Consider the following 144,179-nt stretch of genomic DNA (forward strand, 5'->3'; position numbering starts at 1 on the left):
CTGACAGCTCCCTTGTCTTAGGTAGGAATTCCTCACACTCCTGTCCCCACACATGGGCCAGGTTCATGCTGGCTGATTCACTTTGCTGTGTCTGAAACTGGCCTCTTCTGGAGGCACAATACCAAATAAAATCCCAATCCTGCCATGAGAATGGCTCTGGTGGCTGCCTTTTTTTCCCGTCCTAGGATCTGCATGAGCAGATCTCATTGTATAATTAGCACTTATAGGAGATTCTGTGCACATTGGGTAAAATTGCATCCTGCACCTCCCACTGTATTGCTAGCCTCCAGCGTTCAAAAACTGGGAAACTTAATTTGTAAAGCAGGAGATCTGTAGAAAAATAAAATGCGGGTTCTGTTTGCTTTTCAGATCCCTGGTCCCTTAGGGTTCCAGTGTTCAAATTTTTTTTCTCTACAACTATAAAGGCTAAATTTTTATAAAAATAAATTATTGTTTAATAGTATGATTAATCAAACAATTAATAGTGATTACTTTTTAATCATGCGATTAATCACAATTCATTTTTTTAAATGCTTGACGGCCCTAGTTATGACTAACCTGAGAGGGAAGCCTTGGATTGGTTGGAGGAAGAAGGAACAATACTGAGAGGTACGAAAACTTAGCCTGACTGGTCCCAAACAAAACCAGGCAAAATTCTCTGGATTTCAAACCTATTGCAAAACTCCCTGAATTTAAATGAAAGGTTTATTGACTGTAGGATAACTTCAAGTCTGTCTTTTCCTGTTAATAAAAGTGAACTATGAACTCTCATTGATTTCACTCTCTGCTACTTTAACCAGTGGCTTTGGGGGATTATTTTTCTTTAATTTTTAGGCAACCATCACTTTTTTAGTATTAAATCTGCCTGCAACTGACTTCGAAATTTATTGCTGTTCCCAGCCTACATTCACATTCTAAAACTCCCAAAGAGTCAAATTATTGATATGGATTAAACTTTTGGATGGAATGATAGAAAAAAAAGACATCCTCTCTGCGAATGATGAGTACTGTAGAGTCCTTCTGGGAAGCGGGGTTTGGAATTACATTCCTTTGCCTAAAGTAAGCAGTGTAGCCCATTCCTCAGCATAAGGAGTAGTTCAGTGCTCTGTTGAATCAGGCTATAGGAATGAAACATGAAACAATGTGTAAAAGAGACAAAATACTGCATTACCAAAAACATCTTTTACAACTGCAACCAGGAAGGTACATTATTAATTATGTTAATGAGGAAGCCCTGTTACACAGTTCTAATTAATTGTAGCTCTCCTCTTCCATCCCCTCAGTATTTTCTCTAAGTCACAGATACTTGGATTACAGAATGCTTCATTGTCTACATGCATTTTTATGAATGAGGTGGTATCAAAACAAATAGCACTCAATAAATGAGCTCTTTTCTCGCTCCTGTAGTTGGCACATGAAAAGTCACCAATAAATATCAAAATCTGAGTAAAAAACCATAACACTCTTGCCTTGCAATTATTTTTTTCTCCCTAAGTGATTTCCTTTTTTATAAACTGTGGGCATTCTGTAGGATCAATAGCAGGAATAAATGTCTTTTTTTTAAACAAACTAATTGGTTTCAGTTAGATCTACTAAATAGTCCAGAGAAAATCTGTGACACCCATAAACAATAGTTTTGAATACATGCTAATATGCTTACTGGATGTTCTTGGAATATTACCTTAAAATAATAATATTCACACAAAACAGTGAAATCCTGCCCTGATGTGAGAGGATGCAGAACTATTACTATAAAAAATAACTAAAATATGCCAGATTTTTTTCTGTAATACCATTCCCAATAGCTGCCCATGGGTAGTTTATTAAACTTAATGTTGCAAAGGGCAATTCTTTGTCCCTAGGAAGAATATGGAACACACTCAAGTGGTGAAATTGTCACTGAAGTCAATGAAACTATGGTAATTTACACCCACCTAGCAACTGCCCCTCCCTTTTTAGAGTCTATATGGGTGTGTCTACACGTGCACAGTATTTCAAAAAGACCAGACTTCTTTTGAAAGAGTGAAGTGAGCTTCTACACGTACCATGCACTCTTTCGACGTGAAATCGAAGGAACGCAGCCCAGACATTGAAAGCGGGACACCGATCCTTCATGGGAAAGGCACCACCCATTGAAAAACAACATCGAAAGAAGGCATGTGTAGACGCGCAACAGCCCGTTCTTCCGAAAGAGGAGTCCTCCATGATGGTGCCCAGTCCGAGTGAGGAGATGCCCTGCCCCACCAAGCGGAGCTCTATGACCCATGCATCTGGCCAGTCTTAAAGCCGCACGGACCCAGAAACCCTGTGGCAGGAAGCTGAGAGCAGGAAAGCTGTGAAAGCACAAGCTCCAGGGAGCATGCCCTCTCAGCCACACCTGACAACAACAACAGGCACATGGCCAGTGCCTGGCAGTCCCCCGAGCCCCAGGGTTCCCCCTCAGAGCCCCACTGGGCTCCCGGGGTCTGTCCCTGAAAAAGAGAAAAGGGCCCCCTCCTGGATGGACTGTGAACTGAGAGACCTCCTGGGCCTCTGGAGGGAAGAGGACGTCCTCTGGGAGGTGGGAGTAAAGCGGAGGAACACTGCTGCCTTTGCCCACCTTGCCTGGGGACTGACCAGCCAAGGCCACCCGGAGGGGACCCTGGAGCAAGTCCGGAGCAAAGTTAAAGAGCTCTGACAGGGCTATGCCTGTCCGGGATGAGGTCGGGTGCTCAGGAGCAGGCCCCTACACCTGCCCCTACTATAGGGAGCTCCATAGCATCCTGGTGCCCCAGGACAGCTCCCCACCAAAAGTGGTCCTGGACAGCTCGACAGACCAGCCCGAGCTGGAGGAGCTGCAGGAATGAGTACAGCAGAAAGTGATCTGGGGGTTATAGTGGACCACAAGCTAAATATGAGTCAACAGTGTGATGCTGTTGCGAAAAAGGCAAACATGATTCTAGGATGCATTAACAGGTGTGTTGTGAACAAAACAAGAGAAGTCATTCTTCCTCTCTACTCTGCGCTGGTTAGGCCTCAGCTGGAGTATTGTGTCCAGTTCTGGGCACCGCAGTTCAGGAAGGATGTGGAGAAATTGGAGAGGGTCTAGAGGAGAGCAACGAGAATGATCAAAGGTCTAGAGAACATGACCTATGAAGAAAGGCTGAAAGAAATGGGCTTGTTTAGTTTGGAAAGGAGAAGACTAAGGGGTGACATGATAGCAGTTTTCAGGTATTTAAAAGGGTGTCATAAGGCAGAGGGAGGGAACTTGTTCTTCCTTGCCTCTGAGGATAGAACAAGAGGCAGTGGACTGAAATTGCAGCAGGGGAGGTTCAGGTTGGACATTAGGAAAAAGTTCCTAACTGTCAGGGTGATCAAACACTGGAATGAATTGCCAAGGGAGGTGGTAGAATCTCCATCACTGGAGCTATTTAAGAAGAGGTTAGATAGATGGCTTTCAGGGATGGTCTAGAAAATGCTTGGTCCTGCCATGAGGGCAGGGGGCTGGACTCGATGGCCTCTCGAGGTCCCTTCCAGTCCTACTCTTCTATGATTCTATGATCTCTTCTTCCTCTTTATTTTTCTTGTCTAAATAATACTTGTCGCTTTAAAAGAGAAATTATAGAAGCCAGGTTTCTTGGATAGCAAAAATATATGGCTGGTGGATATCCAGAAATAATACAGACAAAGACAGAATTGAGAAGGTAGAGAGTAAGGCTGTGGCCACACTTGACCAAAACTTTGAAATGGCCATGCTAATCGCCAAATCAAAGTACTAATGAGGCACTGAAATGAACATTCAGTGCCCCATTAGCATGCCGTCTGCTGTGGCATTTCTAAAGTACTGCAGTTCTCTCGCCCATGGCTTGTCTACACAGGGGTCCTTTTTGAAAGGACACTGCCAACATCGAAATCCCCTCATCCCTATAAGCTGATAGGAATAAGGGGATTTCAAAGTTTTCAGGGACCTTTCAAAAATGACCCCCATGTAGATGAGCCACAGGCAAGCGAAATGTGCCGCGGCCAGTGGCATGCTAATGAGGTGCTGAATATCCCTTTCAGCACCTCATTAGTATTCTTTAACATGGTCACATCAAAATTTTGGCCAAATGTGGCCACAGCCTGAAGTTCTACAGATAGCTTAAAAATTAACAAACCATTAGAACTGTAGGACGGTCAGGAAACAAAATATTTTGATTTGGTTTGACGAAATAATTTTTTCTGTCAGTCCAATGCAAAACAAAATATTCCATTTAGATTTTCTCAGGCTACGTCTACACGTGCACCCAACTTCGAAATAGCTTATTTCGATGTTGCGACATCGAAATAGGCTATTTCGACGAATAACGTCTACACGTCCTCCAGGGCTGGCAACGTCGATGTTCAACTTCGACGTTGCTCAGCCCAACATCGAAATAGGCACAGCGAGGGAACGTCTACACGCCAAAGTAGCACACATCGAAATAAGGGAGCCAGGCACAGCTGCAGACAGGGTCACGGGGCGGACTCAACAGCAAGTCGCTCCCTTAAAGGGCCCCTCCCAGACACACTTTCATTAAACAGTGCAAGATACACAGAGCCAACAACTAGATGCAGACCCTGTATATGCAGCACGGACCCCCAGCTGCAGCAGCAGCAGCCAGAAGCCCTGGGCTAAGGGCTGCTGCCCACGGTGACCACAGAGCCCCGCAAGGGCTGGAGAGAGAGTATCTCTCAACCCCCCAGCTGATGGCCGCCATGGAGGACCCCGCTATTTCGATGTTGCGGGACGCGGATCGTCTACACGTCCCTACTTCGATGTTGAACGTCGAAGTAGGGCGCTATTCCCATCCCCTCATGGGGTTAGCGACTTCGACGTCTCGCCGCCTAACGTCGATTTCAACTTCGAAATAGCGCCCAACACGTGTAGACGTGACGGGCGCTATTTCGAAGTTACTGCCGCTACTTCGAAGTAGCGTGCACGTGTAGATGCAGCCTCAATGAATAATTGAAAGCTTTTGGAAATTTTGAAATTTTTCACAGGAAAAATTAAATTCTGTGTAAACCATACTTTCTGTCAAAAGTAATTTACATGGAAAATTCCCAACCAGTGCTTATTTTAATTAATGGTACTGATGCTGCAAACAGTGATGCCAACCGGTGGTAATTGTGACAAAATTTACATGTGTGGCAGTGGGCAAAGTAGAAAACACACATCAGACAAATTAATTTCTAAACAAACTTCAGAAGTACTAAAGACTGAACCTGTCTAATCTGGAACTCTGTTGTTTGCCAAAAGCCGTAATTCAGCATGATTTTAGTCAGCTGGATGACCACTTCTCATGAGTGTGGCCAGGTTTTCCATGGTCCCATAAAGTTTGTTTACAGCCACCAGTCCTGGTGCTCAGTGTTCTGTGCTGTTATTTAACAGTAATTTACCCCTAACTGTCTTCCAAGAGCCCAATAAGCAGTGGCAGTGTTGGTAATGTGCTATACAATATTGACCTCCTGTGGTCTGGCAAATTCTCTTGTTTGGCACCAGTTGGGTCCTGAGGTTGCTGGACTAGAAAGGTTCAATCTGTAGTATTATAATTTACATAATCTCTTAACATTACAATACTGTATGTTTATCTGCACATTTCAGTAGCTGAACAATTGTATGAACTTAGAGGATTTATATCAGTGTGTCAAACTGCTTTAACTACGCTTTAAGCATGGTCTCCTTTCTTGGTGATTTGAATGGGCTTATTAACATTGCATTATCAAGTTATTGTCACTGCATACATGTAGAGTTGGAAAGCATGTTGCGTTTCCAACTCCTGAGCTGCGTCTACACGTGCACGCTACTTCGAAGTAGCGGCACTAACTTCGAAATAGCGCCCGTCGCGGCTACACACGTCGGGCGCTATTTTGAAGTTAACTTCGATGTTAGGCGGCGAGACGTCGAAGTCGCTAACCTCATGAGGAGATAGGAATAGCGCCCTACTTCGACGTTCAATGTCGAAGTAGGGACAGTGTAGACGATCCGCGTCCCGCAACGTCGAAATTGCCGGGTCCTCCATGGCGGCCATCAGCTGGGGGGTTGAGAGACGCTCTCTCCATCCCCTCAGCTCACTGGTGGCCGCGTGGAGCGGCCCCTTAAAGGTCCCCTCCCCCGCCCTGACTGCAGGAAGCTGAAGCAACGTGCAGGCTCCTGCCTGCACACGCGGCGAGACTGCACAGCCCTCAGCCCCTGACACCGGCTATGGCTGCCCAGCAGCCCCCCCAGCGCCCCCAGGGGACCCTCCCCAAGGGGAGCCAGAGCAGCCAGGGCAGCCAGAGGACCAGCCAGTCTCGGAAGCGGCAGCGGGGCCCCTCCTGGACGGAGGCCGAGCTGCGGGACCTGCTGGGGCTCTGGAGCGAGGAGGAGGTGCTCCAGGTAATGGGGAGCAAGAGGCGGAACGCGGATGCGTTCACTCGGCTGGCCGACGGCCTGGCTGCCCGGGGTCACCCTGCCCGCACTCCTGACCATGTCCGCAGTAAGGTCAAGGAGCTGCGGCAGGGTTATGCCCGGGCCCGGGATGCGGCCAGCCGATCTGGGGCCGCCCCCGTCACTTGCCCCTTTTACAGGGAGCTCAGGGACATCCTGGGCTCCCGGCACACCTCCTCCCCTCCGGCCACCCTTGACACCTCGGCTGACGAGCCCCAGCAGGCCCTGCAGCCGGAGTCCGACCCGGAGGCAAGCCCCGCACCCCGGGGGCCCCCCGCGGAGGCCATCCCTGGGACATCGCGGAAGGAGGAGGAGGGGGAGGAGGGGGGGGGGCTCCTCCTCCACAGAATCCAGCCTGCAGATCCTCCTCCTGCCATCCCGGAGCAGCAGCAGGGCCTCCGACCTCCGGGGATCTCCGGACCGTGGGAGCGGACCCACAGGTAGGTACCCCTCTCTGGTGGACACCCCGGGGCTTGAGGGGCGGGGGTAACAGAGATATGTCCAGGGCCCCCCACACGCTCACATGGCCATGGCCCCAAGGACACCAGGGCCAGGGCCCTCACAGCACTGCAGCCATCAGCCCCTGCCCCCCACCACCGTGCATGACAGTGCCATGCCCCATCCCCGGGCCAGGGGGGAGCGGAACCTCGAGGGGCCCCCGGGCGGAGGGGGTGGGACACCCCGCAGCAAAAGCATGTGATGGAGTGGGGGGAGTGCCAAAGGGAGACTCAGGCTACATATGAGCCACCAGAGCCGAGGAGCTCCCAGGGCCAAAGGAGGATCCTGGTGCTACAGCTGGCAGGTGACACCTCTGCCCTGAGCAAACAGGAGGGAGGAGCCGAGCTGGCTTGGAAATGGGGGTCGAGGGCGGGGGCCACAGGTAGAGGCTAGGGGAAGGGAGAGCTGGTAGGCAGCCAGCCAGAGGAGGGGGAAAGCTGCATCCCAGAGGGGCCCCCCTTGGGGTCTTCTCCCCACGACGGGTTGGAAGGACTGTCTCTTCCGACAGCTGGTGCTGTCTCTCCTGCCAGAAACTGGCCATCTGTGGCCTAAGAAAGCTCTCCTGCTCTCAGACCCTGCGGGGTGAAGTGAGAGTCACTCCCACCAGGGGACGGGGTGCAGGGCAGGGGGACCCCTGAACCCCATCCATCACAGCAGCATCTCCAGGGGACGGGGATGGGGAACCTGCAGCACAGGGCGGGGGGGACAAAGGCCACAGCTCGGGGCCCACACTAACGCCTGTCTCCATTCTTCTTTCCCCCCTCCTCTCCTGTGTCCTGCACCTGCACCTGCACCATCCGAAGGACCGGAAGAGAGCGCCGGCGAGGCCTCGGTTGTCCCGGAGAGCCCTCCGGGACCCTTGTTCCAGGGCAGCCCCTTGGCAGGGGAACGACTGGCACCGCGGAGGGCAAGACGGCGGACCCTGTGCCTGCTACCGGCGGCGGCAACGGACCCCCAGCTGCTGGCCATCCTCTGCCGGCAGCTGGAGGTGTCGGAGCAGCACCTCCGGCTGCAGGAGCAGGCGCTGGCCTGGCGCAAGGAGGCATGGGGGGCCTATATGCAGACATTCAACCAGCTGGTTGACTACCTGGCGCCCCATGCCGCACCGGCGGAGCCACCGCCCGCCCTGCCCGCTCCTGCAGCCCCACCACCAGCTGCTCCAGCCGTCGCCGGGCCGTCCGCCGTCGCCCCACCACCTCCCCGCGAGGGCCACCGCACCGAGGGACCCCTGGAGCCACCCGAGACTCGCTGGCGCCGGTACCTTCCGGTTCAGCCCGCTCCCACCCAGCCGCGGACCAGACTACAGGCCCGGCGGAGCTCCCGGCCGGGCACGCCCAGTGCTGGGCTGTAGGGGCGAGGGGCCCGGGACGTGGCCTCCCCCCCCTTGTTGGACATACTTTTGTTGGACTGCTTTATTTTGGTGCCCCTGTTTGCCCCGTCCCCCCTCTGTAAATAGTTCGCCCCGTTCTCCTCCCGGCTTTGCTTTTTTCTTGATGGTGCACACTTTTTTATTTGCTTTGTGGTTGTATTGTTTTATTTGTGCCCATCTTGATTTGCTTGAACGTTTGTCCCTCCTTCTTTTTGGTTTCTGTGTCAGATATTTATTTATTTAAAAAAAAAAAATTCGTTAAGACAAAAAAAACGTTTACGTTCACCCACAAGTTCGTGCTGTCATTTCTCCTGGACAAGTGGCGGTGGGGGCGGTGGGGTGCTCCATGGTGTGGGCGTTGGGGCAGGAGTGTGGGGGAGGAAGGGGCGGGCAGTAGGGGGCCTGGGCAGAGTTCACCCCGCGGCCTGTTGGTCGAAGTGGGCCCGCAGGGCCTCCCGGACCCGGGTCCCCTCTGGGTCCACCTGCCGACTGGGGGCAGCAGGTGGCTGCACGTGTGCCCTGGCGGCCTCCGCGGCCCAGCCCTGAAGAAAGCTGTCCCCCTTGCTCTCCACGAGGTTGTGCAGGGCGCAGCAGGCACCCACAATCTGGGGGATGTTGTTGGGGCTGGCATCCAGGCGGGTCAGGAGACATCGCCAGCGTCCCTTGAGGCGGCCAAATGAGCACTCCACCACCTGGCGCGCACGGTTCAGGCACTCGTTGAAGCGCTCCTGGCTGGCAGAGAGGTGGCCCATGTAGGGGCGCATGAGCCACGGCCGGAGGGGGTAGGCCGCATCTGCGATGAGGCAGAAGGGCATGGTGGTGTCCCCCAGAGGGATCTCCCGCTGGGGGATGTAGGTCCCCGCCTCCAGCCGGCGGCACAGGCCCGAGTTCCGGAAAACCCGGGCGTCGTGGGTGCTGCCAGGCCAGCCCACGTAAATGTCCTGGAACCGTCCCCGGCTGTCCACCAAGGCCTGCAGGACGACTGAATGGTAGCCCTTCCGATTGAGGTATCGGCCTCCGCTGTGGTGCAGGGCGCGGATGGGGATGTGAGTCCCATCCAGAGCCCCGAAGCAGCTGGGGAAGCCCAGGGTGGCAAAGGCGGCGACAGTGGCATGTGGGTCCCCCAGCCTCACGAGCCTGTGCAGGAGCATGGAGTTGATGGCACGCACGACCTGCAGAGAAAGCACATGGGACAGCCCCAATGAGGGGTGAGCACGGTGTGCGTGGCCCGGCCCTGCCCTGGCCGCCCTGGCCTGCCCTGGCCTGCCCTGCCCTGGCCTGCCCTGCCCCCCCTGCCCTGCCCTGGCCCCCGTGTCCTGCCCTGCCCTGCCCTGGCCTGCCCTGCCCCCCCTGGCCCCCGTGCCCTGCCCTGCCCTACCCTACCCTGCCCTGCCCTGCCCTGGCCCCCCTGCTTTGCCCTGCCCTGGCCTGCCCTGCCCCCCTCGCCCTGCCCTGGCCCCCGTGCCCTGCCCTGCCCTGCCCTGGCCTGCCCTGCCCCCCCCTGCCCTGCCCTGCCCCCCTCGCCCTGCCCTGGCCCCCGTGCCCTGCCCTGCCCTGCCCTGGCCTGCCCTGCCCCCCCCTGCCCTGCCCTGGCCCCCGTGCCCTGCCCTGCCCTGGCCTGCCCTGCCCCCCCTGCCCTGCCCTGGCCCCCGTGCCCTGCCCTGGCCCCGCTGCCCTGCCCTGGCCTCCCCCTGTGGGTTCTCTTACCTCCATGAAGACAGCCCCGACGGTGGCCTTTCCGACACCAAACTGCTGGCCCACGGATCGGTAGCTGTCCGGAGTGGCCAGCTTCCAGACAGCGATGCCGACACGTTTCTCCACAGGGAGGGCACGCCGCATGGCAGTGTCCCGGTGCATGAGTGCGGGGGTGAGCCACTGGCACAGCTCCAGGAATGTCTGGCGGGTCATCCTGAAGTTCCTGAGCCACTGGTCGTCGTCCCACTCCCCAAGCACCAGCTGCTCCCACCAGTCGGTGCTGGTGGGGTAGCTCCACAGCCGCCGGCGTGTGAGGCGGGGGGTGGAGCGGGGTGCTGCAGGGGTAGGGGCTGAGCCCTGCTGCCCTAGGGGCATCTCCTCCCCTGGGGCAAGAAGATGCTCAGCTGCCTCCCACATGGCATGAGCCAGGGCAAGCCCTGCTCCTGCCGGGAGGGCTGGGTGGACCTCTAGCTGCTGCTGCTGCTGCTGCTGCTGCTGGGGGTCCATGACTGTGGCGCCCGGGGTCTGTGTGCCTAGATGGCTCCTCAGACTGCGTGCTGTGCAGGCTGAGTGTATGTGGGAGGGGCCCTTTAAGGGAGCGGCTAGCTGTTGCCCCGGAAGCGCTAGTCCGCCCGTTGACCCTGTCTGCAGCTGTGCCTGGCATCCCTATATCGATGTGTGCTACTTGGGCGTGTAGACGTTCCCTCGCTGCGCCTATTTCGATGTTGGGCTGAGCAACGTCGAAGTTGTACATCGACGTTGCCGGCCCTGGAGGACGTGTAGACGTTATTCATCGAAATAGGCTATTTCGATGTCGCAACATCGAAATAAGCAATTTCGATGTTGGCTGCACGTGTAGACGTAGCCCTGTTGTGTCATGATCATCAGTGAGAGCTGTTGTGCATGGCTTCCCTTCTTGATGCTAGTGCATTCATAATCATCAGTTCTCATTGTGGCTGTTGGTTTTCCTTTGTTTATGGATGAATGCTCTTTCGAGCTTATGAAACAAAGATGAATTTAACTTTCATGAAAGCTGTCAGATTAACAGTTATGTAGGCTGCTTAACTCTGAGTAGATATGTAAGATAGAAATAGTTCAGCCTTTCCTACGCTGCTAAAAGGTTGCCAAGAGAGAGTTTATCCGTATTTACCAACGCATGTTGGTACTGTATTATAGTACATTAATACAACACGAGATGGTAGATACTGATATAGATACACTCCCTTTCAGGGGCGTCCTCTTTTCTGAAAGTTCAAATCTGGTAACCCTATACATCTGGCATCTCAACTACAAAACGAGAAAAGAACACTTAAAATTAGCCTGAACAGTCTTTTATATTTTTACACAAATCAGCTTTGATTGCATTTGAGCTCCTTTCTTAATCATTCTGCATTTTGCAGCAAACAAGTTTGTGGACAGGTATATTCATGGAAACATTCAATTTGAAGTAAATATTGCAGAATATGAATAGAAAGGGAGTTTCAATTTTTCAATCTTAAGCAGTCTGACTGGAGATCTGTTTCTGATCCCAATTCAACAAAGCTTTCATGGCCCAGATTCACAAACAGAGGTAGCCATGTTAGTCTGTATCTTCAAAAATAACAAGGAGTCCTGTGGCACCTTATAGACTAACAGATATTTTGGAGCATAAGCTTTTGTGGGCAAAGACCCACTTCATCAGATGCATGAGTGTTTGTGTGTGGGTGGGGGTGGTCCAGAGGAGGATTTAAAGAGGAGGGGTCTCAGTAAAGGGGAGGGCCAGAACTGACAATGTCTGTTCAGTCAGGGTGGAAATGGCCCATTATCAGTAGTATACATCAAGAGAGGAGAAAACAAGTCAGATCAGTCAGGAGGGCCTTTGGGAGATTGTAATGTGGAGGTGTGAACATCAAGAGCAGAGAAACTGCTTTTGTAATGGGCCAGCCACTCTCAGTCTCTGTTTCATCCTTGGTTCATGGGGTCAAATTTGCAAAAGCATTTTTACAAAGAATGAACTGTGTTTCACAAAACCAGATTCACAAAGACATTTAACCACCTCTTTAGACCCTTAAGTCCAAAATTTAGGCACCACTGGAAATCACAGAATTGGTGCTCTCCTTCCGCCTAACTCCATATGCTTCTAGGTTTCCATCAGTCAGCATTCACAAAACCACCAAAGACGTGATGCTACCCATAGCTAAAGATCAGCTTGTAGCCCTAGCAGCCCTAAAGCAGGATTCTCAGACAAAAGGAAGGAATATCTATTTCACCAGTGGGCACTGATTATGTAGGCATGTCCTGAGTACATTTACATAATTGGGCCCTGCTGGAAAACTGCCTAACAACCTCATACCTGTCAGACCATACAATTAAAGGGCCAGATGCAGCTCCTCAAGAGATGTGTGTGTGGGGGGAGAGGGGGCAGGGCAGCGCAGCACAGCACCTGCGCAAAGAACAGCTGCTGGCAATTTTTCAACAAAAAATGGATGTAAGTGTTTCCTTGAAGTTAGGGCATTCACCTGAGGTGTGGGAGACCTGGGTCCAAGTCCCTGCTTTGCCGCAAGGTCCGTGGTAGCTGTCAGTGCTGTTTATTCATTCAATCCTTAATGAAAAGAGATGGTTTTTTAAAATATTTTTTAAAATTTTGCACTTTGCTGTTCATGACCAATGTATAATTAAAAATTAATTGAAGAAATTATATGTGTAATACATGGTGTCCTATAGTCTATACATGCTTAAATGAAAATGAATGCTTCTGGTGATTCAGGGTGGGATTGTCAAAGAAAAGTATATGAGATTTGTGCTCTTATGTCACTCACACGCTCTTGACTATTTTGGTCCTCATTTTTATCTAAATTTCAGTAAAGTTTGCTTCAGAAAGCTCTGTCACACTTTCCAATAGATTCAAGAAAAACCTTGAGAAAAGGGATTGAGGTAATTGTTAAAAAAACAAACTTTGATTTAGAGCACCAGATTGTCTTTAGTTTGCTATCGAAGTCTTGCTGTTGAAAATTTTCTGTTATCTGTCATTGAGAAGGAAATAATTAAGGATCCTATATATTCTATTGTGCTAGGAAAATGGCAATCACTGCTTTATGAAACTTATTTTTATCTAAAGTTCAATTCTCCTTGCTGTCATGCAACTGTAATAAGATAATAATGCATAAAAGAGGAAGTTCTCATTCTGTCTCTAAACTCTGCTTTTTTACTTTAGGAAATAACTTTCCTTTTAAGTAACATAAAAATAAAACTATGTTAAACATTTCACTGTTAATACTTCTATAGCTGTGCTAGTGCCAAAAATATCATGGTTAATCAGTTGAAAGAAAGGGCTTCATTTTATTGATGACACTGGATTGTATTTTTTTTTAGCAGATATCCTATGAACTACAGTTCAGTGGTTATTTTGTTATCTACATGAATCTGCTCTTAAATATCTACTTTTCACTAAAGGGTAGTGCCTTTTTTGTAAGTACTATCTGGAAGAAACTATCTCTAGTTAAATTCGATAAACTCTGGTGCTATTTTGTGGTGTGCAGTACTTGAAGTAAAGTAATCCTTTCCTCACTTCTAGGATTATCAGGGGAATGCTAGGCAAGACCTAGAGTTTGCTAGTTATTGCAATCCTGCCTCAAACAGATATCTCCAAGGAAAATTCTGCAAACAGATCCTGCTCAGGGTTTTGTGATTCCCTCCCTTGTGGTTCCTGATGTCTATCAGCAAACTGAGAATGCTGTTGCCTATCTCAGAGGACTCTTCTGAGGTGCAATTCACGAATGTTTGAGATTTTTGCTTATAAAGTTTTGGAGAAGTACAGACTAGTCTATTCTATTGGGTTCATCTACTAACACCCTTTCTGAGGCTTGGTTGTAATTTACTCTGACTTTGGCATCATTGATTTTATGGGATTCCTTGTGAAGTAAGGTATTACTCATTATAAGCAAAAAGGATGGAGTCAAGCTTTCTTGTTTTATCATTTTACTTCATTATTTTACTATCCTGCAGATGGTTTTTGTTAATATTAATTCATTTATCTCCACTTGCAGTTTGAACCTAAATTTCCCCAGCACATTTCAAAAGGAGGTAAAAATACATGTACTTTAGGTCCCAAGGACATAAATTATTCTGCAGGGTCTATAATATACTGTCTCTTAAAGTTGGTGGCTCATGGAATACTATAAAATATAGCTCTTTATATTCTGTGTATATATTCAGTTCTTCTGTGGATATTCACAAGCAAATCTAATTTAAACTAAGGGAGATACAAGAGCAAATAGGGAGGAGGCTACATCTCTGGGGATGCAGTAAAGATTTAGCAATTCCTGCTTGTATAAAATGTCAAAGCCATCTGAGTTTGATCTTGCATATTTTTCAACTGGGGGGAAAAAACCTTGTGCTAGTTAAGCTACTGGAGAATTCAAAAACAGTGAGACAAGACTTCATCTGTGAGCTTACATTTAATTAAAGTAAAATATATGCAATGTTTAATAAATGTGCCTGTAGAGATGTAACAGTTGTAAGCAGATGTCTGCAATGGAGGATGAGCTGTTATGCTGAGTGGTAGTTCTCAGGACAGCAGATCCATAGTTAACCAGCAAAATTGCACATGTTCATCCTCAAAATAAGAATTTTGTAAACATGGCTTAAGATATGTGGTAAGTCCACAAGTATTTCACTGCAAATGAGTAAACTTTTCAGCAAGCCATAGTTTTGGCTTATTGTAGGGCTACTGGCACTTTAATGCAGAGCTGAAGAGTTTTGCGGTTAGCTATACGCTTTCCTGGGGGAATGAGCCAGGCTCAATAAAGCTATTCCAGTTTTTATTCTTTCACTAACACAGAATGTGTGTCAGACCATCTCAGCCAATTAATTAACAATTCGTTTCAATCTTACACACATTTAGTAATATCACTTGTCAACCATTGTAATTTGATAGGTATCTTTCCAAGGACTGATCAGAAAAATAAATCTGTCCTGAGAGAGATATCTTAATGTCTTGAATTTGATCCAGCACTTTTCCCTATTGGTGAGACTCCACGGCACTTTAATTTCCTAATAAATATCAGACTTTACAAAAACACCTTTACTTCCTCACTTTGGATAGGAGTGTGGCCAGCCCCTATGTGGTGATGCAAGTAAAGCAGGGAATAAGGAGCATCTTTCTGTCTCTGTGCATGGCCCAGGAGCCAGCCTGCATTGCAGGCTCTCTACCTGGAAGAATCCCAGGAGCTGCTGCTGAGTTGTTCCCTGTGAGGAACAACTTGTGTGTATGGGATGGGAAGGGACAAGGAGTTGGCTGAGCCATGTCTCAACCACTACCACGTGCCATCCAGCTGACAGAGCCAGACATGCAGGGGGCAAATACCGTCCTTCCTCAAGGGATGTTACAGATTGCTCTACACTGGACTAGTTAGAGATTACTTATTTAATCTAATGTAAACTAAGCTTGGAATTTCACCATTCAAGAAATGTCAACTTTTATTTAGCTTCTCTGTGGATCTAATTATATTTACTTGCTGTTCACAGATCTTATTGAAGCAGTTTGGTTGATGGCTCAAAACCACTGGTATGTTCCCTTCCGATATTGTGCTAAAGGTGCATTCTTACCCTTATTAGCTATCTCACTTAAGTAGTTTTCCTTCTATTTTTTCCTGTATTTGTTTCTTATGAAGCCAAAATTGTATTAAAATATCTTATTGATCAGCTTGTAGTTCCTGAGCTGCATATTTCTTACTCAGACAAATTCTGCTCTGAAGTCACTATATGACATTATTCGCTAGTTATACTAGAGTTAAATTGGCCTGTGACAATTGCATGTTGATTTATTATTTTATTGTATCTGTGAATTTTGAAACTTCAGCTGGTCACAGATTTGTTGACATTGTTTAGATATGGCTAAAAATTTGAAGCATCTTGTATTAGATTTGAATTTCAAGCTGGGACTGACTGCACATTTAAAAATCAGTTGTTGAACTTACTGGCTGGCTGCTTCTACACACGCTGTTTCCTGTGGAAGGGGCATGGTAATGAGCACCCCAGAAGATGCTAATGAGGTGCAGATGTAAGTTGCCTGTGCCTCATTAACATATGGCCAAATGATTGAGAATCCTGAAGAAGCTCTTTCAGACTCCAAAATAGACATGTAGATGTGTGGCCCATGGTGATCTTCCAGAAGGAAACTCTCTCTGTGGAAACCCTCTCTTCCATCACAATTTTGGAAAAATTGTGTTGGAAGAGAGGGCGTCCGCAAGGAGAGTTTCTTTCTGGAAGATTGCATCAGGCTGCATGTCTACATGTCTATTTTGGAGTCCAGAAGATCACCTGCCAGACTCTGAAACACGTGGCCATATGCTAACGAGGCATGGGAAATTTACATCCCTGCCTCATTAGCATCTTCCGGGCTGCTTGTGAGCATGCCCCTTCAAGGGGCATGTGTAGAAGCAGCCACTATGTCTACACTACAGCAATCTGTCGAGAGAAGATATTTTTTGACAAAACTTCTGTCGACAGATTGCAGCCACACGAAAGCAAATGGTTCTGTTGATCCACTCTGTTGACAGAGTGTGGCTGGACTGCCTGGCTACTCTCTCAACAGAACAACCAACTGAAAGCAGAGCAGACAGGGCTGCCAGGTGACTCGGAAGCCCTATCTATTAACAGAGGACCCTCCCAGAGCAACTACACAGCTTTTGTGTTGACAGATTCAGTCAAGAGAGTTGTTCTGCCTCATGGAGGAGAGGCAGAAGTCTGTTGATAAAAGTGGGTTTTGTTGACTACGTGCCAGTTATGTTGACAAATCCATCTAGTGTAGACATAGCCAGTACTGTGTTTCTGATTTTGAGAGCTTACTGAATGCATTCAGGGATCAGCACAAGCCCCTGGCTGGAATTTCTCAATGTAAGTGTCTCAGTTTTGTGTCTTCTTCCTGAAACACATAGGACAAAGTTACCTAGTATATGATTTTTCTAGGGCCAGGATCCTGCAGTTTTCTTAGTAAGCTTTTACAAAATCTTTCAGGGAATGTTTTCTCCTGTGGAACAAACCACTATCTGTGTGTATTTGTCAAATTCAGTGCTGTATTGGTTACACAGCTGCAGTAAAGGGGGATCGTTTAATCTTTCAAGGGGACTGTGGGAGACTTGAACTGTGATGGGAGAGGGCCTGTAATAGCAGCATAAAACCATATATCTTTAAGGCGATGTCTATACTAGCCCCCCCTTTCAAAAGGGGGATGCTAATGAGACACTTTGAGAGATGCTAATGAGGTGCTGCCATGAATATGCAGCACCTCATTAGCATAATGGGGGCCGCAGCACTTCGAAAGTGCTACTTCCGATCACACATGGCTCGTCTGCCTGGGGTCCTTTTTGAAAGGACCCAACCCACTTTGAAATCCCCTTATTCCTATATCCAAATGGCCAAATATGACAAAATAGGGGATTTCGAAGTGTGTGGGCTCCTCTTGAAAAGGACCCCAGGCAGACAAGCCACGTGTGATTGAAAGTGGCACTTTTAAAGTCCCATGGCTGCCATTATAATAATGAGGTCCCATATATTCATTGCAGCACCTCATTAGCATATCCTGAAATGCCTCATTAGCATTCCCCTTTCAAAAAGGTGGGGGTGGTCATGTAGACATAGCCCTACTCTGTCTCTCCTAGGTCTTTTTCTTGCTATAACTATCAAAAGGAAAATTTTAGGCTGTGGCCACTTCAGAGTTCTGGCCAAGTGTGGCCACAGCCCTAGAGTTGGAGACAACACTGCTTCTACTTTGAAATTTCCCAGCAAAGAGAATTTGAGTGAAAGGGTTAATTGTTTCCCCTTCAGAGTTTCAAGTGAGAAAAATAGTAGTTGCCCCCCAAATACACAGCAGAACAAGTCTTCTTGATAATGAAATTGCCCTAGTGTAGTTGAAATTTTCATGAAAAATGCTTCTTCATTTTCACATCCCCAGAAGAGCTACTGAATAAACTTTAGGGTGTGGCTTTGATATAGGTCTACTGGAAAATTTTAATTCCTCTGATTCTGTTGGCGTGTGTTCTTCTGTGTTCTTAGATGCTTGTTTTCTTCCTTCATTTCTATCTCTTTATGAGTTGAATAATAATACTTGAAATAATTATCATTCATTAATATTACAGTGGAGTCTGTTCTTCAGAGAGAATCCAGGTGGTGTGTGAACAACTTTTGGGCTGATCTATGTTCTAATATTCAAAAAGCATCTGATTTGGGTGATCTGAAAACTATGTATGATGGATTGAAGAAAGCACTCAGACCAAACATTACCAAAGTCGCCCCACTGAAGCACTTAAATGGACAGATGATCACAGACAAGAAGCTGCAGATGTCCAGATGGATGGAACACTACTTAAGTCTTTATTCCCATGAGTGTACAATATAACCTGAGCTTGACATCCTCATCCAAAGTCTTCCAGAAATGTCTGAGCTAGATGCAGGGCCTATGGAGGAAGAACTTTCTCAAGCTCTTGATGCTCTCTCCAATAGAAAAGCACCAGGAAAGGACAGAATTCCAGCTGAAGTCCTGAAGGCAAACAAGGCTGTGCTCTTCCCCTTCCTCTACGATTTACTTCTAAAATGTTGGAGAGCAGGTGATGGCCCACCTGACATAAAGGATTCAAACATCATCTCTCTCTATAAAAACAAAGGTGACAAGGGAGATTGCAACAACTACAGAGGCATCTCGTTACTGAGCATCACAGGAAAAGTATTTGCCTGTGTCCTTCTCAAATGCCTGCAAAAACTCACAGATTGTCTATACAGAAACACATGTGGCTTCAGGGCTGATAGGTCAATGATGAACATGATTTTCTCTCTTTGACAACTACAGGAAAAATGCAGAGAAGAAAAGCCATTATTCATAGCATTTGTGGACTTCACAAAGGCATTTTACACAGTTAGTAGCTCAGGACTATACAGAGTATTAATCAAGATTGACTGCCCACCGACCCTACTCCTAACATCTTTTCTAGAAAACATGAAAGCAACAGTGCAATATGATGGATCTACATCAGAACCATTTGCAATGAACAGTGGAGTCAAACAAGGGCGTGTTCTTGCCCCTACCCTCTTTGCGCAATTTAGTAGAACTGATAATATGACATTTCAAAACTCACGAAGCGATGTATTTCTCCATACAAGATTAGATGGCTCTCTCTACAACCTGGCAAGACTCAAGGCCCAAACTAATGTCAAGAAAGTCCTCTTTAGGAAACTCCTCTTCACAGATTATGCAGCTCTTATTGCTTATAATGAAGACATGTTACAGTCGCTGATGGATTCTCTATCCAAAGCCTGCAACTTGTTTTCCCTTAACATAAGCATGAAGAAAACTGTTGTATTCACTTGAGGTATACCTCAATAACCGAATGTCATTTTGGATAAGAGCCCATTAGATGTGGTTCAACAATTCTGTTACCTTGTATCTACTGTCACCACAGACCTATCCATGGACGAAGAACTGAACATCAGAATAGGGAAGGTAGCTATGATTTTTGGCAGACTTATGAAATGAGCATGGAGCAATCCTAACCTATCAGGTATGTGTAATGAGTATCCTGCTATATAGTTCTGAGGCATGTACCACCATCTCAAACCAGTAATAAAAACTGAACAGTTTCCATCTTCTGCTGCAGAATTATGAATATCAACTGGCAGGTTAAAGTTTCAAGTACAGATGTCCTATCAAGATCTGGCATATCCAGCCTCATAGCAATCCTCAACAGCAGAAGACTACGATGGCTTGGTCACATGAGAAGAATGGGTGATGAACGTCTTCCCAAAGAAATCTTCTTCAGTGAATTGCCATGTGGGATGAGAACAAGAGGAAGATCAAAGCTAAGATTCAAGGATACATGCAAAAATGCCATGAAAAAGTTCAACGTTGATCCAAAATCCTGGGGATCTACATCATCAGATTGAAATACTTGGTGACAATTGCTACAACAGGGCACATCATCCTTTGACAGTATATGTGCAAGCCATGCAAATGACCTTCATCTTAGAAGGAAAAACTCTCAGACTCCAGAATGGCCTGACATGCGGTTATTGCAATTGACTATGCAAATCCAATATTGGATGGATAAGCCACGAGAGAAGCTGAAGACTCAAACACTGCCTACAGATCCTCACCACCACTGCTAAACACCGTCTCTCAAGATGAAAAGGGGCCATAGCAGAGTCTTGGAGCACCAGTCAAGGTTGGTATTACAACATGTAGCATGCCTCAAGTGGAGGAGCTGACGGAACTTTACGAACATGAACTAATTAAACATAAGTGTCCCCTATGAGGGAGGCATCATTAGTACCTTTGTTATACAGATAAGCTGTGTCTACACTAGAGAGTTTTGTCAACAGAAGGGGCCTTCTGTTGACATAGCTCAGGGAGCGTCTACACACACAAAGCGTTATGTTGCCAGAATCTTGACAGAACTCTGTATTTGTCTCAACAGTGTTATCCCTCAAAAATTTGAGGAATAATGCTCTGTCAACAGAAGTGTGGTGTGGATACTTCTGTTGACAGAGAGGGCTTCTGGTTCACCAGGCAGCCCTGTTTGCAGAGCTTCTGGTCAGCTGTTCTGTCGACAGAGGGTGGGGTAGTCTGGCTGCTCGCTGTCACCAGAGCTTGCTCTGTCAATCTGCTTTTATGTGTAGATGCACTCTGTTGACAGAGAATAACAAGAAGTACTGTGGCACCTTATAGACTAACAGATATTTTGAAGCATAAGCTTTCGTGCTCAAAGACCCGCTTTGTCAGATGCAGAGTTTCTGTCAATGCAATTTTAGTGACAGATGTTACTATCGACAGATGCTTCTAGTGTAGATGTAGCCAGAATAAAGAGGTGTGACTTGCCAATAGCTACAATTTAGTGCACAAGTGAGGATTAGAAATGAGTATCAGATTGCTAATCCTGCATTCTAACCAATCTATCACTCTTTTTAAAAATAGGAGTGATGCCTATAATATTTAACTAAGCAAAGCTATGGGAAGTATATTTAACTAAGCATGCTATGGGGAATAAGTTCCATGAAACAATTTGGTTGCCAGTAGCTGCCTGTGACTAAGTTGTAACAGAAAGAGTAACTGTAGTGTGATGCTTTAATATCTATAGAGAAAGGATATATTCTTTTCTCAGTATGTTTGTGCAACTCTCCTAAATGATAATGGGAGTTATGTGCCTGCAAAAGAATGAGAGGAGAATCTATCTAATCATGCCAATGATCCATGAAGTAAGAAGAAATTACATAATGGCTACGTCTACACGTGCACCCAACTTCGAAATAGCTTATTTCGATGTTGCGACATCGAAATAGACTATTTCGATGAATAACGTCTACACGTCCTCCAGGGCCGGCAACGTCGATGTTCAACTTCGACGTTGCTCAGCCCAACATCGAAATAGGCACAGCGAGGGAACGTCTACACGCCAAAGTAGCACACATCGAAATAAGGGAGCCAGGCACAGCTGCAGACAGGGTCACGGGGCGGACTCAACAGCAAGTCGCTCCCTTAAAGGGCCCCTCCCAGACACATTTTCATTAAACAGTGCAAGATACACAGAGCCAACAACTAGTTGCAGACCCTGTATATGCAGCACGGACCCCCAGCTGCAGCAGCAGCAGCCAGAAGCCCTGGGCTAAGGGCTGCTGCCCACGGTGACCACAGAGCCCCGCAAGGGCTGGAGAGAGAGTATCTCTCAACCCCCCAGCTGATGGCCGCCATGGAGGACCCCGCTATTTCGATGTTGCGGGACGCGGATCGTCTACACGTCCCTACTTCGATGTTGAACGTCGAAGTAGGGCGCTATTCCCATCCGCTCATGGGGTTAGCGACTTCGACGTCTCGCCGCCTAACGTCGATTTCAACTTCGAAATAGCGCCCAACACGTGTAGACGTGACGGGCGCTATTTCGAAGTTACTGCCGCTACTTCGAAGTAGCGTGCACGTGTAGACGCAGCCAATGTGTTATAACTGCCTTGGAGGAGTCATTACAGTCTATTAGTTTTTATATTTTTTAAGTAGGGACTTTTGAAAAAAATATTTACCTGAGGTGGTGTTACTGTGTTATCTTATCCAAGCCTTTTTTAAGATACTGGCCTGCATATAACTATGAGGACAAAAATGGCAGGTAAAGGTTTGGAGAGAAGACTTTATTACATCCTTCTGGGGACAGTGAACTAGGACCCAGGAGATAGTGAGACATGCACATCGTAGCAATGCTGTAATGGCCAAAGATGATAGTGATTGGTGGTGGATGACATCTACTCTCATAGTGACTTGCAAGTTTCTTAAAAGAAATGAGAATTTTACTATGCTTATTCCCTAGTTCAGAAAGTCAGATCATTATGTGGAGAAGGCCAAAGTTCCATTTTTATTTATAGCCTGCTAGCTAATATTGGTTAACATACATTAAAGACCACAAACTATCACCAATCCAAGGTGGACTTTCCACTAATATCAGTAGAAGATTTGCATAAAAATCAAAGATGGAGTAGGCCCTTTATATAGAAACTAAGGCCATGATCCTCCCATTGATTTCAATGGGAGTCATGGGTCTGAATACCTTTTGAGGATTTGGGTCTAAACTCTTAGTTCAGGCCATATATTAGTTGTTCAGATCCTAACTGTCTCCTTCAGCATCACTCAGCAGAAAAATATTCTCTATTTTATGCTCATTGCTATTTTGGCTTCTGTTTCTCTTCTCTTATTTTTCTTTCCCTATTTCTTTTCCTCATTCCTTTCTTAATATATCTCCTTTCTTCCCTTTACATTTCCTTCTAGACAGCAACTCAGAATTCCTACCACTTCCTCAATTTTCTCTGCTGAAATTAAAGAATGGGACTTCACTTCACCAGGAAAAGAGCAAAAATCAAAGGTGTCACATCAGGACTTTCCTCTTCTCTACATAAGCCAAATTTGTACAACCAAGTAAGGCAATCTTTGTCAAAAATGGGTCACATCAAGAGCAGCCTACTCCTTCACCTCTCTCCTCTCTTTTTGGGTACAGAAAAGTAAAGAGAACAGGAAAAGTCCAGAATGCACCCCAAATCCTCCTCTAGGAAAATCCCAGGGGCCACAGGTATCGGAGCTATCTTAAAAAGGTGCCAGAAAAACTGAATCCAGTTTTGCACCAGAGATATTCAAATTTATGACCAGAGAGCTAGCTAGAAAAATAAGAGGAAATGAAAGTGCCTCTTCCTTCAGGTATCATCAAACTTGGCCTTGCTACTGTACAAGTCCTTTTATGAAGTAATTTTTGGGTAAGTAAGAGGTCCCATCCAAAGGCAAACATTTCCAACTGCTTTGCTCACCTATAAACCAAAGGAATGTTAATTCATATCAGGTTAACAATTTACTTGGCTTTTAAAGGTTTAAAGAAGTCTTTAAAATTATGATTATGTGTCATTTTGCATGAATGTTAAATAAAGAATTCAGTTAAATAGAGATTAGAAATCAAATCAGGTCTCATGACCGTAGTTTAACTTATCCATTATTTCAGGATGGGTGAGTAGTGCTCATGAGGATTAATAATTGCAGGTGTGAATGCTGTGACCATTTGAATATGGGAAAGTGTCACTGATTCACAATGCTAAAAAGTCCAAATAAAGCTATTAGTTCACATATGGATTCTGATTAAATTCTGTCTCCTCTTGCGAAGACAAGAGGGAGTTTTTGCTTGCTGGCTTCATAATAGTACCTGTCTCCACAGAAACAAATGAGAATTGGTCCAACTCCAGAACTAGAAAGGTTTGATATTCATAATATTCCTGGACAAATTGTTTTGCCTAGCTGCTACATCATGAGGCGCAATGGGGAAAAGAGCAGTGAGGTAAACAATTGAGAATTCTGAGGGAAGTAGTCCAGAGGAACAGATGGAAGCTAGTCATGAGGCCCATGGCTATGAGCAAGCAGGTGATTTACAGACAATGTAATGTAAAGCTTCCTGTCTCTGTCAGGGACCAGCAGACTGAGAAGTGTGTACAGGAAGTAGGAGATGCTGGAGAATGGACTCTGTGGTGGGCTGACCTTCCTCCCATCTGTGACTTCTTGAGTTGTCCCTGGTAATCACTTAACCCCCATTCCTTTTTTGGCCCTGCCTCTTTCCTTTTGTTTGTGAGGGAAGGGTTTTTGGGTAGAGGTCTGCTTGGGCTTACGAAGCTTGCCTCAATCTGACTGGACCACAGCTGATCTGAACCCAAAAAATGTCATATCGTGTTCATAGCTGACCTGATCTGAACCTAGCATGAGCAGCCAACCCAAATCTGCTAGGAGCCACTGACATGGTCAGGTATGCAGCAGGACAAGCCAGAGCCAGAAGAGAAACATAGTTGAGGAGCTGCAAACAAACCACCTGCTTTTGCTATTCACAAGCCTGCCTTAATTCCCTTCCCTGCGTGTATCACAATGCGCCCAGTGGAGCACAACCTCACAGTTTTCCAGCTTACAGCTGGGAGCCAAGTGACAGAGAACCCCACTGCTTTTCAGGCACTCCTCCTCCTCCACACTGCTGCTATGACTTGCTTGCTCTGCCGCAGGGCCCTGGGATTGGGCAGTATTGGTAAGGTCAGAGATCCAGCAGGTGGTATTGACCAGGGGATGGGAAGTTAGGTAGGTTTATTGTTTTGGGTAATGGATCACCAATCTGACCTAAGAATCTCCAGGTTCGCCCTCCACCCCAGGCACAGCTATAAGGAGTTAAAGTAGCTCTTATGTGTAGGTAAGTTGCAGGACCTGCAGGAAGTGTATGAGCTCTACAAATGATGTAATAATAGTACATAATTTATTACACTTAATAATGGCATTTACAATCAAACATTCAGAGTGGTTAAATACAGGTTACTTTACTTTGATTAGTTACATAAAATCAGTTTACAGTACAAATATACCTAGGCAAACACCATACTCACACTCCCTCCTGATGGCCTTGAGGAGTTGAAGGACCAGCCTCACTCTGAAGGGGGGACATGCTAGATCAGAGGAAAGCCTTTTAAAACACTAGTACTAGTACAGAAAATAAGAAAAAGAGAAGATTTAAAGTAGAAACAAGGCAAAGAAGAAGATGCAGAAGAGCAGTAAGGAAAGGATGCAAACCCTCTCAGTTGAAGGGTATTATAGGTTGCCCTATGTGAAATTGGTTTTTAGTTGAAGTCAGTAAGTGGCAATGATTTCTCATGTTCCTGAAAGAATATAAAAGGCAAACGCATAAAGGAATCATTGTTAATACCTTTCTGACTGTGCTGGAACTGACCTATGTGAATCTGAGTCAATATGAGTCTGACCCTTGGTATAGTCCTTTTGTTAGTCACCTTTGTCCGTCTCTCCATGAATGCAAGTTGACATCACACCATTCCGTTTTGTTGTCTGTAATTACAGGTTGAACCTCTCTGATCTGGAGCTCTCTTGGCTATAATCCAGCATGATTTTAGTTAGCTGGATGCCCACTTATCATGAATGTGGCCAAGTTTCCTGTGGTCCCATAACGTTTGTCTGCAGTCACCAGTCCCGGCTCTCAGTGTTGTGTGTGGCTATTTAGCTGTAATTTACCCCAAATGTCATCTAACTGCCCAGTAAGCAGTGCAATGTTGGTAAAGTGCTAGAAAATATTCACCTCCCATCGTCCAGGAAATTCTCTTGTCTGGCATTGGTGAGGTCCCGAGGGTGCTGGGTGAGAGAGGTTCAACCTGTAGCTTGATGAAATGTATATAAATGTTTTGTTGGTTTGGATGTAGTAAATTGCATATAGTTAGGCTTCTAAAAATGTTCACAGCAATTTTATAAATACCATTTGGGGTGCATCTACACTATGGCTGCATTACAAAAGGATGGCTTTCGAACTAGAACGTTGAAAGATGGCTTTTGAAACAGAGCATCCACCCATGCCAACGGGGACTGTAGGCTCGATCTGTTCTTTCAAAAGGCCCCTAGTGCACTTTCAAAAGAGACTGTCCACACATCCCAGGTGCTCTTTCGAAAGAACAGGGGCAGGAAGTGCAACGGGCAGGGTCACATGACAGAGAAGCCCTTCTGGGACTGCTGCCTGCTGTCCCTTTAAAGGACCCCCCCATCCCAAGCCTCAGTATGCACACGCCAAGGGCCAGCAACCTGTCCCCAGGCACTGCGGTAGAGAGAGAGGAGGAGGCATCCCGGGCCCCAATGGACCCTGAGCAGCATCCCCCCACCATCGAAACTGGGGCCAGTGCACTGGCCATGGTCCTGGCCACTGTGCTCCAGTTGCTCTGGGTGGCCACCCCAATAGACACCCTCCTGGAGGCCATACTCAGGGCACAACAGCCACAACTGGTCCCCCAGGTCATCCACCACCTGTGGGGCTCCCCCACAAGCAGCACCTGGTGGAAGCGGCTGGTGCTGGAGGAGTGGGGCAACGACCGGTGGCTACAGAGCTTCAGAATGCCCAAGGGGACATTCCTGGAGCTGTGCCACTGGCTCGCCTCAGCCCTCCAGCACTGTGACACCCGCCTTAGGCCTGCACTCCCCCTACAGAAAAGGGTGGTCATTGCCCTGTGGAAGCTGGCAACCAGGGACAGTCATTGGTCTGTCGGCCACCTGTTCAGGGTGGGCAGGACCATCACTGGAGCCATCCTCAATGAGGTAAGCTGTACCCAGTTCACGTCTGGACTGCACACAGGGTGCGGGAGTAGGGGCACCCGGGCAAGGGGCACCTTTGGGAAATGGGTGGGCAGCCCCCGCTAGGGACAGGAGTGGAGATGGGGATGGGGACAGGGACAGGCGGGCATGTCCCCCTACATCCTGCAGGTCATCCAGGCCATCAACAAGGTGCTATTGAGGAAGCTGGTCTGCATTGGGGACCTAGATGATGCCATCCAGGCTTCGAGGAGCTGGGGTTCCTGAACTACTTTGGGGCCCTGGATGGCACTCACATCACCTTCTGGGGCCTGGAGCGCAGCTGCGGGGCCTTGTAAACCACAAAGGCTACTACTTGGTGGTCCTACAGGTGCTCGTTGATGCCAAAGGCCAGTTCCAGGACATGTGCGTGGGCTGGTCCAGTCACACCCATGATGCCAGGGTGTTCCAGAACTCAGGGCTGGGATGCCACAAGGCCAAGGGGACCTTCATCCCCTGGTAGGAGCTCCCCGTTGGGCACACGATGATGCCACCCTGCATAGTGGTGGACGCGGCCTACCCCCTACAGGCCTGGCTGATGCGGCCATTCACTGGCCACACCTAGCCAAGCCAGGATCTTTTTAATGAGTGGCTGAACCAGGCCCAGAACACACTGGAATGGGCTTTCGGCCGCCCCAAGGGGTGTTATAGATGCTTGCACAAAAGGCTGGAGGTGGCCCTCCCCAACATCCTGGTGGTGGTTGGGGTCTGTTACACCCTGCACAACCTGGTGGAGGCAAAACACGAGCCCTTCATGAGGTGGGGTGCAGATACGAACAGCCTCCTGCCGCCCCATGCCACCAGGCCCAGCAGGAATGGGTGCGGGTATGGGAGGCCCTGTGCCAGGCCTTCAAGCAGGGGGCCACGGTGACCCCCCCACCCTGCACACACACACCCCTTCCACCAGCACCCTGCACACACACAGACATACACACAGACACACACACAAACACACACACCTCCCACCAGCACCCTGCGTGCACATGAACACCCACCACCACACATGCACAGGGACAAAGGGTAAAACAAAACAATAAACTGTTTGCTAAACAACAGTAAGTCTGCCCCTCCATCTTTGAGGGAACTATTTACAGGTGGGAGAGAGGAAGGTGAATGGGGAGCCAGAAGGAGCCCTTTCTGGGGGCAAGGCAGCCCCAGGTGGGCACCCTGGAGGCCCCCAGGGGCCAAGTTCAGGGTAGGGGGCCTTACCCCTCAGTGGGGCTCAACAGCTGGGCTCCCTGTCACCCACACCTGCCTCTTCCTCCCGCTGTCTGGGGGGTCCCCGCCGGGGCTGGGCCAGGGCTGGTGGCATGGGGCGGTTGGGGTGCAGCTTGGGCGTGGTCCCCACGTCTGCACTGGGCTCGGCACGAGAGGGGGTGGGTGGGGGGCCCGGCCTCCAGCTGGCCTACCCTGGCTAGTGGTGTGTGGGCCAGGTGCATGAGGTTGGCTGAGGGGAAGTGGGGGTGGGAGCAGGGCCTCCAGGTTAGGCTCATTGGGGTGCCATTGTGGGAGGGGCAGTGGGATGTGGGAGGTGGGTGGGGGGAAAAGCCACAGAAGGAGAAGGGGAGAAGATGTGTGGGTGACAGGGGGCATGGGGGATGGTGGGTGGGTGACAGTGGGGTGGGTGCTGGAGTGGTCTGCAAGGGGGCAGCGGCTGGGGCAATGTGGCTGACCAGAGCTTGGGTCAGCGCATCCTGGTTGGCTGCCACCTGGTCCCATGCCTGCTGCTCCATGGAGAGCCACTCCTGCACCATACCCATCAGCTCCTGCAGGGCCGCCATGTTGGGCCGTTCCCCCTGCCTCATCCTCTCGGCCGTGGTGGCACCAGTGGAGTGACTGGCAGTGGTCCCATGCTGTCCCCATTTGGGGCCTGGGCCACTGTCGCTCCCCCTCTGTTTTGGGGATCCCTGGAACTGTCACAGGGCTGGTCCAGCTGCTGGTTGCTGGAGCTGTGGAGACATAAGGGGAGAGGGATGGGCCATTAGTCCCAGTGAGGGACCCCTTGAACCTCCCCGTTCCCTACCCCATCCCAGGGGCCATGCAGGGACCACATCTGGGGATCCCCATCTGGGTTGCAGGAGCACTGGCTCTCCTCTGCCTCCCTCAATCCCTCCACAGCCTGGAAGCCCATGGTACTGTCCGGGCTGCACTGTGCTGAGTGCCACACGGCAGCCCCTTGAGGCTGGGTAGCGGGGCCGTCTGGCCTGCCTCTGCCCTGGGTCCGATAGCTTTGGGGGTGGGCTGTGGCCACCCCGGGAGGGACTGTGCACCCCCTCCCCAAGCTCCATGGCCACTGGCATGCATGGCACGTACGTGTGGGTCCCTCCAGGAACTCAGGCGAGGCATGGTTGGAGAGGGCCAGGCTGAATGGGCTGGATGGGACATTGATGATGAGGGCCTTCCTCACTCGAGCCCTTGTCATTGCTGCTGGTCAGGATCCTGTGTGGGCACCTGGAGGTGGCCGGCAGTTCTGGGCAGTCCTCCCCCTCAGTCCTCATCTCTTTAGGTTCCAGCTTGGTCAGGAGGTGTGCTGTGTCAAGGATCACGGCCAGGGGTCCCACCTCCTTGTGCCCAAGGAGGCAGTCCAGTTCTCGATAGTAGGGGCAGCTGGTTGGCACTGCCCCTGACTGCCCAGTCATGTCCGTGCAGTAGCCCTGGCAGAGCTCCTCAGCTTTGGACCTCACCTCATACAGGGTGTGGGTGGGGTGACCCTGGTCAGTGAGGCCATTGGCCGGGTGCTCAAACGCCGCTGCATTGCAGCGGCTGGACCCCCATCTGATGCAGGACCTCCTCATCATTGCAGAGGGTGAGGAGGTCCTGCAACTCAGCGTCGGTCCAGCAGGGAGCCTGGCACTTGGGTGCCTGACTCCCCTCCTGGGAGGACTCCCTACATTCCCTGGATGGTCCCTTGTGTGGGCAGGGGTCTTGGATGCTGGCCATGGTGCCAGAGGGTGTGATGCTTCTCCTGGGGCATCACAGCTGGCAATGGGCTGAGCAGCGTGAGCTGCCTGCTGCCTGAATACTCTCAGCTTCCTGCCTGAGGGCTTCTGGGTGCCTGCATACTTCAGTGCGGCTGGGCGCTAGGGCCATATAGCTCCATCTGTGCTGTGAGTGGTGCCGCCGCCTGCCAGCTTATCGCCACCACGGAGGACTCCCACTTTCGAAAGAGTGGGCCACGGAATGTCTATACTTGCTGTCTTTCAAAATTATCTTTTGAAGGAGGGTGCTCTTCCCATCCTGGGAACGGAGGACCGACTTCGAAAGAACGGGGGAGTTCTTTTGAAGTTAATTTCGAAAGAGCACCGTGTGTGTGTAGACACTCTGCGAGTTCTTTCAAAAGACTTCAGTCTTCTGACCTGGCTTTTGAATGTACTAGCTAGTGGAGATGCACCCTTGGCCTTTGAATTTAATAAAGAAATTTATGGCTAATTTAGTTTTGTGGTAATATCGTGCAAAAATTTAAACTCCCAACACTTGATATATGGCATAAAGTGAAAATTGTGATGACAATGCAGATTTTGGCAACCAGCTGTCTTGGCAACTAAGATTTTCTTTTTTGGTGTGCCTCATTTCCAAAGGAACTTTAAAAAAAATCTCAAGGCTATTTTAGTTATTCCTCCTGGGCCTAATTTTTCAAAGGGATTAGTGTATTTTGAAGGCATTATTGACACACTTTACAGGAGCCTGACTTTCAGAAGGTATGCTAACCAGTTTGAAGACTAGACAAAAGTCTTGACCTGGGAACAAAACAATTGAAAGTCACCGGTCACTTGAAAATCTAGATGTTAGAATCCCTTGAAAAGCTTGACATGAAAATGATCCCAAGCAAGAAAGGATTCTTGTGACTTTTCTTCTTTGCTTTTGGTGCCCTGAATGGGGAAAAGAGTAGTGCTTTCAAAATACTTCCCAAAATATTTTTATCTGTGTGTAACGACAATCACGGAGAAATCTGGGTGCTGATATTTTCCTTTAGATTCAGATTAATTGTATCCAGGACATCCATTTTCTCTAGGGTAAAATCTATATACCTGTTTGGATCTTCAAAACAAGTCTTCTTGCAGCACAGAAAATAAAATAATAGAAATGGTTTGTTTCTGATCAGTTTCCAGAGCAGCCACAAATAACTGGTGAAGGGGAAGATTTCCAGCTTATGCCTATATCACTAGGGCTACATCTACACGTGCAGCCAACATCGAAATAGCTTATTTCGATATTGCGACATCGAAATAGTCTATTTCGATGAATAACGTCTACACGTCCTCCAGGGCCGGCAACGTCGATGTTCAACTTCAACGTTGCTCAGCACCACATCGAAATAGGCGCTGCGAGGGAACGTCTACACGCCAAAGTAGCACACATCGAAATAAGGGTGCCAGGCACAGCTGCAGACAGGGTCACAGGGCGGACTCAACAGCAAGCCGCTCCCTTAAAGGGCCCCTCCCAGACACAGTTGCACTAAACAACACAAGATACACAGAGCCAACAACTGGTTGCAGACCCTGTGCCTGCAGCATGGATCCCCAGCTGCCGCAGCAGCAGCCAGAAGCCCTGGGCTAAGGGCTGCTGCCCATGGTGACCATAGAGCCCCGCAGGGGCTGGAGAGAGAGCATCTCTCAACCCCCCAGCTGATGGCCGCCATGGAGGACCCGGCAATTTCGACGTTGCGGGACGCGGATCGTCTACACGGTCCCTACTTCGACGTTGAACGTCGATGTAGGGCGCTATTCCGATCCCCTCATGAGGTTAGCGACTTCGACGTCTCGCCGCCTAACGTCGAAGTTAACTTCGAAATAGCGCCCGACGCGTGTAGCCGCAACGGGCGCTATTTCGAAGTTAGTGCCGCTACTTCGAAGTAGCGTGCACGTGTAGACGCAGCTTAGGTGAAAGCAAAGAGTGGCTCTTGGCTATTTCCTGTTTTCTGGGATCAAACTTAAGTGTTTGAAGTTGGTAAAAATGTCTGCAAGCAGCCAATTTTAACATGTGATTGTCCATGACATTTATAATATTTCTAACGTAGTTGGCATTCAACAGGCTTCACTCTGCTATCTGAGTTTAGATAGACATTACTGCAGTAATGTTTGGAACTTTTGGAAAATAAAAGGTCTCCCTTTCAACAACTTTTGGGGATGCAGGCCACTCATGGTACACACATTTCCAGCGTAGTTAGCATGATGTTTAATTTTATTGTTCTTGCAGAGAGCTTATTAATAAAAGAAATGTGTAGGATTAAATTTGATCAACACATCTGTGACAGTGTTTGAAATGTTCTAGCACTGCACTATGATGAAACAATTAACAATAACAACGCAATAAATTTACTTAAGCTGTAAGCAAACATTTACTGCTACATTTTTCAACAGAGTCATCTGCTCTGGCAGAACAGCTAATTAATCCAATAAATTGAAGGGAGAAGAAAAATAAAAATAAAATGTTACTGCTGGCTAATTCACACAGCCACATTCTTCAAAATTTAAAGCCTAGTCCTGTACCTAGTGAAATTTTGTCTATAAGCTCATCTGTCCAGTGGTAAATTTTTAAAAGGTGGGTTTCTATTCTTGTGCTCTTGGGATATATTTTGTTATTGCAGCACATTCTATTTTATAACCATGGCATTTCTTTTTCTCATTTTTGACTAAAATTAACTATTTTTTCCATACAAGTCTCATCAGACCATCAGTGGCTTCCGAAAGTGGGTGTTATGCCAACATAATTCTGCATTAATAGGTCTCCTAGAAGAACATTGCTTCAGAAGCACCTTAAATATTTATGTCCCACACAGGAGGTTTTTTTTTTAAATTCAGATTGACAGGATGAGAGCTAGTGAGAAAGACCAGAAGCATGACAATAAGGCTATGGGTACACTGACCTGAATTGCCAGCAGCAGTATGCAAATGGCTGCTCATTTGCACATTTTCTCACCAGCGGAGGCTGCTGCCAGCAGAAAAAAAAGCAGTGTAAACCACCCACCTTTGCTGGCAGCATCTTATGCCTGGAAAAAATCAGGCATAAGAGGCTGCGGCCAAACAGGAGGTTTTGCCGGCAGAACCACATTTACACTGCTTTTATTCTTCTGGCAGCAGCGTCTGGCCATGAGTGAGTATGCAAATGAGTGGCCATTTGCATTTTCAAGACCGCCCATTTGCATACAGCTGCCGGCAATTTGGGTCAGTGTAACTGCAGCCCCTCTGTTGGGGAAGGGGAATAGGAGAAGAGACTGAGGAACTTGAGATACAGAAGAATTAAGTGAAGCAACTCAGGGCAAAAGTTTCATTTGGATAAAGAGAAAGGATCCTCAATATACAGATTTTCAGGCTATAATTTCATTTGCTGGCTTTGTTTCCTACAACAAACTACTTACGCATCTGCCCTGTGTGTTTTGGTATCAGCAGAATCTACTGGAATTACAGAGGAAGAGAGCAGCACTACGCTGGTGAAATCTAGACTGAAATCATCTTCTACATGGAATTAACAGCTATGCAAGTGGAATTCCTTGCCATATGCAAAAATAACAGCAGCCAGCCTTGCACAAAAGGAACAAGGGTGGATTCATTTAGAAATGTTTGTTTTTAAATTACTATTAATTTATAAAATAGCACCTAAAACATTAGGACTAAAATTGAGGGATTCTGATGGACAGATTTGACTATGAAAATGCACAATTATTGCCTTGGTGCTAGCAAATCTTCACATTGATGTATTCAGACTTGCAGTGGTGTGTGCTGATGGTGATCTGTGGATGCAAGCAGTAGTCAGTTACACTGGGCTCTCCTTTGCATATGTGAATACAATTTTTGGTGGGAATTTGTGCCCTCTCTTAGTAAGCCTGCATCGATTAATTTCTGGAATGGGAGAGCGATCTGGCTGGTGAAAACAAAAAAGCAGTTCAGTAGCACTGGATTGCTTTTTTTTTTTCATAGTATACAGACTATCACGGCTATCTCTGTGTTACTAGCTGGTGAAGAGGATTTACAGGCTCACTCATACAAATGTATTGTGAGTTAGATAGTTTTGGAGCAGTCTTCACCCAGTTAGGTGTTAGGTTTCATCCAAGCTTTTCAATGGCTTGTTATTATCTTCTGATAAGTTCTTAAGCACACACTCGCACATGCAAACAAAAAAAAAACAGTCATAACATTTCTTATATAAAAATAGAGATTATAAAATTAAGCTTCCAGCCAAAGGCGCTATATATAATTGAAGTATGGAAAAGTGCAATATTTATGAATTAGCATTTTTCTGATTAGTTTGCATCTGCACTGAAGAGTCAACATACCCTGTGTGTCATGTCTTTTAGAACCCAAGGTACAAATTTAAGAATGGTTGTAATGCATCAAACCAGGAGTAAGTAGGTTTAGGTCATACATGTAAGTTTATCCCTAATCAGACCAGACATTTATCAAAATGGATGGAAAATCATGCTATCCATTGACATCCTAGCTTCCAGAGGGATCGTTTAAACTCAAGTCATCAGAATTGAGATTAACCATATCAGTTTTGGTTTATATGTTACACTGTTTATTTTTCTGCCTTTCCTTCTCCTCCCACAACTGCAACAAATGAAGCAGACCTTTGTAACCAACCATCTTCATCTTCCCCACGTAAAGCAGCATTGATCCATTCTCTTGACTGAGGGGGGTCACGAAAGGAAGACAATTTCAAGACATAGATGGAGTTTACCACCCGCTTTGGGCTGCGTTCCCAAGCAACCCAACTCCAAGAAGACCCGGTCCCGGCATGCCGTGGGCCGCTACCAGCCTCATACTGTCCATGGGCCTTGAACTCAAGACACAATCTCCAGGGCAACCCACGAAATCCATCCTACCCATAGAGGTGCTCTTCCAAATCCCAGTGAGGGAAGAAAGTATGGAAAATTAATGCTATGCTAAGCAAAAGTAAAAGTATACTTTCACCAACTTGACATGCAAAATCCAATGGTTGCTTAGTTACGTAAGTGTGGGTATGGCTATATAGCAGCGTTATTTTGAAATAATGCTGCTGCACACAAAGAGCATTTCGAAATAACAGTGCTATTTGAAAACAAAGGCTACGTCTACACGTGCAGCCAACATCAAAATAGCTTATTTCGATGTTGTGACATCGAAATAGTCTATTTCGATGAATAACGTCTACACGTCCTCCAGGGCCGGCAACGTCGATGTTCAACTTCGACGTTGCTCAGCCCAACATCGAAATAGGCGCAGCGAGGGAACGTCTACACGTCAAAGTAGCACACATCGAAATAGGGATGCCAGGCACAGCTGCAGACAGGGTCACAGGGCGGACTCAACAGCCAGCCGCTCCCTTAAAGGGCCCCTCCCAGACACAGTTGCACTAAACAACACAAGATACACAGAGCTGACAACTGGTTGCAGACCCTGTGCCTGCAGCATAGATCCCCAGCTGCCGCAGAAGCAGCCAGAAGCCCTGGGCTAAGGGCTGCTGCCCACGGTGACCATAGAGCCCCGCAGGGGCTGGAGAGAGGGCGTCTCTCAACCCCCCAGCTGATGGCCGCCATGGAGGACCCAGCAATTTCGACGTTGCGGGACGCGGATCGTCTACACGGTCCCTACTTCGACGTTGAACGTCGAAGTAGGGCGCTATTCCTATCTCCTCATGAGGTTAGCAACTTCGACGTCTCGCCGCCTAACGTCGAAGTTATCTTCGAAATAGCGCCCGACGCGTGTAGACGCGACGGGCACTATTTCGAAGTTGGTGCCGCTACTTCGAAGTAGCGTGCACGTGTAGACGCAGCTAAAGAGTCCAGACACAACAGAGCCTATTTTGAAATAGATCCATTGGATGCACTATGGCTTATTTCAAAATAGCTCCCATTCGCAGGCTACATAGCCTCTATTTTGAAATACTTATTTCAAAATAGGCACTATTCCCGGTACAATGAGGTTTACCAATTTCAAAATAAGCTGTCCACTCTTTTGAAAATATTTTGAAATAGCAGTTGCATCATGGAGATGCTCGCAAACTTAGTTCAAAATAACTTTTCTGTGCAGATATACCCTGTGTGTGAGACACCTGATCTCACTTGATTTACTTGGTATGATGACAAGAACTGTAGCTAGTAAAATGTGCTGTGGACTCAGCTTTACTTTTTTCTTGCATCTCTCTGGGACTGATGTACTATAAAGCTCAGGCTGATGGCACAAGTGTTCAAATATCCATGAAACAAATGCATTACCTCTTGTAAAACAGATATTTTTATACATTTGACCTGACATAAAAGTAACAGTAAATCTGTCCCCAGACAAATTGCCAAAGATAATAAATGTACTAGGTCACTGCCTGCTAGAATCACACAGATGCAGGAGATTAGAGTTGGAGGAAAAAAAAAAATCCCAGAAGATTTACCCACACAAATCAGAATTAGATTCCAGAGAAAGTGCTAATTATTCCATCTGGACCGGAGGTTGCAACCAAAGTGCAACCCTTGCCCTCTCACAGAAAAATTAGTTGAAAATAGCTTATACTGAAATGGGATGATTCTTCTGATAACCCGGGATAATCTCAGCCACCTAGGGATACAACAGAAATACAATGTGATTTGTCTCATGTAACCTATCCTATCAAGACCAGTGTGAACTCTTTTTTATTTACCTACATTTTCAAAAGTAATTAATGATTTTGGGTGCCACAAAATTACTTGGCCTGATATATGTGAAGCCTGTATGAAAACTGTAACATTGTTGACCCCACAGCACTGCAGGGAAAACACTACATTGTTATAAGGGACCAGGGCTGACCAATCCAAGGAGTTGCTAGGCAGGGGCTGGAGGAATCACAGGGTCTGGTCACATTAATAAGAGTCAGGGTCAGAGTTAGGACGGGGTCAAAGGCTAGAGACAGTTTTGGACTAGAATCATTGTCAGAGTCAGGCTGGAGTCAGAGACAAGGCAAAATTTGGCCTTGTAGCAGGACAAGCTCTGTATGGCTACCCAGCTATCTTCCTGGGGCAACCCCTGGGCTTAAGTAGAGACACTCGACCAATCAAAGGCCTGAAGGGGACCATCACTTGGGCCTCATGGGAGGTACTTCCTGAAGTGTCTACATTCCACAGTGCTCTCTGGCTGTATCTAAACATGATCTTCTGGTGCTACTGTGAGAATAGCAGTAACCCCAGGTTTTTAAGCCCATGTACTTACAGGGTGTTTTTTAATTGCAACATAATTCAGGGAAGCATTCTGAGTTACTCTGCATGTGCAGGGGCATACAGGTACCAAAGCTGCACCAATAAAATAAATGTGTGGAAATAATTACAAATACAAATAGCTACTTCCTCCTACAGGCAGCGTAATTGCACATAGAAATGCAATTTTTACATGTTCATTAACTTGTTATTTTGTCTCTAATTACACAATTTTTTAGTACAATTTAGATCTCTATGTTTGAAAGTACCTCCCTTATCTTACCAACGTGTCTGCTAACTTTAACTTTACTCATGTGGGTAGTCTTTCAGGCCTGAGCAATTCTACTGATAAGGCTAAAGATAATCATATGGACATGTATTTGTGATCAACCCTAACTGATTTAATTCAATGGCACTTTGGTGAAATCTGATGATAGAGCTATCCCCTTGAGAATACAAACTAATAATTAACTTAGCCACCAGGTGTCATTAATTTTTCATACAAACACAGCAGAATGCTTATTTCTTAGCTGTCAAAGGCTACGTTTACATTAGAAGCATCTCTCGACACTAACGTCTGGCAACAAAACTCTCTAGTGTATACATAGACTCAGACTGCAGCAGCACACAGTGTACAGAGGGGAATGAGACTTCTATCTGGTCCTCTGGGTGAGACCCACAGCTATGCAAGGACACCGTGAAGACCCAGAAGGGGGTGCTACTGCTGCCACACCACTGTAGCCATGTTTGCCACATCTTTTTCCAGACCATGCACACCTATGCTGGTTGTTGGAAAAGGTGTCACTGAAGAAACTAATGTACAGACTATGTTCCATCAGAGGTTCTCCGAAAGACTTGGAGAGTCTCACATAGGTAGCTAAAAACTCTTTGTTTCCACCTAGAATGCCCCTGTGGTGTGGTGCAAAGTGTTCACCTTATATTGAAGAATCATAGTCTATGATTTTGGTTGGGAACAGCTAATTGACATCCCTATGTTTGTAGTGTGATGGTTCCACTGTTCTCTCAGTATCTCAAGTAGCGTCAGTCTTAGTATTCAAAAACAAGAAGAAGTCCTGTGGCACCTTATAGATTAACAGATATTTTGGAGCACAAGCTTTCATGTGCAAAGACCTGCTTCATCAGACTTCTTGTTGTTTTTGAAGATACAGACTAGCACAGCTACCTCTCTGAGTCTTAGTATTAGATTCTGGTTATACAGAAATGTGAGATGCTGAACTTCAAAAAAACTTAGTAAGGGCCATGACATGATGGAAAGGTTGAAATTCTGATACTGACTTGTTTTAAATCAAGGAAAAGAAATTGAACTCAATTGACATGGCTAATCTCAAAACCAGATTAAAATGTATAGCAAGAAATAAACCAGTCATGCCAGGCACACAGCACAAATTTAGCTCACCATTAAATTAGCCTCATTATCTTATTATTTTGGTTTAATTGAACTGAATGGTGCCTTAGGCCTGATAGAGAAGCATGTCCTTTTGTACAGAAAAAATATTCATTCTTCTGTTAGTATTGGTAATTTATTTCTGTTTGTTTTGGAAGACAGGTAATGAATAAAGTAATTGAAAGATTCCTATCAGGTCTGGCCCTTTCTGTTGACAAAACTCTCTAGTGTAGACAAAGCCAGTAGCTACATCTACACGGGAGCATTTTGTCATCAAAACCCCAGTTTTGATGACAAAACCTGTGCAGCATCTACACACAAAGTGTGTTTTGTCAACAGTCTGTGGACAAAATTTGGCACTTCTGCCGACAGCGTTCTGCCTCTCTGCAAATCACAGAATCACAGAATCACAGGGCTGGAAGGGACCTCAGGAGGTCATCTAGTCCACCCCCCTGCTCCAAGCAGGATCAACCCCTACTAAGTCATCCCAGCCAGGACCTTGTCCAGCTGGGACTTAAAAACCACAAGGGATGGAGAATCCACCACCTCTCTAGGCAACACATTCCAATGCTTCACCAACCACCTGGTGAAGAAGTTTTTCCTAATATCTAACCTACACCTCTCCCTCTTCAACTTCTGACCATTACTCCTTGTTCTGCCATCTGACACCACTGAGAACAGTTTCTCACCCTCCTTTTTAGAGCTCCCCTTCAGGAAGTTGAAGGCTGCTATTAAATCACCTCTAAGTCTTACAAGGTTACAAGGGCACACTGTTTACTCACATCCAGCCTTTTATCCACCATAACCCCTAGGCCCCTTTCCATTGTACTGCTGCTGAGCCAGTCAGTTCCCAGCCTGTAACAATGTTTGGGATTCTTCCGCCCCAGGTGCAGGACTCTACACTTCCCCTTATTGAACCCCATCAGATTTCTTTTGGCCCAGTCCTCTAATTTATCCAGGTCCCTCTGGATTTTCTCTCTACCCTCCAATGTATCTACCTCTCCCACTAGTTTTGTGTCATCCACAAACTTGCTGAGGGTGCAACCCAGTCCCTCGTCCAGGTCATTAATAAAGATGTTGAATAACACCGGCCCCAGAACCAAGTCTTGCGGCACTCCCCTTGAAACAGACTGCCATCCAGCTATTGAGCCATTGACCACTACCCATTGGGCCCGACCATCAAGCCAGCTTTCTATCCATCTTATAGTCCAAGGATCTGATCCATATTTCCTTAACTTATGGACAAGAATGTTGTGGGAGACTGTATCAAAAGCCTTGCTGAAGTCAAGGAATATCAGATCCACTGACTTTCTCATGTCCACAGAGCTTGTTACGCCGTCATAGAAGTCGATCAGATTGGTGAGGCAGGACTTGCCCCTGGTGAATCCATGTTGGCTACTTCTGATCACTTTCCCCTCTTCCAAGTGCTTCAAAATGGGTTCCTTGAGGATTCCCTCTGTTATTTTCCCAGGGATTGAGGTGAGGCTGACGGGTCTGTAGTTCCCTGGATTGTCCTTCTTTCCTTTTTTAAGGATGGGCACTACATTTGCCTTCTTCCAGTCATCCGGTATTTCCCCCGATTTCCAAGAGTCTTCAAAGATAATGGCCAAAGGTTCAGCAATGACCTCTGCCAATTCCCTCAGTACCCTGGGGTGCATTAAATCCAGACCCATGGACTTGTGCACATCTAGTTTTTCTAGATAGCTCAGAACTTGTTCCTTCCCCACAGATGGCTGCCCTCCACCTTCCCGTACTGCATCATCTAGGACCATCATTGGGAAGTTGACTTTGTCTGTGAAGACTGAGGCAAAAAAAGCATTGAGTACTTCAGCTTTCCCTGCATCATCTGTCACTAGGTTACCTCCCTCATCCAGTAATGACCCCACACCTTCTCTGATAACCCGTTTATTGTTCATATGCCTGTAGAAACCCTTCTTGTTACTCTTCACATCCCTTGCCAGCTGCAGTTCCATTTGTGCTTTCGCTTTCCTGATTACTGCCCAGCATTCTCCAGCTGTATGTTTATACTCCTCCTTAGTCAACTGTCCTCGTTTCCATTTCTTGTATGCATCCTTTTTAAATTTAAGCTGACTAAGGATTTCCCTGTTAAGCCAAGCTGGTTGCCTACCATGTTTGCATTGCTTACTACGCAACGGGATTGTTTGTTCCTGTGCTTTCAGTAAGACTTCTTTAATATATTTCCAGTTCTCTTCAACTCTTTTCCCCTTCATCTTCGTTTCCCACGGGATCCTGCTCATCCGGTCTCTTAGGGAGCCAAAGTCTGCTCTTCAGAAATCAAGGGTCTGTATGTTACTGCTCACCCTTCTTCCTTTCGTCCGGATCCTGAAATCTATGATCTCACTGTCGCTGCAGCCCAGGTTCTCTCCCACTTCTATTTCTTCTACTAGTTCTTCCCTATTTGTGAGCAACAGGTCAAGTTGTGCATGGCCCCTGGTCGGTTCCTTCAGCACTTGTACCAAGAAGTTATCACCAATAGTTTCCAAAAACTTCCTGTATTGTCTGTGTGCTGCTGTATTGGTCTCCCAACAAATGTCTGGATGATTAAAGTCTCACATGAGAACCAGGGCCTGTGATTTGGAAGCTTCACTAAGCTGTCTGAAGAAAGCCTCATCTATCTCCTCTCCCTGATCTGGCAGCCTATAACAGACACCAACTACAACATCACCTCTGTTACTTCCACCTCTAAACTTAACCCAAAGACACTCAACTGGATTTTCTCCTTCCTCATACTGGAGCTCTGAGCAATCATACCGCTCCCTCACATAGAGCGCAACTCCTCCTCCTTTTCTCCCCTGTCTGTCCTTCCTAAACAATTTATAACCGTCCATGACCATGCTCCAGTTATGCAAATCATCCCACCAAGTCTCCTTTATTCCAACCACCTCATACTTGTGTGACTGTGACAGGGCCTCTAATTCTTCCTGTTTGTTCCCCAAGCTTCTGGCATTAGTGTACAAGCATCTTAGAGAAGGGTCCGATTGGCCCACTTTCTCCTCTTCACCCAGGAAACCCACTTGATGGTTCCCTCCTCCTTCCTGCAAAGAGGAATAATACTTTTGTTGACAGCTTTAGTTGACAAAAAAAAACATATAGGTGTTCCTAGGGGTCCTTTTATCAACACAGAGGTTCTCTGTGGCACTGGATAGCTGGATCTGGGAGGCACCATCTCCGCATCAATCACAGCTCTGTGCTGTCTGCCTCCAGCCACTTTTAAATGAACAGGGAGCCCATGGCAGGAAGCTGAAAGTGTGCAAGCAGGCCAGCAGCACGCCCTTTGCATCCATGCCCTCTCACCTACACTGCAGCACCCCCGCAGGCCATGGCAACAAGCCAGCAGCCCTGCAACACCCTGGGGCCATCGAGGGAGCCAGGGCAAGGTCATCCATAAGTGTAAATTTGTGCTACTTTATTGGAGACAGGTCACTTGTCTAAATATTGAAGAGTGTCAGAGCAAGTACTGAACCTTGTGGCTTCCATTGCTGAGTAACTGACGTGAACTGTCTTAATTGCCTTAGTGGTCAAGTAGCTACTTATTGCTCAGCACTGACTATAGGAAGCATATATTTTGCATCAAGTGATGATCCTTGCAAACTTCATCATCAGGCTTTTTACATGCAGACTCTATCATAGGCCTATGACAAGAACACAAAGTTTGTGCCAGTCTTAAACTTCATCTGGAATCTGGCCTCAGTGTGCATTACGGGGGCCAAAACTTGGTCTCAATGAGTTTGTTTAAGCTGGAATTCTGCTTGTTCTTTGGGAATCACTGACTTGAGGAGAGGACTGATTCGAAAGAGGATATAGGCCAGGAGTTTGTAGGTAGTGTACGGAATGATATCAGCATATGACTTCCCAGGTCATTGTTGCCTTGCCTGGCCTGAGTGTGGAAATGACTATCATCTCCCACCAGATTTTCAGAATGCATGCAGATTCCATTCTTTTGGTGTACAGTTTCACCAGCCACTGGAGTCCCATAGGACCTAGTTAATGAAGAAATTCTGGAGTGGTGGGGGAGGAGTACCATCTCTTCTGGCCTCCTTCCTTTTCTTCATTGCAGATATTATGTATGATTATAAAAATAAACAATATCATCTTTGCAAACAGATCCCATTAAGGCTATTGGATTTTCCTTCACTTTCCTCCTTTTCCACATGATGAGCTGAATCTTACAATCTTCCATTAAAGACTTTCAAAAGATCTTCTATGTTTCAAGGTGATATTCAAATTATTGCACAATCTCAATATTAGTTCTTTTCCAACATGTCTGTAAAAACATTTTGGGAGACGTCATGGGCCCACCTGAGTCCATGGGTGTCTCAGGGGTAAGCTTTACTAATTTTCAGATTTACAATCCACAAGATAAATGAAAAGTTTCTCATTGGCCTAAATTATATAGTCAAAATCAGATGCTGCTTAAACTAAAACAAAGGGAGACTCTTTTCCTCCTTTTCCTGGCTTCAGGCAGAACACCATCTAATAGAAGCAGTCAGCCATTTTTCTCTAGCCTCCTGCATCCTGATTGGCCTCTGGAAACTCCCAACCCTTCTAGCCATTGGAGGACTTAGTCTTGATGATTCTGTGAGCTGCTGACACTGGGAGGCCTTTCTAGGCAGCCCTTGGAGGTCCAAACTTTCTGAGGTCCTTTTCTTAATGAGCTGCTTCACAGAGCCAGTGCACCAATGTTGCATGGTCCTGTCAGGGGGCATTAAATGGCTGGAACACACAGTCTTAAAAGCAAATATTTATTTTAGGATTATGCATTATTTGTATTTTGTGTTCTTCAGAGCTGTGGCACAAGAGGTTGATCAATTACATTTAAAATGTACAAGGAAAATACTATATAATAATAATGCAAAAATATCCATGAAATCTTTGGACAAATGACTACACAGACTGTAGTTGTAACCTTTCATTAAGGGTCTAGGCCAAGAAGCAGTACCAATTTTTCAAGCTTTTTGCTACAACCATTTAACTAACATTAAATTAAAAAAATGTAATCAATGAAGCATAACAATTCACATACTGTATATTCTGAAATGTCTGATCACAGCAGGGATGATAATTATCTAGTTGCCTTTTTAAAATAATGTACTTTCTAGATTAGAAAGACAGGTTTTATGATAATGTGAGCAGCTATTTTCCCAAAGTGAAAGCTTTTAAACTATAAACAACTCACTGTGCTAACATTCTGGAAAGGATTACCATGGAAAACTGCTAATGTATTATTTTTGTTTGTTGATCATATCTTGTTTGGTTTCAATTAAATATTAATAAGCCTCCTCTGACCCCCAGAATCACCTTTACTCGAATGTTTGCAAAACTGCTATCCTGTCCTTATAAACATGTACTGAGAAGTATTCATCTCGGCAATACTTGCACATAACTAACAATTGTTTTCTTTTATTTCCTTGATAAGATTTTTTTAGTATAAAATTCAGAATACATACTATACTTGTAGTTGAAATAGATGTGTACGATTGCCAGAGGATGTTGTGAAGGCCAAGGCTATAACAGTATTCAAAAATGAACTGGAAAAGCTCCTGGAGGTGATCCATCAGTGGATATTAGCCTGGATGGGTATTGTAAGAAGCTGGGAATAGCTGACAGGGGATGATTTGATAATTACTTTTGTTATTCTCTCTGAAGCACCTGACATTGGCTGTTGTCAGAAGACTGGATGTTAAGCTAGATGGACTTTTGGTCCGAGTCAGTATGGCAGGTCTTATGTTTTTGTGATATGGAAAGTACCTTTTCAAGTCATCAATGTTACAACCTCAATAGCAGAAAGTCTGTATCTCTTTTCTCATGTAAAAATTCTTTGAGAAGCCAATTAAGCTCACATCACTGAATTTCCTGTATTCTTGTTCCAAGGAGGTAGTATTTGTACTCTACTACTAAGGAGCTGCTGTGGGTTGGAGAAACCACAGTGACTAAATAACATGAGAAAAAAACAGCAAAAATCCTGATAATCCCAGAGGTGCTTTGTAAAAAGTTGTTCCCTTCCTGGGTTTTCCCCCTGCTCAGTTGGGCATGTTGCCTCTGAACCTATCCGTTTGTGCCTGCATCTTCTCCTCTTGCCTTCTGAGGGGAATAGAGCACATGAAGGAGGAGGTAATATTGCTCAGAGCAACTGGAACTCCAGGCAGATAACTGCTCAGAAATGTGACAGTACCTCAAAAGGAAAAGTCACACACAGTGTCTATGTCTGCTCCCCTGATTGCATTCCCTCCTCGTGATGCTCAGAACATGCAGTACTCCAGGGGCAGCCAACCCATGGGTCTTGATCTGCGTGCAGCTCATTGACCAATGAAATGTGGCTCCTGCTCTGAGCCGTGCACCTAAACTGCTTAGCACTGCTCTGCATACGTGCCCAAGTATGTGGAGGGAGAAACACATGACGGCAGTGGTGATGGCAGCAGCTCCGGTAAGTTCCAAGCGTAATGGGCGTTGGGTTAGAGTGGGGGAAGGCAGGGCTGGGGGTGCCTGGCTCTGGGGAAGAGGTGGGAAAATGGCTTAGAATGGGGGAGCTGGGAGTGACTGGCTGTGGGTGAAGGGGAAGATATTGGGTTAGAGCAGGGAGACCTGGAGTGCCAGGCTCTGGGGAAGGAGGAGGGCATTGAGTCATATATTATCTATCTATCTATCTATCATCCAATAAAAACAGATTAGCCAGATCTACTGATTTATAAATGTTTAGCTTTAGTAGATGCTATTTAATATCCTCCTTAGTTGTTGTTGGAATGGAAAGTATTTGATTAGTTTTACATAACATGGATTAATCATCTAGTTTCCTCCCTGTTGCACATCACACTGTTGATGATAGTTTTCATTAATATATTTAGGATCCCTTATCAGTTGCCTACGTCTCTTATGCCTACCTTTCAATTTCCGGTCTATTTTCATTACCATGAATTGCCTCTTTTTTCAGTGTGTTTTATATTTATTTTTATTGCAGCTTCACAGGCCTGTTTAGCTAGAATGTTTTCATTAAACCAAAGTAGCACTAAAAAAATAAAAAGACCAGAGCATTTGTTGATTTTTTAGGCAACAAGATAAGCACGGCTAACAACTCTTTAATTTTCTTCATCCCTCTATTTTCTTTCTTCATCCCAGTCAACTTTTAAATTTTAGCTTTGGAGATCAACCCTCAGTAAGTACCAATTGTTTGTGTGTGTGTTGGAACAGTATTCTGAGAACACTGTGATCATTTGAATATAGTGGGCCACTATTTTTCAATGCAGTGATCAATTTATCATTCTTTGTCAGAATGATGTCTAATTTTCAATTAATCCATATTGAATGAGCTACTTAAGTGTTAGGAAATTATTACCTGTATTTTGTAGAAATTCCAAGAATGTTTTTCCTATTGTATGTATGAGACCTCCATCATATGCCATCCCCCATCTGATCTGGAATTCTACATGATAACCAGGTTTTTCTGTCTTCACATTATACTGTGATTTGGTGGTCTGCTACAGACTACAGACTGCTGCGAGAACTCCATCTTGTGCTGTAGCACTATAATCAGTTTCATCCAAGCATTCAAAATCCCACATGATAAGTTGCTAATCACTTGGAAACAAGAACTGAATCTTTAATTGTTGAATGGCAACTCTTCCTTATTTACCCACATCATCCTCCCTAATTAGGTGATTTTAAGACTTCAGTCACATGACTCCTTTCCCCAGGTCTCAGCAGTACCTGCAAAGTCCATTTTTTCTCATATGTGAGCAGTGACAGTTCATCCTGTTTATTAACCAAGCTTCTAACATGGGTATATAGGAAATTACAGAGTTTAGTCTCTTCCCTCCCTTAACAGTAATTGATTATGTTTGCGCTGCTTTGCATCAGAGTTTCACATTTGATTATCTATACTATGTTGACCTCTTAAAACCCTTTCTCTTGTGTAATTGATTCAATGCCCTCCCAATTAGTCTGCTTAAGTTGCACCCAGAGGCACTTAGCAGCTCATGGAATCAGGCCTCCTGTGCCCAGCCTTGCTGTCACTTAAATCTTGTTTTAGGAATTTTGTCATTGGCTTAAATTAGAGCAGAAATTAAGCCTCAAATGGTTCACTTTTTGCAGCAGCAATTAAAATAGTGCATTTTTCATTGACCTTATGAAATAGAGAATACTTTCCAGTGCACCTCATGAGGAAGACCAGTTTAATAGTTCCCAAAGGATTGTCAAGCATTGTTCCCTCTATTTTTTTTCTTTTTATGAGCAGAATAATTTTTTATGTGCACTAAAACATGTGCAGATGTGTACCACCATAGAAACATGCTGCTAACTATGGGCAGCTGTGAATGCCCTGGTAATCATCTGGGCAGCACCTAAACTTCTCCCAGGGTGGCTACCTAAATGCTCAGTTTACAGGGAACACTGTTATCCAGACACCGGGCTCCCCAGATACTTATTTTATTTGCTTTTGATGGGTAGTAGGTTCAAAACTAATAAAAGGAAATTTTACTTCACACAGGGCACAGTCAACCTGTGGAACTCCTTGCCCGAGGAGGCTGTGAAGGCCAGGACTCTATTAGGGTTTAAAAAAGAGCTTGATAAATTTTTGCAGGTTAGGTCCATAAATGGCTATTAGCCAGGGATAAAGTATGGTGCCCTAGCCTTCAGAACAAGGGCAGGAGATGGATGGCAGGAGATAAATCACTTGATCATTGTCTTCTGTTCTCCTTCTCTGGGGCACCTGGCATTGGCCACCGTCGGCAGATGGGATGCTGGGCTCGATGGACCTTTGGTCTGACCCAGTATGGCCATTCTTATGTTCTTATGTTATGTTCTTTTATTAAACTCAGCTCATTTTGAAACAGTCTAAATCTGCCAAAATATAAGAAAAGACATTTAATTTTGTCTTCATGGAAATACATAGGTTTATGTTGCAGAAACAGACTCAGACAAGTGAGAAAACTATGAGATTCCAACCTTGAATTTTCACACTTAATGAGGTTTCTTTTCCAACAGTTCCCCCTTTGTTTGTTTACCCACGATACGTTAGGATTCGCCAATCACCATGAGGAAAAAAAGTGTGGTAAATACAGCCGTCCCATACGGATTTTATTTTTATGTTTTTCCGTAAACTTATACAGGTTAATGGCAAGTTGAAGATCTGGTATATAATATTTCCAGAAGTGCCCAATGAGAGTTACATGTCTAGACTACTTATGTGCTTTTAAAAATCTAGCACGACACCTATCTTCATCTGTATGAACCTTGGAAAATACCTACTTCTAAAAGAAGTAGCAACTTTTATTTTTTCAAAGTACATCAGAAGCAGGAAACCTGCTAGACATCCAGGCTACGTCTACACTAGCACACTACATTGAAGTAGCCTATTTCAAAGTAAGAATATTGAAATAGGCTTCTTCGACGATTATCGTCTACACGTCCTCCAGGGCTGGCAATGTTGATGTTCAACATCGAAGTAGAGACAGGGAACGTCGAAAGGAACCGCCCTGGAAGGAAATGTGGAGCATCCAAACACACAAGCACCCTCTTTCGAAATAAGGGGCCAGGAAAGACGGCAGACCGGGTCACAGAGCACACTAGCCCTGCTGGGGCAGCTACAAGCCGCTCCTTTAAAGGGCCCCTCCCAGACACACCCGGCCTGCCCAGCACGAGGTCTGCAGGGCAGTAGCCACTCTCTCGCAGACCAAGTCACAGCAGATATGGACACCCAGCAGCAGCTGCAGCAGCGACAGCAGAAAACGGAGGCCCTCCAGGTAGTCATCCAGGGGCAAGTGCCCTGCTAGGTGCTGTCTGGGAGGCTGCCCAGTGGCTCCTGCCAGAGGAGCCCACCCTGGAGGCAGACAGGGACGCCCCAACCACCGGGCTCCCCTCTTCCTCCCTCACCGGCTGCTCCCCCGCCTCTGGAGCTACCCCACCAGCTCCGAGTGTTGGGAGCAGCTTGTCATGCGGGAGTGGGATGACGATATGTGGCTCCGGAACTTCTGCATGCGCCAGCAGACCTTTCTAGAGCTCTGCCAGTGGCTCACCCCAGCACTGAGGCACCACGATACCCGGATGTGGCGCGCCCTCCCCATCGAGAGGAGGATCGCAATAGCTGTCTGGAAGCTGGCCACTCCAGACAGTTATCGCTCCATGGGACACCAGTTTGGAGTGGGAAAGGCCACGGTTGGGGCCGTCGTCATGGAGGTAAGGAGGCCAGGGCATGCACCCACTGGGGGGGCGGGGGGGCCGGGTGTGGGCTTGGAGAGGGAGGGAGGGAGGGCCAGGCATGGGGATGGAAAGGGAGAGGTACCGGGGAGGGACGGGCTGGGCAAGTGGGGTACCCGGGGAGGTGCCTGGGAGGGGGGTCTGGGGCAAGGGCCCTGGGGCACCCTGCACAGCCTCATGGGCACCTGTGTTCCCTCCTAGCAGTTGGTCCGTGCGCTTAATGCCATGTTGCTCCAGAGGGTCATCCGACTCGGGGACCTGGACGCAGCCGTTGCCGGATTCGCCTCCATGGGGTTCCCGAACAGCTTCGGGGCCCTGGATGGGACCCACATCCCCATCCGTGCCCTGGACCACAGTGGAGGAAGATACATCAACCACAGAGACTACCACTCCATGGTCCTGCAGGCCATGGTGGACAGTCGGGGCCACTTCCAGGATGCGTACGTGGGCTGGCCCGGCTGCACACACGATGCCCGTGTTTTTAGGAACTCGGGCCTGTGCCGCCGGCTGGAGGCGGGGACCTACATCCCACAGAGGGAGACCCCTCTGGGGGACACCACTGTGCCCCTCTGCCTCGTGGAGGATGCGGACTACCCCCTCCAGCCCTGGCTCGAGTGCCCGTACACTGGCCACCTCAATGCCAGGCAGGAGCGGTTCACTGCCTGCCTGAACCACGCCCACCAGGTGGTGGAGAGAACATTTGGCCATCTGAAGGGCCGCTGGCAGTGCCTCCTTGCCCGACTGGACGTCAGCCTCCAAAACATCCCCCAGGTTGTGGGAGCATGCTGCACACTCCACAACATAGTTGAGAGTAAGGGGGAGGCTTTCGTCCGGGGTGGGCGGTTGACGCCGGCACGGGCTTCCCCCAGCCAGCCGCTGCACCCAGCCATCAGGCCCACCATGGGGGTGGTACAGGTCCATGAGGCCCTGTGGGCCCACTTCGATCAGGGAGACCCCCTGAGCACCTCCCTGGCCTTCCCCAGAAGACCCCCCCACACACAGTCCGCACTACCCGCACACCGCCCCCAATACCTGCACGCCCCCCACCCCCAACAAGCACACGCCTCCAGCTTTTCGGAAAATAACACCTTTTTTTTTAAACTGGATAACTTGTTTGGTTCACCAAAGAAACTGCAACTAATATACAAAAAGGGGGACAACTATATACAAAAAGGGGGACAACTATATACATGGGACAACAGCCGAGCCGTCCGCCGGGCCCCCATCAGTCTGGGGTGGGGGTGGAGGGGCGCGAGCCCCGGTGGGTACGGCTCGCAACCCTCCCACCCCATGTCCATGGTCCCTGGCGTGGCTGGCTGGGGGCTGGGAGGACTGGCAGGTATGGCCGGAATGCCTCAACTGGCCGGTCTTCAGCCCCAGTGGGCTCTGTGGAGCTTGCCGGTGGTGAGGTGGGTGGGGTGGCAGGCAGCGAGGTGTGTGGGGCAACAGGCGGGGCATCAGGTGGCGAGGTGGGTGGAGCAGCAGGCAGGGCAGCAGGTGGCGAGGCAGGTGGAGTGGCAGGGAGGGCGGCCCTGGGGGGAAAATGGGGGGTGGGAGCTGGGTGACGGCCTCCCAGATTGACCCAGCTATGTCCCTGAAAACCCCCATAAAGTCCTCCCATGCCGCCCACCGCCAGGTGGACTCCTCCCGCTCAAAACGGAGTCTTTCCTCCGCCACCTCCGTCTGCCGCCAGAGAGCTACCAGGAGCTGAGGGTCCACCGGGGCCATCCCCAGAGTCCGGCGGTGGCGGGACCATCCCACTGGCCTTGGGGGTGTCTCTGGGCGCTGGGGGTGGCTGACCTCCAGCGGGCTGTCGGGGACAACAGAGGGTGCCTGGCTGTGTGGGATGTCAGATGCTGCAGCTGGAGAGACAGGGAGAGAGGGAGGGGAAGGCTGTTAGTACAGTGCCCTGGCCCATGGCCCGTTCTCCCTGCCCTCTCTTGGGTGCTGGGTCTCTGTCCCTGTTGGTGGGTTATATGTGCCTGTTGGCTGTCGCCATGGCATTGTCCCCCTGTCCCCGGGGTCAAGACTGAGTTCTGTCCATGGGTACAGGTGCTGACGGGCACTGATGGCCGTGCTGCCGTCCTGGGACTGTACTGTGGCTGGGCATTCACGGGTTGGGGTCCGCTGGGGGTGTGTGAGGCTCCTGGTCATGGCTGGTGCCCCCCGCCCTGTGGCCCATGGGTTTGTGCTCTGTGAGGTACATACCTGACCGTCCATTGCCATGGTTGGGGGAAGCCCGGTGGGTGGATGCCCAGCTGGTGCTCCAGGAGGGAGGTCGATGAGGAGTCCCCCCTGCCTCACTGCTGGACCCCTCCTCCACTGTCCTGAGGGGGGCTCCTCGGGTGGGCCCCAGGGTGTGGGGCTGGCCTCCGGGCTGGACTCCAGCTCCAAGGCCTGCTGGGGCTCGTTGGCCATGGTGTTAAGTGTGGCCGGGGGGGGAGGAGGTGTCCCAGGGGGGTCCAGGATGGCCCTGAGGTCCCTGTAATAGGGGCAAGTGGCAGAGGCAGCCCCAGACCGGCTGGCTGAGTCCCAGGCCTGGGTGTACCCCTGCCGCAACTCCTTCACCTTACTGTGGACGTGATCCGGAGTGTGGGCAGGGTGACCCTGGGTGACCAGGCCCTCAGCCAGTCGGGCGAATGCTTCTGCGTTCTGCTGCTTGCTCCCCATCACGTGGAGCACCTCCTCCTCGCCCCAGAGCCCCAGTAGGTCTCGGAGCTCGGCCTCCTACCAGGAGGGGCTCCGCATCATTTTGGCCCCCCGCTTGGCTGCTGGGGGTGCCTGGGTCCCCTCAGGAGGGGAACCCTGGGGGCAGTCAGGGGGTTGGCTTGAGGACATGGGTGAAGGTAGTGGGGATCGGGGCCTCTGAGAAGCGAGCAGGGCTAGCACATGCCTGTGCTGCTGCCTGCACTCTCTCAGCTTCCTGTCACAGGAAATCCGGGTCCATGGTGCCTTAAAGACTGCTGCGCGTGGGGACCATAGAGCCCTGCAGGGGCTGGACAGAGGCTCTCAACCCCTCAGCTGATGGCCGCCATGAAGGACCCCGCTATTTCAAAGTAGCGGGATGCAGATCGTCTACACACACCCTACTTCAACGTTCAACGTCGAAGTAGGGTGCTATTCCGATCCTCGGATGGGAATAGCGACTTCAAAGTCTCGCCGCCTAACGTGGATTTTAACGTAGAAATAGCACCTGGCACGTATAGATGCGACGGGTGCTATTTTGACGTTGTGCTGGCTACTTCGAAGTAGCTGGCTAGTGTAGATGCACCCCCAGTGAGGTAACTAGATGATTGAAATGCTAAAAGATTACTCAGGGATGATAAGGCCATTGTGGAGAAATTACATGAATTCTTTGCATCCATCTTCACAGCTAAGGATTTGAGGGAAATTCCCAAACCTGAACCATTCTTTTTAGATGACAAATCTGCGGAACTGTCCCAGATTAAGGTGTCATTAGATGATATTTTGGAACAAACTGATAAATGAAACAGTGATAAGTTACCAGGATCAAGTGGCATTCACCCAACTTCTGAAGGACCTCAGATGTGAAATTGCAGCACTACTAACTGTAGTCTGAAATCAGTCAGATAAATCTGCTTCTGTAACAAATGGCTGGAAGATATTTAACGTGTTATCATTTTTTAAAAGGGCTCCAAAGGAGATCTTGGCAACTGTAGGATGGTAAGTCTGACTGCAGTACCAGGCATCTTGACTGAGATTATAGTAAAGAACAATATTGCCAGACATAGAAAAACTGAATTTGTTGGGAAAGAATCAACATGGTTACTGTAAAGGGAAATCATACGTCACCAATCTACTAGAAGTTATTGAGGAAGTCAAAAAGCATGTGGACACGGGGGATCCAGTTGATACAGTGTACTTAGATTTTCATACAGCCTTTGAAAAGGTCCCTTACCAGAGGCTTTTGAGTGCAGTTAGTTGCAGTGGGATAAGAGGGAAGGTCCTCTTATGGATTAGTAACTGATTAAAAGACTACCCAGGGATCTTTTCAAGGCCAAAACTATTCAACATACTCACCAATGATTTGGAGAAGCGGGTTAACAGTGAGACAGTAAAACTGGGTTCCCGGGCTACAAAATGGCAGCAGATGAAAATTAATGTAGGTAAATTAAAAGTAAAGAACATTGGAAAACATAAACTGAACTATACATATAAAATGATGGGGTCTAAATTAGCTGTTAACAATCAAGAAAGAGATCTTGGAGTCACTATGGACAGCTCTCTGAAAACATTCACTCAGTATGAAGCAGCAGTTAGAAAAGTGAATAGAATGCTAGGAATCATTAAGGAAAGGATAGATAATAAGATAGAAAATAACATATTGCCTCCATATAACTCTATGGTACCCCTACATATTAAATACTGCATTCAGATGTGGTTCTCCCTTCTCATAAGCAATATGCTAGAATTGGAAAAGGTTTAGAAAAAGGCAACAGAAATCCTGAGGGGGTATGGAGTGGCTTCAGTATGAAATGAAATGAATAAAACTGGGACTTTTCAGGGGGGAAAAGAGATGACTAAAGCAAGATATGATTGAGGTCTATGAAGGCATGATTGGTGTAGAGAAAGTAGATAAGGAAGTGCCATGTGCTCCTTCTCATAACATGAGAGCTATTAATAGGCATCAGGTATAAAACAGATAAAAGAAAGTAGTTCTTCACACAATACACACTCAGCCTTGGAACTCTTTGCAAGATGATGTTGTGAAAGTCAAGACTATAGTAGAGTTCAAAAAAAAACAAACAAACCCTAAATAAATTGATGGAGGATTGGCCCATCCAGGCCTGTTATCTAGGACAGGCAGAGATGATGCCCCTAGCCTCTGTTTGGCAGAACATAAGGACATAAGAATGGCCATTACTGGGTCAGGCCAAAAGTCCATCTAGGCCAGCATCCTGTCTGCTGACAGTGGCCGGTGCTAGGTGCCCCAGAGGGAGTGGACCAAAGACAATGATCAGTTTAATTTGGTGTCCTCTAGTTCTTATATTATGGGAACAAGTACATAATTTTTCTTTATTCACCTTCTGCATGCTGCTCATGATTTTATATATACCTCTATCATATCCCCACTCAGTCTCCTCTTTTCTAAACTGAAAAGTCTCAGTTTCTTTAACCTTGCCCCATATGGGACCCATTCCAAACCCCTAATCATTTTAATTGTCCTTTTCTGAACCTTTTCTAATGCCAAAATATCTTTTTTGCGATGAGGAGACCATATCTGTAGGCAGTATTTAAGAAGTACTATAGTTTTATAAAGGGGCAGTAAAATATTCTGTCTTATTTTCTTTCACTTTTTAAACAATTCCTAACATACTATGTGCTTTTTTGACTGCCACTGCACATTGTGTGGATGTTTTCAGAGAACTATCCATGATAACCCCAGAAGCTGCGAATAAGTGACAGAGAGTGATGGTTACCTGTTCTGTTTATTTTCTCTGTGGCTTCTGGCACTGTCCACTGTCAGAAGAGAGGATACTAGGTTAGGTGGGCTTGAGGTTTGACCCAGTGTGGCTGTTCTTATGTACAGTCTGGCCCTAAGTGACTGCACTTTGGAGTTGCCTTACTGAAAATGAATGAGATTTTAGCTTCATAAATCACTTTTGAAACTTTCCCCTCTGATCACCCCACATGCTAATCCTTAATATTTTTACTGTGATCCTTTTCAACTTATTTTTTTTAAATATTCTTAGAAAAATATGCTACTGAATGTGCTGTAGCTAAACCTGGATAATTAGCAGAATTTTGTAAAATGGTACTGTAATTTGCTGTATTGCATTATATTAGTTGACTTAAAGTCTTAGAAATATTTAGCATAAAACTTCTAATAACTATAATGCTATTGGATTTAACCAAGCACTGGAATCATGAAAAATATGATTTTGAGATTTAAGAAAATTCATTCCTTTGCAGTTTTGAAAGGGAACAGTGGTTTTCTTTCAATCAATATATGCAGATATTACACATTTTATCATCTTCATATGCCACACTTTTACTTCATTTTAACTTAATATCTTATGTAATCTTGTTTTATTTAATAAAACAGGCTGAGATTATTTTTACCATCTCAGCAAGCTAGACCTATTGTGAAATTAATCTCTCAAGTTGACAGATAGATGGTAAATTATGAAGATATAGGTATATAAAAGAAATACTGTGGTTAATTTTAGCAATTTTAAAGGAAATCAACATTTTGATAATACCAAGGAAAGCAACATTAAAATAAGGCTCTAATGAAACCACAGGGTTGGTTTCATTCTTATTGGAACTCATCAGACATGCATGAACTGCTGTCTCTAGCATGATTTGAACCCAGGACACCCTCCTCATAGTCAAGGATGATACCATATCTCCACAGGTTCACAGCATTGGTTGTGGGAAAGCAGTATATGTGGATCAGTTGGATTGATCACTTTCCCAGATAATTGGACCAACAACTGTTGGCCACATGTGCTACATTCACAAGCGAGTGAACTGTAAGCACGCCCCAATTGGGGTTAACAAAAAAACAACACTTTTAAGCCGAATACTAGATCAGCTCATTTTTATCTTCATTAGACAAGGCCATTGACAAAGGTGTCATCAATCTCACATTGAATTTATAATTAATATGGTGAAGGAAGTAAAAACATTCTATTTTATAGAGGTTATATGGGCAGATTAACTAAATACAGGACTTGGAAATATTACAGCTGTGATTTATGTGTCTGTCTTTTAAACATTATTTATATTTCTTCCAGGATACAAAATACTGCTTCCTAGGTTCATTAACTGTCATGAGCACATATATACTAGAGTTGGTAAAAGATTAGTTAGCATATTGTAACTTGCAACAAATCAGCAGACTTCACGCATATTGTATGTTAGGTGTCTGTTGTCAGCGCTGTAATGTGTTCATAAAATTGTTCATGTTCTGGGGGATTAGCCTTATTTTTGAACAAAACATATCTGCAGCAGAAATGTTAGAACTCTGCATTTAGAGGGACCTTTTCATTTTTCTCAACATGTAGTGAAATGTTATTAAATTCTTATACTACTACTTCCAGCAAAATATACCACAAACGCAATATAGGGTCTGATCTAAAACCAGTAAAGTCCAAAAAAGGTCTGATTTGTGACTGAATTTGCCATGGATACAGCTGTAAAAACAATGTTACCCTTCAGTATTACCAACCAACAGAATGAAGGGGAAGGCATTTTTTTTTATTTCCACCATGAGTCTCTATTATCCAGGAATTACTGGAAGAGTTATGATGGTCTGTGTTATCCGGGAGGTTAGACAAGAAGGTGCCAAGGGTTCCTTCTAGCCTTAACATTTACAAATGTTACTCTCCCCTCTAGAAAGTACTGAAAATCCTCAGCTTTTATTGGCATCAGGTCCCTCCAGAATTTGCCCTTGGTTTGTCAGCCTCCAATTTTGAGTTTTGCACTATGATGGAAGAAGTATCTTCACAGGTGTTTCCTCTTGGAAAAAGTCCCATTGTCATTTTCTTATGCATGAAAATCTATTTTGGCTGCATATAGGGGTTCAGTGAATATATGTGTGACACTGCATGCCATATTCATCAAAGGGCTTGTCTACATTACCACCTTCCTTCAAAGGAAGGATGGTAATTAGGGTGTTGGGAGTTTACTAATGAAGTGCTGACATGCATAGGCAGCACTTCTTTAAGCAAATTCCAACCCCGGCAGCAACTTTGACGTTTAAAACTTCGAAGTACTGGTATGCGTCTAGCCGTGGCTCATATGCTGGTACTTCAAAGTGCCGGGGCAACTTCGAAGTCCCTTTACTCCTCAAGTACAGACAAGCCCAAAGTGTGGTAGCACTTTGAAGTGATTATGGCATAGGTATGATTCTCCTTGTACAAGATATGCCATTAAGGTGTTTATGTAAAAGTTATGATTTGCTGAATATGATTATCCTATTTGTATGCATGTATCATTTTGTATCTGAAGTTATGAATATTGACTATACTTCTGTGTTTCAAATATAGCAACTCCTGGGTGACACTTACTAGGTGGGATGCTTCCAGTCCAGCTGGGAGGGGCCTATTTAATGTAAAGGGCCATTAGAAATAATAGGCCTTAGGAGAATGTTATCATCCATTTGGTGAGACTTCCTGAGAACACTCCTGGCAGCTTATGGATAATGGCCACTGAGACTTAACACATAGACACATGACTACATTTTGCCCACATGCCAATAAACTCCATTTTGGTACTTGTATTTTTTTTCACAAACTAGGCTAGGAACTTCATTTGGAACAAAGGATTCCTGACCTCCGGAAACATTATTTAAAGAGAGGCGAGATGACTGCTCTTGGATTCACTCCCCACACAAAAGAATTGTTGGAAATATCTGAGGAAAAAAGATTGAACCAAGAAAAATACTGCTCACAAGTGGTGGGTCTAAGAGGAAAAGGGAGGTAATGCTCAACCTTTCCCCTCTTTCTATCCCTATTCTGACCATGTGGGCTGGCTCCCGCAGCAGGCTGTGGTAGCTTGGTGAGAGTCTTTCTCTGGAGTGGCTCTATAATGTTGAAAGTGAAAAGCCTTCCAGCTTGCCAGACCTATTAGCATAACATCATACCTGTGAAAGAGCCACAAAGTGGTAATGAAGCCATTTAACAGGCTTGTGACACCCTCAGTGCATATACTGTACATTTCTGAATTTACTGACAAAACCAGTTATGCTTTAGTATAGTATGTCTACAGGACCTTAGTTAAAATGTGCTTTAAAAATGTCATTAATTTATTGCTGAAGACTATAAAACCACATTGATAAAAAAATTCTTGCTTCCATTTTTAGATGCACAATCTGAATATTCAATTTTAGTCTTAAAAGCATGGATCTTCCAGACATACAATTTTAAAAATAAATTCTTCAAAATACCACCATATGCCACACTTTTAATTTTAATTTCAATATCTGTTGTACAAATACTTGCTTCCAAATTCTTCCTGTTCTCCCTGCTCTCCTGTCACCCAACTGTTGCAAAGATCTCTTAAAAGGAAACCATCCCTTTTTTTCCAGATAGCTGGACAAATGAGTTTCTTTTTTCTTTTCTGTTTTTTTCCTTTTTTTATTTTAATTCTCACTATCTGCTGAACTAGTTTTAAGAGAACTCACCACCAAAATCAAAGAGTTCTGGGCACCGCAGTTCAAAAAAGATGTGGAGAAACTAGAGAGGGTCCAGAAAAGAGCGACAAGAATGATTAAAGGCCTAGAGAATGTGGCCTATGAAAAAAGGTTGAAAGAATTGGGCTTGTTTAGTTTGGAAAAGAGAAGATTGAGGGAAGACATGATAGCAGTTTTCAGGTATCTAAAAGGGAGTCATAAGGAGGAAGGAAAGAACTTGTTCTTCTTGGCCTCTGAGGATAGAACAAGAGGCTTAAACTGCAGCAAGGGAGGTTTAGGTTGGACATTAGGAAAAAGTTCCGAACTGTCAGGGTGGTGAAACAGTGGAATAAAGTGCCAAGGGAGGTTGTGGAATCTCCATCGCTGGAGATATTTAAGAAAAGGTTAGATAGATGTCTATCAGTGATGGTTTAGATAGTACTTGGTCCTGCCATTGGGGCAGGGACTGGACTCGATGGCCTCTCAGGGTCCCTTCCAGTCCTGGTGTTCTATGATTCTATGATTCTATGATTTTTACAAAGAGCTAAAGTCCTTTGCTATGCCTAAAGCCTAAAATCTTTGGAAATATATTTTAGATTGTATCAGAAGGGTAGCTGTTTTAGTCTATATCCGCATAAACAATGAGGAATCCTGTGGCATCTTAAATACTGACAGATTTGTTTGGGCACAAGCTTTTGTAGGCAAAGATGACATAAATTAATAAGGTACCAGAGGACTACTCAATATTTTAACGTAAACATATGGGCTGTGCGTACGCTTGTATTCCCCTTTCGAAAGAGGAATGCAAATGAGGAAATCAAAAATGCAAATGAGGCACTGATTTACATACCTCATGCTTCATTTGCACAATCTCTTTTCAGGAGAGGTTCTTTTGAAAGGAAAAAGCAGTGGAGATGGGGCTCTTTCTAAATAAACCCCTGTCTTCAAAGAGCCCTTCTTCCTGAAACAAAATATGAAGATGAGGTTTATTTCTGAAAGAGTGACATCTACGCTGCTTTTTTTTCTTTTGAAAGAATCTCCTCCAAAAAGAGATTATGCGAATGAAGTGTGAGATCTATAAATCATTGCCTCATTTGCATTTTTGATTTCTCTCATTTGCATTCCTCTTTTGAAAGTGTATACACAGCCATGGTGAAATTTTATAAATATATCTATTGCTATGGAGATCACACAAAACATATTACTGTTCCCTTTGTATAAAAACAATGATCTTTGTTATGAATTGTTTATGCTCTGACTGATTAATTTAAGAGAATGTCTTTGTTTCAGTGCATTAAATATGTACTAATTTGAAATGATTACTTTTTGAAGGCTTAAGAGTTTAAAATGTAAAATCAGCTTAAAAATACTGAGTAAGTAAATGCAAAACAGAGGAGAGCTGCATCATGTATTCCATGTTATTAACGTTGTATGCAGCAGAACAACTAATTTGCCTATACTACAAAGATTTTGCAGATAAATCTGGGACCAACTTCAGGGTATATCAAAAAACCTGTGACTGACATTTTTATTCTAATGGCAGGAGATAGAGCTAAGCAGCAAAGACATTTCTTCACTATGATTTCACTTCTTTTGTAATTGTCTAATCCATTGCTAACAGAAGACTATGGGTTATATGATTGTGTGAGGATTATGGGCCATTATTTATAACATTATTGAAACCATAACTGTAGAATTACAGTAATTTTTATACAAGATATGTCATGTATGGTATCAATGGAAAAGTTATGATTTGCTAAATAAGATAAGCTTGTTTATAGGTGTGTAAAATCTTTATATTGTGAGTTATAAATGTATATGGTATATTTATATCTCAAACTTGTGTTTTTGGGTGACAGGGACATACCTGTGGCCAGGGGACGCCTAGTACTTTTCCATATTCATGTCTTTGAGCTTGTACTTGGGACAAAGGATGTACAAGTCATATGGCAGGGGATATAAAAAGACAGCTGCATCATCTCCATTTTGTCTTCAGTCCTGCTTCTCAGCTCTGGACTAACTTCTCTGCAAACTGAAGCTTTGCATAAAGGACTGAGGGACCCATCCAATTTTTGGTTGTGTTCCAGAGGGACTTTACAAGTCAGCAAACTCATCAGTGTTGCTAAAAACCTGGTAATGTGGATTCTGAAGTCATATCTGATTGCTTGGACCTTTCAACAATGTCTCTTTTCTCTTTGTTCTCTTTTCCCTCCTCTCTTTTCTTCTCTTCTTATAAACTCTTAATTTTAGATACTAAAGGAATACCTGGCAGTGTACTATTTCCATTACGATCCAAGCTAGTATAGATTTGATAGCGTAGCTGGTCCTTCAGGAATCAGAAGGCCTTTTAATATGGTGAATAGAATTTTAAGTAGCTTGTTACTTTACTGGACAATTTGCAGACTAAGGGTCAGAGAATGGAATTCAGTAAAGGTGGTGGTATGATTTATTTTTCTCTTTTTCTAGCTTCTTGGTCAGCGAGACCAACAGACTTCTGTGGAAGGGATGGGTCTTGTGGCAGCCAGCCTTTGGCACTGCCAACACTGCACTGCATCTCCTTGTCCACCCCCAGCCAGCACTGAGAGCCACTCAGACCATAACACATGTTGCTCCAGCAGTGATTTTAAGGGCTCAGGGCTGCAGCCATTGCCGTCTCTGCAGTAGTAGCAGCAGTGACTGAGAGTCCTAGGATCTTTTGAATCATGCGGCCCCAGGGCAGTTGCCTCCTTTACCTTCCTATCCCACCACACCAACCTCTGTTGGTAGGCTAATTTTGATAATCAGTACACAAGATGAGAAAAATCAGTTGTGTGACTGATTGCTTTATCTAACTACAGTGTTACCCATCTGTTTTGGGAGAATCTGCTCTCCTTTTCGTAGCCTGCCATGACCTTAGCATTTTCAGTGTGGACTGCCCAAGGCACCTAGGGTCACAGCTGAATCTGGCTCCCACTGAACCCTATGGTAGAACTATCACAGGCTGCAGTGAGACCAGGATGGGGCTCTATCTGTTAATAGGAAAACAAGAAAATTTATGACACTTGTTTTTTTACCTTCTGTTAAAAATAAGGCTTGGATATATCCACATATTTGATGTACAGTTCATTTTTAATTTGAATGTGTAATTATTTTTCTAAGTAGTTCGGAAGAGCCTTCTCCATATATTTTCTGAATAATGAGCATTTATCATGCAGCTATAGAATGTGGATTCTTTATTTGAGTGAGCAGCTTTTAAAGGTACAAAAATGTCAACATTTACTAAATGTGGTTCTTCATTTTGTAGGTTTGCTCATGATAAAGTACTTACTCTATGCCTTACTCAGGCCATATTTGGCAGGAAACATTGTCTGCCTTAACTACAGTAGTTTTTCATAGTTTCATTATTTTTTCTCCACTCCTTTCTTCAGTTAGCAGAAATATTGGTCAAGTGCAGTGTAAACAAAAAAGCTGCAGCTTCAGATAAATTAATGTTGCAGTGAGAACTTGTGACTGGTTGATTATAATCCCAGGCTGTCAGAAATGCTTGAGTAAAAAGCCAGTGCCAGTCATCCCCCAGAGCACAAATCCAAGGGAATTAATAGATTTTTATGAGATTGTATTGATGCGAAGTTTAATCATAACGAGTTAATAGGCCAGTAATATTAACTGAAAGGTTTACTTTCACCTTTTTCTCCATGAGAGGTTAAAAAAGGTATATGTAAATCATTTCTGGGAGAACACCCTATGTCATTTCAGCGCACCATCTTATTGTACAAAACATGGAATTCTAAATACAGAGAAAAGAGCAACAGATTGTTTAAAAATTTAGGAATTTGTGGAGGATTAAAATTTCCTCAGGGGTCGATTAATCTACAAATGATAACATAACAGAGAGAAGAGCCAATAAAAAGTTAGACATGTGCAGAGTAATCTTAGTGTGTGTTAATATGCCCTAGTGGAAATATATTAAATGATTTGTATCTTCTTCAGTCTTTTATTAGTAGTCTATGGAGTGCATCAGAATAATAATATGATGGACCAAATGCTGTTCCTTTATGATTCCTATTACAGATTTATCACTGATGGTTAATCAGTGTTAGTATGATGACTTGGTAATATGGGAACTAAGCAAATAACAAAGTATAGGAATGAAGTCTGAATTGTAAATTCTGACTGAAGCAGAACAATATTATAAAGGGAGCTATGTGAAGAGGGTAATTGGGATCAGCCATTAAATGTATGCCTAACATTCTATCATGGACTTCTGATTACTGAAAGGGGTCTTTAGCAAGTGCTTTCCATTATTCAGTAGAGTTAAATAAGGATCACAAGGAAGTGACAGTGTATATTTCTTAAATAGCCATAGCATACATCTACTACCTGCTCATAGGACCCGGGAGACTCTTACCAGCCTGGTTTGAGACTAATATATTTTTGAAGCCTTTTAAGGCTATGTCTAATAATTTCAAAAATACAGACTTGATAAGACTCCAGAGATTCCAAAAAGACTGTGGTGTTTAATAGCAACAAGTCCACCTGTGAAATGTAGTGTATGATCTGGTAAAAGTCAAGAGTAGCTGATCCAGATGATAGAACCACCTCAGCTATGACCAGACAAAGCCATCATGGCTATGCCTACACTAGGGAAACACTTCAAAATGGCCATGCTAATGGCCAAATCGGAGAATACTAATGAGACACTGAAATTAATATTCAGCACCTCATTAGCATGCTGCCGGCCATGGCACTTCGAAAGTGCTGCATTTCGCTCACGCATGGCTTGTCAGCACGAGAGTCCTTTTTGAAAGGACACTGCAAACATCGAAATCCCCTTATTTCTATCAGCTGTATCATCACATGCTCCCCCCCTTGTCTGAGACAGTGAAAGTTTCTTTTCCCCCATCAGTCCAAAGGGTGGGGAAGGCATGGCAGCATGTCTTGAGCTTTCCTCCTTGTGCAATTTGTGTGACTCCCCTCCCGGCCCCTGGCTGGGATAAGAAAGTTTCCCTTTCCCCAGGAACCTGTGGAATGGATGGTCCAAGTATGGCAGAGCTATCTATCAAAATAGCTTAATGCCCCTTCTCCTGCTTCCTCTACTTCGCAAAGGGAGAGATCAGCTTCCTGACAATGGCTACGTCTACACGTGAAGCCAACATCGAAATAGCTTATTTCGATGTAGCAACATCGAAATAGGCTATTTTGATGAGTAACGTCTACAAGTCCTCCAGGGCTGGCAACGTCGATGTTCAACTTTGACGTTGCGCGGCACCACATCGAAATAGGCGCTGCGAGGGAACGTCTACACGCCAAAGTAGCACACATTGAAATAAGGGTGCCAGGCACAGCTGCAGACAGGGTCACAGGGCAGACTCAACAGCCAGCCGCTCCCTTAAAGGGCCCCTCCCAGACACAGTTGCACTAAACAACACAAGATACACAGAGCCGACAACTGGTTGCAGACCCTGTGCCTGCAGCATGGATCCCCAGCTGCCGCAAGAGCAGCCAGAAGCCCTGGGCTAAGGGCTGCTGCCCACGGTGACCATAGAGCCCCGCAGGGGCTGGAGAGAGAGCATCTCTCAACCCCTCAGCTGATGGCCGCCATGGCGGACTCTGCTATTTCGAAGTTGCAGGACGCGCAACGACTACACGGTACCTACTTCGACGTTGAACGTCGAAGTAGGGCGCTATTCCTATCCCCTCATGGGGTTAGCGACTTCGACATCTCGCTGCCTAACATCGAAGTTAACTTCGAAATAGCATCCAGCGCGTGTAGCCATGACGGGCGCTATTTCGAAGTTAGTGCCGCTACTTTGAAGTTGCGTGCACGTGTAGACACGGCTAATAACACACATTAGTAAGGAATGGGCGTTAACTGAATGTGGGCAGAAGGCTGGTCAGTATGGTGCACTGCTTTGTGGTGCAATAACACCAGATTACTTACTGATGGCTTAGCAAGACAAGGTGTCCTATCAGGGAGGTCAGAATAAGGCAAGCCTCCCCAGACACCTCATGAGAAGGATTTAAGAGTACCTGTCTGACAGCTTTATGGAGAGGCCAGAAAGAGGCTGTTCTCAGTAGTGAGTGAAGGCAGCACAAGGAGCAATGGTCTAAAGTTACAGAGGGGGAAGTGTAGGTTGGATTGAAAAAAACTGTTTCTCCAGGCGGGTGGGAAGCACTGGTATGTGTTTCCTAGAGAGCTGGTGGAATCTCCACCCCTAGAGGTTTGTAAGTCCTGGCTTGACAAAGTCCTGTCTGCAATGACTTAGTTAGGGTTGATCCTACTTTGGGCAGAGGGCTGGACTCGATGACTTCCTGAAGTCCCTTCCAGCCCCAGGATTCTATGGTTCTATGTGCAGGGAGGATCAGTGCACCACCTGCAGACACATTAACAAGTTGTTCCAGGGTTGTGTAAGTGCAGCACCTGCCACAGATCACACCCAATTGCCTTATCCCACTTGTAGAATGAATATAAATGAGAACTCACCAGAGGTGCGCTCCCGGCCATTAGGGTCTCTGTGTAACATCCTGGGAGAAGGGGATGAGATCCAAAGTTAAAAAAAGTTCCTGGCTATCAATGAGATCAGCTATTCCATTTGTCTGCTGACCATTGTCATCTTCCTTCTCTTCCTCATCCACCATATCTTCCTTGCTGTGACCAGAGGCTGCCTGAGCAGTCTCTTCAGCGGTATCCATGAACTACCTGGATGTGGTTGGTTCACCCCCTAGAATCCCATACAGCTGCTCATGGAAGCAGCATGCTTGCAGCAATGACCCAGAACGTTAATTTGTTTTGTCTTCTGGTACTCCTGCCTGAGCTCCTGTATTTTCATGTGGCACTGCTGGGCATCCCTGGTGTATCTTTTTCCACCATGCCCTGTGAGATCTTGGTCTAGATGTCCGCATCACCCCAGAAATAAGGTCCTGGATCTCCTGCAGGCTTAATGCTGGAGCTCATCTGCAACCCTTGGAATTCATGGCCAGATGTGCTGCTGAGGTGTGCTGCCTGCTCCGCTCGCCACACTGGCCAAACAGAAAATGAAATTCAAACTTTCCCACTCTGTTTCCTGCGCATCTGGAGAGGAGTGGAGCTGAAAGTGATGGCCAGAGTGGTCACATTGGGGCACTGTGGGATACCTTCAGGAGGCCAAGAATATCCAATTTCACAGTGCTCTGTCTGCACTACCTTAAAGTCAATCTTTCAAGGTCAGTTTTGGAGTTACTCCTTGTGTAAAGCAGGAATACAAAAGTCAAACTTAGGAACTGTTAAAGCCAGTGGAACAGACCTTATAGTGTGGACTGATTGCTTAAAAAATTGACCTAAAGTCAGCTAAATTTAACCTAATGTTGTAGTGCAGACCAGGCCTTAGGCTCCTAAGTGACACAGGCATTTTAAATAGTTTAACTTAGATGTTCTCAACACAATCTATCAAGCTTGCTTCACTGAATTGATCATGAGCCTCCACTTCCACACAAGGAAAACAATAAATCCCACTTGCAGCACTCTCCCTTTGCACTCTGTCCTGTCTTTCCTCCTTATTTGCCAAAGTTCCCTGCAAATGATTTGATTGCAGGAATAGGGTGTACATGTGTGATCTATCAGGCTGACCTACTGACTTGCCTTTCGATATCTTTTCCTATGGGTTTGATCATTTGCTTTACTATAATAGGTTTATAAATTTGTATTTCTGGATGTAACACAAGGAACTTAAAAGCCAAATCCCATATGTTGAGCTGAAGAAGTTAGCATACATATGTTTGAGACCTTTAGTCTAGATATGTGATAATGAGTTGAAGAAGAAAGTATATATATGATCGGGACCTTAAATGTATATAAAGAATTATTTAAAGCAAGTTAGTGTAGGTAGAGCACCCAAATTCATGCCCCTTTTCAGACTTAACTGGTACACCACAAAGAACATGGAAATAATTGGTCAGGCCAAAAGTAACAGAGGGTGACTGTGAGCTAATGGTCACTGATAGCTGTGAATATGTCATAATTATGTCATTAATATGCACAAACATGTTAATCTGTACAGTAAGAATAGGCTGGCATTTTTGTGGGTGAGGGAATTTGGACATGCAAACTCAGGCTCTGTTAGAAGGCAACCCATCATGTTAGATAAGTGCATTTATTTTTCATTGTGTTTATTTTTTAGTTTGTCAATATTAACTCAAGTAAATTTAAGCTAGTTTCCATAGTCTTTTTACAGCTTTAGCTCTACCTTTTACTGAGTTCTTCACCTCCCACTCATGATCTGAGAAACCTGAACTATCAGATTCTCTTGGCATGTGACAGGTGAAAGTGGTCCTTTGTCTCTTATCCTAAGTTGCCCAGATAGGGTTTGAATATGTTTACTGAGAATCCTTTGTAATATATAACACCACATGTACTTCTAGAACAATATTGCTGTTCTTTAAGGGATTGATTATTCAACTATTGTTTGATTTCTAGTCATTTACTATTGCATTTATCTCAAAAATCCTTAAGGCTACATTATGTTTTCGGAGTGAGAGTCTTCATCAGACATCTTGAGGGTCCTTAGAAATTTTGTGCAGTCTGATTTTGTGACAAGAGTGTTATTATCCTCTGATCACATTAATTAGTGAGTCTATACACCATATTAGATGAACACTATTACTAATAACCTAAAATCAGACAGCAACTTAAGGAATTTTGATGTCTAAATGGGCAAATATTTGGTATCCACAAAATGTAAATGTCCTATTTAGTGCTTGGGATACTAACTTTTAAAAAACATTGAGCATAAACTGACATAATATTATATGAAGGACATATTCAGGTGTTTGAAAATGCACATATTTGATTGATGGGGTGTGAAAATTTTCCCCAAATATTTTTAACACTATTCTATTTCTAAATAGTAACAGAGAGGAAGCCGTCTAGTCTATACACTATCAAAACAAAAAGCAGTCAAGTAGCACTTTAAAGACTAGCAAAATGGTTTATTAGGTGAGCTTTCGTAGGACAGACCCACTTCTTCAGACCATAGCCAGACCAGAACAGACTCAATATTTAAGGCACAGAGAACCAAAAACAGTAAACAAGGAGGACAAATCAGAAAAAGATAATCAAGGTGAGCAAATCAGAGAGTGGAGGGGTTGGTGGGGAGGTCAAGAATTAGATAAAGCCAAGCATGCAGATGAGCCCCTATAGTGACTCAGAAAGTTCCCGTCCTGCTTTAAACCACGTGTTAAAGTGCCGAATTTGAATATAAACGCCAGCTCGGCTGCTTCCCTTTGAAGAACGGTGCGAAAGTTCTTTTTCAGTAACACACGTACCTTTAGGTCACACTCCAGAAGGCCCTGGGTGACATGCCTGTTCTCTCCTACAGACAACCTCCCAACCTTATGAGGATCCTCACCAACAGCCACAGTCTATAGCCCAGGAATACCAGTCCTGGAACCTTTCCCTGCAACAAAACCCGCTGCCAGCTTTGTCCACATATCTTCTCTGGAAATACCATCACTGGAGCTAACCAGGTTACTCACAGAATCATGGGCACTTTCTCATGCTCCTCTACTAACATCATAAATGCCATCACGTGCCAACAATGCCCAGATGCTTTGTATATTGGACAGACTTCTAACTCCCTTAGACAAAGGGTCAATGGGCACAAAACAGACATCAAAATACTCCAGATCTACAAACCAGTTAGTCAACATTTTAATGGAATGGGGCATTCTATTAATGACCTAAAGGTACGTGTGTTACTGAAAAAGAACTTTCGCACCGTTCTTCAAAGGGAAGCAGCCGAGCTGGCTTTTATATTCAAATTTGGCATAGTAACACGTGGTTTAAACTGGGACGGGAACTTTCTGAGTCACTATAGGGGCTCGTCTGCATACTTGGCTTTATCTAATTCTTGACCTCCCCCCCACTCCCCCATGCTCTGATTTGCTCCCCTTGATTATCTTTTTCTGATTTGTCCTCCTTGCTTACTGTTTTTGGTTCTCTGTGCCTTAAATATTGCATCTGTTCTGGTCTGGCTATGGTCTGAAGAAGTGGGTCTGTCCCATGAAAGCTCACCTAATAAACTATTTTGCTAGTCTTTAAAGTGCTACTTGACTGCTTTTTGTTTTGATATTCTATTTCTGTGTGTGTGCGCGTCAGTGCTTTACAGAAAATTGGTGTAAAGCAGTCTGAAAGATGTGGTTTGACAAAACTTGTTTGCAGGGCATGGTGTATGGTTAGGCAGAGATAATATTTGTCAGGTTGTGAAGTACTTTGAGTCAGTATAGCTCTCTGACAGCTGACGGACAATCTGAGATAACTTCAAAGGAAAATGCTTATCACAAACACATTTCTGATGTTTACGCTTAGATACAGAACTCAAAGGCACTGCGGTGCTTTAAATCTGTCTCCTATATAGAGAGCTAGGAAAGAAGTTTATCTTTATCTTAGCACCTGTATCCTCCAGGGCTACACAATTCAAATGAGAATCAAATTTTCTATGAGTTGTATCAAATTTGTGGATTGAAAATGAAATGATCCTCTTCATGACATGGACATACAGCTACAGGTCTGCCAACAACAGGAGGGGCAAAGGGGGCAGTTGTCCCTAGTGTGGTGTTTGAAAGGGGCCTGCTGCTCTGGCCATCACCACTGCTATTTTGGCACTGGCAGCAAAAGCAATTGGCACTCCAGGCCCCTTTGCATTACTGTGGCAGAGCTGCTGCACCACAGAGTGTGGCTGTGAGGGAAGGTGGGGCGGGGGCAGCACCACAGTCCAGGCAGCACTCAGGGCTGAATTCCCTAGGCTCCACCCCTTCTGCCCTTGTCCCCGCCTCTTCTGGGGCACAGAGGCAGGCTTCCTTCCATCTTGCCCTGGGGCCTATGGTGGCTGTTGGCATATCTGTACCGCTAAAGAACATTTAACATCCCAAAGTTTAATTTCATGTATTACTGCTGTGGGGCTGGACTGTGGAGTTTCACATTGTTGCAATGCCCTTTGATCAGCCTGGGAGAGATTGTGTTTCAGGGCATCAAATTATTTTTGGTTCTCCCAGTGTTCCAAGAAGCATGTCAACTATGACGGGTCTACATGTAGCTCTGAATATATTCCCCAAAACACTGTTGCAGCCAGTGGGTACCGTAGCAGATAGAGTCAAAGCCCCTCCCAATTACCAACCCATTCTGTTCCCATCCATCAGCGCAAGGGGAGATGTAACTGCTTTGGCCATTTTTCATACTCTCCCTCACTGCTACCTATGATGCAGGCAGCCCCATGAGATGCTTGTGACCACTACTTCACTGCTGTTTTTATTTATTTCATCCTCTTTCAATTTGTTTTACTAGGCACCAAGGCATAAATCAGAAAGAAGTGCCATTTAAACTCTGGAATCTGTGCCCCATTCAGCACATGCAGTAATTCCCATTAACTGTTGTGCTCTGAAGGGACATTACAGTCATTAAGATTTAAAGATTTAGTTCCTTTTCCCCTCTTGCTTTTTCATGAGGTTGTAAATATCATAGGGAGTGATAATGTCTAACGAATTGCAAGGAATCTGGCATTTCTTGTGCATTTTCTCTCCTTTGTGCTAGAGATGGTTGAAGATTTTAGAGGATGGTACATTTTGTTGAACAATGGACTTTTTCAGACTCAGATATGTTGTGTGCATTTTGTTGTTTGTTGTTGTTTTTGTTTTTGCAATGTTCTGTTTTTAAGAAAACAAAGTTATATTTTTCATTACTCAGTTTTTCAGTTTATATTTTTCACACACCATTTTTTCCCTTTTGTTCTTTCCCCTTTTTCAGTGATGAAAAGGAAACAGATTAAAAACTGGGAAAACAGAGGGGAAAAAGTAGACAAAGGGTAAAGGGAAAAACCCCACAGACAATAGAATTAAAAAAAAAGAAACCTCTCAGTTTTGAATGTACATTCTCCTAAATGAGTGAAGTACAACCTCAGTCCTTCTCAAAACCTGCAGAATGAAAGTAACTGAAATGTTCAAACTTATTCTGAAAAAAACATTTTCCCTTTCCTGACCAGACTTGTTTTCAACTCCTTTGGATTTCTTCGAGAACTTGTAAGGGAGTGAGCATTTGTGAATATCTTGTCCCGTCATCTGGATGTCTCCGTGAAAGCTCTTTGGAAAATCTGACCCACTTGTGGGTGCTGAGGTCTTTAGAAAAACTGTTCCTTTGTGATTTTTTTTTCAGCTGAAGAAATGCCTCACAAGCAGTTGCAAACTAAGAGCTTGATCTTGTTCCATTTACCTTAGTGGCAGTTTTGTCATTGACTTCAATGGGAGCCAAAATAAAACCCTAATAGGAGCTAAAGAGAGGTGTGTGTGGTAGGATAGAGAGTGATGGATGCATGAATAATTCCTCTTCTTCAGTTCTCCCCTTTAAATTCTCAGCAATAGCACACTTCTGTATGCTTAGCCCATCTCATTCTGTTGACATGTTTTGGGAGAAAGCTTTTTTTAAAATTAAATCCTCTAAGTCATCTATTAGTAGCAAAAATTAATAATAAAGGAATAAGGCATAAACCATAAATGAGTCTCCTTCTAGCACCATATAACAATCTTTAAATATTAACTTGCTCTTTGCCATAAATATTTATACAGTTAATGTATGTGGCCCCAATTGTTGGTAACAAAAATAATAAAATATAAAGTATATTTGACCTCAAACTTCTAAAAATGTAGGGATCCAGTAATGGAGGAAGGATGAATATTGCCCATACCTTCTCCTTAGGAGTGTCTGGTTCTGGTGGTCACTAGTAATCTACACTAAAGCCAATTGAAAACAATCAGGATCAGGACTGAGCAGATCTGCTGCTTCGTAGGGCAAAACTCTGGTGCATAATCGGCTCTTTCCCAAATAGATAAAACAGAGTCAGATGTAGCATCTCAATCATGCTCACTGTAGAATCAGCTCATTTCTCTCCTGTGGTGTAGTCAGCCTGTAAAATTGACAAATAACAGGTGATGTGCTTCAAGGGCATTTCAGTCCAATAAAAGAATAAAATCTACTCAAGCCCAGGAGCAAGCTGTCTTTTAAAAAACAAGACGAGAATCCACTTTGATTTCCAATGAGGTGTAATTTGTTCATGCATTATGCAAAACATGTACAATTTGTTTTGTGTCCTGTTGACATTTCTGTAAGCTCATTTCTATATTTTGTTGTCAATAAAGCATTTAAACTAAGAACCATGAGGTACGTCTTCTTTCCTTTGAATGGCTTCTCACTTTGTTGTAGCTAGACCAATATTTTGAGCATGATCTCTCCACTGAAATCGGTGGGAGTTTTGCCATTGCCTTCTGTGAGAGCAGAACTAGATAAGGTAGAGGAGTATTGATTGATTTGGTATTCATGATCGTTTCTGAGTTTGTTCATTTTCCTCAAACCCTTCTTTTTTTGCAGCTGACTTTACGAATGGAACAAACATAAACCTCCATATCACAGCATACAACACAACATCTGCATCTGACAAGGTGGGTCTTTGCCCACTTCTTATAGAACTGGACCTTACGAGGTCATTGAGTCCAGTCCCCTCCCTTCTTGGCAGGAAAGCTTGTTCAGTATATCTGTTAGTCTCTAAGGTGCCACCGGCCTTCTTGTTGCTTTTGCAGATACAGACTAACACAGCCACCCCTCTGGTACTAGTCAACACAACAAACAGTAATTCTATCCATTTTCTCTTTTCAGCTGTCAGCTCAAGACAGAGGGCTTTTGATATAAAGTTACAGAGGCTGATGTTAGCACATCATTTCTAAACACAATCCAAACATACTGGATGTATCTTTAAGAAAGAAAACAGTACACACTGTCAACACTGAATCGAAAAGTAATCATCTTCTTGTTTTATCTGTCTGCCAGAAAGTACGATAACCACTTACATTCCCTAGAGGGAATTAGGTGATATGTGACGTTGCCCTGAGGCCTGTTTTCACATACAGGAGCGCTTTGCCTATGAAGTGTTATACAAACATGTTTTGTTTCAAAGGGCCCAAGGGGATTTGTTTTTAATAGAGACAATAAGAGTGTTCTAATTTTTCTCCATGAAGAAGAATATATATAATCTGGGATTATGAATAATGTTGGAGCTCCATTATTAAACAAGTATATCCTGTTCTGTGGCCTGGCATATATCCATGGTACATCCAAATTAGTCGGTATATTCCTTCAGGATTTTGCTTGTGTGTGTGAAAGTTGAACAAGATTCATTGTGATTCCATCAGCATAGACAGAAGCAAATAATTAGATGCAGAGCAAATAAAAGCATGACTGATCTGATTTGAGGGGTACAGTTTTAAACTGGTATAAACCATCTTGTGAGTGACTCTACAGTCTTTTGTTATCTGACTACTGCATGAAAGAAATCACAGATGAATTGCCCCTGAAGGCTTAGATCAGAACTACACTACACTCCTAAATTGGTAAAACTATGCAGTGAACCCTCAAAATACACAATTTTGAGTTGTGCTTAATTTGCATTGATGTGAGTTAAGCACGACTCAATACCCCACTTCCTCCAGCCCTGGCTCAACCTCCTTAGCCCCATGCAGACGCAGTTTAACCCCCTCAACCCTGCTCATGACCCTCATATGGCTCTGGCTCACCCGCCCCCCCCAACCCCTGCACCGGGCTCTGGCTCCGGCTCCCCACCCCTGCGTGTGGCTCTGGCTCAATCCCACTGCCGCCGCTCAAACCCCCCATGGCTTGGCTCACCACTGGAGCATGGCTTCAGCTCACCCCCCCGTGTGTGGCTCCAGTGTAACCCCTGCTCTCTGTGGCTCAACAATCCCCAACCCAGAAGTATCACAGTGGGCAAGGTCTCTCCTGGATATAGAAGCATCTTCACTTTTGAGCTCCATAGGTGCAGCTGCATTTGTGCTGTTGAGCCGAATAAGTTTTCAAGTGTAGGCCTGCTCTTGAGCTGCACTGCTTGTATCACAATGGAATAATTCCACACCCCTGATGAATGTTGATCATAAAATCATAAATCACAGGGTTGGAAGAGACCTCAGATCATTGAGTCCGAAACCCTGCTCAAAGCAGGACCAACCCCGACTAAATCATTCAACTCAGGTATTTATCAAGCCTGGCCTTAAAAACCTCTAAGGATGGAGATCCCACCATCTCCCCAGGTAGTACTTTTCAGTGCTGTACCACGCTCCTAGTGAAGTAGTTTTCCTAATATCTATCCTAGACCTCCCCCACTGCAACTTGAGACCATTGCTCTTTATTCTTTCATCTGCTGCCACTGAGAGCAACCTGTTTCCATCCTCCTTGGAAGCTCCCTTCAGGTAATTGAAGGCAGCTATCAAATTCCCCCTCCCTCTCTTCTGCAGACTAAATAAGGCCAGTTCCCTCAGGCTCTTTTCACAGGTCATGCAGTCTGGTCCTCTTATTATTTCTTTATTATTTCCATCACCCTCTGCTGGACTCACTTCTATTTTTATGCACCCTTTCTGTAGAAGAGGGTCTGAAATGGGATACAATACTCTAGATACAGCCTCACAAGTATCCAACAGAGGGGAATAATGACTTCCTTTGATCTGTTGGCTATGACCTGCAGGTGAGAAGGGGGACTAGGTGGCTCACCTTCTGCCCAAGTCCCACACGTCCTGGATACAGCACTCTTGGTGTCCCCCACAGGGAGCACTCTGTCCATTTCCACAGGGAGGTGGGGCTTAGGTAAGTGTCTGTGAATGGCAGATGCCACTTGCGAATGAAAAGGCCAATGGGTTTCCCTCCTGTGTCCCCCCCGCTCTGGCAGGTTCCCCTACAAGTCATCAGTCTCTCCCACAGCACTGTGCTACATTGGGAGTGACTGCTGCCTGAGTGCAGGCCTGACCCCAGAACCTTAGTGGTAGCTTGTCGTGGGACGGTGTCGTACCATGGAGGACAGAATAAGGCAGGCCTCTGCAGGAACTTTGTGAGAGAGACTGCATGGTCCTTGTGTGTGGAGTGTGCTGGAGCTGATTGCTCCAGATTGGTTGATGATGTGCAGACAGGTAAGCAGGCTGTTCTGCAACCCCCAGGCTATGTGGGCCTTGAGAGTTTATCCCCGCCACCTGCCAGCCACAGCCTGCCCTCTAGGTGATAGGAAATGTTTTTAACACACCTGAAGTGCCCTCACCATGATCCTTGAGGGATATCCTGGGAGTGGGGGACTGGCTCTGATGTCAGTCGCGTCTCTTAGCTGGCAGGCATTGTGATGTAGCTGGCCTCCTCCTGCTCCCCCTCCTCCCCATTCTGCTGCCTGGTGTGGAGATCCTGGAGAGTTCTCTCCTCACCCCAGAGCTCTGTGAGGTCCAAAATCTCTGTACTGAGCCAGGACCACACTTGCCTGTGTCTTGGGGCACTAGGTGCTTTGGAGCAGCTCCTGCCTGGCTTGTGGCTCCCTCTGGCTACCCTGTAGTTCAGGGCTTCAGGGCAGACTATGTGCAGCCAGCCATTCTGCCTGTGGCTGGCTCCTTTGTGGACAGGTAGGAGGACTGGGCAGTAGAGCCGGTCGCAGGTGTGCCTAGAGTGGCTAGGTCTGCAGGTGTGCCAGGCCTCTGAAGGCCAATTACTTCTGGACAGCAGCCCCTGCCCATGCACAATTGTGCTATTTCGAAGTAGCAATGTTAAAATAGCTGCTTGTTCCTCCCAAAACTAGGACTACATTATTTCAAAATAACTCCCAGTTTTTTTTCAAAATAATGGGTTTTCTAGTATGTATGGACAACCCATTATTTTGAAGTAACCCCTCTAGTGTACACTGGGGCTTGGATGTTTGACTTGTTTCCTTGAATCCTTTTCTGTCAGTAGGCATTTTATTTCCCATGCTACTGTTCTTTCATTTGCAGTTTTTCAGTCTCAGATCCTCTGTTTTCTGTCTTTTTTTCTTTTTTCTTTTTTTTCTTTTCTTTTTCTTTTTTTTGATGTACGAAATAATAATATGTTGTTAATAGAATATTGTTTGGGGTTTACTCATATGTATGATGCTTTTTGTTACATTTTTTTTCTAGTTCTTTGAAATTTACTTTTGTAGTTGTGGTTTGGAAGACAATAGATATGGACTGTATGACTAGCCAGTCTTTTAAACTAGGAACAAAAAAAGGAATGAGAAACTGCATGCTGAAAATTCAAGTGTGGAATCACAAAATGTGACAAAAAGGGAAAAAGCTATTACTGTAAATATCTGGGGATCATGGCTTGGGATATAGGAATAAATTGTTAAAACTATGAGAAGATTTGAGAGACTAAGGTGTGAAAGATGAAGGTAGGTAGATATTAGGGGAAGATTGTTTGTAATCTCAGTGATGGAGAAGGCTTCAGAACACAGCTTTAGGAAATAGAGAAGAGAGTGCCAGAGGCACAGGTTTTATCCTCTGAGAAAACAGAGATTACAGGACTGGTATTGGCAGGATCAGGGAAATGTAGTGAATTTGTCTCATCAATAGAAGGATTATGAGGCTAACAGGAAGGCTTCAGATCCCAGGACAGGAGATGGAAATAAAACCTGAAAGAGCATGTGGAGATGAGGAAGTTATATGTTCAAGACAATAAGATTTACATCATGATGTTAACCTCACCTGTATTGAGTATGTAAACCTAGAAATTATTTTATGATATAAGCAAAAGATAACTGTATTATCCATAGTTGTTTCTTGATATAATGTGCCAAAATACTTTAACTGAAATAGAAAAAATAGACTTTATAAACTGACTAAAATAACATAAATCCTATAGGACTAGCTAAATGACAGTATGATTAATTGCAGGCTGTGCAAAAGTAGACTTACACTGTTTAGATTTAAAAGAAACTTCAAAAAGGTTTAAAAATAAAAGAGTATGTGACATACTCACAGTTCTGAAATTAAAGATGAGAAAGAACAAAGAACTGGTTATAGAAAATATGTGGTACCCAAAATACTTAATAGGTTCAAGTCAGTTGTGCTGTAGTAAATTAATAGTGACTCAATTAATGTTGTCCTAATGTCACTCACATATAAAAAGGCAAGCCTTATATTTCTGCCTGTTATGAAGAACTTTCCTGTTTCTAGTACAGTTAAATTAATAAAGATTGTCCTGAATTATAGTTAAAATTCTATTGATATAAATTGGGGGTAGAGTTAAATAATTGTAAACATTGTTAAAACAATTCAGAGCTGTTCATGGCCAATGCACTGTAATATCGAATAAGACACAACAGGTTGAATCTCTCAAAACAAGTACTCTCTGGTCTGGCAACAGCCAAGAGTCCGGGCGGTGGGCCTGTGGCTGAGAGTCTGGCCAAGCCAGAAGCAAGGGACCCAGTGGCTGAGCTTTTGGTCAGGCCAGCAACAGAGGAGTGGCAGCTCTGCTGTGACTGGTGGCCAGGAACTGTGTGCATTGGCATGTCAGGGGGCTGATGGGCCTGGGAGCTCAGTACAGAAGTGAAGCCGGGAGCCTGATGGGCTAGCAGGGCTGGGACTACAGTGCAGCACTGGGTCCTGGGGCTGGGAGCCCTGTGCAGTGGCAGGGCTGGTGGCCAAAAGCCTGGCAGGCTAGTGGGGCCTGGGAGTTGGAGGCTGGCACAGCAGTGGGGCTGGCAGTTGGGAGTCCTGCCATGGCCCAGGAAAGTGGGAGCTGGCTGGCAGGCCAGCAGCTGAGTCAGAAGCTGAGCTGGGCTGGGGGTCTGGTGGCAGGGAGGCAGAATTGACCTTCCCTGGTTTGATAAAATCCCTCATCGAGGACCATCCAGGTCCTGAGAGTGCTAGACCAGGGAGGTCCAATCTGAATAAGCAGGAAAATAATAAACCCATTTATAACCTCAACATTTGTTGAAAAGAATAGGAAGAGTTTGTAAGGGAGCATGCAGTCAGTTCCATAGTCTTTAAAAATGAGTATGCCACAATGGAGATACAGGAGATGTGTGGCGAGAAAAGACCAACGTAGGTCTAAGCAATAGATAATAGTCTCTTGTAAGATGTGGCTTGGAATAACGATCTCTGTTATGGCCATCTTGACACAGAAATCATGGGCTTTGAAACATTTAAGGGTAATGATATTTATTTCAATATTAAAATTATGGATAAAGGCTCAAGTCTATAAATTAGTTCAGAAAACAAAGTCAGAAAAGATGTAATAGAAATGTTTAATTGTCAATGAGAGCTTTAGGAGGACTAGGATGCTAACAAAGCCATACATCTGAATACCCAAATATCTTTAGTGTTATAGTTAGTTTTTACTCTTTTTTAACTCAACAGTTTCCTTTCAACAGTAGATTTATGATGGGATGGTTTTCAATATCTATTAAATACATTACTTTGTAAAACAAATGATACATCTTTTGCAGTTTTGCATCTTTTCACTCATCAGAATGAATTTGGGTAGTAAAAGTTTGCATCAACTGTACCATGTTAAGCTGGCAGCTCTAAACTTTACCTACATTAATATAAATTAGATAACTTTTGTCCTTGCCTGGAGTGACAATGTCAATGCCAGAAGCTTACATCTATCATTACCATCAGTTAATTAGAACACAGGAAAGCTTTAAGTGCCCTCAGTCTAATCTATCATTCTGGACTTCTTCCAATGTTAACACGTCTGTCAATCATTTCATCCCCTCAAGCAATGTTTATAAAAAACCCACAATAAGTATATTTTCCATAGGGGTAAACAACAGGAGGTAGAAAACCCTTTTTTGTGTGTCAAAATTTGGGTTTTATCTTAAAATCACAGTTTCTCAGACTCCTTCTAATCCCATCCTCACTACTCAAAGGATATAATCTTCCTGCCAGAAAGGCAGTTGGAAAGACACAGCACTAATATTTCAGTTGCAGCAATTACTATGGATTTCATTAAAAATATGGTAATTGCATGATTCCTTAGCTGACAGACTGCTTGGATAAGTTGCAAAGTATGCACAGATGAATTAATAGAACAATGTTGTTCTGTAACACGGAAAAAGGAATAATATTTTGAGTTTCTGGGCCAAAAGTAAGGCTTGTTGAAGCCAGGCTTTACCACACAGACTGCTGGTCAGAAAAGCAAAAAGTGTGAGAGTCCTGTGACTTGGAAAGACACAAGTGCAAACAGCACATCTTTTAGTAGCTTTTTTTTTCACTTTTGACTTGTGGCTGACATCCCTTCCTCTAGGGAAATCAGGTGCTTTTGGCTCACTAGCTGGACAAAACAGCAGGATTGTTGCAGGTGCAAAGAACAATTTTTACAGTGGGGATGCTGAGAGCTGCAAATCCTTTATATAATAGAATCCACTTAAAAGCAAGGGGTCCAACTGCTCCCTGTCTCTTCTCCATCCCTGGTTCCAGTATCTTTGGATTATCCTGGTGAAATATGGAGGAATGAAATAGCATCAACTGTTGGGTTGCTATTTGCCCAGGGAAAATGCAGTTACCTTGTAAGTTTCGTGTCCCCTCTTACACAGCACAAAACTCACTGTCATTTTCGCAATTATACCTTTGAAATTATGTATGGTATGGACATAAACAGACTACTAACATGGTACTAGTAAGGATGCAGCATGGTTCTGTGTCATTTGTGGTAGTTTGTATTGTCTCTGCTTGATGCTAAGCCTACAGTTGATGAGCCTGTTATTGGTATGTCTTTTCAATACATTTCAAACCCTCTTCAGAAAATGGTGTGGTCTAAGATGGAGAAGGGGGGCACATGAATTTATCTTTAGGCCACCAAAATGACATGGCCTTTTATGCTGTGTTTAACTATAGGTAAGTTATATAGAAACAATGTGGGTGGATAGCATGGTCTCAGATTTAATATTGCTTCTTTATACTACTGTGATATTTTTCATTGGCATAAAAACCCTCTATTGTAAAGCCCAATGTAATTTGCAATTTTGGCTCTGAGTCTGCAGTGCTTGCAACGAATACCTAACTCCTTAAGAACATCTCTTGGTGGCAGCTTCTGTACTCCTATTTGCACTAGAGTCATAGGATATTTTGCATGAGATCCCATGCTCTATATTGAGCATGGAATTACCTTAATCAAAATAATTGTATCTAATGTTTGCATTATAATGCAAATGGTGTTGCTATTCCCCAGGAGTTCCATGGCCAGCTTTTTTTCTTTCAAAACATCAATTAGAATTAAACCCTTTATAATTCTACTATTTATAAAAAAATATGATTTTCAGCACATAAACTTCCTGATTACTGTGCGCAGCCTAATAGGCCTTGCTTCCCTTTCAGTGACATATTTCATATTGTCTATCAATAGCCATGTAAACTCATGGGAGGAAATAATATAAAAAGGTGGGAAGAATTATTTAAAGGGAGAATAACAAGAAATTATAGTACAAAATAAGGGAGAGAACACTTAAACTAGGCATACATTTTCTAGCAATAACTATTATTATTCAACATTTGTTCACTTCTGTTACAGTTATAGGCTACGTCTACACGTGAAGCCTACATCAAAGTAGCCTATTTCGATGTCGCCACATCGAAATAGGCTATTTCGATGAATAACGTCTACACGTCCTCCAGGGCTGGCAACATCGATGTTCAACATCGACGTTGCGCAGCACCACATCGAAATAGGCGCAGCGAGGGAACGTCTACACGCCACAGTAGCACACATCGAAATAAGGGTGCCAGGCACAGCTGCGGACAGGGTCACACGGCGGACTCAACAGCCAGCTGCTCCCTTAAAGGGCCCCTCCCAGACACACTTGCACTAAACACCACAAGATCCACAGAGCCGACAACGAGTTGCAGACCCTGTGCATGCAGCATGAATCCCCCGCTGCAGCAGCAGCAGCCAGAAGCCCTGGGCTAAGGGCTGCTGCCCACGGTGACCATAGAGCCCCGCACGGGCTGGAGAGACAGCGTCTCTCAACCCCCCAGCTGATGGCTGCCATGGAGGACCCCACAATTTCGACGTTGCGGGACGCGGATCGTCTACACATTCCCTACTTTGACGTTGAACGTCGAAGTAGGGCGCTATTCCGATCCCCTCATGAGGTTAGCGACTTCGACGTCTCGCCGCCTAACGTCGAAGTTAACTTCGAAATAGCGCCCGACGCGTGTAGCCACGACGGGCGCTATTTCGAAGTTAGTGCCGCTACTTCGAAGTAGCATGCATGTGTAGACACAGCTATAATGTGTTCCAAGTTCTCTGTGATATAATTAATAGGCTTGGAGGTGATCTCTAGTAAGTCCCATAGACCATTTGTTCTGTGAGGTTAAAACTGGATAAAAATAACCCAACTTTGGTGTAAGTGGTAAAGAAGACCTGTCTATATTTACAACAGACTCAAGGGCCTGAAATGACAATAGCTGTATGAACATAAACATGGCAACTTTTACTGGTCTTTTATAGCACAGATAGATCACCATATGGTAAGAGTTAAGTTTCACTTCACATACGGTTTGTGCCGTGTTCTATGTGTGTATGTAAATATGTACTTAGGTATATAGAGGTGCTCTGTTTACTTGTACTTAAGTACTTTACTATTGTGCACTTTGTACTTGTACCTAGGTGCATTTTAAAGGTGAGTAAAGGATAAATAACATTTTAATTATAAGTACTTTTTCAAAATAAGTTTTTGAAACTATCGTACCACTGCCAGTTGTCTTCCAGAACCCAGTGCTTGGGAATTACAGGGCTTGAATTTGAGCATCCCCAGCTTTTTCTGTATGCCCAGCTATTATATGAACTTTCCCTTCTCCATTTCTGAGAGCAGAGACTTCACTCACCCTAGTATGAGGTCTCAGTGCCTCTGGGTACTACAAACAGATTGCATCTACACATAAAAGCAGATTAGAAGAGGAAGCTGCTTTGTCAACAGAGAGCAGGTGGACTGCCCAGCCCTCTCTCGACAGAACAGCTGACTGGAAGCTCTGAAAACAAGGCTGCCCAGTGAACTGGAAGCCTTCTCTGTCACCAATAGGGTCCCAGAACATCTGCATGGCTGTTTGTTGACAGGAAACTGTCGAAAAAGGCATTATACCTGAACACAGAGAGGTATGATACTGCAGGCAAATGTGCTGAGTTTTGTTGACAGACTGTTGACAAAAGACATTTTGCATGTAGACAAAGCCCAGTTTTGCCAGGAAAACCCTCTCGTGTAGACATAGCCCTATAGTGGTGCGGTTGGCACTTATGTCCCTTTTATCTGCCGTTATGGCAACACTGGGTTTTTGACTGCTGTATCTGAACAAGTCATGAAAATTGTGTGGTACTGGAGAAACTGCAGCAGGAGACTTCTTTGAATGCAAATGTGTTGTTATTAGGAGAGAAGTTCAGCCCCTTGAAATATGTGATCATAGCTGTGGTTTTATTGAAAATTTCTATTAGCCATTATTTTCAAGCATTCGTGACTTTGCTGTAAAATATAAATTATCCACATGAAACATGTCATTAAGGCTCTTCCATGTGTGATTTAATAATGGTCATGAAAACTTCTAAATTTTGCTAATAGTTTCACTAGGCCATTTAATGTACTTTTTAACAAAAACGTTAATAATTTCACTTTTAGCAGGTACACTATTGAAAGAGAATTGTACAGCCTCATGATTAAAATACAGTTTTGTAAAATGTACTTGTTAACCTATACTGTGAAAATGTGTAATAAAATTCTGATGATTTCATGATAATTCTTGCAGCCTTAAAAAGATTGTGACTGTACCTGCTGAAAAAAGGGAGACACATGGCTGACTAGCTGGATATGGGACATATCTTCCTGAGTTAGGATTTTTACTATAGATGGGCCAAACTGGAACCTTATATCTGTACCCTTGGAAGTATGGATTTTGAAATATTTAAATACTTAGATCTGAATCTTCCCCAATGGCTTTTTGTTTTCAGCTGGATCTAAATCTGGAAAAGATCAATTTTATGTCTGTAATGCAACTTAGATATTATTCTAACATATTAACTAGACTGACTGGAGCTGACTGGGAATGTTTTGACAAAGTGTTTTTTCAGTACAAAGTGCTGATTTGCTGAAAATGAAACATACCAGGACAGCAGCTCTGTGAAAATCTGTGCTATTACTTTCACCATTGTTAAAACAATATAGTAAATTTAGTTCAAAGTATACTTTATGAGGCGTCATTGAATAAGTGATAATCTGTTGAATATTATTATCCTATTGAAATATGTGTAGCAACACTATGCGTGTAGTTATAAGATTCTACTCTATAATTTTAACTGAAATACATTGTAATTTTGGATAACAGCCACAAACCTGTTTTCAGAGACAGAAATACTGGCCCCAGGCAGCCAGGGCTATCACCTGTTTAAGCAGCCATTCCCCTGCCAAGGGGAAGAAGTGAACAAAAATATACATTTAATCACTGAGACAGTTTAAACCTCATGTCCACAAGAGAATGTTGTTGTCAGCATCCCAGATGGGAGTAAACTCAAAGAAGGGTGAGGGTGTGAGAATAAGAGAGTGGCCTCCACCTTTTCTCTCCTTTCCTCTCCCCATGTCGCTGCCTATGACATCAATGAATATCTGAAAGACACTGAACCAAGTGGGGAGGGTCTCAGGCTAAAAGGGGACCCATCCTGTGACATTTACTCCAGTGTGTGATAGTGAAAACCTTTGCTTTGAATTTGATTAGTTTGATAAATTAGCCTTTAACTTCATATTTACTCTTTCTTTTCTTTCGTACTCAATCCTGACTTCTATGTGTTACCACTTGTAATCACTTAAAATCTGCCTTTCTATTGTTAGTAAACTTCTCTTAGGCTGGGTCTACACTTTCCCCCAACTTCAAAGGGGCCATGTTAATTAGGGCCATGGGAGATTACTAATGAAGTGCTGTGATGAAAATGCATCATTTCATTAAGGTAATTTTCCTCCGCGGCAACTTCAAAGTGTCCAACTTCGAAGTGCCAGCTTGCGTGTCGCTGCGGGCACTTAAAAGTCCCAAAACTTTGAGGAATAAAGGGACTTCAAAGTGGCACAGTCACTTCAAAGTACTCACAGCTACATGCATGCCAGCACTTCAAAGTTTGAGGCTTCAAAGCTGCTGTGTGGAAAAGTTGGCCTAATGAAGTGTTGTATATTCACCATAGCACTTCATTAGTAATCTCCCATGGCCCTTATTGCCATATATATGGAGATAAACATAACATAGAGCTGGAAGGGACCTCAGGAGGTCATTGAGTCCAGGCCCCTACCCTGTTGGCAGGACTAAGCCCCCCCACCTCTTTTTTACATCTATTTGCCCCAGATCCCCAAATAGCCCCCTCAAGGATTAAACTCTCAGCCCTGGGTTTAAGGGACCAATGTTCAAGCCACCGAGCCATCCCTACCCTGAAAATAATGGTCTCCTCAAGGACTGAGCTCACAACCCTGGTGCCTCCTTCAAAGCTGGGGACAAATGTAGACAAGCCCTTATGGTTTCATCTTAATCAGTGTGTGTTCTGATTAAAGTATACAGGAAAGTCCACTGTGAATAACAAAGCTAGCATGTTATCATTTTCTTTTGATGAAATTATGAACTTTCTATGTACTTGTACAGTTCAATAGGTTACTGAGCAATTCAAGAGTCAGCTTTCTGGGGAACAAAGATGGAACTAGGCCTTTGTTGTTATTTTCCTATATGTAATTCATGAGTGGCTGGACAGAGCATTCATATATTTAGCGAGAGGTATACATGAACTGGCCAGAAGTGGCTATTTCTGTAGCAAAGCTGTGTAAAAGGCACCCCAGGTTAGAGAGTTGAAGGGGCATAGCGATTCAACAATTTAGATTGTACCCTGGGGAATGTCACCTCCCCGCAAAAAAAGACTAGCCAATAGCTTAGTGGTTAAGGTCCTCTAACAGGAGATGCAGGAACAAATAGCTTTTTGTGTCCCTAGTGAATGGGGGTGTCTTCTAAGTCTCTCCTGTTGGAATTGTTCCTCCCTGTTGGGATAAATATTAATTGTGCCAGGGAGTATGGGAGAATGGGGGTGCAAAAGAGAGACACTGAGGCTGTGGCCACAGTAGGCCCTACTCTTGGAGGATCTATGGTAATGTGGCACTTTGGGATATGCTAATGAGGTGCTGCTACGAATATGCAGCACCTCATTAGCATAACAGCAGCCACACATGCTTCAAAACTGCTAGTTTTGAAAAGCAGGCACCCTTGTAGCCAGGGGCCTTTCACAATGGACCTCTGATTTCAAAAGCCCCTTATTCCCAAAACCAGATGGGAACAAGGGAGTTTCGCAATCAGGGGTTCATTTCGAAAGGCCTCTGACTACACAGGTGGCTGCTTTTCAAAACAGGCAATTTCGAAGCCTGCACGGCCACCATTATGCTAATGAGGTGCTGCATATTCATGACAATGCCTCATTAGCAAGTGCCACTTTACCATAGCCCCTCCAAAAGGAGTGGTTAGTGAGGCCACTGCCTAACTATATAATTCACACAGGAAGTGGAAGATCCAGGTTCAAATCTGTCCCTATGCTAATGAACACGTACATATTCATAAGTGGAATATCTGTGACAGGACAAGACCAAGAGATTTCCCTGAGACTAGCCTGGTGGATAGGGCACTCTCTTGGGCTAAAGAAGACCTAGTGCAAGGACCCTGATCAGCCTGACTTAGAGAAACACCTTGATTCTGGGTCTGCCATTTTGCAGGTGAGAGTGTTGCTTACCGGGTTATTGACTACTCTGGAGTGGGGCTGTCACTGTGGGGGATTTTTTAATGGAAAAATTCTGAAGGATCTTGGCTTCATCTTGATGTGGAAAGAGAAACAAAATTGAAATCTTGTAATGTTGTGTGGGCTGGGAAAACTGTTTCTTGCCCAGTTCTAACAATACCCTCTGTAATGTTAAGGGAGAATAATGTCCCAGGTGAAGGACTGCCTGGTAGTCAGATGTGCTGCCTGGTTGATATAAGAGAGTGAGAGTTAACTATGAAGGGTTTGGAGTAGTGAAAGAGAATTGTGAAGTAGAGGTATATATTCCTTTTCATTATGTGTTGGGGATGAAGAGTTCTTTATTGAGTTCTGAAGTGTTATCTACAGCATGTAAAACAGATATAATGGAACTAAGAATTGGACCATTTGTATTTAAAACAATGTGTTGCTTATTAACGACTTTGCACATATGTGTACATACATATACTGTGTTTCTGTTGTGTACTTTAAGTGGGGGCACGCAGTACTATGCATTATTAACGTTGTCTGGCAAATCCCACTGTAAGAAGCAGTTTTCAGGTGCTTAAAACTTTGTGAAACTTTAAACACTTGTGCTGAATTTTTCTGGGTGAATGAGACACAGTTCCTGTTGGGAAAAATAGTGTGTGATTATGTATTCAAAGATTGTTTCACAACGAATAAGGGCAGGGTGATCATATTTCTGTAGCGTAAATATGGGACACCTGGTAAAATTACTCATATTCAAATGAGTTCAATGGCAATCAATCAGAACTCTGCAGTACTGTGTATCAATCTGTTAAACTGAACACTGCATAGTTGGGGTATTTTTATTTATCTTCTTAGAAGAAGCACACAAGATTTTTTAGAGGGATAAGGCAGGAACACCACATTTATTGAGAATACTGCACCATTATATTATATGCATATTATATACTTAGTTTACTCATAGGAACACACATGCAGACACCATCTTGTGGTTGCTTATAGTTACCAAAAGTTACTCTCTCTAATCCACTGGATTAGATGTGAGTGTGGAGCCTGGTTCTGTTGATCCGTATCAATGATCCGACGTTGACAAGGTGAGCAGAACCCAACCCTGTAGTAGTGTACACATCTTTTAAATGGTTTAGTCCATAGTTCCGGTCTGTCCCACTGCCCCAGGCACTAGAAGTCACCAGTCAAAGGCAGGTGGGTTTGATCCTTTCCCACTGCTTCAGGTTTCTGCGTGACTTACCAGCTACAGATGGGACTTAATCTTCCTCTCTGTGCAGGTCTTTGTTGTAGAGTCCACCTCTCATTGTTCTTCAGTCACTAAGTCTTTGTTGTCCAAACAGGTTGGCTCAAGAGGGTAACTCACTAAGCATCCACATTCACACTTCCAGCTGGATTTCACACACACTCATCCTCACACAGGGAGCGCGCAACATTTACAGGCTAATACAGCATACCACATGCCTCAAAATGGAGTCCTAGATACCATATGGAGTCAGGTACAAAGTGTCTATGAGCTCAAAGTAATAAATATGAAGAATAATACAAACATAGAAAGTAGTATAAAATAACAAATATAAAGAGTACTACAAAGGTTTGAAATGGTACAAGGCTTCTGTTAAAAGATACAAAGTAATACAGGGTGCTACAAAGATACATAGTAACACAAAGTTTCCACTAAAAGATACATTCATATCCCGGGTTGCTACATCTTTAAGGTTTGCATGTGGAGGGGTGACACACACACTCACACACTGTTGTGTACCTTTCTCACAAGAGGATGGGGTGATTGACTGGCCTGGCCCAGTCCTTTCTGCCCAGTGTTCTCCATGCTCCATGTCTGGCTGTCTCCCTAGGACAGATCCACATTTCCGGGTATCTGGTGCTGTGTCTTCTCGAGGCAATGTATGAGGGGCATAGTGTCACTGGTCCCCCTACAACAGATTTCTGTGAGGGATTGTACCAGAGCATGACCAGCAGCAACTTTTTAGCACTGTGCAGGAGGGAAGGCATGGGAGCTGCTTGCAGCCAGAGAGGTGGAGGGTAGGGATGACTTGTCCCATGTTCCTTCCTACTCACAGAAAGACAGCTAACCCCTCCAAACTGCTGCTGCTCGCTGACATAATCCAGCCACCTCCTGTTCCATGACTACAGTGTGGGCAGGAAAGGGATTAATCCCTAACGATGTCTTTTGCACCTGGGCTGGGAGAATCTGTCTGCAGGGACTTCAGCAAACGTGTTAGAGAGGTGACTCAGCAGGGCTGGGTGCCTAGGGAACAGAGCAGCCTCACGTTTCCCACGGGTAGAAACTTGGGCTGGGACAACATGTGAAGAGGGGCCTTTACCCTAGGTTCAGGGAGCTGCTGTGTAGTCTGCAGGTAGGGCGTGCAAATAGATTGGAAATAGCTTTACTCTCACCACTCCAGAGCTTAGCTGAGGGGCAGATATACTCCCCTGTGATAGGACTGTGTAGGGCTTTGACACATGCATGGCTTGGTGCCTCCGGGCCAGAGTGCTGGGTCAGAGGCTCTTGAGTTTGCTGTGGCTGCCAGCCCAGCCAGACCCAGGTGGGGGGAGAAGGAGCTTGCCAACCAGGGTTTTGGTGAGCTGAATACTTTGACCAGGGGCTGGTTCTTGGCACAATGCTGGGTGCAAGTTGGGGGTGGGTGGGTGAAAGGGCACATCAGGGAGAGGATGGTGAGCTGGGAAGCATGTAAAGGGCTGATGGGTGTGCAGCAGAGGTGACACATCACCAGCCATGTCCTGTGTGCGCTCATCAGCCACTGCAGCAAGCAACCAGTGGTGGATGGAAGCTGGGCAGGGTTGAGGGCGACATGGTGACCAGGAGGTGCACAGCAGGGACTGCATTGATGACAGAGCAGGGGGAGTGGCAGCTTCTTTGCCTGACCCCCCAGCCATGCACACTCACTCCCATTGTCAGCCCCTGGACCTCCAGCACTCACTGCTGGTGGTTTGGTAACTGATCTGGCCAGCCGTAGGACCTATTAGTACTGATGGGAGGGCAGAGACAGAAAATATAGGACAAATTGTCCACTTTTAAGAAAGACTAGGGACACCTGCCGGTGAGCTTAAATACTGGACTGCACCTTTAAAAACTGGATGGCCAGTCACCCCATATAAGGGATGGCTGTAATAAGATTACTCATGCAAATTTCATTCTGGCATTTCCTAACTTTTTTGAGTGTTTAATTTGTACTTTAATGATGTTCTACTAATGTAGTTATATGGTATATATATTTGTAAAGTGCCTTCAGATCTTGAGGTGGAAAAAAATGTTGATGCTCTGTAACTAATATTCAGTTTAAAACTAACTAGGTACAAATGATAATTGCTCATCTTAAAAATTCCATCTCAAATATTCTATCACTTTAAATCTAAATTACATTGTGCAATGAGTCATTATGTTGCCTTTTGATGACCACACTGAAAGCTCTTGCCATTATCTTCACAGAGCTAAATTGAAGAGATAGTCTTCAAGTTAAGCATGGTGAAAAATTCTACAGAGACTGGGTGAAAGAAGCCTCAAAATACAGCCCAAAGACTTAGCAATAAAAACAGTGCACTAATTTCTACAACAAAAGAAATTAACATTTCTTAAATGGAAAAGTGTAAGCTTATTCAAAGGGTTAAAAACAAATACCTGAATATACACTCTTTCACTCCAGTTTATGGATTTTCTGTAGAGTTCATGGTAGTGACACATTATGCTAACACATTTTGATATTAGTTGTTGAACACTTAACCTGCTGAATTTGTATAAGGCGAAACAGTCACAGTGAACAGTCTGGGAGAGCTGCCAACAACAAATTGCAGTAATCTGACTATGTTGTTATAAAGGCATGAATCAAAAACTCCGCATCTTGCTGAGACAGCAATCATCTTAACCTTGCTACACTCCTGAGATGGTAATATGAAGTCTTATCAATGTGGTCAATATGGGTCCCTAAGGAAAACTGCAGGTCAAAAATGACTGGAATTTATCACAAACAACTTTGCTTTCTTAGGACGTCCAGCAGCAGAACTGTGAATACCTATTCAGTTTGCCCTGAAATATAAGATATATGGCAGGCTGCCTGTGGAAATACAGCAGGATGAGGGTAGCAGCAAATAATGAAATGGCAACAGGTCAAAAGAAGTGAAAGTCTGATACCTAAATTTTTATTTGTGGTTGTCAGATTTCAAGATTGCCTGTTAGCCGTTTACTCACCCAGGCTACGTCTACACGTGCACCCAACTTCGAAATAGCTTATTTCGATGTTGAGACATCGAAATAGGCTATTTCGATGAATAATGTCTACACGTCCTCCAGGGCTGGCAACGTCGATGTTCAACTTCGACGTTGCTCAGCCCAACATCGAAATAGGCACAGCGAGAGAACGTCTACACGCCAAAGTAGCACACATCGAAATAAGGGAGCCAGGCACAGCTGCAGACAGGGTCACGGGGCGGACTCAACAGCAAGTCGCTCCCTTAAAGGGCCCCTCCCAGACACACTTTCATTAAACAGTGCAAGATACACAGAGCCAACAACTAGTTGCAGACCCTGTATATGCAGCACGGACCCCCAGCTGCAGCAGCAGCAGCCAGAAGCCCTGGGCTAAGGGCTGCTGCCCACGGTGACCACAGAGCCCCGCAAGGGCTGGAGAGAGAGTATCTCTCAACCCCCCAGCTGATGGCCGCCATGGAGGACCCCGCTATTTCGATGTTGCGGGACGTGGATCGTCTACACGTCCCTACTTCGATGTTGAACGTCGAAGTAGGGCGCTATTCCCATCCCCTCATGGGGTTAGCGACTTCGACGTCTCGCCGCCTAACGTCGATTTCAACTTCGAAATAGCGCCCAACACGTGTAGATGTGACGGGCGCTATTTCGAAGTTACTGCCGCTACTTCGAAGTAGCGTGCACGTGTAGACGCAGCTCCAGTGAGGCATGATGGTTAATTTCTTGTTTTGCAAGACTAAACATGTCTAGAAAGGCTATATATTTTTTCTTAGTGATAAATGCTCACTTACAAGTTGTTGCATTTTTGTTGTTGTTTTTTAAAGGAAAGTCCATGATACAGTCAGATCAGATGGACCCAGAATATTTTCAGTGATCACATTAATAGCCAGATCAAAATAAATATTTTCTTATTTAACAAAGTTTTGTGCCCACCATTGTGTTTCCAGAAAGTGCATTTTATAGAAAAGCAATGATTGCCGCTGTTTATATTTTCACCTAAGAAGTCTATGTAATTACGAGAACTAGGGAGAGCAACATTTGAATGTTTTCTTCTTAGCTATGCCTTGCAGTTGTGAGTCTGTAGAAATGTGGGGAAAATGGTATCTACAGCACGATGATGCAGAGAAAGAATGTGTGTCGCTGTAAAAAATATATAAAAAGCTTGAATAATCTGATAAGATTTGTACAGTGGTGGAGGGGGTTAAAATTGGAATTTTAAACTTAAGATGAAAATCTTCACTCAGCTGGATTTTTGTTACTTATATATGCTTATAAAGGCTACAGACAGAAGAATTTGTAAAATATTTTGGGAATAATATATCTTTAGAAGTAGCTGAATTGGACTTCACTTCTGCACTGTCAAACAATGAAAACATAGTATTGCTTTTAGAACACTTTTCTTCCAAAATTCTGTGATATGCAATGCGTTGATGCTGCTGCTCAATGTGGAATATGAAAGCAATGACAACTCATTCACAGTTTTCAAAATGATTAACATATTATTACACCTACTGCTGATGTAAATGGCCAGTCTGCTGTGAGGTCTGTCGCTGCCGAGCACTAGAGACAGACTGGAGTATTGCAGGTCAGCTTCTGAGTGGAGGAGCAATCATGATGCAGAATCTCATATATTCTAAGTGTCACTTGTTTTATTCAGCCCAGTCTAAGAAATGATGTGGCGAGGGCGGCCGGGGAGTGAAGCGGTCAGGGAGCTGCAGACAGGGGAGTTTAAGAGCGACAGCAAGTGATCCTGCCACTGTAGAAGCTACCAGGTGAGAGCGCTGGCTTTTGGCGTGAGTGAGTGTGCTTAAGTGTTTGAATCTGTTTGAATTTGAACTGCCATTTTGATTTCAGGTGGATCAGTTTCAGTTTCAGGTTCTGTGACAGCTGGGACTGCCTGCCTGAGCTTTGTTCCCTTGATTGGCCTTCCCCTGTGTGACTCACAGGGGGAGGGTCTGACCCAGGCCAGGAGGCTTTAAAAGCCAGAGGCAAGGACGACCAGGGGAGCGAAGCGGACAGCGGAGTTTAAGAGGGAGTTTGGCAGAGGGAGGCCTACGATGGTTAGGAAGACCCGCAACACCTGTGCCACCACTACTGTTGTCTCCTCCACCTGTTCCTGTAGCCAGACAGACTGCCTGACCATGAATGCCTCTACCCAGATCCTGGTGTGGCTTTGCAGGGACTGAGCAGTTCCTGGATAGTATTCATGTGGATACAGCTGAGGTAACTGTCCCAGTACACAGGACAGCTGATAAACCACTGGTGGAGGAGGAGATAGATCAGGGTGGACACGGGCAGCTTGTTACTTCTGGCAGCAGGCAGTGTTCCACCCCTGCTCAGAACCTCCCACTGTGGTCCTAGGAAACCGTTACGCTGTACTTGATACAGGAGAAAAAGAATCACCCCATACAGCAGAGGAGAAGCCTCGTACCCCCGAGGCTGGGAAGTCAGCTGCCACCATTGCAAGGAGGAAACGTAGAGTAGTGGTGGTCGGGGACTCTCTTCTGAGGGGGACAGAGGTGCCCATCTGTTGCTCTGACATTTCATCTCTGGAGGTATGCTGTCTGCCGGGGGCCCGTATTCGAGATGTTACGGAGGCGTTGTCAAGGATTATCAGGCCCTCTGACTACTATCCCATGCTTCTCATCCATGTGGGTACTAATGATACTCTGAGGTATGATACTGAGCAGGTCAAGAGTGACTCCAGGGCTCTGGGGGCATGGGTGAAGGAGTTTGGGGCGCAGGTGGTATTCTCCTCAACCCTGCCTGTCAGTGGTAGGGGCCCAGGCAGAGACAGGTGCATCCTAGAGGTGAATGCCTGGCTTTGAAGATGGTGTTGCCAGGAAGGCTTTGGCTTCCTTGACCACGGGATGCTATTCCAGGAAGGACTGCTGGGAAGAGATGGTGTTCACCTTTTGAGGAAGGGAAAGACCGTATTTGAACACATACTGGCTAACCTAGTGAGGAGGGCTTTAAACTAGGTTTGACGGGGGCAGGGGAGCAAAGCCCACAGGTAAGTGGAGAACATGGAAACCTGGGTGATGGGTCAGAAATGGGCGGCAGCATGGGCAACAATGTCAGAGTAAAAAGAGGGTCAGGACAAAACAGGGAGTCAAGATCAAATCAATATCTTAGATGCCTATATACAAATGCAAGAAGTATGGGTAATAAGCAGGAAGAACTGGAAGTGCTAATAAATAAATATAACTATGACATCGTTGGCATCACAGAAACTTGGTGGGTTAAAACTCATGATTGGAATGTTGGTATTGAAGGGTACAGCCTGCTTAGGAAGGACAGACAGGGAAGAAAGGGGGGAGGTGTTGCCTTATATATTAAAAATGTACACACTTGGACTGAGGTGGAGATGGACGTAGGAGATGGACGTGTTGAGAGTCTCTGGGTTAGATTAAGAGGGGTAAAAAACAAGGGTGATGTCCTGCTAGGCATCTACTACAAGCCGCCTAGCCAGGTGGAAGAGGTGGATGAGGCTTTTTTTAAACAACTAACAAAGTCAAGCAGGGCCCCAGATTTGGTGGTGATGGGGGACTTCAACTATCCAGATATATGTTGGGAAACTAATACAGCAGGGCACAGACTATCCAGTAAGTTCTTGGATTGTATTGGAGACAATTTTTTATTCCAAAAGGTTGAAAAAGCTACCGGGGGAAAGCTGTTTTAGATTTGATTTTAACAAATAGGGAGGAATTGGTAGAGAACTTGAAGGTGGAAGGCAGCTTGGGTGAAAGTGATCATGAAATCATAGCGTTCACAATCCTAAGGAAGGGTTGAACAAAAAACAGCAAAATAGAGATAATGGATTTCAGGAGGGCAGATTTTGGTAAACTCAGAGAGCTGGTAGGTAAGGTCCCATGGGAAGCAAAGCTGAGGGGAAAAACAGCTGAGGAGAGTTGGCAGTTTTTCAAAGGGACATTATTAAGGGCCCAAAAGCAAGCTATCCCGCTGTGTAGGAAAGATAGAAAATATGGAAAAAGACCATCTTGGCTTAACCAGGAGATCTTTCGTGATCTCAAAATAAAAAAGGAATTGTATAAAAAATGGAAACAAGGAAAAATTACAAAAGATGAATATAGGCAAAAAACACAAGCGTGCAGGAGCAAGATTAGAAAGGCTAAGGTACAAAATGAGCTCAAACTAGATACAGGCATAAAGGGAAACAAGAAGGCTTTTTATAAATATATTAGAAACAAGAGGAAGATCAGGGACAGGGTAGGGCCATTGCTCAGTGAGGAGGGAGAAACAGTAACAGGGAACTTGGAAAGAGCAGATATGCTTAATGACGTCTTTGTTTCAGTCTTCACTGAGAAATCTGATGAAGGAATGCCCAGCATAGTGAATGCTAGTGGGAAAGGGGTAGGGTTAGAAGTTGAAATAAAAAAAAGAAGAAGTTAAAAATCGCTTAGGTAAATTAGATGTCTGAAATTCACCAGGGCCTGATGAAATGCACCCTAGAATACTCAAGGAGCTGATAGAGGAGGTATCTGAGCCTTTATCTATCATCTTTGGAAAATCATGGGAGACAGGACAGATTCCAGAAGACTGGAAAAAGGCAAATATAGTGCCCATCTATAAAACGGGGAATAAGAATAACCCAGGAAACTACAGGCCAGTCAGCTTAACTTCAGTGCCAGGAAAGATAATGGAGCAGGTAATTAAAGAAATCATCTGCAAGCACTTGGAAGGTGGTAAGGTAATAAGAAACAGCCAGGGTGGGTTTGTAAAGAATAAATCTTGTCAAACTAATCTGACAGCTTTCTTTGAGAGGATAACGAGCCTTGTGGATAGGGGAGAAGTGGTAGATGTGGCATACCTAGACTTTAGTAAAGCATTTGATACGGTCTCACATGATATTCTTATTAAAAAACTAGGCAAATAGAATTTAGATGAGGCTACTGTAAGGTGGGTGCATAACTGGCTGGATAACCATACCCAGAGAGTAGTTCTTAATGGTTCTCAATCCTGATGGAAAAGCATAACAAGTGGGGTTCCTCAGGGGTCTGTGTTAGGACCGGTTCTATTCAATGTCTTCATCAATGATTTCGATATTGGAATAGAAAGTACGCTTATTAAGTTTGCAGATGATACCAAGCTGGGAGGGGTTGCAACTGCTTTGGAGGATAGGGTCATAATTCAAAATGATCTGGATAAATTGGAGAAATGGTCTGAGGTAAACAGGATGAAGTTTAATAAGGACAAATGCAAAGTGCTCCACTTGGGAAGGAACAAGCAGTTTCACACATACAGAATGGGAAGCAACTGTCTACGAAGGAGTATGGCACAAAGGAATCTATAGGTTATAGTGGACCACAAGTTAAATATAAGTCTACAGTGTGATCCTGTTGCAAAAAAAGCAAACATGATTCTGGGATGCATTAACAAGTGTGTTGTGAACAAGACACAAGAAGTCATTCTCCCGCTCTATTCTGCGCTGGTTAGGCCTCAGCTGGAGTATTGTGTCCAGTTCTGAGCACCGCAGTTCAAAAAAGGTGTGGAGAAACTAGAGAGGGTCCAGAAAAGAGCGACAAGAATGATTAAAGGTCTAGAGAATGTGACTTATGAAAAAAGGTTGAAAGAATTGGGCTTGTTTTGTTTTGAAAAGAGAGGATTGAGGGGAGACGTGATAGCGGTTTTCAGGTATCTAAAAGGGAGTCACAAGGAGGAAGGAGAAAACTTATTCTTCTTGGCCTCTGAGGATAGAACAAGAGGCAATGGGCTTAAACTGCAGCAAGGGAGGTTTAGGTTGGACATTGGGAAAAAGTTCCTAACTGTCAGGGCGGTCAGACAGTGGAATAAATTGCCAAGGGAGGTTGTGGAATTTCCATCGCTGGAGATATTTAAGAACAGGTTAGATAGATGTCTATCATGGATGGTTTAGATAGTATTTGGGCCTGCCATTGGGGCACGGGTCTGGACTTGATGGCCTCTCAAGGTCCCTTCCAGTCCTACTGTTCTATGATTCTATGGTTCTATGATTCTATGATGTGATCAAATAGCACGTGGAACAAGCCCTTCTTTTGGAAATCTGTCCAACACCAGTTCCCACTTCCCACAGAGTAATATTGCATCAAGTAGTGACTCGAATCAGAAACCAAGGCAGAGAACAAACTCTGCTACCACTCACACAGCTCCCTTCCCTTGTGTAACAAAACTAACAACACGTATTTACAGTACAGACCAGGTGCTTGCAAGCTATAAAAAAGAAATTAAACAAGGTGGAAGAAGTAATATCTTTTGTTGGACCAAATTCTATTGGTGAGAGAGAGAGAGAGAGAGAAGCTTTTGAGCTACCTACAGCTCTTTGTTGTGTCTGGGATTCTGGGAAATGTGCTCAGAGATTCAGAGCTAACTAGAAGGTGGAACAGATTGTTTAGGATAAGGAGCTAATACACATTTCAAGGGACCGTTCAAAGTCAAGTGGACCATTAACACTCCTTGGCTACGTCTACACGTGTATGCCACGCAGGAGGCAGCTGATCAAATCCTAGCCACAGAGGAGGAGCTGCCCGCAGGGGAGGAGGAAGCAACCCCCAACCCTGCAGCACCCCTCCCCCCCACCTCACACGCCTCACACGCTGCCAGCTGTGGAGCTATCCCACGAGCACCGACTGGTGGGAGCGGCTGGTGCTCGGAGAGTGGGATGACTGCTGGCTCAGGAACTTTCGCATGAGCTGGCAGACATTTCTGGAGCTATGCCAGTGACTCACCCCCGCACTCAGGCACCAGGACACCTTCATGTGGCGTGCCCTCAGTGTGGAGAAACGGGTCGGCATCGCTGTCTGGAAGCTGGCCACTCCAGACAGCTACCGATCCGTGGGCCAGCAGTTTGGCGTCGGCAAGGCCACCGTCGGGGCTGTCCTCATGGAGGTAAGAGGACCCACAGGGGGAGGGGGAGGCAGGTCTGGAAGGGCAGGGGAGGGGAAGGGGGCCCTGGCAGGGGAGGGCCCACACACCCTGCTCACCCCTCATTGGTGCTCTCCCATGTGCTTCCCCTGCACGTCGACCACGCCATCAACGCCATGCTCCTCCACAGGCTCGTGAGGCTTGGAGACCCAGATGCCGCCATCACGGGCTTTGCCACCCTGGGCTTCCCCAATTGCTTCAGGGCTCTGGATGGGACTCACATCCCCATCCACGCCCCGGAGCACAGTGGAGGACGCTACATAAACAGGAAGGGCTACCACTCAGTGGTCCTCCAGGCCTTGGTGGACAGCCGGGGCCGTTTCCTGGACATTTATGTGGGCTGGCCTGGCAGCACCCACGACGCCCGGGTATTCCGGAACTTGGGCCTGTGCCACCGGCTGGAGGCGGGGACCTACATCCCCTAGTGGGAGATCCCTGTGGGGGACACCACCATGCACCTCGGCGTCATCGCAGATGCGGCATACCCCCTCCGGCCCTGGCTCATGCACCCTTACACGGGACATCTGTCTGCCAGCCAGGAGTGCTTCAACGAGCGCCTGAACCACGTGCACCAGATGGTGGAGCGCTCATTTGGCTGCCTGAAAGGGCGCTGGAGGTGTCTCCTCACCCGCCTGGAAGCGGGCCCCACCAACATCCCCCAGATTGTGGGTGTGTGCAGCACCCTACATAACCTGGTGGAGAGCAAGGGGGAGGCCTTCTTTTACGGCTGGGCTGTGGAGGCCGGCAGGGCCGATGTGCAGCCACCCACTGCCCCCAGTTGCCAGGTGGACCCCGAAGGGACCCGGGTCCGGGAGGCCCTGAGGGCCCAGTTCGATGAGGCCGCGGGGTGAACGCTGGCAGGCCCCCCCACTGCCCCCCCATCCTCCACAACACTCCCTGCCCCTACGCCCACACCACAGAGCACCCAAGAGCACATCCCCCCCACTTTTCTTGTAAATAAAAAGAGACATGTTTTTCGTCAAACCAGAATATATATCTTGAACTCTTCTTCTTATATTATAACTATGTACAGCCAAAATAAATATTATATATATACGTATTATAAGATGAAAGGAAAAAAAAGGGGAAGACAAGGAAGGGGAGAACTATTTACATGGGGGGGGCAGGTATCATCATAACATAACAGAACAGGGGTCTAATACAAACTATTTACAAAACATAGGTGAGGGGGATATATACAAAGGGGGAGGGGGGTCCACTTCCTGGGCCCCACACCCCCAATGTCCAGCACTGGGGGTGGGCGGCCGTGACCTGCGCCTCGGCCACAGCCCACGCCGGGGATGGCTGGGGGCCGGGCAGACCGGGAGAAAAGGCCGGCGGGTGTCAGCTGACCCCAGGTCCCCCTCGGTGGATAGGCCCTCAGTGGCAGACGGCAGTGCAACGGTGGGTGGAGCAGCGGGTGGAGCAGCGGATGGAGTGGGCAGGGTAGGCAGAGCAGCGGCCAGTGCGGCATGGGGGGCCAGGTAGTCCGCTGTGCGCTCAAAGGTGCACATAAAGGCCCCCCATGCCTCCTGGCGCCAGGCCAGCTCCCGCTCTTGGAGCTGGAGGCGCCGCTCCTCCACCCGCAGTTGCTGCTCGGAGACCTCCAGCTGCCGACGAAGGATGGCCAGCAGCTGGGGGTCCGTCGCCGTCCGGGGGTGGTGCTGGCTCCGCCGTCGTCCCCACCCTAGGGCCGGTCGGTGCTCCACCGAGGGGCTGGCCTGGAGTGATGGCCCCGGTGGGCTCTCCGGGACCACTGATACCTCACTGGCGCTCTCCGGTCCTTCCAATGGTGCAGCTGCGGAACACAGGGGGGAAGAAGAGTGGAGACAGCCGTTAGTGTGGGCCCCAAGACGTGGTCCTTGTCCCCCCACCCCTCTGCTGCTGGTTCCCCATCCTGTCCCCAGGAGATGCTGCTGCTGCTGCTGATGGGTGTCCCGCCCCCTCCCCCCGGGGACCCTAGGTTCTGCTCCCCCCATCCCCAGGGATGGGGCATGGTACTGTCGTGCTGGGAGGGCAGGGGCTGATGCACTCTTCTGAGGGACATGCCACTGCTGTCCTTGGGGCCATGGTCATCTGGGCATGGGGAGGGCCCTGGTCATATCTATTACCCCTGCCCCTCAACCCTGGGGGGTGTGCACCGGGGGGGTACATACCTGATGGTCCACTCCCATGGTCAGGGGACACCCGGTGGACGGACGCCCTGCTGGAGCTCCTTGATGGCAGCACGATCCGGAGCCCTGCATCGCTGGAGGAGGACTCCCCCTCCTCCTCCTCCTCCTCTGGTGCCCCAGGGGTGGGCTCCTGGAGGGGCCACTGGGGTGCGGGGCTTACCTCCGGGGCGGACTCCACCTCTGGGGCCTGCTGGGGCTCGTCGGCCAAGGTATCAAGAGTGGCTGGAGGGGAGGAGGTGTGACGGGGGCCCAGGATGGCCCTGAGCTCCCTGTAAAAGGGCAAGTGATGGGGGCGGTCTCAGATCAGCTGGCCGCATCCCGGCCCTGGGCGTAACCCTGCCGCAGCTCCTTCTCCTTACTCCTGATGTGGTCAGGAGTGCGGGCAGGGTGACCCCGGGTGGCCAAGCCCTCGGCCAGCCGAGCAAACACATCCACGTTCAGCCTTTTGCTCCCCATTACTTGGAGCACCTCTTCCTCGCTCCAGAGCCCCAGCAGGTCCCGAAGCTCGGCCTCCATCCAGGAGGGGCCCCGCTGCCGCTTCCCAGCCTGGCTGCCTGGCTGGGAGCCCTGGTTCCCCTTGGGTTGGTGTCCTGGGGGTGCTTAGGGGGCTGGGGGGCGGCCATTGCAGCGCTGGGGGGTTGTTGTGGCTGCAGAGGAGTGTGCAGGCTGGCCGCGTGGCTGTACTGCTGCCTGCACACTCTCTCAGCTTCCTGCACAGGAAGGCAGGGGGCGGGGAGCTTTAAGGGGCCGCTGCACGCGGCGACCATCGAGCGCAGGGGCTGGAAAGAGCATCTGTTGACCCCTCAGCTGATGGCTGCCATGGCAGACCCTGCTATTTCGATGTTGCGGGATGCGCAACGGCTACACGTTCACGTTCTCGACGTTGAACGTCGAAGTAGGGCGCTATTCCCATCTCCTGATGGGGATAGCGACTTTGACGTCTCGCCGCCTTACGTCGATGTTAACTTCGAAATAGCGCCCGCCACGTGTAGCTGTGACGGGTGCTATTTCGAAGTTGGCGCCGCTACTTTGAAGTAGCCGGCACGTGTAGACGCGGCCCTTCAGTCAGAACAGGGAGAGGCAGCAGAAGCAGTGGTGGTATGGTTGTTAGAGGATCACAGATTGTTGTGATAAGCCAGAGATGTAGTATTAGTAATTGATTCCATGGATTTTGGTATCTAGCAAAGTTATGAATTTAAATTCCTAGGCTTATCTTTTTGAAAGCGTTGTGCAGGTTTCCTTTTAGGATAAGATCTGATAGATCAAATAGAGAGTGATCACTTTGTGAAAAGAATTCACCCACGGGCAATATGCATTTTTGTCTTTTATCCTTTTTCTGAGTGAGTTGATTTAAGAACATAGTGATTATCTGTCTGGTTTCATCCAAATAGTTGTTCCAGTGGTGTTGAATGCACTGGATGAGGTATTCCACATATTGTGATAGGCACCATCTTGAAAGGTATGTTGTTGGGTGGGAGGAGCATTGTAGCAATGGAGATGCGTCTGCAGGTTTTGCATTTGATGTTATGGCAAGGTATTGTTCTGCTTTGAGTTGGTGTGTTCTGGGCCCGTGGAGAACTTGCTTCTGAGGATGAGCTTGGAGAGGATGAGGGGTTGTTTGAAGGCCAGATGGGGGAGATTAAGAAAGATATTTTTTAAGACTTTGTCCCTCCTGATAGGGTGTTGTAGCTGTTTGACGACATCTATTGTGGGTTCCAGTGTGGGTAGGAGGTGACAAAAAGAGATATGTGATCAGAGGGGATTTTATTTCTGTATTGAAGCTGGTTCTCTTGGGGCAGCTGAATAGTCTGTTTTTCTCTTTCTCTAACATCCTGGGATTTTTCACAGCTACAACACTGCATATAAGTAAAAACAAAACAAAACAAAACAAAAAGAACAACCAACCTTGGAAAATAACAGTGATACCTGCTGGCATCTGCCATAAAAATATTGTCATTTGTCAGCCAAGTTGAGGTTGATGCTGAGGCCCTGCAGTTGATCAATGTCTCTTGTTTGAAATAAACAGTGTTGTGGAATCTGGTGTCATTATTGTCGTGTGCTTCTTTACAATGTGTAGGAGAGGCCCGTTATTCTTAAAGTGAGACAGAATCAGTCATAAACAGGCAACTCCTGGAAAGCCTAGGTCAGTCACTACACTACCAGGAACAGCTACTTTCTGGTCTCATCTATCCTTCCAACAACCCGGGAACCTTCGCCTCATGGCTAAGTATATAATTTTGAGATTGCTCAAAAGAGTGTATCCTTCTAAGCTTTGTCCTCTCTAGTCTTCATTGTCCCAAGTGATGTGACTTCTGCCACCTCCTTTGGGAGACTGTGCTACATTCTAAGAGCTGTCACTATTAGGAAATATTTCATGATAATCTTCCAATGTTTTCCTTTTCTTAATTTATTTCAGTTACCCCAGGACCATTCCACCCCTTAGCAACTTATTTCTCTAGCACCTTAAATAACTATAGAAATGGAGGCTAACCATTTCTTTACATCTTTGCATTTAAAATCGAAATATTCCAGTTTAATAACTTCTTTTCTAAAAAGTTCTGCTGTGTGTGTAATCAGGTCAACTAGGTCAGTTCAGCGGGTGAAGACATGTTTAAGGCTCTGCAAAATTACCTAGTTTATGGAAAATTTAAAAGTTAATCAAAAGAAAAATATCTCTCAGAGGCCATGTCTACACAAGCCCCGAACTTCAAAATGGCCACGCAAATGGCTATTTCGAAGTTTACTTATGAAGCGCTGAAATGCATATTCAGCGCTTCATTAGCATGCGGGCGGCTGCGGCACTTCGAAATTGACTTGAAATTGAGCTCACGGGAATAAGGGGACTTCAAAGTAGGCGGGGTCCTTTCAAAAAGGAGCCCCGTCTGGATGAGATGCACGGTGGCAAGCTGTGTCAATTTCGAAGTGCTGCGGCCGCCCGCCCGAAGTGAATATGTTTTTCAGCGCTTCATTAGTAAACTTCGAAATGGCCATCTGTGTGGCCATTTCGAAGTTTGGGGCTCGTGTAGACGCAGCCAGAGATAGTTTAGATATACTTGGTCCTGCCTCAGTATAGGGGCCTGAACTAGCTGACCTGCCAAAGTCCTGCACGGCCCCATATTTCTGTGATTCTATAATTGCCCAAAATAATTTGGACCCTGCTGAGGCTATGAAACCATGGGTCCCTGATGTGCTTGAAACTGGCACTTCGTGTTGTTAAAGTTCACCTTGCAGCAATATCTGCATATCCTAAAACTTATGAAGACTTCTTTTGAGCTGCTGCTGGAATGGTCAATAGCTCACCTGAGTTTGAAGGGTCTGGGGGGGTAACCAGCCTTTGTGGCCAGACCTCCGTACATGGCTTTTCTCAACAACAATATGGGTCTGAGTCGGCATCCTAAGCACATCAACTAAATTAGTCGACCAGCCTGCCAAAACAACAAGAAATCCTGTGGCACCTTATAGACTAACAGATATTTTGGAGCATAGGCTTTTGTGGGCAAAGACCCGCTTAGTCAGATGCATGTGGGGGCAGGGTTCAGAGGGTTATTTAAAGAGTGGAGTCCCAGTAAAAGGGAGGGCCAGAGCTGACAAGGTCTATTCAGCAAGGTGGAAATAGCCCTTTATCGGTAGTATGTATCAAAAGAGGAAAAAACAAGTCAGATCAGACAGGGGGATATGGCCTATTGTCAGAGTCTAATGTGTAGATATTAACACCCAGGGCAGAGAAGCTCCTTTTGTAAGCCCCCACACTCACCCACTCATGCATCTGATGAAGCGGGTCTTTGCCCACAAAAGCTTATGCTCCAAAATATCTGTTAGTCTATAAGGTGCCACAGGACTTCTTTTTGTTCACAAAGATACAGACTCACACAGCTAACTCTGATATTTGTCAGCCTGCTGAAGTCATTCTCAATCCTGGGAAAGGAGAAGCTACATTCTTTGGACACTTCCAGGGCTCTGTAACATTGACAGGGCAAAACTCTTTAGACTGTCTTGCTCTTTGTGACCAAAATTGAAAGTCCAAACCATCAACACAGAGATTCTCGAAGTGGACCAAATGTCAAGGCATGCTTCCCCAGGGCTCACGCAGGTTCCTTGCCCTGATTTAGAAATGTGCCATTATCTGACATGGACAAAATAGCGATGTCTGGTCTGACACCAAGTTCAAGAAAGCAATACTCACATCATTATCTGACTAACACCATTTGTGGTACTCATTTCCAGAGTCTAAGTAGAACCTGCTTGCCAGGACCCTACAGTGGAATCCACACTGACTACAATATCTCCAAGAGCTCCAGCTATTGGAGAGGAACTCTTGGTTTTGACATACTTTTCTTCTCTGCCTGTTGGAATCATCAAAAATCCTATGAATTGTGAAGAAATTGAGGGAGGGTTCTACCCTTTGTACTCCCTGGTGGGAAGACGAGAAGGCGCAAGGCCCAGGCCTGTCTTCAATGGGCACTTAAAAATCCCTCTGATCTTGCATTCCTGAGAAGCCTAGGGCCTTGGATGAGTCTACACTTGATGTGTGAATTATTGGCTGAGTACTTATGAGATTCTTGGAGGATTAATAAACTGTTGATTAAGAGCACCAAATGTCCTGATTCGAGAACATTGTTCAAGATACTAGCTGAGTTGAAAAGAACCTAGCATTAAAATTAGTACATGAATGCTCTCTGGACTTAGTAAAAAAGGGACTAATTAAACACCTATCAAATTGGCAAATCTAGTTTGTTAGAATTCAGCTTTAATATGTAACTGCCACGTTGGCAAAGTCATAAAATTGATTTGTATTTATGCTTGTATCTGCAATGACTACATCTTAAAGAAGCACAGTTATGTAGGATATGTAACTATTTATTAAGTCCCATTTCTGCACATTTGTGGCTAGAGATGTTAAGAACAATCAGGTTGCTCAATTAGGTCAACCTTTCAGAGTCATTTTTTAAAATAAAAGGTGTTGATTTTTGTGTAATAAGGGACAGAAATGTATTCTATTGTTAAAGTTTGGGAGAGAAATAATTTTAAATAATGATTTTTAAATTCTCTTAAGACTTGCTTTATAAGTAGCAGGCACATTGGATTAGATGGCCTCTTCATTTTCTCTCACACCTTAGACTCACCTCCAGTAGACCACCAGGCCCATGGTGAAACTTCAAGGTCAACTTTTGAAATCAAATGTCTTCATGTCCGTGGAAAGCCTTCCAGGAGTCCGGCCATCTGCTAGAAGATCCATTACCTTTCTTATCCTCACTGGGCAGCCTGAGCATCCATTTTTTCCTTCTTCCTTTCTGTGATCTAATTTAATATATTCTGAGGTCTCCTGTCAGTCTTCCCTGAAGTACGTAGTGTGAAGTATAGTGAGTTAGTGGGGAGATAAATGAAGTATTGCTTGGTGTGGGAATGGCTGACTGACAGGTCTACCAATCAAATGGTGCATGAAACAGTAGAAGGTGAGGTAGAAAGATGAGGTATATTTGGGGTAAAGGATAGCAGGCAAAGAATGGGAACAGAAGGACAAGAAATGCAGATAAGGTCAACATAAGCATCTGAGCTTTCGGATGTTTCGCTAAATCAGTGACCTAAACTTTTTAGATTTAGATTTTGGCATGCTTGTCTAGTGAATTCCCAGTTGCAATGGGCAGGATCCTCAGTGACAAAGAACTGAGCAAAAATAATCTAATTAGTCTCTCTTAGTTTGTGAGGTAAAAAACCTAAGTGCTAGAGCAGATAATGGATACTTTAAACTGCAGTAAAAACATTAAAGAATGACACAATTGCCTTCATTAAACAGGTACAAAACTCATTTAGGGCAATTGTCAAACGAAACAAATTCTGGGTTCCAAGATTACTCAGGAGTTAAGCCAGTTATGCTGTAAGTGCAGCCAATTAAAATACTTTATATACTGTACAAGTACAATTTCTTGTATATCCTCATCACATTTACTACATGAAACCTCCATTTTCTCATGTGCCTATTAAATCTAGCCTAGTGTCTTCAATAGCCCATTGGAAGTTCTGTCAACCGAATTAGATATAGGGGCAAATTAACTGGAACTGGAGTAGTATGGCAAATCTGACACCTCCCTGTACTAGCTGGACTATTGCCCCAGAGGAAGGATTCACTCAGAAGGAGTATGAAAATCATTGAATCTAACTGCCTTCTCTTGGTTTCTTCTGAGCAGGACATGATGGTGGCATAAGAACTACCATTGGCTCAACAGGATCTCCTTCCAATCTAGCATCACTCTTTTGGGCTATGCCATAAGAAAGCCCTGAGATCCCTTGAGTAAGGACGTTGGGACTATTTTCTTCAGCTACAAAAATTCTCTTAGCTTGGTTTTCTGCCTCAGTGAGGGCTTTCAGACTAGTACTCACAAGAACCTGTGTTGGTGAAAATCCATAAAAATTGAGCCAGGGATCTTCCCTTCCTACATCAGGAGGTAGCTTTTTGTTGGCAATGGTACTCCATGGATATTGAATTACAGAAGAAATGTCATTAGGTTTCACTTCAGGCAGGAAAACCAGGATGCCACCTGAGTATGGGAATAATGCCTATACACCTTCCTATTTGAAAGACTTAATCTATGTGGAAATAAACTCCTTCTGAATGAGTTTCTGCCCCTCCTTCCGTTCCCTTTCACCAATAAAAAAGTAGGCATGTATTGGACCAAGAGAAGAGGTATCGATTTTATTAAATTTCACCTTTTAGGTAATCTGCAAAATATTCTAATAAATCTTTCGTTATTAGATGGAGCCACTGGCATATCATTTTTAACTATATTTCTGTCTCCTCATTTTATGGGACCATTTTATTCTTCTTTTATTATTTGTAACTGTTATTGCTTAAATGGTAAAAAAATATCATCTGCTTTGCTGACTAGAGATGGATTTAAATGTGGTTGCATCTACTTAGCTGAATTGGGGACTCAATGTACTTCAATGAGTAGTGGCTAGTATGGCTAGTCTGCTGCAAGAGTTCTAAAGCAAAATGTTCGCATCTGTATGAAAGTAAGGGCAAAGGGGATCAAATAGAGCAAGTTATAAAATGTAATGTTTTTTTTAAATAGTCTCACTTTTTTGGGAAAGTCGTAATTGAGTAGAGGGACTAGCAGAATAGAACAACCAAAGAATTGGCTTTTTTAGAACACAAAATAGCTTTTGCCGCAGGGGCTATGGAGCATGAGAACTGCAGAAACTGAACGATCCCTCATCAATAACAGGACTATTTGTCCAACAGAGGTCAATGGTTGGTCAATGTACTGAATTATGCGTTGCAGCAACTTCCACTGAGCCTAGCTCATGGGTAAGCTGAAGATTTTAGCTCAGAATGAGGCCATTTTGCAATTTTCTTAACAAGCATAACATTCATCAGTTTAAATAAATATATATTCCCATCAGTTATTTCCACAATCAATAGAAACATGTGTATTGATCTTGTTAATGCATATGTCTGTCTGCTTTATGTTTTATCCTTTGAATAATAAGAAAGCAAGTTATAAGCCTGTGGTCTAATAGTTTCCTTTATTTGTCCTGGAAATTAGGAGGAACAAAAGAACAGAATGGCAGCACGGAACAACCTATCCTCTGAATTTTACATTTGTTTTCAATCTGCACTATTATTAACAAATGCTTGATTGAATACTAGGTTTTGATGGAGAGATAAACATCTTCAATCTGTCAGATTCCATAATGCCCATCAGTAGCTTGGTAATTTTAGTTCCACAGCTCTATTATAACAACACAAGGTCCACAGATGTGAGCTGTAAATCAAACTATAATTATTTGCCAGAGAAACTTCTCAAATACACTATATGACGTACTTCAGTCTGTTGGTAAACTTCCAATGACAGTAATAGAAGAAAAGCCTAGCTATCTAGGCTCACAAAGCTGTCTAAACACTGCAGAGAGATTTTTTTTCTCTAGAATGTGGAAGTGCTGTTTTTCATAGTTCTTTTGTTTTGAGGAATATTATTAATAAATCTGCTATGATTACTTGCATAATAATATTTTACCAGTTATTTAATTTTCTTATGTAACTCCAGGTCATGCTAGAGGTATTACTGACTGTAAGGAAGTGTGACTCCAAGTAGAAACCCCTATATACACATACACATAATCTTTACTTCTTTTCTTAGGGAACATGAGACCTAGTAGTGGGTATTGAACTAATTAGATCCCCAGAGTCTCATGATAGTCACTGAGTCATATCTCAATAGTGAGGTTTTCTTTCACTTCCGGAAAGTACAGAACAAGTCAGGCACTTAAAATCACTGCTGGATTTTCTTTTAGTCTCCTGATGAGTTTAATAAGTCTGTGTCTCTGTGCTAGACTTTTAGTTGAGTGGATACACAATTTTAAAGTGTTTACACAGCATTTTCTTCTATTAAAACTGCTCCTTTTGCACTGACCTTCTGTTTGAAAGAGATAGTCACAGCAAGTCCAAAGTTCTTGGAGTCAGATCAGATAGGGCGATGAAGAAAATATGTACTTGCTAATAGTGTCATATATTTTACAGACAGAGGCAATATTATAGGAAATGCAGGGTAATTTACTGACTACCAGACAATCCACCCGATTAGCTAGTTAAGAAACCTGGAGGCTGCAGTTATGAATTTGCTAAAAATGACCTGAGACCTAAGACTTCCTTTCCCTCTATATTTCATCAACTGATTTGGACAAAAGTCAGAATTCATGAGTTTTTTTTTGTAAATCTACTTTAATAGAGGGAATTTTTTTTTAACTGAAATGTGAAACCTACCTCTCTGTGCTAAGTGACTGTTAGATTTTGGAATAGGGCTGGACTTGGGAGAGATTTTATGAGACTTAATTATCACCAGACGAGTCCTCCCTCTGACCTCAGTGTATGCTTCTCATTAGGTGAGTGCACTGGCAGCTTAGCCACCATCAGGTTTGCTGAACAATCCTCTGGGCTACGTCTACACGTGAAGCCTACATCGAAGTAGCTTATTTCGATGTTGCGACATCGAAATAGCCTATTTTGATGAATAGCGTCTACACGTCCTCCAGGGCCGGCAACGTCGATGTTCAACTTCGACATTGCTCAGCCCAACATCGAAATAGGCGCAGCGAGGGAACGTCTACACGCCCAAGTAGCACACATCGAAATAGGGATGCCAGGCACAGCTGCAGACAGGGTCAACGGGCGGACTAGCGCTTCCGGGGCAACAGCTAGCCGCTCCCTTAAAGGGCCCCTCCCACATACACTCAGCCTGCACAGCACGCGGTCTGAGGAGCCATAGGCACACAGACCCCGGGCGCCGCAGTCATGGACCCCCAGCAGCAGCAGCAGCAGCAGCTAGAGGTCCACCCAGCCCTCCCGGCAGGAGCAGGGCTTGCCCTGACCCATGCCATGTGGGAGGCAGCTGAGCACCTCCTTGCCCCAGGGGAGGAGATGCCCCCAGGGCAGCAGGGCTCAACCCCTACCCCTGCAGCACCCCGCTCCACCCCCCGCCTCACACGCCGGCGGCTGTGGAGCTACCCCACCAGCACCGACTGGTGGGAGCGGCTGGTGCTTGGGGAGTGGGACGACGACCGCTGGCTCAGGAACTTCAGGATGAGCCGGCAGACATTCCTGGAGCTGTGCCAGTGGCTCACCCCCGCACTCAGGCACCAGGACACTGCCATGCGGCGTGCCCTCACGGTGCAGAAACGGGTCGGCATCGCTGTCTGGAAGCTGGCCACTCTGGACAGCTACCGATCCGTGGGACAGCAGTTTGGTGTCGGAAAGGCCACCGTCGGGGCTGTGTTCATGGAGGTAAGAGAACCCACAGGGGGAGGCCAGGGCAGGGCAGGGGGGCCAGAGCAGGGCAGGCCAGGGCAGGGCAGGGCCACGCACACCCTGCTCACCCCTCATTGGGGCTGTCCCATGTGCTTTCTCTGCAGGTTGTGCGTGCCATCAACGCCATGCTCCTGCACAGGCTCGTGAGGCTGGGGGACCCAGATGCCACCGTCGCCGCCTTTGCCACCCTGGGCTTCCCCAACTGCTTCGGGGCTCTGGATGGGACTCACATCCACATCCATGCCCCGCATCACAGTGGCGGACGGTACCTCAATCGCAAGGGCTACCATTCTGTCGTCCTGCAGGCCTTGGTGTACAGCCGGGGACGGTTCCAGGACATTTACGTGGGCTGGCCTGGCAGCACCCACGACGCCCGGGTTTTCCGGAACTTGGGCCTGTGCCGCCGGCTGGAGGCGGGGACCTACATCCCCCAGCGGGAGATCCCTCTGGGGGACACCAGCATGCCCTTCTGTGTCATCGCAGATGCGGCATACCCCCTCCGGCCGTAGCTCATGCACCCCTACACGGGCCATCTCTCCACTAGCCAGGAGCGCTTCAACGAGCGCCTGAACTGTGCGCGCCAGGTGGTGGAGCGCTCATTTGGCCGCCTCAAGGGACGCTGGCGATGTCTCCTGACCTGCCTGGATGCGGGCCCCAACAACATCCCCCAGATTGTGGGAGCCTGCTGCGCCCTGCACAACCTCGTGGAGAGCAAGGGGGAGACCTTTCTGCAGGGCTGGGCCGCAGAGGCCGGCGGGGCACACGTCCAGCCACCTGCTGCCCCCAGTCGGCAGGTGGACCCCGAGGGGACCCGGGTCCGGGAGGCCCTGCGGGCCCACTTCGACCAACAGGCCGCGGGGTGAACTCTGCCCAGGCCCCCTACTGCCCGCCCCTTCCTCCCCCACACTATGGAGCACCCCACTGCCCCCCCCGCCACTTGTCCTGGACAAATGACAGCACGAACTTGTGGCTAAACGTAAATTTTTTTTTTTTCTGGCCGAACCTTTTTTTTTGGGTGTAAATAAATATGTGAAGCACAAACAGAAAACTAGGTACAAACGTTCAACCAAAGCAATATGTACAAAAATAAAACAATCCAAAGAAACAACTGTGTGCCATACATAATAAAAAGAAAACCAGGGAGGAGAAAGGGGAGAACTATTTACATGGGGGGGACGGGGCAAACGGGGGGACCAAAAAAACAGGGTCCAACTATATACAAGGGGGGGGCCACGTCCCGGGCCCCTCGCCCCTATAGCCCGGCACTGGGCATGCCCGGCTGGGAGCCCCTCCGCGCTCGCAGCCTGGTCCGCGGCTGGGTGGGAGCGGGCTGGACCGGAAGGTATCGGGGCCAACGAGTCTCAGGTGGCTCCAGGGGTCCCTCGGCGCTCTGGCCCTCGCGGGTGGGTGGTGGGGCGACAGCGGACAGGCCGGCGACGGGCGGAGCAGCTGGTGGTGGGGCTGCAGGAGCGGGCAGGGCGGGCGATGGGTCGGCCGGCGCGGCATGGGGGGCCAGGTAGTCCGCAAGCCGGTTAAATGTCTGCATATAGGCCCCCCATGCCTCCTGGCACCAGGCCAGCGCCCGCTCCTGCAGCTGGAGGTGCTGCTCTGAGACCTCCAGCTGCCGGCGGAGGATAGCCAGCAGCTGGGGGTCCCTCGCCGTCGGTGGTAGTAGGCGCGGGGTCCGCCGTCTAGCCCTCCGCGGGGCCGGTCGTTCCTCGGCCGAGGGGCTGCCCTGGAGCGATGGTCCCGGAGGGCTCTCCGGGACAACTGACGCCTCGCCGGCGCTCTCTTCCGGTCCTTCTGATGGTGCAGGTGCAGGTGCAGGACACAGGAGAGGAGGGGAGAAAGAAGAATGGAGACAGGCGTTAGTGTGGGCCCCGAGCCGTGGCCTTTGTCCCCCCAGCCCTGTGCTGCAGGTTCCCCATCCCCGTCCCTGGGAGATGCTTCTGTGATGGATGGGGTTCAGGGGTCCCCCTGCCCTGCACCCCGTCCCCTGGTGGGAGCGACTCTCACTTCACCCCGCAGGGTCTAAGAGCAGAAGAGGTTTCTTAGGCCACAGATGGCCAGTTTCTGGCAGGAGTGACAGCACCAGCTGTCGGAAGAGACAGTCCTTCCAACCCGTCGTGGGGAGAAGACCCCAAGGGGGGCCCCTCTGGGATGCAGCTTTCCCCCTCCTCAGGCTGGCTGCCTACCAGCTCTCCCTTCCCCTAGCCTCTACCTGTGGCCCCTGCCCTCGCCCCCCAATTCCAAGCCAGCTCGGCTCCTCCCTCCTGTTTGTTCAGGGCAGAGGTGTCACCTGCCAGCTGTAGCGCCAGGATCCTCCTTTGACCCTGGGAGCTCTTCGGCTCTTGGGGCTCATATGTAGCCTGAGTCTCCCTTTTGCACTCCCCCCACTCCATCACATGCTGCTGCTGCGGGGTGTCCCACCCACTCCGCCCGGGGGCCCCTTGAGGTTCCGCTCCCCCCTGGCCCGGGGATGGGGCATGGCACTGTCATGCAGGGTGGGGGGGGCAGGGGCTGATGGCTGCAGTGCTGTGAGGGCCATGGCCCTGGTGTCCTTGGGGCCATGGCCATGTGAGCGTGTGGGGGGCCCTGGACACATCTCTCTTACCCCCGCCCCTCAAGCCCAGGGGTGTCCACCAGAGAGGGGTACCTACCTGTCAGTCCGCTCCCACGGTCTGGAGATCCCCGGGGGTCGGAGGCCCTGCTGCTGCTCCAGGATGGCAGGAGGAGGATCTGCAGGCTGGATTCTGCGGAGGAGGAGCCCCCCTCCTCCTCCTCCTCCTGCCGCGATGTCCCGGGGACGGCCTCCGGGGGGGGCCCCCGGGGTGCGGGGCTTGCCTCCGGGGCAGACTCCGGCTGCAGGGCCTGCTCGGGCTCGTCAGCCGAGGTGTCAAGGGTGGCCGGAGGGGAGGAGGTGTGCCGGGAGCCCAGGATGTCCCTGAGCTCCCTGTAAAAGGGGCAAGTGACGGGCGCGGCCCCAGATCGGCTGGCCGCATCCCGGGCCCAGGCATAACCCTGCCGCAGCTCCTTCACCTTACTCCTCACATGATCAGGAGTGCGGGCAGGGTGACCCCGGGCAGCCAGGCCATCGGCCAGCCGAGCGAACGCATCCGCGTTCCGCCTCTTGCTCCCCATTACCTGGAGCACCTCCTCCTCGCTCCAGAGCCCCAGCAGGTCCCGCAGCTCGGCCTCCGTCCAGGAGGGGCCCCGCTGCCGCTTCCCAGCCTGTCTGGCCCTCTGGCTGGGCTGGCTGCCCTGGCTCCCCTTGGGGGGGGTCCCCTGGGGGCTCTGGGGGGGCTGCCGGCTAGCCATCGCCGCTGGGTGGGTGGCTGAGGGTGCTGCAGGCTGCCCGCGTGTGCAGGCTGCAGCCTGCACGTTGCCTCAGCTTCCTGCAGAGGCAGGGACGGGGAGGGGACCTTTAAGGGGCCGCTCCACGCGGCCACCAGTGAGCTGAGGGGCTGGAGAGAGTGTCTCTCAACCCCCCAGCTGATGGCCGCCATGGAGGACCCGCCAATTTCGACGTTGCGGGACGTGGATCGTCTACACTGTCCCTACTTCGACGTTGAATGTCGAAGTAGGGCGCTATTCCTATCCCCTCATGGGGTTAGCGACTTCGACGTCTCGCTGCCTAACGTCGAAGTTAACTTCGAAATAGCGCCCGACGCGTGTAGCCGCAACGGGCGCTATTTCGAAGTTAGTGCCGCTACTTCGAAGTAGCGTGCACGTGTAGACACAGCTCTGGTGTTTAAAAAGAGTGGCTTCAGCCTCTGAAACATACCTGCATCATCCCTTCAGACCAGCGGTTCCCAACCTTTTCCAGATGGGGATCCATTCTGAAAATTCAGGAGGACTTAGTGACCCAAGGCAATTCAAAAATGGGGTGGAGGAGCAGAGCCATAACTAACTAACTTTGAACCTGAGGCAAGAATATAAAATGGTGCCCCCGCATGTTTATATATTCATAGTAATGTCATAGAAAAAGGGAAAATATATTAACAATAATAAAACAATAACACTACACTTATCATAGTTAACTGTTATTTTATTATAATAGTTGATCTGAGTTGTGGTGGGGGAAATACTCTCATCCCCAAACTGCTTCCTCCCACTCTCCCAGCTTAAACCCCCACACTCAGAGGCTGGAGAGGCGGGGGGAGTCACATTCAGGGGCTGGAGGGTCGCACTTGGGTTGGGGGATCACACTTAGGGGTGCGGGCAGCAGGAGTCAGTCATGGGCTGGCGGAGTCACACTCAGAGGCTGGGGGTCACACTCAAAGACTGGGGGGTTACACTCAAGGACTGGGGGTCAGGGGTCTGGGGTCACACTCAGGGGCTGGGGGAGTCACACTCAGGGGCTGGGGAGCTGGGGCAGTCACAATCAGGGAAAGTGGAATGGGGGGTCACACTCAGAGGCTGGAGGGACTGGGTGAGTCACACTCAGGGGATGGGGACTGGGCGAGTCACACTCAGAGGCTGGGGAAGATATAAGCAAAAATGAAAACCAACAGCTCAGCTACATAGAACGGAAAGGGGGGCAAAGGAAGAGTGGGGTGAAAATTACTTACTGCACGAGTCTATTAAGTGGCTTACCTGTGATAGCTATGAAAATCAAGGGTGGAGAAGCTGTCTTTGTAATGCATAATTCCTTCTCTATTGATAGAGGGAGCTGCTAGACATGGCAGGGTTAAGGAGCTGCAAATGGCTTCTTTAAGATCCACATGCAGCTCTGAGCTGCTGGCGACCCTTAACAAATCTGATCATGACCCATGTTTGGGTCCCAACCCGTAGGTTGGGAATCCCTGCTCCAGAGCGTATCATGATCAGTGGAACTGGAGTCAGAGGACCCATTTTTTATGGCGGAAAAATCATATAGACAAATCAGTCCTCGGAGTTTAGTGAATTTCCACTTGGTCCAAGTATCTTGCATTCAGTGTCACCAGGGCAAACAGAAAACAACGGCACCATCATCAAGAAGCTAAGAAGGGTGGGCTTCAGACAATGAAGACAATTTTAATAGCATATGGGCATGTTTACAAAGGTGACAGGTGCCTGGAGGGAACACTGCAAGTGGAAGTAGACTTCATTGTGGAGCCTGCGTGCTAACCAGGAAGAATTCCAGCAGTGCTACATAATCTGGTTCACAAGGAGCTCAAAGGTCTGGAGCACGGCACTGTAGCACTTGTAAAGGTCAGTACAGCCTCAGTAAGTAGAATGGTGATGGTAAAAAAAGCTATAAGGCAAATTATGCCTCTGCAGAGACTCAAAGTCACTGAACTGAGCATTCAAAAGATGCCACTATCTGCTGCTCACAATTAATGACATTTTGCTTGAACTGTTAAAAGCCAGATTGTGATATGATATGACAAGTAGGTTCTGGCATGTATGCTTGAAAAAAAGTTCAGCATACTGACAACCGCTGCAACACTGTTTTGTTGCTACAGATAAGGTATGGATGCTCCTCGGCATACACTCAGCAACAGAATTGTTTCTGGGAAGACTCGGCCAAGTGCCGTAAGGATAGCATGGGTCACTGGGTGAAGTTTAGCTGCGGATGATCTCCTCATCATATGTGAACGATACAGAAGCTAAACAAGATCATGATAAAAAACTACAAGCTTTTCTGCAAGTGTTAAAGGGATAACAGCACATAAATCAACCCCCAAAAAAGGCAACAGCCTGAGGTTATGTGCACTGGACATCTACTCACAGCAGAGGGACAGAAAGCAGATCCAAGAAGACCAAGGCAGTTGGACAGGCCATCCCAAGTTGGCTTGCCCAGGCTTGACTTCCAAGGATAGGGGCTGATTTGGAACATGCGCAGGAGAAGGAATGGAGAACTCTGGCTCACTCACTCACTCACTGTCCTCAGAAGTCAAGCCTGGACAAATGCCTCCCAGTGCCACAGCCACGTGTCCTCCTTGACAGCTGCTGCACTGCATTGGTCAGCATGGTTGGAAAAGGTTCTGGCCTCACCCCTTCCATTTTCTGCCTGGGTAGCTGCTGGCGGGGGGCACTTGAGGCATTGCCTCTGCTCCAATGAGATGGCAGTACATACTGATATACCCTCAGCATATCTCCTGGGCTGAGGGCTAACTTATTTCAGGTTAACTTATTTCAAACTTGGTGCTGTCCAAATGGCACTGAAGTTCAAAATAAGCAGCTGTTTTAAGGTTTCCACTCTCCCTCTCACAGCGAATAGCAGCAGAGTTTCTATTTTGGGATATATTTGTATCTCAAAATAGCAACAAGAGTCAAGACATAGCCTTGGAGGCTAAATTTCATTTTTATTCTTCCAGGAAGTTAAGGAGGAGAAAGTATGTGGCAGGACACTACAGCATTAAGAGAAGGTTGTATAAATTCTGGCTGATACAAGTGGCATGTAGGCACAATATTTTTGTTCCTGCGTAAGCAACAGATTTATTTGTACCAAGGAATATATGGCCACTTAATGCAAGGGATGCTGATGTCTGACATGTACTATGCATCTGGGTTTTCCTGGACACTACCTCTTTTTTGGTCCTTCATTCTCCATCAAGAGAGAAGTTGATATTGTATGGTATCAGAGAAGAGAAGAAAAGGTGGCAACACCATAACTTGTCACCCTTCCTTTTGCACTGCTGTTGGCAGCTGGGTTCCACCTAGGTTGGGCACCTGACCAACAGACACCACTTCCTGGTCACCCTTTAGGAGACAATGTTGTTGTCATCAGTGGCACACAAGGTAGGGAGGCAATACCATACAATACCACTTTTCTCTTCCATCAAGAGAGATATCTAAAATATGAAAATCTTCTGTGAGAATTTATAAGTCACTACAATGCCAACAATTACTGGCTATGTTGGACCTATAGATTGTGGAGGAATCCCCTATTGCAGGGTTTCTCAGACTGGGGGGTGCCACCTCAAAAAGGGGTAGCAAGGCAGTGCAGTGCTGCTAGTGGGGCAACCATGTGCTTGGGTTTTCTGGCTATGACCTCATCTGGTCTCTGCCTAGGTGTACTTCATAAAGGTGAAAAAATGTCCATGATTTTTTCTAGCCTTCAGTGCTGGGTGGCTAGAGTGAAAGAGTGACAAGGCCATAGGTTACTATTCTTCTTTCTGTGCTGCTGCTGGTGGTGGCACTGACTTCAAAACTGGGCTCCCATTCTCTCTGGCCACCCAGCTTGGCAGGTAGTGGTGCCATCAGAAGCAGCACAGAAAGAAAGGTGTTAATAACATACCATGCCATACTTTCTTCTGTGCTAGTAGCAGGGCTTCCATGCAAATTGGGTGCCTCACCCGAGTCCATTGCTCTGCAGCCATCCAGCTCAGAAGGCAGCCCCACCCCCAGCAGCAGTGCAGAAGGGAAAAGGCAATAACATGACAAGCCACCCTTTTTTCTGCACTGCTGCTGGTGCCATCTGAGCTGGGTGTCCTGCCAGCAGTCAGCAGTGCTGCCACCAGCAGTGGTACAGAACGAAGGTGGCAGTAACAGACCTTCTATGCTGCTGCTGCTGTCACTGCTGGTGCACGTGGTGCCCACACTGTCTTACTGCCCAGTTTAAAAGCTAGAGCCACTGCCAGCAGCAGCAGAGAAGAAAGGGTGGCAACACCCTAACTTGTCACCCTTCCTTTTGCACTGCTGTTGGCATCTGGGTTCCACCTAGGTTGGGCACCTGACCAAGGGACACCACTTCCTGGCCACCCTTTAGAAGGCAATGTTGCTGTCATCAGTGGCACACAAGGAAGGGAGGCAATACCATACAATACCACTTTTCCTTCTCCACTACTGCTGGTGGTGGCATTGCCTTTTCAGCTGCACAGATTAGGAGATAGAACTGTCACCAGCAGTGGCGTGGAAGAATGGCAATAAAATCCAGTGACAGCCTTTTGTTAATCTGCTGCTGGTGTTGACACTACCTTCTGAGGTGGGCACTTGGCCAGGTGTACGTGGTCTTTGGCTACTCTCCAGCAGCAGCAGTGCAGAAGGAAGGGAGGCAATACCATATCATTCCAACCTTCCTTCTGTGCTGTTGCCAGTGTCGGCACTGATTTCTGAGCTGGGTGACCTGGCGGTGGCCACTCTTCTGCTGCCACCGAGACCCAAAGGCAGTGCCACCAGTAGCAGTGGTGCAGAAGGAAGTGTGGCAATACCATACCATGCCACCCTTCCTTCTGTGCTGTTACTGGCAGCGGCACTGCCATCTGACCTGAGCACATGCCCAGAAGTCATTGCTCTGTAGTTGCCTACATTGGAAGTCCAGGAAAAGTCAGAGACATTTTTTAATGTTTCCAAAATCTGCCCAGAGAAAGATATGAGCACCAAAAAAGAGGTCATGGCTGGGAACACCTACATGGCTAGTGACCCCACCCACAGAAACCCCTACAAAATCCTTCTTATCCTTTTTTGGGTTGGGAGTTGCAGTTGGAGTAAAAATTGCATTGCGGATTCCCCAGTGACCTGAGGTCCTACACAGTGAAAAATTTCTGGCTGACAGTTTCCTAAAGCTTGCAATGAATAGGTCATAGATGCATTCACCGTGCATTCTGATTGATTTCATAGCCAGATGTTTCTTGAATTTGTCAGTTTCACAGGTTTACATCTGAACTTCCATGGTGTTCGCATTATGTGGGCGGTATAAGGGAGGGGAACAGTTTGCAAAGTTGTTGTTGGGCAGTTGTTCCAAAGATGCGAGCTTCACTCCTATGCAGCCTTCAGGACAGAGGTAAAGGAGATTCCACCTTGGCTCTGATATCCACACCAAGAGTGACAATGTAAAGAAGGGACAACTTCTGTCCCTCGCCAGCTTGGCCAGACTAGCAGCTGGGTGCCCAAGTTTCCTAGGCACCTGGGCAGATAAGATTTCACAGCACAGGGCAGATTTCTTAGTCCATGACACATTTTCATGGGTGTGAAATTGACATGGTCCTAATCAGATTCTCATGGACCTTTTTCCCCATAATGGTCTCTATAGGAATGTTCTGGCAATGCTACCAACACCAAGGAGAGATTGTCAATTCATTGTATTTGCTATCTCTTTTCTCAGGAGTGCACGAGTACTTCGAAGTGCCTGGGGCTACATGGCTTGCTGGTGCTTGGAAGTTTGCACATTTGAAGTTCCCATGGTGAGAATTAAGTTAATGAGGTGTTGTGTATGCAGTTCAGCACCTCATTGCTATTCTCCCCTTGGGCTCATTTACTTGCCCCCTTTGAAGGAGGGGGCTAGTGTAGACAAGCCTGAGAAGTCTGCTGACTGGAGTTCCTTTCTCCAGCCTGCTCACTCCTGACCCTGACTTGAATTTGCATTTCCTTCTTCTTTCCCCAAAGGAGGAAGGGACCAACAGAACTGCCCTGACTGTCCTGACCAGTGATGGCCCACTGAGATGTAGTCTAGGAAGGCAGACTGGAGAATGGATTACCAGCATCCTCTGTTCAGTCACCTCCAGTGCCAAGGTAAAACTGACCCCTGCCCCTCCTGACAATGCTAACCTCCAGGGTGCATTGGAGCCTGTCTGTGTCTGAGGATTCTACCACCAGGTTCCCCAGCATGATATTCCTGAGGTCAGACAGGGCCTTGTGCAGAACCCACAAGGGAAGGAACAGCCATGGGTAATAGTTGAGTAGTTGGGAAAATTTCTCCTACCTGTCAATAGTCCCCTGCTTAGCCAATCAGCACTCAGACTCCAAGTAGTGAGAGGCTGTTATGAATGGGAGCTGAAAAGGAGAGCCTACACTTACCTGGAGAGATAGGAAAGTATTAAATTAGCCTGCCTCTGAGGTAGTGGGTTTAGGGGAAAGTGCCAAAGAGCCAATAGTACCTAGAGGAAAAAAATTAAACCTAAACTGAATCACAGCAGCATCTCTCCTTCGTAAGAAAACAGAGACAGAGGAAAGAGGGGGAAGGAATGAACTCCTCCATAACAGATCCCCTGGGCTTTTCAGAAAGTGTGAGTAGAGTAAAGTTTAGGTAGTTGCACAAGATTTATTATTTTTATTGTTTGGGGATTTAGAAATTATATCTGAGCTCGTTATTTTTTCCTTTTGTTCTCTCCTGTAATCAAGAATCTGACCCAGGGGAAAAATCCCTGTCTTTTGCTTTAATTCATGTTTCTTAATCCTAAAGGCGCGTCTACATTACAGCACTACTTTAAAGTATCAGACACAACTTCCACATAGCACATGCCACGTCTACACATGCCATGCGCTACTTTGAAGTTGAAATCAACTTTAGGCCTGGAGACGTTGAAGTTGCTATTCCTGTGATAAGATGGGAATAGCGCCCTACTTAAACATCTAATGTTGAAGTAGGATGTGTGTAGATGTTCCACATCCTGCTACTTCAAAATAGCAGGGTCTGACATGGCAGCAATCAGCTGTTAGGTGGAGACATGCCATCCAGCCCCTGATGGGCTCTATGATCTTTGTGCCCAACGACTCTTAAAGCTGCATTGACTGGGAAACCCCATAGCAGGAAGCTGAGACCATGCAGACATTAGCCATGCCACCAGGCGCCCCAGCAAGTCCCAGAGGAAGCACATGGCAGCCAGCCAGCCCTGCAAGCACCCCGAGGGCGCTCTTTCCAGGCCATCCCAGGGTTCCCAGGTCTCCAGTCAGCAGGACAGGAAGTGGGGCCCTTCGTGGACTGACTCCAAGCTCTGCGACCTGCTGGGGCTCTGGGGTGAGGAGGAGGTGCTCCACTTAATGGGGAGCAAGCGGTGGAATGCGGAAGCATTTGCCCAGCTGGCCGAGGGCCTGACCTCCTGGGGTCACCCTACCTGCACTCCTGACCGTGTCAGGAGTAAAGTCAAGGAGTTGTGGCAGGGTTACGCTTGAGTGCAGGACTCAGCCAGCTGGTCTGGGGCAGCCCACACCACTTGCACCATCCTTGGCCCCCAGGACACTTCCTCCCTGCTGGTCGACCTCGACACCGTGGCCCAGGAGCCCCAGCAGGATGTGGAGCTAGAGTCGGGACCGAAGGCCAGCCCCGCACCCCCAGGACCAGAGCTGAGACCATCTGCCCCAGCATCCAAGTGTTGTAGTGAGGAGGGGGAGCTAGTGATGAATGTCCCCTCCCACAGCTCCAGCCAGGAATCCACCCAATGGGCTTCCCCTGACCATGGCAGTGAACTGTCAGGTATGTACCCCACAGGGCACACCCCCCCAGGGCATGGGGTGGGGGCACCATATGTGACTCAGGGTCCCCTGCATTCCCAGCAGACCCCAGCTTGCCAGGGCCCAGGCACACCATGGCCCAGGGATGGTGCCAAGGCCTATAGTGCCCATCAGCATGCACACCTGTGGACAGCGCCACACCCAGCCCTTGGAGGAGGGGTGGGGGTGGACCACATGAAGGGGCTGCCCACAGGGACACCACACACTGATGGGGGACAGGGGACAGGGAACAGATGCCCCTGGGGAGATGAGGGGCATGGGCCATGGGGCAGGGTTTGGTACTCATGGCCTCCCTCTCTCTTCCCCCTGTTTCTGCAGCTGTACCATCTGAGGGTCATGACAACATGGTGCCATCCATGGTCCCGGACAGTTCCCCCCGCTCCCTGGACCATGACCACCCAGGGGCACTGCTGGCACTGGGATGGGCCCACCCCTGCTGGGGCCAGAGATGTACCTCCCTGGACCCCAAGATGACTGCCACCCTCTGGCACAAGGCAGACATCTTGGAGAGGAGGCTCTGCTTCGAGGAGCAGGAGGCTGCCTGTAGGCAGGAGGCCTGGCAGGACTTTATGGCCACCTTTAACTGGGAGGCCACCTCCTTTGAGGAGCTGGTGGCTCAGCTGCCTCCCCCCGCACTGCCCTCTCCACTGCCCCATCTGCTGCTTCATTTGATGTCCCGCCTGCTGCCCTACCTGCTGTTCCACCTGCCCGCCCCCCAGGCCAGAAGCCCGCTGGGCCTAACGACCGGGCCGAAGACCACCCCAGCCATACGTGACCATCCTCCTGGCCTCCAGGTGGCCTCACCAGGGACACTGAACAAGAGGTGGGAGAGTGACCTGTACACTGGGCAGGGGTCATGCCCATCCACCCCTGCCCCGGAGTGATGGGCTGATGGCTGGCCCATCCATGTGCTCCCCCCACGTATTATAGTTATTCCTCCCGTGTGTATAGTTATCCCCCCATATACATAGTTATGAAATTTGTTTATTGTTCCAAACTCATAGGCAAGCATTTTGATTAGCTAATAAGAATTCAGTTTTATTTTTCCCAAACTCCCATGGTACATGTGCTTTTGGTGGGGGCAGTTGGTGGATGGTGGGGGAAATGTGCAGGAGGATGACCAGGGATGGCCTGGGTGGTGCTCACTGAGCCCCCACAATCAAAGTACTCCTGCAGGACCTCCTGACCTGGACCCCCTCCTGGTGGGCCTGGCAGCCAGGGGCGGCAGCTGGGTGAGGGTAGCCTGTTCCAGCCTCGACTGCCCGCTCCTGCATGAAGGCCTCCCCCTTGCTTTCCATCAGATTGTGGAGCATGCAGAAGGCACCCACAACCTCAGGGATGTTTGGGAGGCTCACATTGAGGTGGGCCAGGATGCAGCATCACCAGCCCTTCAGGTGCCTGAAGGCCTGCTTGACCACCTGCCAGGTGTGTTTCAGCTGGGTATTGTAGTGTTCCTGGCTGGCATTGAGGTGCCTGTGCAGGGGTGCATAAGCCAGGGCTGGAGGGGGTAGGCCATGTCTGCCACAAGGCAGAGAGGCAGGGTGGTGTTGGCTTAGGCCTGAATTGTGGAACACACAGGCATTGTGGGTGCAGCCAGGCCAGCCCACATACGTATCCTGGAAGCAGCCCTGACTCTTCACCATGGCCTGCAGGTGGTAGCTCTTTGTGTTGGTGTAGCATCTGCCACTGTGGTTCAGGGTGCGGATGGGGATGTGGGTCCCATCAAGGTCCCTGAAGCAGTTTGCGAACCCCACTGCGGCAAGTCCCACAACAGCTGCATCCAGGTCCCCAAATCGGATGACCCTCTGGAGCAGCAGGGTGTCGAGCACATGCACCACCTGCGGAGAGGTGACATGGGCCCCTGTGAGGGTGTGCAGAGTGCGCCCTGATCCCCCTTCCCACCCCCACCCAGCCCCTTCCTCCACAGCCCCCCATATCCCAGTGGGTGCATGCCCAGGCCTCCTTACCTCCATCGTGATGGCCCTAACTGTGGCCTTGCCTACGCCAAACGGATGGCTCACGGAGCAGTAGCTGTCTGGAGTGGTCAGCTTCCAGACAGCAATCATGACCTTCTTCTCAACGGGGACGGTGCACTGCATCCTTTTGTCCTGGTGCCTCAGGGCAGAGGTGAGCCACTGGCAGAGCTCCAAGAAGGTCTGCCGCTGCATGCAGAAGTTAAGCAGCCATTGGTCATCGGTCGTCGTCGCACTCCCCAGTGACCAGGTGCTCCCACTACACACAGCTGGTGGGATAGCTCCAGAGCCGGTGGAGCACCTGGAAGTGGGGGGATCAGGAGGGCCCGATGGCCGGGGCATCCCCTTCTGCTCCCAGGGAGGGCTCCCCTTCCAGGAGCTGCTGGGTGGCCACCAGTGCAGTGTCTAGCAGGGCACCTCCCCCACGGGAGATGACTTGGAGGGCTTCCAGCTGCTGCTGCTGCTGCTGGACATCCATATCTGCGGGCTTGAGGTCTGTGAGGCTTGTGTCACCAAGGCAGGGCTCGTGCTGTGCAGGATGAGTGCATTTGGGAGGGGCCCTTTAAAGGAGCGGCTTGCTGTTGCCCTGGAAGGGCTAGTCCACCCTGTGACCCCATCCGAGGGTTTTACTGGCCTGTTATTTCAAAAGGGGACGCTTGTGTGTGTAGATGCTTCCTTTCCACTTCCAGCCTGGCCCCTTTTGATGTAGCGCATTTCTACTTCGACATTGAACGTCAACGGTGCCAGGCCTGGAGGGTGTGTAGAAGCTATGTGTCGAAGTAGCATATTTCAATATCACTACTTCGAAACAGGCTGCTTCGACATCGCGCTCTAGTGTACAGGTAACCTAAGTCGTTTAAAATGCTTTCAGATGTAGCCTTGTTTTAATAATAAACGTGGTTTTGCTTTGTTAAGAAGTACTGATTGATTCTTTGTGTCCTGAATGGACTTAAAACTACATGCCTAGCTGCAGACATGTTACCAGAGAGCTCACAGCTCCCTGCATGTTTTGTGGGGTACTCATTTCCTTCCAGCTCCCTGGGAAAAGAAGGTTGGGAGTTTTGCCCTCAGGGAAGCAATTCCAAGTGATGTCTTTCATGGAAAGGGGATTTTGTACAGTTGGTGGTGGCAACTACTGATTGATTTCAGGGAACACTGGAGTCAGGAAAACTTTTCTATCTCTGGGAACTGCAGAGACAGGATCTAGCAGTGTTTTATTTGAGTAGCTGGCCCGCATTACCTACCCTCAAAGTGCCAGAGTGGGGAATGAGCAGTGACAGAGGCTGAGAATTTACAGCAGATGTCCCAAAGGATGGCCCAGGTCACCACTACAGGGGATTAGCCACAACTCCATCCTGACCTCTTTGGGCCATCCTCCCACAAATCTATAAGGGTGTGTGTGGGTGTGTCCTTGAGCTTGCCCATGCCTTGCAACTCCTGACTGGCTGATGTCAAGGTCTCTCTGTGAGGTCACCATCACTCCACCACCTATCTCCAATAGACTGAAGTCCTGAAACAGGCCTTTATGATGTCACTGTCACACCCGCCCCTCCCCTGCAAGGCTGATGTCTTGCCTCTACCCAGCCCCTTGGGACTCACTGACCAGTCATAATAAAATGCTCAGATATGAGCTACAGGTTGCAATATGTAAAAGTGAATAGGAGTCTGGGAAAGGAATACATTAGTGGTGGTGACTCTGGCCAGAGAAGGCTTTGTTCTTGCTGATCTATAGATGTGTTTTTCTTCCTTGCGTGAGGCCAGGAAAGATAGATAAGCATATAGGCGCACCAGAGGGTCTCTCTGAGTTTTCTTGATCAGTTCTCATGTACTCTGTAAGAATATTTTCAGGGTCACATTCTCTATGCTCTCTGTAACCGCTGACTTGGGAAATATATCATGTAGAAAAGTGCTGATCTAACTGAAAATCCCGTAAACAGTAAACAGAGCTGAGTGAAATAATATTAGTCACCTGCCTATTAATATTTATTGTATGGGTCTTAACAGTGTTATTTTGTTCCGGTACTTGCTGGTACTGAATACAAGCACCTCGGCAGCAGGTCTGGCTGGGAGGGAGGGAGCTGGATGATTACCGGCTTCTCTCTTTTTGATAAAACAGCACTGGATGTTAACATTACTAAATCAGAAGCAGTGATACATGTGTGACCATACATACGAAGGTGGATAAAAGTGTGCACCTGGTGCCAAATCATTGCTCACTTGGAACGGAGCGTTGGGGGTCCAAGGCAGAACAAATATTGAAAATAAAGCAGTCCATTTACTCCATCTTCTCCTCAGTTCCTTGTCTCCTTCTCTAACACCACAGACCAACAATGGCTCATAGTCAATATTCAGCAAGTATCTGAGAAGAACTATCAGATTAGAGAGACTCAGGAACTGCTCAGAGACAATAATTGCAGAGAAGCAGCATGATCAGTCAAAAACATGATTGCTGCTGACTTATTTGTTAGGTCCTTTTGTTCTCTTTAAGATCAGAGTCTTCCCTGTCAATAGCCACCTGTTCTGTCTATGAGCATTGAACTTCTGAGACCTGAGAGGCAGAAGTCCAAAAGGATGGCCTAGGTCACCATGGAAAAATTTTGAGGAGTAAAGGGACTTCAAAGTTTCCCCGGCTCTTTGAAGTACCAGTGGGTTAGGTGTGGCTAGATGCACGCTGGTACTTCGAAGTTTAAAACTTCGAAAAGTTTGAAACTTCGAAGTTGCCCTGGGGGGAATTTGCTTAATGAAGTTCTGTGTATGCACAGCAGCACTTCATTAGCAAACTCCCAACACCCTAATTACCATCCTTCCTTCAAAGGAAGGTGGTAGTGAAGACAAGCCCCTAGTCTTATTTTCTATCCCTTTTTTAATAATACCTAACATCCTATTTGCCTTTTTGACTGCCTCTGCACACTGCGTGGATGTTTTCAAGGAACTATCCACAATAACTCCAAGATCTCTTTTCTGATTAGTTATAGCTAAATTAGCCCCCATCATATGGTAAATATGGGTGGGGTTATTTTTTCCAGTGTGCATTACCTTACACTTATCCACATTAAATTTCATTTGCCATTTTGTTGCCCAATCACACAGTTTGATGAGATCTTTTTGAAGTTCTTCACAATCTGCCTTTGTCTTGACTAGCTTGAAGAGTTTAGTGTCATCTGCAAACTTTGCCACCTCCTTGCTCATCCCCTTCTCCAGATCATTTATGAAAAAATTGAACAGGGTTGGTCCTAGGACTGACCCTTGGGGGACACCACTAGTTACCCGTCTCCATTCTGAAAATTTACCATTTATGCCTACTCTTTGTTTCCTGTCTTTTAACTAGCTCTCAGTCCATGAAAGGACCTTCCCTCTTGTCCTATGACAACTTAATTTACATAAGAGCCTTTGATGAGGTACCTTGTCAAAGGCTTTCTGGAAATCTAAGTATGCTATACCCACTGGATCTCCCCTGTCTGTGTGTTTGTTAACCCCTTCAAAGAACTCTAACAGGTTAGTAAGACACGATTCCCTCTGCAGAAACCATGTTGACTTTTGCCCATCAAATTATGTTCTTCTATGTGCCTGACAATTTTATTCTTTACTATTGTTTCAACTAATTTGCCCGGGACTGATATTAGACTTACCCATCTGTAATCGGCAGGGTCACCTCAAGAGCCCTTTTTAAATATTGGTGTCACATTAGGTATCTTCTAGTCATTAGGTACGGAGGCTGATCGAAAGGACAGGTTACAAACTAGTGTGTATATATACATAATTATTCTACAAGCAAATGCTTCCATGATGCTTTTTTCCTCCCTAAACAAAAGAATTGGTGAGTAAAGGCACTTCGAAGTAGCATGGGCACCTTGAGGCGCTTGTGGCTACATGGCAGGCCAGTACATCAAAGTTTGACACTTTGAAGTTGCCGCGGGGGAGACTTAGGCTAATGAAGTGCTGCATATGCATCACAGCACTTCATTAGTAATCTCCCATCAGCCTGATTACCATGCCCCCTTCGGGCAAGAAGAAGAAGCGGGCAAGTGTAGACATAGCCTCTAGCTTTAAGACACTACAACACTATGGAGAAAGCAAAGGATATTGCTGTAACATGCAAATGGATATTATGCCTTTATGAGTTTAGACGAATTCTATATTGATTTTGATTCTGACTTGGACTGTGTCTCATTCTGTGATGAACATTATGGGTAGGTCTACACAGCAAAGTCATGTCAAAATAGCATCCACTGTTTCAAAATAACTATGTGAGCATCTACACAATGCAACCACTGCCTTATTTCAAAATAGGTAAACTTCATTCCATGAGGAATAGCACCTGTTTCAAAATAGGTGTTTTGAACCAGGTGCTATTAAGACAGGGAATAGAGCCTATTTTGAAATAAGCCATCTAAGAGGGCATCCAATGGCTATATTTTGAATTAGGATCTATTGTGTGTAGATGCTTTATTTTAAAATAGCTGAGCACTATTTTGACATGCATTTGGTGTGTAGCTGCACAATTGCAGACTAAGCTATTCTGGAATACCTCGTCCAGGATAGCTTATTCAGGAGTAAAGCCGCTATGTAGACATTGCCTATGAAACTAGCCCATTTAACTTTTTTTGAAGGGAGCGGGGGTGTCAACCATTTGAATTAGATATGCCCAAAATTTCAATAGGAACACCACCTGTTGCATAGTGCCTGTGTTTCCATAGCTCTAAATGACCTGAACCAATGGTTCCAGGAAATAAGAAAACAGACAAAATTCCTGTTACTCTCAGATCAAAGCACTATGGGTATCTGTTTGGAAAGCTTTTGATCAGTCTCAGTGGTATGTCTGGAAATCATATCTCAATTATAACACTCACTACCTGCAAATGTAATAATTAGTAGGCTCGACTGTGTTTAGCTTTCAGGATGAAAGCTCATGGTGATAGGAATGCAGATTACAGTTGAAAAATAAAGCAGGTTTCTCTAAACAAGGAAAAGCAATGCAGTAAACATTCTCATGTCACCCTGTTGGAGTGTGTTACACTACAAAGATCTTTATATGTGCAATGTGTACATGCTGACAGTCCGGAGGGTTTAAACATAGCCAAATTATTCCTCACCATTCGCTGGAGATGCCATGGGAATACAGCGTAAATCTCTTTGTTTAGAATTTGTTTAACCTTCAGCCAATATTTATTTCCACCCTTTGAGCTTAATGTATGAAAATTGCATGGCAATAATTATTGTATTTTCCATACTAGAGCCCTTGAGACTAAACAATAGCATTCCATTAAAGAAGGATGAGACACGGGTACTGCTTTGTTAACTCGCCCAAATACAATTCAGTTAAAGCAGTGCTTTTAAGGTACCTGTATAGTTTTGGGGTGACTGAGCAGCTGCTAAGTAGAGCAACAGGCAGTAAGATCTATTAAGAAGGAGAGAATCTTTATCAATACTAGCGAACACAAAGTACCAAAAGGAAAAATAGTAACACACACAAAATTTCCTCAGCTTGGGAATGAATCCAGCTTTCTCTTTCACTCAGAAATCTCTTTGCACATCTCTCCAGCACCCTTCTTATAGTCCTTCCATGGACAAACTGTCAAAAGTGAGAAGTAAGGGGAACTGGACTTAATCCCCATTGTGTGGTAGGGATGGAGCAATGTCCCAGGAACCTGCAACAGTTCCTTGCTCTTGAGCGTCATATCCAGAGCGTGTATTGTTGTTATCACTAATTGAATAGGAGTCTCCAGCTTCATGGTTTAAGATTTCAGCTGCAGCAGCTCAACCAGTTAGGATGATTATTTGGTTTCCAGGAAAGACAGCCAATGGGATGTTAAATTTGTCAGCAGAAAAGGGGAAACATGCTTTTAACGAATGGCGAGACACACGGAAAAGCTTTTGTAAGAAACAAAATCTGTAGAAGGTGGCTTCTGGCTTCTGGTTTCTGCCCAACCACCTTAAGAGAACCCTAGAACTGACCTTAATAATCTGGTAATATTTTTCTGGTTTCCCTGTGTCTGAAGCAGAGTGTAAGATCACTTACAGATGCTAAGAATAACCTGATAATTTTAGCTTGGTATGAACCTCAAAAGTCAAATTGTACCTCATATGTGTCAAAGAGACCTACCTTCCCCCTTTTCTCTCCAACATCCAATTAATGATATACCGATCAGGAATTTGAGTTTTTCAGTCACTGAAATGCACAAAACTATGGTTTTTTTTGAATAAAGCCTTTTGTAAAGGGATATAATTATGTGGGTCCATAAAAGTTACCAATTTATGTCCATAACCAATTGTCCTAGTCACACAGACAGAACAGGCTATCGTCCAATACTTGGGGCCTGAGAGTCACTGCAGCTGCATGCTTCAAAGGAAAGCATAAAGCTATTAAAATACACCTGGCTGAGCTATACTGGACGCTTGCTTTGAAAATACTATACCATGGATAACACCTCTTCTTGACTACCGACCAAAATTGAACTTGTGCTGATGACCCTGCATGAGAAAAGTTAACATCTGTGTTTTTGATTTTTGCTCTCTGACAGACTTCCTCTCATCAAGCCTTCTTTTTGCAGACAGATTTTCCACACCTGAGGCTGTGTGTATGAAAAATGAAGATGTAGGTCTGGAAACAATATTTGTGTGTGTACCAGGGTTCTTAGATATCTAGCCTGGGGTTTTCAAAATCACTCAGTACAGGGCCTAACTTTGCTCAAATGAAAGGCTGTGGGAAAACTCCCTTTGACTTCCTTGGAAGTAGAGTTAGGCAGGTACTAAGCCCTTTGAAAATTTACTGTTAATGCCTGAAAATCTATGAGGAAACTAGTGGTGAGTAAAAGTATTTGCACAGAGTAAACTGCCAAGCTACAGAGAAGCAGAAGAAAAGCCTATTGCAATATAGAAAACATTAATATTTGTACTATGAAAAAAATGGGGGAAGAGGGAGTTTCTCATTGCATTAGGAATACTCATTCCAGATATTTGAATCCATTGATGTATTATAACTGGAAAATAATATGTAAAAAACAAAACCCTTTACAGCTCCCCTTAGGGCAATTTAAAACATTTTGTTCATAGATTGACTTTTAATGCATAATATTATTTTGAACTTTGCATCTTTTTGCTCTTACAAGCATTCAGCTGGAATAATGAAATAATTGAAATACAAATAAAATCAATGCCTTTGTTTTATTCAGCTCCATTGTAGTAACTATGGAGAAAGGTGCTGCTCCGTGGAGCAAACCAGCCCTCGGTAAGAGGTGAAGTGTAATTTTCACTAGTCTGGTTGCTTTCCTTCAGCCTACGTATTACAGTATACAACTAGAATGTAAGTGAGGGTGTGCTTTCCAGCTTGTGTAGCCATACCCACGCGAGCTCTGCATGGCAGCATGGAAAGCAACAGCTTGGACGAACTTCTCTGATACCTTCCTAGACACCCATCACTGGTGCTCACTCAGGCAGCTGTACCAAGCTGACAGTCCTGAGGCCTGACTGCTCTTTTTTAGGTGCTAGCATGGGCAGAGCAAGAGTGGATGAGTCGAGATGAACTCTGAACCACACCCTAAGCTCCAGTGCAGACTTTTCCACAGTCTCATACAAAATTAAGTTAGAGCCTTTGGCTTTTCATTAAACGTTCATAGTCCATGTACTTTCTGAAGAGTCTCAAATTATCCCCTGCTTCAGTAAGTGGTATTTGAAATCTTGTGACTGTAACAGCAAGATGAGCAGTTTTACTTCTGTGGGTGAAAATATTTGATACCAAGTATAAATATGGCTTTGCTCATTCTGTGGTATGTAGCCCATAATAGCATATAGGCTATAAAATATATGTAACTAGAATGGCTGCCTTCCAATAAATAGGATCTGGCATTGTTCCTAATATCTTTAAAGTTGGTCGGGTCTACTTAATGAACACCTTCTTCTGGACTAGACATATAAATCACACAAATGTATGACTCTTAAAATGGAGAAAATGACTTGTCTCATACTATTGGCCCTTTTAATAGAAAACTCAACAATTATTCTGGTAAGCCTAATGGAGATCCAGTTTTTGGATAACCTTTATCTAATTCACAATAGCTTGCCAAATAATCTGTATTAGAGGAGAAGCTTCCACTACGCACAAATACGCTGTTTCTTTGGCTTACTTCCTATCAAACACAAATCAGAGTTCAAATCTTAAATGGGGCTTAGTGTTCTAGGATCCAGGTTCTAAACATCTTAGCTGCATCTGCATTACAGAAGATATCCCCCGAAAGTTAGTCTTTCAAAAGAGCACTTCCACACACAAAAAGCGACTCATTCTTCCAATCCGCTCTTTCGAAAGATCTAACTGTTCCTTTTGAAAGAGAGAAGCCACACAGCCCCAGCCACTCTTTCGAAAGAATGGAGCAGGAAATGCCGTGGGTGGGGTTGTATGCCTGTCAAGCCCTTCTGGGGGATCCTGCCAGCCGTCCCCTTAAAGGACCCTCCAAACACCACCCGCCCTGCACATGCTAAGGCCTGCAGAGCTGACCAAAGTGAAGCAGAGCCAGTGCAGTGACCACACAGACAGTGCAACACCATATAGATCCTCAGCAGCAACCAGAGCTGGCCATCCTGAACACCATGGTCCATCTGCTGTCCTGGTTCCTCAAGAGCCACCCCAGCAGCTCCATGACACAGGGTGTGTGCCCCACTGGGTACTTACCGGATGGCCCCTTGTTGAGGTCTGGTGATGCTGTGCTGGTTGTTGCCTGGCTGGATGAATGCAGTGGGAGGTCTATGTCAAGGTCCCCATCTTCGCTGGACCTGTCAGATGGTGGCTCCAACTCTGGGCCTAGCAGAGTGGTGTAGCTGTGGGGTCCTGGCTCTGCCTCCACCTCAGCCTTGGCATGTGGATCATCCACTGTGGTGTCCAGGGATGGCGGGCAGTGGCGAAGTGCCTGCCCCTGAATGGCTGGCTGCATCCTGGCCCCAGGCGTAGCCCCGCAGGAGCTACTTCATCTGGTTACAGACTTGCTCCTGGGTGCGGGCAAGGTGTCCCTGAGTAGCCAGGCTGTTGGCAAGGTGGGTGAATGCAGCCACATTCCAGTCCTTCCCACTCAACTCTCAGAGGACCTCCTCATCCTGCCACAGGCTGAGGAGGTCCTGGAGCTCAAGCTATGTCCAGGAGGGAACCCCCCTTTTTTTGGCAGCTGGCTGGGCTCCTGTGAGCCCTGTGAGGGCTTGTGTAGGTAGGGGGGCTCTGGAGCTTCTGTGTGGGTTGGCTGGTGGCTCTGTTGGGTTTTGGGTCTGCAGGAAGTGGCTGTGAGGGCTTGAGGCTTCAGGTTGCTGCCTTTGCTGCTGCCAGCATGCTCTCAGCTTCCTGCTGCAGGGTTTCTGGGTCCAGGGCGTCTCCACATGCCATCTGTCGCATGCCATGGGGGACTCCTCTTTTGAAAGAGCAGCCCTCAAGTGTCTACAAACGTTTTCCTTTTAAAGAATCTTTCAGAAGAGAGAGCTCTTCCTGATCTGGGATTGAAGGAGCGCTTCCAAAAGCAGTGATGCGGTCTTTTGATTTACTTTTGAAAAGGCACATTTTGTGTGTAGGCGCCCCATGGGATCTTTCAAATAAGAGTTAGATTTTCTGAAAGTACTTTCTGGTGTAGACTTATGGGACAGATCCTTTTTGTCCATGTTGACAGAAATGCTGAGCAGGTATCTATTCCAGATTGCTTTATGCATTACTTTTCCTCAGAGGTGATAGATTTATTTCCCTCTTCTGGGATGAACTGCATGAGGATTTACTTAGAATGATTGGTAAGGAGAATACGGATGGTAGTATCTTCAGAATGTGAATGTTAGCCCATTCAGTGAGTGTGCCTCAACAAATCCAAAGTCTATTTTGGATAAGACTAAAGCAAGGTTGTTAGATTAAGGGGAAACATCTGAAAATTATATCACCATCTCTTCCTGAGAGCCAGATTGCTACATTGAATAGTATTTCATAGAATCATAGAATCATAGAAGAGTAGGACTGGAAGGGACCTCGAGAGGCCATCAAGTCCAGCACCCTGCCCTCATGGCAGGACCAAGCACTTTCTAGAGCATCCCTGAAAGCCATCTATCTAACCTCTTCTTAAATATCTCCAGTGATGGAGATTCTACCACCTCCCTTGGCAATTCATTCCAGTGTTTGATCACCCTGACAGTTAGGAACTTTTTCCTAATGTCCAACCTGAACCTCCCCTGCTGCAATTTAAGTCCATTGCCTCTTGTTCTATCCTCAGAGGCAAGGAAGAACAAATTCCCTCCCTCTGCCTTATGCCACCCGTTTAGATACCTGAAGACTGCTATCATGTCCCCCCTCAGTCTTCTCTTTTCCAAACTAAACAAGCCCAATTCTTTCAGCCTTTCTTCATAGGTCATGTTCTCTAGACCTTTGATCATTCTCGTTGCTCTCCTCTGGACCCTCTCCAATTTCTCCACATCCTTCCTGAACTGCGGTGCCCAGAACTGGACACAATACTCCTGCTGAGGCCTAACCAGCGCAGAGTAGAGCGGGAGAATGACTTCTCGTGTTTTGTTCACAACACACCTGTTATTGCATCCTAGAATCATGTTTGCTTTTTTTGCAACAGCATCACACTGTTGACTCATATTTAGCTTGTGGTCCACTATAACCCCTAGATCCCTTTCTACTGTCCTCATTCCTAGGCAGTCCTTTCCCATTCTGTATGTGTGACACTGATTGTTCCTTCCCAAGTGGTGCACTTTGCATTTGTCCTTATTAAACTTCATCCTGTTTGCCTCAACCCATTTCTCCAGTTTATCCAGATCCTTTTGAATTATGACCCTATCCTCAAAAGAAGTTGCAACCCCTCCCAGCTTGGTATCACCTGCAAACTTAATAAGTGTACTTTCTATGTCAATATCTAAATCGTTAATGAAGATATTGAACAGAACCGGTCCTAAAACAGACCCCTGTGAAACTCCACTAGTTATACTTTTCCAGCAGGATAGAAAACCATTAATAACTACTCTCTGGGTACAGTTATCCAGACAGTTGTTCACCCACCTTATAGTAGCCCCATCTAAGTTGTATTTGCATAGTTTGTTGATAAGTATATTATGTGAGACCGTGTCAAATGCTTTACTGAAGTCTAGGTACACCACATCCACCGCTTCTCCCTTATCCACAAGGCTCGTTATTCTATCAAAGAAAGCTATTAGATTGGTTTGTCATGATCTGTTTTTAACAAAGCCATGCTGGCTGTTCCCTATCACCTTACCACCTTCCAAATGCTTGCAGATGATTTCTTTAATTACCTGCTCCATTATCTTTCCTGGCACTGAAGTTAAGCTTACTGGCCTGGCCTGGGTTATTCTTGTTCCCCTTTTTATAAATGGGTAATATATTTGCCCTTTTCAAGTCTTCTGGAATCTCTTCCGTCTCCCATGATTTTCCAAAAATGATTGCTAAAGGCTCAGATACCTCTTCTATCAGCTCCTTGAGGATTCTAGGATACATTTCATCAGGCCCTGGTGATTTGCAGACATCTAATTTTTCTAAGTAAATTTTAATTTGTTCTTTTCTTATTTCAACTTCTAAATCTACCCCTTTCTCACTAGCATTCTCTATGTCAGGCATTCCTTCAGATTTCTCAGTGAAGACCGAAACAAAGAAATCATTAAACTTCTCTGCCATTTCCAAATTCCCTGTTACTGTTTCTCCCTCCTCACTGACCAATGGCCCTACCCTCTCCTTGGTCTTCCTCTTGTTACCAATGTATTTGTAAAAAGCCTTCTTGTTTCCCTTTATGCTTGTAGCTAGTTTGAGCTCATTTTGTGCCTTGGCCTTTCTAATCTTGCTCCTGCATGCTCGTGTTGTTTGCCTATATTCGTCCATTGTAATTTGTCCTAGTTTCCATTTCTTGTATGATTCCTTTTTTATTTTGAGATCATGCAAGATCTCCTGGTTAAGCCAAGGCAGTCGTTTGCCATGTTTTCTATCTTTCCTACGCAGCGGGATAGCTTGCTTTTGGGCCCTTAATAATGTCCCTTTGAAAAACTGCCAACTCTCCTCAGCCATTTTTCCCCTCAGTTTAGCTTCCCATGGGACCTTACCTACCAGCTGTCTGAGTTTATCAAAATCTGCCTTCCTGAAATCCATTATCTCTATTGTACTGTTTTCCCTTCTACCCTTCCTTAGAATTGTGAACTCTATGATTTCATGATCACTTTCACCCAAGCATCCTTCCACTTTCAAATTCTCAATAATTTCCTCCCTATTTGTTAAAATTAAATCTAGAACAGCTTCCCCCCAGGAGCTTTTTCAACCTTTTGGAATGAAAAGTTGTCTGCAATGTAATCCAAGAATTTATTGGACAGTCTGTCCCCTGCTGTATTAGTTTCCCAACATATACCTGGATAGTTGAAGTCCCCCATCACCACCAAATTCTGGGCCCTGGATGACTTTGTTAGCTGTTTAAAGAAAGCCTCATCCGCCTCTTCCACCTGGCTAGGGGGCCTGTAGTAGACTCCTAGTAGGACCTCATCCTTGTTTTTTACTCCTCTGAGTCTAACCCAGAGACTTTCAACCCGTTCATCTCCTACATCCATCTCCACCTCTGTCCAAGTGTATACATTTTTAATATACAAGGCAACACCTCCTCCCTTCTTTCCCTGTCTGTCCTTCCTAAGCAGGCTGTACCCTTCAATACCAACATTCCAATCGTGAGTATTATCCCACCAAGTTTCTGTGATGCCAACGATATCATAGTTGTATTCATTTATTAGTACTTCCAATTCTTCTTGTTTATTTCCCATACTTCTTGCATTTGTATATAGGCATCTCAGACATTGATTTGTTATTGCCTCCCAGTTTTGCCCTGGCCCTCTTTTTATGCTCCCAGTGTAGCCCATGCTCCCTCCCATTTCAAGTTCATTTCCCAGGTATCCATGCTCTCCACTTACCTGCAGGCTTTGCTCCCCTATCCCCCGTCGAACCTAGTTTAAAGCCCTCCTCACTAGGTTAGCCAGCCTGTGTCTGAATATGGTCTTCCCCCTCCTCAAAAGGTGAACGCCATCTCTGCCTAGCAGTCTTTTCTGGAAAAGGATCCCATGGTCCAAGAAACCAAAGCCTTCCTGGCGACACCACCTACGCAACCAAGCATTCACCTCTAGGATACACCTGTCTCTGCCTGGGCCCCTACCTCTGACAGGCAGGGTTGAAGAGAATACCACCTGCGCCCCAAACTCCCTGACCCGTGCCCCCAGAGCCCTGAAGTCACTCTTGACCTGCTCAATGTCACACCGCGCAGTATCATTAGTGCCCACATGGATGAGAAGCATGGGATAGTAGTCAGAGGGCCAGATAATCTTCGACAATGCCTGCGTAAAGTCTCGGGTACGGGCCCCCAGCAGGCAGCACACCTCCCGAGATGAAATGTCAGGGCGACAGATGGGCATCTCCGTCCCCCTCAGAAGAGAGTCTCCAACCACCACTACTCTACATTTCCTTCTTGCAGGGGTGGCAGTAGACTTTTAAGCCTTGGGGGTATGAGGCTTCTCCTCTTCTGTACGGGGTAATTCTTGGTCTCCTGCATCGAGTACAGCATAACGGTTTTCCAGTACCACGGTGGGAGTGTTCTGAGCAGGGGTGGGACACTGCCTGCTGCGAGAAGTAACCAGCTGCCAGTGTCCACCATGGTCCACCTCCTCCAGTGGTTTATCAGTCGTCCTGTGCACTGGGACAGTTACCTCCACAGTCTCCACCTCAATACTATCCAGGAACTGCTCATGGAGTTGGATACTCCTCAACCTGGCCACCTCCTCCTGTAGCTCCCCCACCTGCTGCCTGAGAGATTCCACCAGCAGGCACCTTTCACACTGAATATTCCCCTCATCCTGGGTATCAGTAAGTGGGAACGGCACTTCACAAATGAGGTGGCACTTAATTTCATTCTATAAGTACTCCTAATGACTACAGAGAGATTATGTGGTGTAGGGTACAACTCAATGTGAAAAAAGAAATCTCAATTGGCTCGACTGCCATTTGTAATGTAAGTTTGAAACAGTTACATGGTACCCCTAGATATGCACTTAGAGCCAGGCTTTTTTGGGATTACTGTTGGAATGAAGACCAATTATTATCTGTCTTGCTGGTGAGGGCTCTAATACCAAATATATTTATATTTTATAGTATATTTTACAAAAGTGTCTAGAGCTGAGAGAGGCTTGAATTGTAAATCTAAATACTGTAGATTAAAAGAAATTCAAAGAATAATCTGAGACCTGCTGGATTTTAAACATGGTTTATTAGAAAACCTGAGAGGAAATGCTATCTAAGCAAACTTGGCAAGGCATAGTGTGACTGATCACAAACTGCGGAATTACATTGCACAAGAAGATTCTTGCAGCTCTTGGTTTCAGTGTCAGAATCATCCAGCCTGTTTTCCTACCCGTCTTTTGCAAACTGCCAGCTGAACAGTCTACCTGAGATTTAGCCTCAACTGAAAATGTCTTCCTGCTCCTCTGGGCTCAGATATGTTTTTCTTTACTCTTCCTTTCTCCTCCCTTCACACGTCACGTGTTCCACCTCATTTGTGAAGGACTCTACCCTTCCACCATTTTGGGCTGTGTCTACACTAGCTCCCAACTTCAAAGGCAGAATGGTAAGTAGGGTGTTGGGAGTTTACTAATGAAGTGCTGTGGGGCTTGTGCAGCACTTCATTAAGCTAATTCTCCCCTGTGGCAACTTCGAAGCGGCAAACTTTGAAGTGTTAGCTTGCGTGTAGCTGCAGCTAACCTGCTGGTACTTTGAAGTGCCCCCAGGCTACTTCAAAGTCCCTTTTAGAGGAGTAGCCTGGGTTAGCGGCGAGTTAGTTGCAGCTACACGCAAGCAGGCACTTCGAAGCTTGCCGCTCTGAAGTTGCTGCAGGGGAGAATTGGCTTTATGAAGTGCTGCATATGCAGCGCTGCGCTTCATTAGTAATCTCCCGACACCCTACTTACCATGTCCCCTTTAAAGTTGGGAGCTAGTGCAGACACAGCCTTGAGATTGTTTTCATTTCCCACCAAGTCTGACTAGCCTAATCTTGCATGGTTATTTTTTCTCCTTCCTCTGTAGAGAAAGGTATCTTTTGCTCTCTTATTTAAATTATTTCCACGGAAACAGAAGAACTGCCAGATCAGACAAATGGTTTATCTATTGCAAGGATGGGCAAGAAGTGGTCTGCAGGCTAGAAGTGGCTCATCAAGGTTTGCCAATGGTGGGCCACCAGATGCTGTATTTACCTGAGTGTCTGCAGGTAGGGCTGCTCAAAGCACCGGTTGGCTGTGGTTTGCCATTCCTGGCCAACGGGAGCTATTGGAAGCAGTGCCACAACTCACACAGTGTCCTGCATCACCCCCCGGCTACGTCTACACGTGCACCCAACTTCGAAATAGCTTATTTCGATGTTGAGACATCGAAATAGGCTATTTCGATGAATAACGTCTACACGTCCTCCAGGGCTGGCAACGTCGATGTTCAACTTCGACGTTGCTCAGCCCAACATCGAAATAGGCACAGCGAGGGAACGTCTACACGCCAAAGTAGCACACATCGAAATAAGGGAGCCAGGCACAGCTGCAGACAGGGTCATGGGGCGGACTCAACAGCAAGTCGCTCCCTTAAAGGGCCCCTCCCAGACACACTTTCATTAAACAGTGCAAGATACACAGAGCCAACAACTAGTTGCAGACCCTGTATATGCAGCACGGACCCCCAGCTGCAGCAGCAGCAGCCAGAAGCCCTGGGCTAAGGGCTGCTGCCCACGGTGACCACAGAGCCCCGCAAGGGCTGGAGAGAGAGTATCTCTCAACCCCCCAGCTGATGGCCGCCATGGAGGACCCCGCTATTTCGATGTTGCGGGACGCGGATCGTCTACACGTCCCTACTTCGATGTTGAACGTCGAAGTAGGGCGCTATTCCCATCCGCTCATGGGGTTAGCGACTTCGACGTCTCGCCGCCTAACGTCGATTTCAACTTCGAAATAGCGCCCAACACGTGTAGACGTGACAGGCGCTATTTCGAAGTTGGTGCCGCTACTTCGAAGTAGCGTGCACGTGTAGACGCAGCCCCCTTGGCCAGAAATGGTGAACCCTGGCCAACAGGAGCTGTGAGCAGCCACACCTGTGGACACTCAGGTAAATAAAGCATCTGGCAACCAGCTAAGACTAGCCTGCTTGGGGGATAGCTTGGTGATTGATGCATTGGCTTTGTAAGCCCAGTGTTGTGAGCCCAGCTCTTGTGGGGGGGGGGTGGCTTTCAAGGCTATAGGGTGGGTTAGATACTTCTTTTTAAAAAAAAAATCTGTCAGACATGGTGATAGGCCCTGCTGTAAGTGCATGGGACTGAACTTGGTTTCTCAAGGTTCCTTCCAACTCTATGCAATACATATATCACATGTAGTCCATGGGCCACTTGTTGTCCGCTCTTGATCTAGCCCTATGATCTTTCAATGGGCAATACCAGATACTTAAGAGGAAGAAATCCCAATGGACAGTTATATAATCAACACCCTATAGTGGACATTGGTTCCTAACCCAGGAAGTTGGTAGCATGCTTAGAACCATGAGGCCTAGATCCCTATTCTTCATGTTCTATGTATTGTATACCATGTAATTTGACTGTAGATGTTCATAGAATCCAAACAAATACCAAATCCTTTTCATCTCTTAGATTCAGTGCCAAATGGTGATAGGAAATTCTGTCCTCTTTTTCCAGTGTATTCTGTTCTTCTCTCACAAATCTCGATATACAACCATTAACCATTCACATTTTTAGATTATTCAGCTTTTTGGGTCATTGCTTCCTTCAGCAGAAATGAGTTATACAACCTAATACAGCATGGAATTATTATTTACAACAGCGCAACTTTTTTCATTTCTTATCGGATAGGAATTTTTGACATGAAATCTTGACTATGTGCATTATTATATATCTAACGACATTGCCAATCCTCCTGTATTTATTCAGACAGAACCCCCATTGAAGTCAGTGTGTGTTTTGCTTGAGTGATGCAAGTAGCATTTTACCCAGATATATTACAAGCTTTTTATTTCTCGGGAGCATGTTGGAACCATTTGCAATGGTTTTTGCCATTTAATGGCTTGGAGATTTTGCAAAGGGAAAAAACAGGAAATGAGAGTGGCATAAGTTGGGTCTATTGTATGCACATTATTATTTTGTCAATATCTGTATTTTTCATTGCTGTTCAGATGAAGTAGAAACTAGAGAAAATTGACACAGAGCAGCAGGTTGGGCTTTCGCTGGTCTGACAAAAGTTATCTTGGTGGAAGTATTCTATATAGCTTGAAGAATGCTGCTAGTGGTGACCAATGTCTCAGAAACATTGTTCATCACTGAATAAGTCAAAAAGAAACACTATGTGGGAAGCACAGATATGGCTATGCTAGAAAACACAAAATAAAAAGACTTCATAACAACAGAAGTGCACATCATTGAAAATACATAAAGGAAACATGACAGTTGATACAAAAGATACTAAAAGGACCAAGAGAGGGGCAAAAAATCTATGTAGAACAAAAAATAACTGAATACTAAGCAGCAAAGTTTATAAAACGCTCAAGAGTAGCTTATAATACAAATGAAAAAAGAATGTAATGTAGACTTGAAGAAACTTTCCAAAGTGGGAGGTATTATAAGGAAGAATTGTCAGGATGAGAGAGGAACTGGTTTGGGCGATGATACTTGGAGTCCATTTCAGCTCATATGTGACATCTCAGTCTATGTCATGTTTCACTGTTTCTGTTCAGAGCGCTTAAAGATGATACAGGATGAGAGATTTTTTTCCTATTCATTTCTTAACAGCTCTTTGCTTACTCTGAAGCCTTGAGGAAATTGAAAGATATTTTTGGCAGAAATTCGGCCATTCAGCCACTGTATGAATTATGCAGGCATAATTCACGTGTGTTCTAAGCTATTACACAAGCTCACAAGGCTGTGGAGATGGTTTTTGTTTTTGAATAATTCACTCCTCCATCATGGGTAATAATTTACTTTTGCCTATTTTCAAAAGTGGAAATCAGTGATTTCTAATGGGAAATCTCTTCTACCAGTCCACACAAATAAATGAAGACAGCCATTTAATTTAAAATCGCTTCTACAGGATCTTGCTTCTTTTTTCTGTCATGTGCATTTAAATTTGCCACAGGCAAGTGTCTTGAAGTCTGTGCTCTCAGCAGAATCAATGCAAAACTGATGCCCTGCCTTTAGGATATTTAACTCTTCCCCACTGAAGCTTTAGTCTTGTTCAAGCCATCAGTTCCATGCAGGGTGACGCAGGTATGGTACATACCTGCATGCATTGCTGCAGCAACCGCTTTGCTTTCTCACCCTCACACCTTTTCAGCAATTAAGTAGCTATCTCAGCCCTCCCCCTTGCACCTGAAGAAGGTGGCTGAATCCCCATTACAGGGGATGCAGAAAGAGCAGAGGCTCCGAGAGGGTCAGCATGTTACGGCCTACAGTTTTTGACTCATGCAATTCAGCTGGTCCTATTGGCCCTTCTCGGTGACTCTGTGAAATTTAACGCCAAGGACCAGTCTCCTGTAAGTCTGAGCAGCTGAATGTGGCTGCTAGAATCATGCCTCCAACCTGCTAGGAACTTTTCCACTCAAGGTCCCTGTAGCCTGGAAGTACATGCTGTTTAATGAAAAATGTTGCCTGTTTCCTCTGTTGAAAAGGGTTACACCATGTTACCAAGGTATCATATAGTTTCTTATTTGTTATACTAGTCAGTGTCTCCTCTTTAGGAATAGGAATGCTGCATTATCAGCTGGTGGCAGGTAAATTGGCTATGCCAGCAGAAACTTTATGTCACAGTGTGCTTTGATGTGTGTAATCCATGCAGGAAGGTTAAAATTGTCACACTGATTTTATGTTGAAAATTGGCTGTGGGTGTGGAGGATGTGACAATTGTTTCCCAGTCTGTCTTTGTGAGAGAAAGGAGATTCTTTTAATACAGAATGTTAGCAAAACCCACTGGCAACTGCTGCTGGTGGCTGGCTGCTGTACACTCATTGGGGGACTATTATTCAAGTCATGATTTAGGTAAGGTTGTCCAGCACACCTGGGGCCATACAGACAATTCTAAGAACACTGGGTTGCCAGTCAAGTTGGCTTAAAGGATTGCTACTAGTCAATTACATGATGACAGCTGCTTTATAATGCTTTGCTGCAAGAACTATTCATGTTCATTGGCTGTGTAGCCTGAGCTGTTTTAAGAGTTGTGTGGCTTTTATGCCATTTTCTTTAGCTAGATATGTGCTCATTCCTGAGAATCCAGTAAAACTTTTCAAGGTCATAACATCATTATCCTAAGAATTGATTTGGGGTCCTTGTAGCAGCTTTATCAATACATATATTAATGTATGTGTTCTTAAAAAGTCTTACTTGGATATACTTGAATCTCTGAGAAGCCTGCTTTACATGGTAGAATGATTCAGAAGATTTTTACATCAAGTGAATCTGACAGATATCTTATGCAAAAATGAATTTTGAAAGTTATTGAAACGTGAATTCTCTGGGCTCTTGTAATGCTGTGATGTGGAGTCAGGGAAAGAGATGACCCATTGAGTATAGTTACATACTAGCTAACTTACATGCAATGGTATGGCCTGTGTTAATTTAGCAACACTTTCTAACTTTGCTGAATGCTGAATTGTACACACTGGTATGGCTCGATCAAGACTTTAGGATCCTTTCAACTTTGCTATAAAAAGCAAATTCCACATAGACAACCCCATAGGTAGAGGAATACAATATTTGTTCCAAAAATGAGCCATCAACATCATAAAACAGAGATAAAGGGTGCGGGCAACCCTCTTTTGTTCTATATTGCTTTAGGTTACAGCAGAGGAACTAAAAAAAAAAAAAGTTTAAAGTCTGACCAATTGTTTGTTCAAGTGTCTGGAGAAAGCTATGTTTTGTGAGCATGGTACAGAAATCTAGAATTACCCATCATGACTTGGGCCAGGTCTGCTCCTAGCTGAATTTATTCCCTTGACACAGATGAAAGCCTTTCAGAAGTTACAACATCCTCCAGTCTAGTTTAGATGCAGGCAACTAAACATGGCAGATCTTGGTGCTTGCACAGGAAAACAGCCCTGGTGTTGCTGCAGGGATGTATGTTGTACTCTGCTTCTACTTTTATGGTGTGGTGAATCTTAGGCAATATTAAAATATGTATTGTGTTAGCACTTAAAACATGGTGCTCGTGTCTACACTAGCAAGCTTTTTCAAAAGCGAAACCAAAAGGAGGGACCCTTTCGAAATAATCCGCAACATGTCCACACACACAAAGCGCTCTTTCAAACTTATTTTTGAACGATTGTGGTGTGGCTTTCAAGATCGCTCTGCCTTTCCCATCACAGGAAGAGCTCCTCCTTTCAAATCCCTCTTTCTCAAGAGGGCTAGTGTAGATGTGCTGCAGATCACTCTTTCAAAAGAGCGGTCCTCCCTGGTGCCAGCCAGCTGGTGCTTGGAGCCGCTCTTGCCAGCACATGAGGGGCTCTATGGCTGTCATGTTTAAAGACACACCAGGCCAGCAGCCCTGAGCAGGAAGCTGTGAGCGTGCTGGCTGCAGGCATCACATGAGCCTGCAGCATCACAGCCTCACTGAGATGAATGAGGCCAGCAAGGCATCCCACTGGCCCCATGGCGACACCCCAAGACCCCCTCTGACCCACCTAAGGAGTTCCCGGAGGGCAGCCAGGGGACAAAATAATGGGCCCTTTTCTGGAGCAAGGTGGAGATGGGGTTGTGGTGGGAGGAGGATATGCTCCTTCACACCATGGGCTGGCACAGGAATGCCACAGCCTTCGTCCATCTGTCGGCTGGTCTGAAGACCTGGGGCCACCCCCAGCTCCTGTTCTGCTGACCAAGTCTGATTGAAGGTAAAAGAGCTGCGTCAGGCGTATACCCAGGCCCAGGACGCAGCCAGCCACTCAGGGGCAGCACCCACCTGCTGCTCCCGCTACAAAGCCCTTGACTGGCTGCTGGGGCCAAGGAACACAGCTGAGCCAGAGACTGTGGTTGACATGGCAGTGCTGGAGGCAAAGGCCCAGCTCTTGCCAGGTGAGCAGGAGGGACCCTCAGGCATGGACCATGGCCAGGAGCAGGAGTCATCCTCAGACAGGGAGGGGGCCCTGGTACTAGAAATCCCCTCTAGCTGCTCCAGAAAGGACACCTCCATGCAGTCAACCCCAAAGTCCTTGAGGGACTGTCAGGTATGTAACCAGGGAATTGGAAACTCCGGGCCAAGGGTTGGGAGACACCCTTTGCAGCTGGCAGCAGGCCGGCCACCCAACCACCTGCCCCATCCTGACACATTCCGGCTGGCCATGGACCACAGGGTGGCCCATGCTTGGCACTCAGCACCCTGTTCCATGGACAGTGCCAAAACCTGCAAGCCCAGGGAGGGGGCCTGTGGTGGGATGGGGCTTGCCCGGTCCATGGGCCAACAATACAGGGATCTCCAGGTGCCCAGGGTCCCCCAGAGCCCACAGGCCACCAGTGGGGGGGGGGGGCTGGCCTCAGGGGGTGGGGCTCATGGCCTGTGGAGCCAGATCAAGGGGCTGATGGGTTCCTTCCGCCCCTTCTGTTCCCATAGCACCACTGACTGGGGGCCAGGTGAACCCTGTCCAGGGCTGGGACACCACCTCCCTGAGTGCTGAGGAGACCAGGCCATCAGGCCACCCACTGCCTATGCAGGCCTGTGTGGGACCGTGTGTGGAGGCCACACCTCTGCTGCTGCTGCTGCCACCATGAAAACATAGAGGGGGCCACCTCCCAGATGGCAGCAATTTGGGAGCAGATGGCTGTGCTCTGACAGTGGCTCAACCTCGCGCAGGCGAGCATAAGGCCTGGGGCGTGGTCACTGGGGCCTTACGGGCCCTCACCCAGGCTGTTATCTGGCACCTGCCCCCACCACCCACCACCTCCCCTGTTGCCTCCCTCACCTCATCACCCACCACCCACTCCCTTGCAGTCCCTGACCTTGCCTCCCTTCTCCCATCTGATGTCCCACCAGCTGTGCTGCTGGAGCTGGCACTGCTTCTCCGGGCTAGTGGGGGGGCCATGCTGCGCTGTGCCCCCCCCTCACCTTTGGCATCCAGGCTGTGGTTGCTGCACCCCCCAGTATGCCCTCACCTCCCTGTGGTCCCATCCCCATCCCAGCCCCCCCCGGGTCCCCCAGACCTGGGCTGGTAGGGCCCCCCAACAGTCGCCATGGGTAATGGCCCTCCACCCCCATGGGGGACTAAGGGCCACACCCTTCCAGGTTCTGCTGCTCCCACCCCCTCCAGGTTTTGTTGCCCTGCACCCTCCCATGCTCGGTATATAATTCTCCTGGTTTACCCCTGTATATAGCGCCCCCCCGTTTGTATTAGTGTGTCAGGACAGATCGCTTCAAGTTTCAACAAGTTTACTTGACAACACCCCTGTGTACTGTGTGATAGGTGGGGGTGGGGAGATGTGGGCATCTGGGGGGTTGTGGTGAGGGGCACACATATGGGGACAATGGTGGGGCATCTGTGGGGAGCTGTGGAGGAGGGTGCTGGAGGTCAGTCATTGGGGCCCATCATCGAAGACTGCCCTGAGGTCCTCTGTCACCCACACCCTGTCCCCGTTTTCTAGGTGGCACAGAGAATGAAGGTGGGGGGGCTGCTCATACCCAGGTGCTGTCTTGGTGGCCCACCTCAGGATATAGCGCTCCTGCTTGCTCTCTACTATCTTGTGGAGCGTGCAGCACATGGCCACCACCATGGGTATGTTCCTCAGGCTGACCTCCAGCCTTGTGAGGAGGCACTGGAAGAGCCCCTTGAGCTGGCTGAAGGCCTGCTCCACCATGCCCCAGGCCTGATTCAGGTGTTCTTTGAGGCACTCCCAGGTGGGGTGAGTCTGTCCTGTGTAGGGATGCATGAACCATGAGTGGAGGGGGTAAGTGAAGTTGGCCATTATGAATGGGGGCATGGTGATGTCCCCAACAGGGAGGTCCCAAGGGGGACCATAGATTCCCTCCTGCAGTCTGCAGCCCAGCCAGGAGTTGCAGAAGATCCAGGCATCATGGACCCCACTGGATCACCCCACACAGATGTCCAAGGCGAAGTCCAGGACATCCATGAGGGCCTGCAGGACCACGGAGTGGTACCCCTTTCTATTAATGTAATGGCCTGTGTTATGGTCTGGGGCCTGGGTGGGTATATGGGTCCCATCTAGGCCCCCAAAGCAGTTGGGGAAGCCCAGGCTGGTGAAGCCCTCCATGGTGGTGTTGAGGTCTGTGAGGTGGACGACCCTCTGCAGGAGGATGGCATTGATTGCTTGGATGACCTGCATGGGACAGAGGGCGTGTTTACCGCAAGTGCATGTTGGGGTGCCTCTGTCTCCTTCCTGGGCCCCCTTGGGCCTCTCTGCTGTCCTCTCCCCAGGCCCCTCCCCTATTCCCTACCCAGACTCCTCCCCATCCCCTCCCTGGGACCCTCCCCCATCTCCACTGGTTACCTTTTCGCGGGAGCCCCCATCCTGTCCCCCTGAGGTGAGTGTGTGACCCCAGGCACACTTACCTCAAGCAGGATGGCCCCAACAGTGACCTTGCCCACCCCGAACTGGTGGCCAACTGAATGGTGGCTGTCTAGGGTGGCCAGCTTCCAGACGTAGCCTAGATGTGGCTTACAATCAGGGATCAGAATCATAGGCATTAACAATCTAGGAATCTCTGCATTTTCAGGAACAGCGTCTGTGTGTGCTTTGAATTTTGAATTCTGCAGTGTTTCCTGGATTTCAGTATCACAAAAGAAACAGACGGGCTAGTTGTGTGTGTGTGTGTG

This window comes from Carettochelys insculpta, chromosome 1 (assembly GCF_033958435.1).
Source record: "Carettochelys insculpta isolate YL-2023 chromosome 1, ASM3395843v1, whole genome shotgun sequence".
NCBI lineage: Eukaryota > Metazoa > Chordata > Testudines > Carettochelyidae > Carettochelys > Carettochelys insculpta.